The 144,179-nt window shown below is 38.7% G+C and overlaps 3 protein-coding genes across 5 annotated transcripts; 2 read left to right on the forward strand and 1 right to left on the reverse strand.

The window, feature by feature from the left end:
* Window positions 1-19,602: 19,602 nt before the first annotated feature.
* Window positions 19,603-45,296, forward strand: LOC103827252 (glutamate carboxypeptidase 2). 3 transcript variants are annotated; one of them, XR_007778796.1, is made up of 20 exons: window positions 19,603-19,765; window positions 21,100-21,208; window positions 24,134-24,320; window positions 25,125-25,226; window positions 26,789-26,914; window positions 28,801-28,987; window positions 30,136-30,229; window positions 31,534-31,632; window positions 33,316-33,401; window positions 34,397-34,516; window positions 35,904-35,986; window positions 36,261-36,324; window positions 36,847-36,914; window positions 38,955-39,046; window positions 39,854-39,944; window positions 40,747-41,011; window positions 41,827-41,908; window positions 43,177-43,269; window positions 43,569-43,727; window positions 43,953-44,048. XR_007778796.1 is itself a non-coding variant. In XM_009102741.4 (19 exons), the coding sequence occupies exons 1-19, from the start codon at window positions 19,648-19,650 to the stop codon at window positions 44,140-44,142; spliced, it is 2,256 nt and encodes a 751-aa protein (XP_009100989.3). In that variant the 5' UTR covers window positions 19,603-19,647; the 3' UTR covers window positions 44,143-45,296. The 3 variants fall into 3 exon arrangements, 2 of the variants coding, with proteins under 2 accessions (XP_009100989.3, XP_018763953.3); XM_009102741.4 differs by lacking the exon at window positions 43,569-43,727 and having other exon boundaries at window positions 43,953-45,296; XM_018908408.3 differs by lacking the exons at window positions 21,100-21,208; window positions 43,569-43,727 and having other exon boundaries at window positions 19,636-19,765; window positions 43,953-45,296.
* Window positions 45,297-51,088: 5,792 nt separating this feature from the next.
* Window positions 51,089-90,577, forward strand: LOC103827253 (N-acetylated-alpha-linked acidic dipeptidase 2-like). Its single transcript, XM_009102744.4, has 19 exons — window positions 51,089-51,213; window positions 52,684-52,795; window positions 55,734-55,920; window positions 57,509-57,610; window positions 58,424-58,549; window positions 59,221-59,407; window positions 60,454-60,547; window positions 60,877-60,975; window positions 62,660-62,745; window positions 63,406-63,525; window positions 63,919-64,001; window positions 66,753-66,816; window positions 68,747-68,814; window positions 71,756-71,847; window positions 73,271-73,361; window positions 74,019-74,283; window positions 77,372-77,453; window positions 78,430-78,522; window positions 80,089-90,577. Exons 1-19 carry the CDS (start codon window positions 51,126-51,128, stop codon window positions 80,276-80,278), a joined length of 2,229 nt encoding a protein of 742 aa, XP_009100992.2. The 5' UTR covers window positions 51,089-51,125; the 3' UTR covers window positions 80,279-90,577.
* On the reverse strand, window positions 88,017-104,401 carry CHORDC1 (cysteine and histidine rich domain containing 1). The gene is made up of 11 exons (XM_009102745.4): window positions 104,180-104,401; window positions 100,803-100,852; window positions 98,741-98,797; window positions 98,072-98,232; window positions 97,390-97,490; window positions 96,404-96,462; window positions 95,331-95,401; window positions 94,950-95,055; window positions 93,779-93,898; window positions 93,096-93,158; window positions 88,017-92,565 (listed from the first exon to the last, which is right to left on the reverse strand). Exons 1-11 carry the CDS (start codon window positions 104,241-104,243, stop codon window positions 92,422-92,424), a joined length of 996 nt encoding a protein of 331 aa, XP_009100993.1. The 5' UTR covers window positions 104,244-104,401; the 3' UTR covers window positions 88,017-92,421.
* Window positions 104,402-144,179: the final 39,778 nt, after the last annotated feature.

Genomic DNA, 144,179 nt, shown 5'->3' on the forward strand with positions numbered 1-144,179 from the left:
TCTTTGCCTCGTGTAAAAATTAACTACATTAGATGGCTACATTCTTCCATGAATAAGAAGCTAGGAATATATCCAATGGATTAGATGATGCAGCAGATTAATACTTTTTGTATCTTCAATATAAAAATTTTGGAGCATACTCTGCACCATACTCTGAAGATATTAAAATGATATCAGAAAGTATTGCTTGTTCGCTAGTGGATAGACAGCTGAAGCAACTGAGGAGACATTAACACAGAATAATCTGTTTAGTACAATTGGCCTATTGTTAATGTATTTGACGTATTTCCTTGATGTGAAGAATTTTAGATGCAGTGGAGATTATATAGATATTCATTCATTTTCATATATGCATTTACGATGCCTGAAGACCTCTGAATAGAGACATAGTTCAGAGAGGCCACTGCATAAATTACCAGTTTATTTAGACTGCAAAAAAAAAAATTAAAAAAAAAAAGCACTGAAGTTGCCCACTTTGTAAAATATCCAAGTGAATGAAGCACCTGAGCAAACTTTGAAGTGCTCTGGGCTAAGAGCTGGTAACCAAGCCAAGTTATGAGGTGGTTTCAGTAGTTATTCTGTGTCTTCTGTTTCCTCCTCTCCTAGCATGGCTCCCCTTGGATGGCTTCAGTTAACAAGCTGGGATTTTAGACTTTAAGGAAAAAAAGATATAATATCAAAGAATAAGGATATTTTCATTTTACTTGCTTAAAAAGTACGGAAATTGTTGGTAAAGGGTAAAGACATGAATACTATGTTTAACTAGAACTATAAGGAGCAGCTTCAGAATACAAACCTTCTTAGTTCTCCAGTCCTGGAATACCCAAGAACTTATTTAACTTTAAGGTGGTATGTCAAGAGGAAAAAAAAAAATGTACATTTTTAGGGCTCCAGAGAGGAAATAAAAGTCACATGTCTTTGCAAAGCTTCAGCTGTTTTGATTAGAGGAAGGTTTCTTTCTAAGGAAGCTATTAAGTACGGGAGTTTAAAATTCTATTTTAAGATACAGAAATAAAGCAGTTGCACCTCAGTGAGCTTTGGCACATGATTTCTGGCTGCCTTTAAAGGGGTGCAGAGGGGTTAATTGGCTTTCTGCAAAAATGCAGAAGGATATGCTGACAGATCCAAGTAATATTTTGAAAACCAGATAAGGAAATACACAGTTTGCACACACAGAGTTTGTGGAAGCACTGTCAGCTAAACCAACAAGCATTTAAGTTGTGCATTCAGAAGATTCCTAAAACCCTGTAAAAACACCATACAAACCTTAGAGGAGAAAAAGACAGTCTGATGACAGTGCTCATTTTATGGGTACACTGAAGGGAAATCTGGGATCCTCCTCCAAGGAAAGCTTGGAAGACTATGAAAGGTTTCTAAGAGATTCCAAGAGAAATGTAAAGAGAAAGACATCTACTTCATGTGTTTTTTACAAGTTTGCCATTTTGCAGCAGATACCTGGGATGAGAATGTGCAAGCCTCAGTGACTGTGGAGCTGTTTGAGTCAGCCTGAAGGCTTTGGGGTACAAGAGTTAGGAAATTTGTCAGTGCTGTTTTCAGTTACGCATCATGTCAGTCCTAGACCAATCATGTGGATGGGGTCCAGTACGAAATAGCCCTAACAGCAGTTGTGAAAATACTTCTGAGGGGAATGTGAATGTGCAGCAAGTCTGGTGACTTTCTTTGCATGCAAGATTTCTGCACCAGGCTCCAAAAGCACCACAATCCTCCCTGACACTGTTGGCCCCACCACCAGTTTGTCATTGCAGAGTAGATTCATCCAGGTACATATGCACTAAGGATATGGTATCTGCTACTTTTGCCACATTGAGAGGGAAAAAAGGGCAATGACAATGGTGGCTAATCTCTCCCATAAGAACAGAGACCGAGACAGAATCCTTGGCATTCCAGCAACAGAAAGAGCACACGGTGCATCACTCTGACACTCCAGTCCAATAAGCATATCTTTCTTGGGTTTATCTAAGTTCATCACCAGTTCTGCTCTCTGCACTTCTATAAGCTCGTCACTTCGTACTGGCACTGTTTTTCTATCCACCCTGTCTGATGCCATCCATCAAACAGACAACAGAGACAAGTCTTTCCTTTACACTCATTTTAAACCCAGCAAGGGACAGCCAGGCCTCAGGATTCCTGCTTCAAATTATACAGTTTACTTCAAATAAGCTGGCAGTAAAGTTCTGAACATGCCCTTCAGCGACAGACATTGCTGCAGAAAGGACTGCGCCCATTTCAAACTGTGAGTGAAAACAGATTTCAGATGCTTGGTCTCTCATGAACAAAATCATCATCATTTATAGTCCCCTGGCACAGCTGAGTCAATGTGCATAGCTGAGTGCTAGAGATGCACGAGAACAGATAATGGCACTTGATCAGGGTTAGAGAAATGTAATCCAACCATCTAATACCAAGGCAGGCTTTAAAAAGTTGTAACCAGAAAATAATACATTTTATTAGACCACTCAGAATGAAAACCTACAGAGTGAAGACACTGGAAGAAATTACCTAAGATTAAAACACTGAGTCACACTTCATTTCTATTTAATTTTTATGGAAATTTTGCTGAATGGGGAAATTACTTCAAGAGAGGCATAAAAAGAAAGGAAAATAACAGAAGAAAGCAGAAATATAGGCAACAGGTAAATCCAAAGTCTGACCCTCTTAGGGAATCTCATGGATATTTTTCACCCTTCTTTTGGCAAGAAAACATTTTTCTCATTATGCAGGTCAACACTGGCACTTCACTGTCCCTAATTTCTTACCAGTTAGTGTGCCTGACTGCCCAGAGAAGAAAACATGTTAATTAAAAAACTAAGTCAGGGCAGTAACAATTTATTTCTGCTTCTTCTACCCTTTGTAAAGAGAGGGATATACCACATTTTGCAAAGTTCACAAAGAACTGGTATCACTACTGCTATTAATTTCAGACAGATACTATAATGACAAGTACAAATGTCCTGTGAGAAAAGGATGGCAGCCTGAAATATTATATTTGAAAATCTTTTTGAGATTGACCTGGCTTTCAGTTAGTGACAGCTTTAATCATAATGGAAGCTTTGTGACAGAGTCTTCAAACTTTAGCTGCTCATGAGACACGCACATTAATCCTGGAGAATAAAGGTTATTAGTCCTGCTTTTCAAAAAAGCTTTCAAATCTGACCAAACTCTTATCTTGCTTAGAAAAAACCATCCTAGTGAACCCTAACAATGAGAAGGATAACTCAGACCATGATTTACAGGAAAATGTGAATTTCCTAACATAGAGTTCTAATCCCACAAAAAATTTCAGTTTCTCTGTCAAGAGCAGTGATCTCACTCCTATTATGCAATTCTACATTTGAAGCAGTATTGCTGTTACACATGAATCGCTTATTTCTTCCTTAGTGTTTTCGCCTTTTGGCCCTCATCCTAACACAGAATTGCAACTTGCAAGTTACATAAAATGCTGTGGGAAGTTTAATTCTAAATTAAATAAGCTGCTATTATTTAAAAATCGCCCAAGAAAACGTATGCATGTCATATATATAACAAAATTTAAAAAACCTGAATAAATAATGTGACATCAAACTACACCATCTTAAAATTTCTTCATATCATCTAAGGGATTTTACAGCTACCTTAAAATAAGTCCTAAATAAAGAGAAGTAGCTTTACTTTCAATACAGTTTGAGATTCGTCAATGACTTTAATAAAAGCAGGACTCAAATCTTTAAACAGCATTCAAACACAATGAGAGAAAGCAGATATCTAACCATGCAGCTGATCCATCTCAAATAAATGGTATATGCTTTAGAAAGTAATAATCATCTGTCTTCACACCCTTTCTTGAAAATAATGCAGTTTGAAGGAGTTTTATCCAAATATCACTACTATAGAAATCATAATGAAAAATATTCTGAAAGTCAGAATATGACATCAGATTACATGTCTGAAAGTCCACGGAATTTTTCTCTGGAAGATTTACTGAGCAGCTAGTTTAAGGACAGGCTTAACATTTAATAGCTGTCTATTAAATGTAAAGGAATACATGGAATACAGACCAGAATGCAAGCAAAAATTCCAAAATTAAAAAAAAAAAAAAATTAATGCAACTAAACTACAATACTACTACACATTAACAAGGCAGTATGCAAAGAAGGATTAAATTCAGCAAGAGTATTGCAGCCTTAATGGTTCAGTGGGTAGGATAAAAAACTGGAAATTACTGCATGGAAAGAAAACAGAGTTTTGTTGACTTGCAAAGGAGTTCACACTATCAGGACAAGGAAGACACATGAATATACAGAGAATTAAATCCCAAATGTAGTCAAGATTTTTACTGAATAATGTTAAAAATGAGTAAGACTTTTCAAAGCTTTCATAAATTTTATGACACAAATTTTGGCCAGGAAGGAAGTAATTTCTCATCTCCTGATATAGTTTTATGGCATTGACTTTCACAGGAGCACAGAGCAATCAAAAGCAATTGTCACAACCTAGGCAGATCTGCTGACCTAAAATAGAAAAGGGATGTCATTTATAAAATAAAGTGCTGTCTGAGTAGCTGTCAGCAATCTGCAGAGACAACTAAGTCACACTGATGTGTGTTGCTGAATGATGGCTAGGAGAATAAATGGGTATAGGTAGGGGGAGGCCTTTGTTGCCTGAGGCAGGGATGGAGATGGGAGATGATGGCCCATGGTGCACTAGAAGGAAAAGATGCAATGCCACAGCACAGTAGATGATATTCTGGTTTGAGGACTCTTTGCCTTCCACTTAATTCTCTTTTATTTCATACACAGAGGAATCTCTGGGTCATAGTACCCTAGGATATGTTCAAAAACCCTATCATGTGTAAGTGAGAAGACAGATATACACAGCACGACATCCCTAAAGCGCTGATCTTTAACTTCATAGCCCCATTCACACCCTTCAGACCACTGGTCTGTTTAGGGTTTCTGAGCATCATGAGTGTTTAGGTCCATGCCAAGTACTCAACAGGGACAAACAGAATGGCCCAGAGACCATTGGTCTGAAACACTGCAATGCTCTCTTTGAGATATCACACAGAGAAAATACTGCAGTCTTTTAACAAAAATACCTTCCAAATTATTTTGGGGAGAAATTCAAGGTAGTGAATCTGACTACCTAACCTCATGTTGATCTAGGCTGTTCAACAGCTTTCAATTCTTTCAGCTATGCCCATCTCATTTTCTGCCTCCTCCCTTTGTTCCAAGCAGTCTGTTTTTTTCTAGTTTGAACACTTTCTCTCTTTGCTTTACTGTCTTCTACATAATAGTAGGAGTACAAACGAAGGAAAAACAAAAGCTGTTTCAGTGTAATATTTTCTTTTTAAGGACTGCTTTATATGTTTATGTGAATGAAATTGAAATCTGAATAAAATTGAGTGAATTGTGTGTAATTTTATAGAAAAATCCTAAAAGTAAGAGAAGGGATCATTTTCCAGTTGACATAGCAAGTCAGAGCTAGAGATCTCAGGGGCTCAGATGTGAACCTTCACACACCTCAGAAAGAATGATTTTCCAAAAGTAGACTCCAATGCCTGTCTGCAAAATCAAATGAACAACAGCAAGGTAAGGTGATTTGATCTCCCTCAAATTAAAATATTGCAATAAGTGGGCATTTTTTAAAGTCTTAACATAGATTTCTATTGCAGTTGTTAAATAACACTCTTCCCCAACATGCATTCCAGTGTGGCATATAAGAAAGGCAAAGACATAACAGCATTGTAACAGATATTGTAACATATTGTAACAGGTACAGTGGCTGGGGCTGTAGAGACACAGGTATTTTCATCCCATCTCAGGAGCAGTACCAACATTGCTCACTGCAATATAAACAGATAACTTCTGTAATAATAATAAAATTTCAAGATGTTTCTATTCTAAAAAAACCCAAATGTGCAAGATGGAATTTCCTCATGTGTAACATCTGTTGGAAATAACCACCCAGCTCTTCTGTTGCCATGCAGCACGAACTTGTCAAAAAGGTCCAAGAGCTGAGTCTCCTGCACAACCAGTTCCTGAAGCAGTAGGATCAAGACAAGGGCCTACAGTCAAACTGAGCTTCACAAACATTTTTCTTGTTGCAAGTGAATGGCTGGCAAAGCACCATAGCATCATTCTTTACTGATGACTCCATTTACAAATGGAGGAAGTATCCCAAAATCCCAGTAAAATACAGATAAAGAAGTTTGCAAGGGTACTTTATCTAACAAAAAAAAAAAAAAAACCAACAAAAAAAAAACCCAAAAAAAAAAAAAAAAACCAAAAAAAAAACCAACCAAAACCCAAAAAAAAAGAAGAAAAAAAAAACCAACAACAACAACAAAAAAAACAACAAAAAAACAAACAAACAAAAAAAAAAACCAAAGAAAAAATATCTTCCATCCCCAGCCAAAGAAAGCAGCTGGCAACTTCAAGGGCTTTTAGAATATAAGTATTCCACAGTATTCCATAAGTTCAAATTACTCTGGTTTTGCAGCAAGAGAACTTACTAGCAAGTAATTTAAAGTTTCTGCAGTGCTCTACAGTCTGTGTTGCTCTTAAGTAATAGGAATATAATGTGTTTGGTTTTTTTCTGTGTATCTGTGTACTGAAAGGGAGGAAATCTGTAATACAGCAGCTGTTAGAGACCTAAAAATTGTACAATATATATTCTAGGATGGGAGATTTTGCCATTACTCTAGTCCAATACTAAGTTATATAAAACCAATTTTTTTTTAAGAATCATTAGATTGTTTGACAGCAACAAGTATCAATTTCTTTTAGCTGAATGAAATTTATTTATGTTTGTTTGTTGGTTTCTTTTTTTTTTTTTTTAAAGAAAGTCTCAAAAGCTCTAAGAGAAATGTACAGTAGCTTAGCTATGCAAGACCCATTACCTGACCTCCAAGACTGGAAACAAAAAGGCATTACCGGTTGGGGTGTCCCTGCTGGTCTCAAATATCCTGAAGATGGATGTGTCATCTTTTGTTTTAGTGAGGAACTGGCAGTTAATATCCAAAGGAAAAGTTCTAAAAGGCATATTCTTTCACATTATTTAAACTGAAGGCAAATGATGACTTTGCCTTAGGGCATAAGTAACATTCCTTTTTCCTAAGATGAAAATAAAAATAGTATTGCCAGCTTTACTTTCCAGAAGAGGATGATCAGTAGCTGCTGAAAACCTTCCTGGTCTACACATGTAAAATAAAGTAGGTTGGGAAGCAGTCAATGGCAAAGCCTTTTAGAAAAGCTACCAGCAAATGAAATGTGTGGGAAGGAAAGCAGGGGGCCTGTGATTTCTCATCCATTCAGCCTTTCAAATATGTAGGCTGCTGTTTAAGGTAGAACTGAAGACAAACAGCTAGTTAGAGATCAACTTCATAACTATGTTCCTTTGGAAGACCAGCTCTTCAAAGGATAAGAAAACTGGAATAGCTCCTCCCAGAACCAAGACACACCCCTGCCTCAGCCTTTTGTCTTCTCTTTCAGTCACCATGAAAGAGAGTGTGCACAAGAAACTCAGTGGCCCTCACTTTGTGCTCCCTCTCAGGTACATCAAGGTGTGCATCACAGCTTCCTTCCTGCTCACTGACTGAATGTGTTGACTGCACCTGGGTGGCCTGAGCTGCATCCTACCACTGTGCTTCTCCTCTCTATCAGGTCAACAGAGCAAGAGAAGAGCCTGTGGCATCGTACTTCAGCTACAGATTTACAGTCCAACAGGATCCTGTTAAAAAGCACACTGGCCTACTATGACACATTTTGATCTCAATACTCTAATACACTTTTCTGTTTGAGCTTGTACGTGCCTTGATTTCCATCAGCCTGGAGTTGCACTAGAGCCTGCTGAGCCAGGAACTTGCTGGGGACCTGGATGTGATGCTGAAGAGTGATTACAGTTTTCTGTGAAAAAGTAGTTCTACAGAACTAGGAAACCTTCCCTTCATTCATCCACAAAACTTGGAGACTGAAGAAACAAAAATTATTTTACTTGGCTTCTTCCTCAGCCTACACAAGTGCAAGATTCCCCTGTTATTATCACATCCCAACTATGAAAAAAGTTTCATTTTTTCTTTTCCACAGACAAAGGCATACACCACCTACCCTGCACCATTCTAGATTAAGAGGAAGTTTCAGGGAAGTTCAAACATTATTTCTTGTTGTCCACTCAGCTATGCAATTTTTCCTTTTGGATTTAAGCTTCATTGGAGGGCTGGCTTCCTTTTTTTCTTTTAAGGATAAAAGGTGTTCAAAGATAAATAAAAATACAAAAATCTTCTTAGAAAAAAACTGTCAAGCTGGCCAAAGTCCAATTAGATAGAGAGCCATTTGCTGCCCTTCCTTGAATCCAGAGAAACTATACTAAAATGGAGAGATTTTCTCTGGAAAGACACAAATGTCATTTAGTCATCAGACTTCATTTTGTTTAGTGCTCATCTCTGTTCTGTATGATCCCTCCCTGGCTGCTCACTCAAATTATCCAGTGGAGCAGCTTATCCAGTGGAGCAGGAAGAGTATTAAAATTCTGGGGTTTTCTATGTCCCCCAATCCCTGCCAGCTCAGAAAACCTCTCTGCACACAGGCAAAATAAAAGCCAAATACAAAGCACACATCTGTCAACTCTCAGGAAAAATCAGTTTTCCCTGTTGCTATTCTTGTGTCCTCCTTGGACACTAATTTCTAAATTAAGTAGCCACTACATAAAATTAAAACGAGCTCTAAGAGCTCCAGAAAACAATCGGCTTAAGTGATATTGCTTATAGAGTGAATGGTATAGTGCTAGGAACCCAGAATATCTGGGATCTCTCTTGGCTCTGTCTAGATCAACTCTGTGAGCTTGCACATGTCCCTATTCATTCTGGTGATAGCACTCCCACACTATTTAGTCAGCAAACCTTCTAACAAAGTCCTATCCCATGACAAATTTGCACAGGGTCCAGTCCAGCAGAGTTACATCTCTTCAATATGTTGGCAATCACCTCTGAAAAAATTAGACATCTGCTTTCAAAGCACCTGAGTCAGACTTCGACTTTTTTTGCTCCTGATGATGAGGGAGTGGGAGAACTAAGGCACTTTTTTAACAGTGGCATAAAGGAGTGGAAGACTGGGCTGAAACAAGGAGATGAGATCCTAGCAGGTTCCTCACAGGAGGAATACTCCAAGCAAGCTCCAGTGCACTGTCATATCTCCCACACAGTAGGCATGACATGGAATGAAAGAAGGCATAAAAAGCAGGGAAGAATGCATGAATACCAAAAAGTCTGACCAGAGCCTCTCACATTGAATGCATGAGATTTCTCAAGTGTCAGTGCAGTCAGTGGGCTGCACATCACCAGATGCTGTCAAACTGGGGCTATTGTTTTCATGAGCTTAGGCCAGTGTAAATAGATTGAATGTGTGCCATTGTCTCTCTCCACAAGCTGAGGCCCTGACCTGACCAGACCAGACCAGAAAAAGAGCTGTAAGGAGAATGTAACCCTCAAAGAATTAATTTATTCCATTGATTTAAATGCATTACATAGGCACATCTTTGCACACATATGAGGCCAGATTCCTCACTTTCCCAAATGGTAAATGCAGTAGCTGCAATTATATAAAGCAAGAATAACTGGAAATCAGAAGAACTCAACTGCTCAATTTAGAGTTGTATTTATTTTTGCTGACTTCCTGGAAAGCAAAGCAACTCTTGACAGACTACGGTCTCTGGGCATTGATGTTATATGAATAGGAGGGGAGTGTGGGCCAATCAGTGGGCAGTCTGTGGCTGCCATCTGGTGGGTAAATGAAAAAATTACATAAGGAAAATACATCTCTCGATCATGTTTTTTAAAACTGCATTTTTAAAAAATATATGTGTATTATCAGTTTCTTTTATTTAGGGGTTAGTAACATTGGGGGTTAGTTACATTTAGGGGTTAGTACGAGATATTCCAAGTGTCATTATTTACATATGCAAGTTGTCAGGAGTTAAATTCTCCTATTTTACCTTTTGCTTCCAGAAATCATCAATTATTGAGTTCTCCCTCCCAATCCCTCATGTAACTTATGCTCTGAAGTTAGCTCTAAAAAGACTTGCTATAAAAAGCTCTAAAAAGTAGTTGCATATAGAAGAGCAAAGGATTCTCATATGGTCCTCATCCTTTATCTAGCAGAACACCAGCTCTGCAGGCACATCCCTAGATACTATAGAATCTAAACAGTATTGTCAGACAATAGCAGATGGTGTTGATTGGTTGTGGTGTCCAGGAGGCCAAGAGCACCAGAAGAGGAGAAGATAGACACATTGTGAGGAAATCTAATGACTGAGGTTTAATATAGGATGCAGTTCTATAAAACTCAGGATGAAATTCTATAAAACTTATGTAGGATAGATTGCTCGCTTTCACTTTCCCATCAAAACCCTTTCATTTTAGGGCTATTCTATTTACGTTTTCAATATAGCATTCATTCTCCCCAGTTTCCCTATTTCTATACTTTCTTTTCAATAACTTTTTCTTGTTCCAACAGAAGAATAATTTGCCATTGGAAACATTTCTTTTTAACCTCCTTCTGTAGGACTGTCTGAAGGATTCACCCTGGGGTTCAAAATGTAGAACACAATTTCTCCAAGGAATCAGTGAAATGTTGTAAGTCTGATTGTCTTTTTTTAAACTCTTCAGGTGAGGGAGAAATGCTTACACATTTTGATAAAATACTCTTGAAAAGCCTTCAGTCAAATATGTAGGCTACAGTGCCATATTTCACAGGCATCCCTACATATGCATAGCACTGATCCCACCTGAGGATGCAGGTGTGCCCCTATAACACAAATAATACAGCACATGAAATCTCACATATGTTCCACATAGGAAAACTAATGTAATCTTATTCCAATGATCACATTTATAGAATGGGATGCTAAATGTACCAAACCTTCACAGATCCTTCTCAGCACCCAGAAATATCCAGGAAGTTCTCATCAACTTGCACATTTTTAGTAGTCTTTCAGCAACAAAACCCAAAGTCTCAATCAATTTCATTAACCATCATCAGCTTCTGACATGACATACTGAACTGATCACCATGTGTACCTACGGCCATACATCTTTTCACTTCAGTCTTCCATGGAGGTGCAGGAAATGTGCTTGGTTTGCATTTCTCATATCTGTGAAGAGATCTTTTTTCATGATAATGATATTCAGCAACTAAAACAGACTAAGACATGAATGGGACCTGATCTCTAGTGCCTGCCATTCACAAAGAAAGAAACAAAAAGATCGACATGGCAGGTCTCCTCAGAGTCACTGTTTTCATTTACTTCATACTTGCAGGTTCAGAGGTAGATTTAATTTTAACTGAACCAGAAAGGTATAGGAATTATTATGTTATCTCTTAACAAGACAAGAAAAAGTATTTACAACTGAAGTAAGTAATCTTGTAGTGAGTGAGGGATGGAGTGGACCCCATAGAAACAATTACATTCACCCTGAAAGCTGCCAGAATCTCATTTCAGTCAATTTAGTTTAATGCTTGTTTCAAGCTCTACTGGATGCATTTTCAACATTAAAAGGCTCAGCAGAAGAGGGTTTTCCTTACACTGCTGTGTAGGACAGCCAACGTGACTGAATTCTTAAAGTGAATTTCTTTCTTCAAACAATATCAAATTCACTGAACATGGAAAAACAGATGTTAGCACTTCCTTTTCACATGGAGTTTCAGAGAACTGATGACTTCTCTTTAGAGGTCAGGGCAGGAGAATGAATTTTTCCCCTTACACTGCAGGACTTTCACAAGAGTTTTTTTAAAGAGTTGTTTATTTCTTGACTTGCCTTTCTTCAGCTTCTGTCTTTAATGTGAACTCTGTCCTTTGCTCACATTTTTTTTCTACAGCTGCATACCGTTTTATTGCTCTCCCAATTGCTTTTTTTATCAGGAGGTTGAGTGCACTTCAATTTGTCCTTCGCATGGTGATCAAAAAAAGTTCAGGAGTCTGACTTGTGTATCATTCCAATTTCATGCCAGTGCAGTTTCTTTTTAAAAATACTAGTGAGTAAAACTGCTGTGGTTCAGGCCAACACTACAGATTTGTATGCAGTACTGAAAATCATTGAAGTATTTAGGTGTTTGTTTGGGGGACAGTTCCCAGGCCACTGGCATATCCCTCACGGAAAGACATTGCTTGAAATATGCAGACAAATGGAGGTGAGAAAAATTCTCCCCAGTTTTTACTGACAGTGGAAATTATGATATAGTAAGTAGAATTTTGTCTAGTAGCCTTTCATTTTTCTACATGCACACAGTGAATGACTATCTTTGTCAAAACAATTTGCCTTTGCAATAGCAGCAGTTGCCCATACAAAGAATTAGTTAACTCATCATCTAAAAGAACAATGTAGACATTAGGGATACTACAGTCTAGATTCAGGATATTGTAGTCCTGTGGCCAGGACACAGGGCTGAGAAATCAGAGAACTTTGTGTCTACTACAATGACCTCAGATAAGTTAGAAAGACTTTGCACTTCAGACTCTGTAAGGATTAAAAGAAGTATAGTGCATAAAGTTTTTCAAACAATCCAGGAAAAATGGTTCTAAGGCCAAGAGTTCTAATTTCTCTGTAGAATAAAAGGAATAAAAATAAATAAAGGAGCATGAAACCTTAAACCACTGAATTATCCCAAGTAGGACAAAAATTGAAATAGACCCTATAAACTTCTTGAGCACGTACTTATTTCTTACATCTGGCCACAAAAATTCCACTGAGAATTATTAGCCTCTCATTTCTGAGAAAGTAAAATTCACAACAGGAAACTGTTAAAAAAATAAGCTTCATATTTTGCATTACGATGTAATCACACAACAAACACAAATGTCCATAACAGCAGTGCCTATTTTTAACTTGTTTTTAAAAGTTGAAGTCACTATGTCTTGCTCACCAACAGAATTGAAATGGTTTCCTTTTTCTGTCCACATATAATAAATCTCTTCCAGCTGCAATAGAAAATCTTAAAGAATAATCAGCTAGAAGCAGACAAATAGCCAAAATGCATATAACAGTGATAATCACAGCAACAAAACTATTCTGTAAAATTCCAAGAATACATGCTGGCTAACTGTGGCTCACCGTCAGCAAGGAGGGTTATTTAACAAGCACTACAATTTAAGTCTGTGCAAATAAGCAGAAGCAGAAAAACCAGGAAAAAAACCTATTTTCTTTTGCTCCTGTAGCATGAAAAAGCTAGAGTATTTGTAGGCTTCAGAGCATTCCAGTGCAGCTTTGAGGAAAGCAAAAATGGTCAGGATGCTCATCTTAAGGCAGCTGCAATATGACTAAACTGCAGTTTATTGATTTCTCAGAGAGGCACATATTTTGATATTAGCTATGCTCTAACATCTGAGAGAATTTCCATACATACATTATTCTGCTTCATCCTCCTTTTTTCCACATTGGCACCTCAGTCTTCAGCACAAGAACAACAAGAAAATGTACTTGCTGTACTTCTAGTATGGGAAAGATCAGTGTCCTGGGAAGGCAAAAGCTGAGCACAGACACAGTAGAATTTATGTATATTTCTGTAAAAACTTGTTCTGGAGCTGTAAAATGATTCAAGGCAATTCAGCCATGATGGAGTTAACTCTGCAGTAGCAACAGGCCATTTCTGTTCTCATGGTGCCATTAACACAGGGCACCTTGAGCTGATTTAACATTCTGAGGCTAGAAATGGGGCAGATAATACCTGAATCATGTTTTGTCACATATGAAGCTTGTCTGACTTGTCCGTATATCAAATCAACACCAAAATTCAGCAGTAAAGGGAAGTTGATAGCAACAAATACTCTTCTGTGCCATAGTGATGAAACCTAAAGAATTCATTCAAAAGCAGTCCAGTAAGTACAACAACTTGAAGAGAACTGAGTTGTGAAGCCAAGAGCAGTAGTAACAGTAAAAGGTCTTCATTCAATATGAAAAGCTCTAAATCAGCATGGCACCTTCCCTTGGCTTTATGTCCCTGCACCTTGCATCACTGGGACTCCTGTTACAACTGATTACAAATGTGAATTTCTTCCCCTCTTTCTGTGTGTGGCACAGATCCTTATGGGCCTTTACCCTAGCTCACAGTACCTTCATCTTCCTCCTTTCACAGTCCACTACCCCAAAATGTTGCACTATTTGAAACACCAAACTCCCTTCTGCAAATAGATGGATATTTACTTCTATGACCTCTGTAGAAGTTAGGGTTCCAGCATTTCATTAGGAAGCCCCAGAAGACTGGGAGCACAAATATTTCAGATATAGTAACAAGTATCACCATTCAAGACAGAAGGGATTCAACAAAAGAGGGCAAATTCATTACCCTTTCCTTTAGGTTGTAAAAACTGATTCCCTTGGAGACCTTTAAGAGCTGGGAGAGGAGGAAAGAGGATACAAAAGGAACCCAGAGGAAGAAAGGAGGACAAAATTAGTGAGACATTACAGTAGAAAAGCAGCCCTGCTCTGCTGCTTTTTTTGATAGTCACAGCAGAAGGAATCTTACCACAATAAATACTCCACAGATCTCCAGGCTCGTACCATAGGGTCAAGGTACAAACCCAACACAGCAGGTAATAAAGGTGACTACTACTACTTGAATTCAAGTCAAGGAGGTAAGAGAAATAAGGACAGAATTTTTAGTAGGGTCTGTTTTGATAGGACAAAAGGAAATGATTTTAAACTGAACAAGGGTAGATTTAGATTAGATATAAGGAAGAATTTCTTTATAATGAGGATGGTAAAACACTGGAACAGGTTGCTTAAGAAAGGTTGTGGATCTTCCATGCCTGAATAGATTAAAGACAGGTTGGAAAGTGCTCTGAGCAACCTGGTCTAGTTGAAGATGTCACTGCCCATATCAGAGGGGGTTGGATGAGGTGGATTTCAAAGTTCTCCTCCAATCCAGACTATTCTGTGAACCTATGATTCTAGGATTACTTAGTGTTTTAAGTAGCCACAGAAGCAGCATTCTGATTTTATACAGAGACCTATAGGGAGAAAAATATTAAACAAGCTTACATTTTCTTTCAAGTACACAGCCACATGTTGCACCTTGCAGAATGAGATGTTTCAGAAGCACTGTAGTGACTTGTGAAAATCAAAAGCAGCATGGTTTCTAGCACCTTCAAAGCTTTATCTATGTACTTTCTAATGCAAATAGAATGAGAAGAGTATATAGTATGGGAAAGGAAAACATGAGTTATAAATCTACTTATTATTTGCATGCCCTATGTGAATAAAAAGTGTGAAACTAATATTTTGAATTGTTTGAAAATATGAAGCTAGAATAAAGTGTAAGAAAAGGTTCACTTCATGCTCTTCTATTGACATTTTACAACAATATATGCAATTTATTTAACTCATGAAGTATATAACAATAGCTTCTATCCAAACCACTTGAATTTTAATTAGTAATTGTTCCTACAGCCTAATAGAGACTTGAAACTCATTAATTTGGGGTTTTGGGGGTTTGTTTGTTTTGGGGGGTTTTTAATTTTTTTGGGGGGGTATTTTTGGGAGGGGGGGTTAGTTTTTGGCTTTTTTGTTGTTTTGGAGGGGTTTAGTTGTTTGGTTTTTTTTAAGGAAATGATTGCAGAACTCCTGGGAAAGAGGCAATTGTTTTTATTTCACTATTTGTTCCTCAAATTTTTAACAGAGAAACAAACAGAGAAACACAGACTTCAACATTTACAAAGTAGTCTCCATATTAATTTACAAGCAACTCTCTCTTAAAAATACAGAGTCACACGAAAATATTAGAAGGGACCCCAGAAGGTCAGTTCAGACCAACTCCTGCTCAAAACAGAGCTATGATCCAAGTTAGATCAGGTGGCACAGGGCTTTGTTCAGGTGTTTGGAGAAGTTCCAAAATTTTTTATGCTACATCTTTGGGCAGCCTGTTTGAGTGCTCCCATGCTGAAGGCCCTGTAATCGTGAAACTTCTAGCTGTGTAAAGAAGTCTTGACCCATTTCTCAGCTTTATAGAGCAATCAGTAGCAGGTGACCCCCATGATATCTCCTTGCTGGCCTCCTCTTGAGCCCTGACATAATTCCACAGCAGAACTCCACGCATTTAAGCATCTTTGTTTCATCCGCTCTCTCTCACAGTTAAAACTGTTACAAAGACTGGCAGCTACAAGCAAATACACCTTTATTTGGCAAGCTATAAAGGCTGGCCTCAGACACCCCGGTAGTGTTACCTCCACTTTAAACTGGCTCTTCCTCCAGCAGGTTGTAAATGACACAGCCACTTCCACCTTCTTTGTTTTCTGCCCTAAACAAAAGAATTTGGAATCTCCTAACTCAATCATCTGTCAAAATAGCTGCGTGACTCAGAGTAATGAAAGGCTGCTGAAAAAACCATCACTGAGATGACTTGTCCCAACCCTTTCCTAAATCCCAAATCTGAGTAAACTCAGAGCATACATTTAGTAGGTATATGAAGAACCCTCCCCACAAATATTTCCAAGTGTTATGTGCAGTAAATTACTGTGACAACATTTTCACATGCTGAAGGGCTAGCAAGGAATAGTTATTTGGTAAGAATATAAAAGGAAAGTAACACAGAAGTTGTACTTACTGTATCTGTGTGATGAGGTGAACAACACCTCACATTCAAGTAGGCTCCTTAACACCTTCAAGTAAAGATTCTACCATTGGTTGCAACTGGTCCTAAAGAAAACTGTGTCAATATAAAAAAAAGTGTATAATCCCAGCCAAAACATTGCCTAAAATTTGCATCACAAATCCCAGTTTGTTTCTTCAGACAGATGTATTGAAGCACAAAAAATTTCATCCATTCCTTGAATCTCAAAGATAAGAAAAAATATTTCTAGTGCTTTCATTTGTAGAAGATTTTTCACAGAAACAGGACAAACATTAACTTTTCCTAATTTTGGTTTAGTGAAATGTCTTTGCCTACAAAGTGACCTATATGATCCTGTACAGAACAAGCATAACATTTATCACAATTGCCATTTACTCTTGAATATATTTTTTTCTATGACCTTTGGCTGCTGCTATTGTATATTCAAAGTCCATAATGTGCTGCCCAAGCTGCAGGCACACTTAAAAAACCATATATAAAACATGTCAAAGCAATAATTCAGAACTTCTAAGTGGTGTGGGCAGGTCAGTTAATTTAAGAGTACTAAACAACACCAAACTTTCAACAATATTCTCATGTCAAATTTCCTCACTGCTTCTTTCCATCTTGTTTCACTTGAAAAAGTGTGGCCATAAACCACTGGGATTGATTAAATCCCTCTGGAATATTAATCAAGAGTTAAGGTATGTTTTTGTTCAGTGCCTAGTCCCATGGTGCTTCATTAACCTAATTTCCAAGTACTTCAAAAACCAATTCACTGATCCAGGGGCTCTCCCAAAGATGCCTTATGCCCAAAGGTGCCTTGGCCAAATTAATCTTTCTAAGAATACCAGAAGACATGTTCATTTTTCATCTTACTTAACACTGCCTTGGTTTCATCATCCATAGGTGAATAGTGAAGGAGTAACAAATACAGGCACAATGCACAGGTACAAGATGGGGAAGGGACGTAAACTGCAGGGCAGAAGTAAAACCTTCCACCCTGTGCATTTCCAAATTTATGTTCTCTATATAGTACAGGGGAAATCTGGGGATTCCAGAATGGTTTATAGAACTGTCAATAAGCTGATGGCAACTTGTCATGCATCTGAGTTTGACCTGACAATGTGACAGAGTACCCTGCTCAGAGTATCATAAGCAGAGCCTCTGAACAGCAGGGTCAGACTGTGTACAATAATATAAAGTAGGAGACAGGACCAATATCACAAATATAGCTTTTTTTTTTTTTCTGGCTGGTGATTTGCAGAGTTTTTTTGTCTCTTAGAAAATTTCAAAGTTGTATTGTTGGTGTATTGCTTTTTGAAGGCAACACTCCTGCTTTCCACAGTACCCCTCTAGTGTTCTTGTATCAAGATTTCCTGGCAGGATAGGTTCTGCAGATGAGGCAAGACAAAGTCCAAGGTCTGGAATTCATCCTAGGTTCAGGTTTTTTTCTGCATCAGCAAGTAGCATGGCTCAATAGGAGCAGTCCTGTAGAGTGCACAGTCCTTGTAGTCCCCCTTGTGCTGCTGCTGAGTACATACTGCCTGTACTGTATGTGGACATAGGTGCAACACAACTTCAGACTTCTTAAACAGCTGTGTTTAACAACTTAACACTTCTTAACAGCTGTGTTAAACATTAGCTGTCTCCCTAGCAGGCATCCAAGAAAGGGTTCTGAGGATGAAAATCCATGCAGAGCTGGTGAGGTCACCTCTGCAGGCAAAGTTCCAGTCTGTTCACAGGCCCAAAGGTATACTCTCATCCCAAATGGGATGACTGAACTGAATGAAGAGGTTTTTCCAAAATCATATAGTGGTAATTTTAAGAGGTGAAAAAAAGCCACCAGCAAAATCAAAAGTAGACAAAGTTTCAGCCTTGTCCTCAAACTGGCAGCAGGGTTCACCCACTGTCTTTGGGGCTGTGCCTCCCTAAAATGGAAGGAAACACAGGGCATGGAGATACATGGTAATCAACCCACCTTCACAGGAGCACATATCTCTCTGAAGAGTCTTTATAGCCTGTCAGAGTGTGTTAGGTATTAGAGTAAAATGTTTCTTAAAATGTATCTTTTAAAAGCTTATACATTTCTTCCCCCTCAGCTTGGCCCTGCTGGTGTTGCCAGCTCTGGTGTGTGGGTTGTGGAAAATGACACAGCACAGCACAGTGTGAGAAATCCATGGCAAACCGAGTGTGGAAGCCATCGCTCTGCGTTCTCACTGTCCTTTATAGTAAACCAAAAGAACTGTGTGCCCAAGTGGCTAAAAAGGCCAATGGCATCCTGGCCTGTATCAGTAATAGCATGGCTAGCAGGAAAGGGAAGTGATCATCTCCCTGTACTCAAACCTTGAATCCTGTGTCCACTTCTGGGCCACTCAATTCAAGGACATTCCAGTATTCACAGCAGGGCAATGAAGTTGATGAAGGCTCTGGAGTGCATGTCCTGTGAGGAGCAGCTGAGGGAGCTGGGGGTTCAGCCTGGAGAAAAGGAGGTTCAGGGGTGACCTTATCACTTTCTACAACTGCCTGAAAGGAGCCAGGTGGGATCAGCCTGTGATCTTGGTGGCCTGGGCTACCAAGAACAGAACAAGAGGACAAAACCTCAAGCTGTGCCAGGGGAGGTTCAGTCAGGACATTAAAAAAAAGTTTCTTTACCGAAAGGTTGATTAGACACTGGAATGGGCCCAAGAAGGTGGTGCAGTCACCATCCTTGGAGGTGTGAAAGGAAGGACTGGATGTGGCACAGGGTGCCATGGTCTTGTTGATGTGCTGGTGTTTGATCATAAGTTGGACTCGATGACCTTTGAGGTCTTTTCCAGCCTATTTGATTCTGTGGTTCTGAGGAACACGGGGCAGCAGGACACCTCAGGGGTCTGGCCGAGGAGAGGCGGGCCGCCCGGAGCGGCTGCCGGAGCCCAGGCACAGCTCACCCAGGGCCGGGCGCGCCGGCGGGAGGGCCTTACCGCGGTGGGGCGGGGCGGCGAGAGCGGGGCCCTCACGGCCCGGCTCCGGCGGGGGCACTGCGGGCGGCGAGGCGGCCGGGCTGACAGCCATGTGGACATCGCTCGGTGCCCGCCCGGAGTCGGCCGGCCCTAGGGCAGCCAGCGGCCGCCTCTGGGCTCTCGTCCTGGGAGCAGCGGCCGGCTTCTTCCTCCTCGGGTTCCTCATCGGTACAGTGCAGACTAACCCTCCTTCGCATCGGGGGCTCGTCCAGCTGGGGGACGTGGCTCGGAGCCGGGCCGAGGAAGGGCCGGGGTGAGGGGAGAAGCGGGCGGGTTTGCAGCGCTCGGAGTTTGTGCCAAGGCTGGCCGAGGTGAGTCCGTGCTCGGCCGGCCGATGCCGCCCTCCGCGCCCCCCGCCCTGCACAGCGGGCAGGGGCAGTCACCGAGCCTCTCTGGGATATCCGGCTCCTCCGCAGGAGAAGGGCTTCTGTGTCTTTGGCTTGTTTTTCTATTTACTTTTTGTTCAAGTAAATACTAGTAAAATAGTGCTGTGGGCAAGAAAAAGAGGCGCTGGGTTTGGGAGGAGGGGACAAAAGACATCCCCCTCGATCCTGTTGCCTTGAAACGGCACCAGCCGCAGCCAGAGAAGCAGGAAGATAAACATGGGGCTGAGTGGGCACGGACAGAGGAGGAGAAATAGTCTCTCAGTGTCTCACCTGCTCCTCATCCCAAGCAAACAGGACTGAGGGTTGCTGCCGAAAGACATTCCCCCTCCTTACCTTCCTTTTGGTTTCTCATATGAATCATGATGAGCTTACAGAAGGAAAGAAAACAAAGGAGCCACTTGTATTTTGGAATGCCATTTGGTATGTACTTGGCATTGTTGCCATTGGGAAGCCCCGACTGAATTCCTCTCTCATGTGGAGCCTTTCACTGTGCCAGTAACCAGCGCCTCACTGGTGCCACTCGCTACCCTCTTGAACCCACTGGTTCTGTCATTCACATGTAGCTGCTGCACATGCACTGAATGTGTCCAGTCTGATTTAAAAACAGATGTCAGAAACACTTCTCTTTCTAGCCAGCTGTTCCTCTCATCACTTACTCTGGTAGTGCTTGCTCAGAAAGGAGCCAGACAGACCAGAGAGTGAGAAAGGAGTTACAAGACATCTGTTCCTTACAAAGTGTGCCTGTGCTTCTGTGCATTTTTTGTAAAGCTGCTGCCTTATTATTGAGGTAACTATATGACCGACGTTCTGGTGCTCAAGGATGATAGATAAGTCTCCTTAGCATCTACAGGAAAATAACTGATGAATAAATGTAAGATAGTATTTTATATCACTCAACATCTACCTAGACAAATAAGTTCTCTTACCGTTTGTGGGACTAACACTGCCATCACTTTGCAGCCTCCATTAGGTTGTAGCTTCTTGTATGCGCTGAAATGAAAACAGTTCTGAAATGTAAAACAGTGAAAATCTTGTGGTGGCACCAAAGAGAAGTGGTGTGTGTCATGGGAATATTGCTCTGGTGTTTTTACTTTGGTATTTTCATGTGTTGTACAGGCTGGTTTGCAAAACCTACAGATAAGAAGACATCTCTGAGTACTCATGAGGACATGAGGACAGCATTTATGGCTGAAATGAAAGCGGAAAACATCAAGCAGTTTCTTTAGTAAGCAGTGTGTAGACTAATCAGTTTAGACAAGAAAAAAAATCAAGTGGGAGGCAGCCCAGTGATCACAGAATCATAGAATTGTTTGGAAGGGACATTAAAGCTCCTCTGATTCTAAACACCTTCTACTAGACCAGGTTGCTCAGAGCTCTCTGTCCAGCCTGGCCTTGAGCACTTCCAGGGATGGTGCATCCACAGCTTCTCTGGGCAACCTGTGTCAGTGCCTCATCACCTTCACAGTAAAGAATTACTTCCTAATATCCAATCTAAAGCTGACTTCTTTCAGTTTAAAGCCATTATCACTTCTTACGTCACTACATGCCCTTGAAAACAGTCCCTCTCCAGCCTTCTTGTAAGCCCCCTTCAGATAATGGAAGATAGTCCTGCTATAAGGTCTCAGAGCCTTCTCCAGGCTGAATGGCCCCAGGTCTCTCAGCCTTTCTTCTCAGGAGAGATGCTCCAGCCCTCTGATCATTTTCATGGCCTCCTCTGGGACTTGTTCCATAAGTCCTTGTCCTTCTTGTGTTGAGTCTCAGAGCCGAGCACAGCACTGCAGCTGGGGTCTCGGGAAGCAGAGGAGAGGGGCAGAATCACCTCTCCGACTTGTTGGTCATGCTTCAGACAATTCAAAATAATGGAACATTACAATACTGATATTTTAAAGTTATTAAAATTTGATCTATGTAATAAATATTCCTATTTTAGTAACTTAGAAGGTTTAACTGCAAGTACTTGTACCTGATTTGTTTGTAAATGGATTATTTTTCTCTTTAGAGAGTGTAGTATTTGGTAAAATCTTATATTTATTCCAGTCAGTAATAGGCCACAAGTCATAGTTTATTGATAGGAATTTACTTTCAGTGTAAAGAAAGAGCATCAGCTATTGTAGGAATAATCAACAAATTTGGATTTGCCTCATACTCCCAGTCTGATTACATAGCATGGAGTTAGGCAAAACTAAATTACTAAAAGACTATTTTCAGTTTATAGGATCGTAGCAATCCCACTGCTGCCATTTTAGGTGTATTTGCCATGAACTGTTGCAGATAAATTAGCTCAAAAGTATGGTCTCTACTACGTAGCAGTCACATACTGGACTATAACATACACATTCAAAACCAAAGATTTAGGAGTTTTTAGAGTCTTAACCTGTGTTTTGCCTTTTGCAAAGTCAACTTTGTTAAACAGTTCTGTGAAAGGACATTCCTGCCCTTTAAACTCCCTGTCTCTATGTAAGGAGAAAGCATTGTATCTCATTTACTGTCGTGTGGCCAGTCCTGCAGTGAAATAGAGCAGATGCTTAGTCACTGCTCAGAACTAACAGTACAGGCAATCAGATGAGAAGAGAAAATTAAGAAAACCACAATGTTCAGATAAATGGGAGTGTATAATACAGGAAAATGTTATTGCATAAATCAACTTCTAATGAAAATGTGATACTTGAACACTTGTAACTTCTTTTAATTCTCACTCACAATAGCATGTAAGTGTGCTCTTGGTTCAGTATATGTCATCCAGCAGATGATACTGTCACTATAACAGTGACTTTTAGTACAGTATTAAGATTTTGGCATGATCAGAGGAACATAGTTTTATCCAGCATCATTTGGCTGCTAAGGATTTTGTCTAATTTGGAGAAAAAGAGGTTAAGTGGCAGCCTTATTGCTCCCTACAGCTTCCTAAGGAGAGGACATGGCAAAAGAGGTGCTCATTTTTTCTCCCTAGTATCCAGTGATAGGATGCATAGGAATAGTTCAAAGCTGCACCAGAGAAAGTTCAGACTGGACACGAGGAAGCATTTCTTTACCAAGAGGATGTTCAGACTTGAAACAGACATTCTGGAGAGGTAGTCAGTGATCCAAGCTTGTCAGTGTTCAAGAGACATTTGGACAGTGCCCTTAATAACATGCTTTAACTTGGTCAGCCCTGAATTGGTCAGGCAGTGGGGCTAGATGATTGTTGTAGATCCCTTACAAGCCAATCTATTTCTATTTCTATTCTATATGTATAGTTCTTTCAAAGTGGATTTCTTTGATGGTTTTGGTCTTATTTTAACTCCAGAATTTAAGTTTTTTCCTAATCTCATACCCTTCATAATCAAAGAAACAATTTCCTTCATTAACACCAGCTGGTGCCACACATGTTTCTTTGGCATGTTAATAGCATGGTCATATGATAGAATGAGGACATCACAATCACAGCCTCATTCAACTGAGGGTTTTTCAGCTGGCTTCACAACTGGGCTTTTACAATGGTCTGGACAATTTTTATTTTATTTATTTTTCCACACAATGGGCTGTTCATTATTTATGCTCTCTCACTATTTGTTATTCGTGCTGGCATGACTTCTAAGTCACAAACTGTTGAGTTTTTCTGTTCCTTGTTTATACAGTAGTCAAAACTCACTCCCTTGTACTTGCCAACAAGACACACTAGGAGTGAACTTTTAAATAAACCAGTATTAATGCCAAAAATTATTTGAAATTATGGGATTCAAGGAGGACATCTAGAGTAAGGACCAGAGTAATTATGCACGTTTCTAAACGGAATACACAAAAGTAATTGTACTCAGTTCTGTTATTACTTCACAATGATAAGGTCTTACTGTGCATAGGGGTGCATGGGCCTGCTAGAAGACAAGGAGTAAAGAAAGGATAAGACCCCATAGCTGGTGTCATCACACCATTCTTGCTAAATCATGCTGCAAGCAAGATCTAAACACCTGTGCTAAATCAGGACAGCCTGAAACCCTTCATCTCAGTTTATGTGTACAACATGACAATACATAGATGCAGAGAAATCTTGGTCCTTATTTAGCCTGAGTATATCTGATCATCTCTATGAGGTTGATTTCCAGCTAGGCTAAGAGGAGTTCTGATTATGACCTACAGTGCCTGACCCTGCTTATTTCTCCTTTTTCTCTAGCAATTTTACTCAGCTTCCTCACCTAGCAGGAACAAAGGAAAATATGCATCTGGCACAGCAAGTCCAAGCTGAGTGGGAGAAATTTGGTTTGGATTCGGTTCAGTTGGTTCATTATGATGTCTTGCTCTCTTACCCTGATGACACTAAGCCCAACTACATCTCAGTAATTGATGAGCATGGCAATGAGGTATGTAAACAACCAGTTTTTCCAACCGGGGAACAAAGTCACTTTCATACACCTGGGAAGGCTGTGAGGAAAAACTGTCCTGTGTTCACTTAATGGTATTGGGCCTGGTACAAAGCTCTTGGAAATGAGGGATTCCAGTTTGCTTTTATATTTTGCATCTTTGTTTCAGCATTCAAAGTGAATTTCATAAGTGTTAGGAATACTAGTATTTGCCCTGATTCATATAGCATCCTGACATATGGGTTAAAAAACAATTAGTTAAGAGAATGACTTGATGTAATTCAATTGTTTGAAAATTGCTGTGTTATTTAAAAAGAGGAAAGAAACTCTGGTCAGCACCATTCTTTACACTGATTCATTAAACAGTACCGATGATTCAGCTAAATTCAGTTTCTAGAAGATTAGAATTTAGGTGTCAAGATGTGCAATCACAGAGGGAATGTGTTCATTACATACTGGCTGAAGTGCACATGGAAGCTTCAGGGATGAACAGAATGGAAGCATTTTTACCACTGTGATCTCACCTGTTCTTATCTGCTGTACCCAGACCACTTCAGGGAACCCTGTATTCATTTCTGTAGGATTGTCTGTGAAGAGAGGAGATGGGATTTGTAAATTCACACCTTGAGCATGCCTACTGAAGAGGATGCCCAGTGCCTGCTAAAATTTTGGCCACTTTTTAGGTAGAATTCTAAAACCAGAATCCTTTAGATTGCAAATGCTTGTGAAATGTTCTTCTGAATAGAAAGTATTTCTTTTCCATATTGCCTTGTTTACCTTATTCCTTTTCTCTTTTCCTGTTAGGTTTTCAACACATCATTGTCTGAGCCTCCTCCTCCAGGATATGAGGCTGTTAAAGATGTGGTGCCACCCTACAGTGCCTTTTCAGCCCAAGGAGTGCCTGAGGTAAGATAATACAATGCTACATAGTAAAAGAAATAGAGGTAGAAACAGAAGTAGGAAAAGAAACAGAGTCAGAAATAGAAATAATAGAAATGGAAAAGATGGAATACCACAGTGTACTGTAGCATAGCAGAGAATATCAGAGAGCAATACAGAATAATTTGAAATTCCTTAGGCTTTAGTTCAAAACCCACCTTATCACTAGTTGTAAAGGTGACCTGGCTCCGATGTTCTTGGGATTATTGTGATGAAGCAGCGTTCAAATTTAGCAGTCATATATATTTTTTAATATTTTTCTCTAGTTTGAGTTGGAGCTGGATTTTATTTTTTCTTTTCCTTAAAAACTATGGTAATAAATCTTTAATATCAGCTGCCGTAAACCTCCCCAGACATTTCTGTAACTATGTGCTGTTGTTTCCCATCTTGGTGAACAAATAGACTGTTACTTTTACCTAAAAAAATGAACAATCTCATTTTTGAAAATACTGCCTGCCCAAGGCTCACACTGACAGATGTAGCTGCACAGTGTTGAGTATGCTTGAAAAGCTTTTGCTGACATTTCTAGCTGGTGATAAAGGCGTTGCTGTGATCTGAATTTAACACTAATCCTTCTTGTCTTGTTGTACAGATGGTATCAACTGATGGGCTTTCTTTGATAAAGCTGGCCTGTGTAACAGGAGTTTTCTGTTCTATAATCATTAATCATAATTAATATTTTGTAAGATTAGAATTTTTTGGTGTTGTTCTCAATATCTTTCCTTTCTATATGTAGAATAATTTAGGTTGACAGAACACTGGTCCAGGCTCTGCTTTAAAGTTCCATCTAGAAAGATGCTAATGCTTCTGCTCACACATCTCAGTATTATATCAGTCATGTTCTTTGTGATACTTGTTAGTAAGCTTTTCAAATCCAGAAGACAAAAGCAATACTGTATTCATTTACTTCAGACACTCAAAGAAAGCTGGAGAACCAGGCAGATAATCTGTACCCTAGGACATAAGAGCTTTGAGTGTTCCAAGAATTGCAGTGGGAATTTTGGAACATAGTGTAAGACAAAATTAATGGGTTTTGACCTTTTATCATAACATATGACCCAAGAAAGATAGAATAACATCACTGCTTTGTTTGGTTTGATGAGATGTGAGAAATGATGAAAGTTTAAAAAGCTTCATCTTCCTTCATTGGGAAATTGTTTTATTTTAATTAAATATAAAATCTTTGTTTCCAATGAAAACAATACCTGAAGACTAGATTGTCATTTCAAAATCTGATGCTTATTTTCACCTTATTGCATAACAGTTTGACAAGACCTCCAGGTACTTATCTAGTGCTTTTAGCAGTAGCATTCTCCAGCAAGCTGTTGTCTGCATCTGTACTGCAAACAGCACAGGAAGGGAGCATGAATAAAGCTCCTCAGTGGGAGTACTCAGTGAGGCCAGAGCTCTTCTGAGTTCTTGCTGGCCAGGAATTTTATGTGAAAAGCCATTATTATCTTACTAGATAACACACTCTTTTCAACCTGCTCTTTGACATAATTGTTTCAAATCCTGCCTCTTTCTCTCAGGGTGAGTTGGTGTATGTGAATTATGGCCGCACCGAGGACTTCTTTACGTTAGAACGTGACATGGGAATTAACTGTACAGGAAAGATTGTTATTGCCAGATATGGGAAGATCTTCAGAGGAAATAAGGTAATCCCTGTGTTTAAAAGCATTGCTGCCCTTCTCAGTGTTACTCCCACTTCAACTGTTCTGCCCTTCAGTGTTTTCAAGAGACTGAAACACTTCACTAAGGTGTTCTGGAGATTATAGAGCAATGGAGTTTCCATAGACCCGTGTTCAAAGATGATTCTTTAGTATTTCTAGGAGAAAAGTAAATCAGTTGGAAAACGTTCCATATTTTAATACTCATTTGCATTCTATAAATTGTTCCAAAATATCATTAATAGAGTGTCATACACTCTAATTTTGAACTATATTGTTCTTCCCTGTTGGTTCAGTTGTTCTTTACCATGTGTATATTGTGTTTCTTTATAATGGCTTCTGTACACCAGAGAGAGTCTATAGCTATATAAAAGTTATTTTAAATTCTGTATTTGGTTATTCAATGTCTCCGTCATATAAATTTATTTTTAAACTATAGTTTTCACAGATTTCCAGGACTTAACAGGAAAGGACATAATCCTGTACATGCTTCAGGCATACTCTTAAGTTATTTTCTTAAAAGAGATGTAAGAAGATAGTCTATTTTAAGAGTGTTCGGCTCTTGTTCAACAGCTATTTTGACCCTAATTTGAGCAGGACTATAATTTGTATTTGTCAGTTACCTAAGGGTGTCAAGCACTGAATTCACTGGATGGCAGTTTTTATTATATGCTGTTGATTAATCTTGTGTGAAGCTTTTAAATAGATAACTCACTGATTTACACACATATAATTTTCACCAGTGAGAAATGGTATATAACTCATATTCTGGGATAGATAATTTTTTCACTAAATTGTTTATCACTCCTCAAGATTCTGTCTGAATGGAAAAGACTTAAAAATTGAAGGAGGTATTACTGTCTGTGAATCTTTTCTTAAAATGAAACACAAATATCTTAGAGTTACTAATATCTATAGAGGCAGTTTTCCTGTGGTTTGGAAATTATATGCCCTCCCCTCATTTACACAAAGGGATATCCTCAGTTTTACAGTATTATTTCTAATGACTGCTTATATACTGAAGAATTTGGTATCCTATATAAAATCTGTAGAACTGTACTGAAACTTCTTAGACTTCCTAATGGTGTGCAAAAATAGAGTAGAGGATGAAGGGAAGTACTGTATTTCCTTAAAAACAAAAATTGAAAAAAAATCTATGATATTCCTGAGTTAAAATGCCCAAATTTGAAACTGTTGAGGATTAGTTGTCACTCTGTCACTATCCATCACTGTCATATCTAGTAGCAAACCAGATTGGGATGTCAGAATGATATATATTATGCAATAATAAAGTCACACTAGAACACTTTTAAAACAGCATGCAGGTCAGTCCCTCTGCTGTAATGAGCCTAAAATGTGGGCTCCCTGGAGTTAGTGTTGTTCACAGCCAAAGGCAGTTTCAAGCTCTCCAATTATAATCTTCCGGTATAGATCAGACCCTGAGATACATTCAGAGATCCTTTAGGTAAATAAGGTAAATTTAGGACTACCTGAAAGATACTGTTGCATTAATGTAATACAGTTTTTTCTGTTCACGCTGTGTGCATTTCAAAAGGCAGCTGATTGTATTGATCTGGATGACAGAATGCAAATTCAGGTTATGTAGCAATACTGTGGAGGATGTTTCCCATGTCTCTGGTGTTATCTGCTAACTAAAAGTCAAAGCGAGAGCAAACCTTTTACCTTCATATGAAACCTGATATCTGTATTTATATGTTTCAGAAAATTATGAGACAGTTATGGGCCCTTGACTTATCCCAAGCACTGTAAAAGGAAAGGAAGAAAAATCACTGTAATTTATACTTTGTTTTGCCCCTTGAACTCTTGAGTCAAGCTATAAAGGATTGGATAGGGACTGGAGATGTGCTTTACAGGTGAAGAATGCTGAACTGGCAGGTGCCAAGGGAATTATTCTGTACTCTGACCCTGCTGACTACTGTGCGCCTGGAGTAGATCCTTATCCAAACGGCTGGAACCTGCCAGGTGGAGGAGCCCAGCGAGGGAATGTATTAAACCTGAATGGAGCAGGGGATCCTCTGACTCCAGGTTATCCTGCAAAAGGTGAGTGACTCTAGAAAAGGCATTCTCTGAGGGTCTGGTACCAAGAAAGGGCAGAGGATGTTTTCTCCCTTGTAACAACAGACTTCCTTTCTTAGTCTTTGTTGCTAAAAGGCAGCTTTGGATTTCAATGCAGTAGGCCACTTCTGTAAATGGCACATGAGAAAAAGGGAGAAGATATTAGGGGAGCCCTAGAGTACTGATCTGTATTCATCACCTTCACCTTAGGCTTCTTCATCTGCTTGAGTTGTACCTAAGCTGTTTCATTTAGCAACTAAACCAGATCATTTTGATGGAAACTCATTAAGAGCTATTTATGCCAGCACTTGGGCCAGCATATCTGAGAGAGGCAATCACCTCAAGAAAAGTAGTCTCTAAGTGATGGGCAGTGTTGCCTCTAGGCAGCAGAAATTGAGCTGGAAGGGGATACATGTTCAAAACAGCAGCATGGCAGAGCAGACCATGAAGAAAATTTCTGGTTCCTCATGCTAGAGTCTGTGATCACACAGATGAATCCCTGTCTCCCTCAATCACAAAGGGTTCCCGTGAATATTGCACTAAGGAGGAAACTAATCTGTATATGCTTTTGTCCATGAAGATTAAGATTTGCAAAAAAAAAAAAAAAAAAATTTGTATTTGAGCTTTGTCAGAACAAAACCTAAATTTTGTTTTGTACACAAAAACAGCAATCCAGAATATCCAGTAGTCCAGTGTATAAGATTTTATCTGCATCTCTTTATCAACTGGCAAATTTTTTTAGTTCCCAGCTGAATGTTCCAAGCATCACACTGTGGGCTCCTTCTTTGCTGTTGTTATTTATGTGTAGCTTACTCTGAACTTCTTTTCCATGAAGAGAAATATTTCTATGTAAAATATTTCAACCCAAAAGAAAAGTTAAAAAAAATGAACAAATAATTCCAAAATTTCCAGCCATCTTTATTTGCATGACTGCAGACTATGGGAGAACTTTGATTAGTGTCTCTGAAAGTATTTTGGGAAAGCACAAAGAATTAAATTACTGGGAATATGTCAGCTCAGCTTCTAGGAAAGTGAAATGATTATTCCTGACTCCAGTGTTAAGACTGTGCTAAGAATTATACAGCTTCTTTCTGAGACTTGTAAATATGAAAGTACCTGTCTTTTGCTTTCAGAATACACATACCGATTGGACAAAACCAGTGGTGTAGGTCTCCCAAAAATTCCAGTTCATCCTATTGGCTATCATGATGCAGAGACATTACTGCGGTAAGTGCATGGGAGAATTTTTAGCAGATTGTTTTTTGGAAGTTATGAGAGTATTTGAAAAGAGAGTAAAATGACTTTTGCACTCTGCTTCTCCTCTAGCTGTTGAAATAATATGTTTGTTTCTTATTAGGACCTCTGTAGGAGGTAAGAGTGGTATCTATCGTTACATATGAGGTATTTGCAGAGTTACCTGGAAATGGTCGTTTGTAATATGGACTAATATGTCTCAAAGTCTTCTTTTCTTTTAAACTTTATAGTTATCACTGTTATCAGGATAACTGCTCATAAAGATAAAGGTATAGATTAAAAAACCTTTTTTATCCACTGCCAACTAATAGTGATAGAACAGACTACTATGTAAAAATTTGATGTAGCCAGACATTTTTTGTTCAATAAGTATTAAATAATACTAGAAATAGGTTTTAATAATTATGAATGAAACCTAAATCCTTTAAAAATACTGGGTCCTTGTTTTCATTTTTGTCTTGAGAAGTCATAGCATATTGTTATTCCTGCTATTATATTTCTATATAAACAATTTACTCAGGGCCTAAACACATGTTGAAGTTGTTCTGTGGACTGAAGTATGTATTTACAGTAAAAGACATGCTTTCATTTACAATAAATATATTCAGCTTCTCAAGAACCAGAACATCCAGAATACTTTCTTTGTATCTCAAAAATTCATGTCAAAAATGAAACTCCTTCAAGGGAATAAATCTGGGTGACTGCAGTCCACTGAACTACTGCATTTCCAGTTGTGTTAACAGGAAAAGCATGGCACTTCCGACAATGGAACAAGAAAGGGTGACTTGATAATGTTTCTCTACTTTAGCCATCTTTGACACACATCAGCTGCCTATGCTACAAGATTAAACAGTGTGCAGGGACAGGCACCATAAAACTACTGCCTGTGCTGTTAAGGAATGGCCCAATTTGCTAACTGCAAATTCAAATGCAAATGCAGTTCGAGGCAGTAGAATGTTCCAGGGACCATTTACAAGAGGCTGTTTATATGCAAAGCCTTTTGGCCAACACTTTCTTCCAGAGTAGCTGTAGGCCATTCCAAGCTGATCTCTATGCCCAGGATTATTGTTCTCTGTTAATTTACTAGTATTAGTGTAGCTAAAACTCCAGATGATTCTCCTGCCAAAGCTTGTAGTATAAGTTGTCTGAAACAAAGACCAACACTGGTTTACATGCATACACACTAGGACCTAGTGTAGTGTGGTTTCTGGGTCCTCATTTGTTTGGTGCTGTTTTAAGAGCTCTCTAACTGATAATGATTTTTTTTTCCATAACAGTAATATGGGAGGACATGCACCACCTAATAGTAACTGGAAAGGAAATTTGAATGTATCTTACAACGTTGGTCCTGGTTTTACAGGAGATTATTCGTCAAGGTCAGTTTTGTTTCCTAAGGAGAGTGTTCTTGGGATCAGGGAAAAAAACAGGTAGAGCAATAGAGTTTGACCAAAGATAGAGTAGCTGGGTTTGTTTACATCATTCCTTTGATTCTGGCTATTTCCTTGGCTGAAATGTGCTCAGTGCAAAGCATTAGTACATTATGTCTTGATTGGATGGATATGACCACCTTGCTTTAGTTTGCAGCTAGTCTTGAACCAGTTTAATTTGAAAAGCATCTAGCCTTTGATAAACTATTTTTTGAGAGTTTTTTGTTTTGGTTTGGTTTGGGGTTTTTTTGAGTACTTTTGTTTCCTTTTAAGTTCATGTGAGTCCAGCTTTTGGTCTTACCTTTTTACTTACATAAAGCAGTATTAAACTGCTTCTTATAAGCAGTTTTTCCACACAGCTTTTCCAGAAAAAGAGGAGCTTAAACTCTGATGTCAATTTTATTGCTTCAGATTGTTTTTAACTGAATTAATAATTACAGTTTAGGACTAAAGTCTATGTGTTTTAATGTTGTCTGAGTACAATGTACTGACTTCGTATTAACTGTTTAACTTCATATAAAGTTCGTACTGAACTTTATATGAACCCTTGGGGCTGAGTTGTTACACCTTCAGCTGTGGTAGAGATTAGCAACTCTTCATGTTGTAGAAAAAATCTCTTGATGCAACTCGGGTTGTCTTATTTTCTGCTGCCTGAGATGCTGCAGTAGTATGGACTGTGCTGGAATGTTCTTGTTTTGGCTAGGGTAGAGTTCATTTTCTTCACAGTGGCTGGTATGAGGCTGTTTTTCATTTCTCATGGACACAGGGTTGATAATACAGAAATGTTTTTGCTATTGCTGAGCAGTGCTTACACAGAGCCAAGGCCTTTTCTGCTCTTTGTGCCACCACACTGGTGAGAGAGTGGGGGGTACATGGGAGGCTGGGAGGGGACACTCCCGGGACAGGTGATCCCAGCTGACCAAAGAAATATTCCAGATCATCTGACAGCATTCTCAGTACATAAAGGGGGGGTGAAGGAGGAAAGGGGAGGCATCTGGAGTGATGGTGTTTGTTTCCCAAGTCACCGTTACTTGTGATGGGGCTCTGCTCTTTTGAAGATAGTTTTGAACAGTTTTGCTCTGCTTGTTTCCATGGCTTTTGCTTCATGTAAAAAAATTTCTTTATCTCAACCCATGAGTTTTCTACCTTTTACCCTCTAGATTCTCTCACTGCTGGTGGGGGAGTGAGTAAGTGGCTGTGTGGAGCATGGTTGCTGGCTGGGATGAAACTGTGACATGGAGTCAGTTCTGATTTGTACCAAACTGCAGAAAATTAGAACTATTTACCTTTTTAACATTAGATGCTTTCAATTTTTCTTTCAGTATTTCAAATTAAAAAACTCTCTGCTAGCAATAGGTCTTTGGAGTTCTGATCCCATTATCTGTATCAATCTTATTGACATCAGAAATATTACATAGCTGTCAAGGGCTAAATGCTGTTCTCATTTGTGCACATATGAATCCAGAAAGAAATACACTGTAATATTTTCAGATTTACTTTGGTTTAATAGGAGATAAATTTGATCAAAATGCTTTTTTTGTCATTTATATTGTAGACTGTTGAAAGGTGTCAAGATGTTTGATTATCTAATCTGGTGGATTTTCTCTTTGTGTTTTCTTCCTAATACACTAGAAAGGTGAAAATGCATATTCATAGCAACAATGAAGTAAGAAGGATTTACAATGTGATTGGTACCCTCAGAGGCACAGTAGAACCAGGTAAAATCATGTGCCTTCAGCATAATCTGAGAGAGCAGTGACCTCTACATGTATTTCATGGTTACAAGGGGGAGATGAGGAATAGAGTTTTCTCTGAAATATTGTATTGCATGATCTTTGAAATGGTGTTTGCATTGGGTTTCATATGGTTCAGGGTATGTCAGCACTTTCACTGTAAAGGCTGATTTTCAAGGGGGAGTCATAACCAAGATGGAAATATTTGTCTTCAAGCGAGTAACTTTGCAATTGAAAGAATATTTTGAAGTGGATATTCTCCCCTAAGGAAGATGGGAATGGATTTTGCGTTCCATTGGAAGACACCATATCCACAATTACTGACTTTTTGCCTATCTTACAGTCTCTTGTAACTAGTGTGGTTTTATGATCTAAAAAAACCAGATATAGACATTCCTAGAATGATGATAGCATCATTTATCTTTTGACTGCAGCACTTTCCTTTTGCCTAAAACACAACTGTTAACCATATTATAGTAGCACAGAGACCTAGTCTGAATTTTATCTCAGTAATCATCTATCTGCCATGATTTGGACAACCCTTTTTGTGATTGATTATATATATCCAGGGAAATACTGCATGAATTCACAATATTGTGAATTTCTGTGCTATACAGATAAAACTAGTGGATCAGCTTCACCATGAAACACACTATTGTGAAGTATGGAAAAATGCTTCTATCTTTAGAGGAAACCTGTAGTATATTCAATAATAAAACTAACAACATGGAGTTTGAAGTTTTAAGTCTTTGGAGATTTTTTGTCAAACTGGGTTTGACAAATTCTTCAACACTGACTGAAAATACAGAAAAATGTCTTCAGAAATTTAAAACACTTTTTTCCTTTCTATCATGTATATTATAAACTATTAATCTCTGTTGCTTAATACATACATGGAAAATTAGAAATTACTTCAAGTTAACGTCTCTATGTCAGGAAAAAAATATTCCTAAGTAAACCTCCAAAATTAATTTCTCTAGACAGATATGTCATCCTGGGAGGCCACCGTGACTCATGGGTATTTGGTGGCATTGATCCTAAGAGTGGGGCAGCTGTGGTTCATGAGATTGTGAGGAGCTTTGGAAAACTGAAAAACGAAGGTAATGTAATAAAAGAATAAAGCACATTAAGAGTAACTACTCTTAGCAGTTCCCATTATTTTCTTTGATATTTAAACATGTGCTTGAAATTAAAAATGTGTATCTCTGATGCAAGAGATGTTGAGTCAAGATGTTTATTCAAGACTGATGTCTTAAATAAACAGGCTGCTGTGCACCTTGTTGTATGTGAAGTACTTCAGCTCAAAAGAAGGTACACCTAGAGAGGAACAAAACAAAATGGGGATGGTGAAATAAACACAACATTTAGGTACAATTGACTACTCTGTATTTGAGGTTGGTTAGACTGGATATGTCAGTGGTGTTATAATACTGACACAGTGGTGAACTCATAAAAGCTTCTTCGGGGCCACACTGAGAGCCTTCTCAGCACTTGACTGTGGCCTGGAGGCATATTCAAGAATAAGTGAAGGATGTCAATGTAATGCTGAGAATGAGCTGTGCAAACATAGTAGGAGGTAATGGTTAAAAATACCTCATGCCTACTTGCATTAGAATAGGAACAAATGTCAACTGCACCAAGTTTCTGTTGCTGTCAGAGCAAATGCTGTCTCCCTATCTGACATCCCATGGAGAGAAGCTGTGACATAAATACTGTGCTAGAGAAGTGCCTGCCTATATTACACATTAAACCTATTGACATTTAGTTTTATTTCCATTTCTTCCCAGTAACTGAATATCAGGGGAATCTGTGTCTGGAATGCAAACGGGAAAAAAAATTAAATTTAAATAAAAAAGGGAGTAAAAGGTGAAAAGGTTCCAGTCGCTTCAAAGGAAACTTTGGGCTGAGGTACAGCGTCAGGACAATACAGCCTGTTCTATTTGGCCTGTGTTTAAATTGAATTGAGGACTTCAAGTGAAAGATTCTTATTTTGAAAGTGATCAGTCAAAGTTACAAGGAGTTGCTTAGGTTTTGAAATCTGGCATTTGAAAGACAGGTGAAAGAAGTTCTGTAATAGATATGAAAATATGTCACTTTTCTGTCAGAGTAAGCATTGATATACAATGTATACTAGACTGAACAGACAAGAGGATTAGAAAAGCTTTTTTTCAAGAATTTGTGCACAGTACATTATTTTTTCTTAATCCGAGTTTTAGATTCTAGAAAATTTCTTGCATTTAAAGGTGAGAGATGAAATAAGATATTTGGCTCAATATTGAAGTAGAGGAGAGATTGCTACAATAGCAAATCATTATGAGATAAGGTTACTGAAGCTGGTGTTAAAGTTTCTTATGTTCCTTAAAGTTCTCTTTCCCAACAGATCATGGTAAATGATTTGCCCCCCCAAAAATGCCATATATTTTCACATTAGTCATGTAATAAGCAGCCTTTATTTTTGTAATAAGTTTTCATTGTCTTCCATTTCAGGATGGAGACCAAGGAGAACAGTGATATTTGCAAGCTGGGATGCAGAGGAATTTGGCTTGTTAGGATCAACAGAGTGGGTTGAGGTAAGCAAAGAGTGTTCAAAAAGAGATTTGCATGGTGGCTGCTCTTTGAGAAATCTGCACAAGAAAGAAGCACATCTTCCCTCCCCCCCTCTTTTCCTTACACACACAATCTCTCTCTCCCTTGAGTTTCTTTCTGAACTACCAAAAATCTCTAGCTCCTTTCACTTTATGATAACCTTCTATGAAATAGTTGTTTCTTTTGTGAATGGGAAGATAGTTCTGAGGGACAAAAAGTTTATCAGCATTTTCTTCCTTTTTTTTTTCTTTCTCTTAGGAAAATGCCAAAGTATTGCAAGCACGGGGAGTGGCTTATATCAATGCAGATTCTTCTGTTGAAGGTACATGGATATAACTTGTGTTTTACAGGAATAGTGATGGTATGACTGGGAGGGATTTTGTCTTGGAGGTCCATGAGACCTTCAGCGTGATAATTTTTGTTACATTAATTGAGAAATTAATATGCGGAGAAAATGTGGCTTAGAATCATAAAGTATCCTTCAGATATTGATGTTATTTCAGGGAAGAAGTCCTTTACAGTAGTGACCCACTGTTTGGGAGGTCATAAGAGAGACAAGAAGTGTTCTGCCCTGCGTTCTATGGCAACTCTTTGGAGTCAGCTTCTTCTTTTATAATGTGCATAATAATCAGGGGGACATAAGAGAAGCTTTTAAGACTTGCTTCAAGAGCTGGGCTCTAATTCAACCTAACCAATAAAATGCACCAGGAAGATCACAGAAAGACTCTTCTCAGCTTGCTCCTTAAAAAGAGTGTAGCTTCCTACTCTCTTTCCTAATAAATAACAGCATGAAATTTCAGCTTAGGGAACTTCCTTCTTCAAATAGTTTTTCATGTTTTTTCAGGAAACTACACACTGCGAGTGGATTGCACACCACTGATGTACAGCCTGGTTTACAGTCTGACTAAAAAGGTAATATTATTTGAAATTTTTAGCTGGTATGTTCAGTCACTTACTTGATGGGGCTCTGGCTGTAAATATATGGTGTCAGATCTTTCTTTTCTAATTGCAGTACCCTTTCTAGGTAAATAGCTAAAGAACTGGAGTTTTTTTTTTTTTCCCAGGATAGATAAGGGGATTCTAAGCTTATACCATTAAATTAGTAATTATTTGGGATTAGGGGATTTTTCTGCTCCTCCTGTGAAAGCATTCCTTCTAAGAACAAAAGCATAAAAGCATGCTGTGAACCAGAGGACAGAAACAAGCATATACCTGGCTACACAGATCAACTGCTAGAATGCCCATGGGTAATAGGAGATTCTGGCTCCCTTTAGGCAGAGGAAGAAAGTGGGGTGGCTGCCATGTTGTTTTTTCTGTGATGTGACAAGTTTGGTCAATGTGCTCAGCTTCCATGTACACTGTTAGTTATTCTTTGTCTCTGACCATGATGCTATCACACATTTGTGTGGCCCACAAAATTGAGAGATAGGGGCCTTTCTCAGGAAATAAATAGCCACACCATCTTAAATATAAGGTGTTCCTTGCTTTGGCGGTGGGTCTTAGAGGTTGGCATTTTGTTTCTGGTTTTTTTTTTTCTGTTTAACTGTGTTATTCAGTGAACATTTAATTAGTTTTTGTATATATTTTAGATGCTGATGTGATGTACATTCAACTACTGTGTATATTCTGTGAATTTACTTTATCTGCCTTTATCTGCTTCATCTATTCAGTCATTTGATAATTTATTATCTCTTGGAAACTGGCATTAGACTGGTGCAAAAGTAAAAGAAAAGTACTAAATCAGTATAATAATCTTTTGGCAATTAAAAGGGAGCAAATAAAATGTAGCTCTATTAAATGTGGGTACCCAGATAAAGAGACTTCTGTCCTGAAGTCAAGAAGAGTTGGTCACCTGCGGTTCCCATGGTAACCTGTGCTAAGTGAAGGTGTTCAGAACTGTCAGGAAATCAGGTCAGCAGAGTCTCAGTCTGGACACCAAGAGCCATCATTAAAATCTTGACCTAAATACCAGTAAAATTGCTTGTGTAACACTTCCTCGAGTTGGGAAGCAAAGGCTGATGATTGCATGTAACCACAGCTTGTAACTACAGCTTGTTGGTAGCTGATGTCTGAAGAGAATGCTGATGAGGAAGCATGTCCCATGTGATCCCATCCATAGTTAATCTGCGGTAAAAAGTTTTCATGCTGATGGTTCTGTTCTGTGGGCAATTTCCTTCACAGACAAAACCCTCAATAAATTAGTTTTAATTTGATTCCTGTTGTGGAGTAATTCTTACATAAAAAATAGATAGATTAATATTAGAATATATATAAATAATCTTTAATAGATTCAAATCATAAAACCTCAGCAGTCCATCAATATAAAGGAAAGATGAAGAAACCTCCACAGTGTTTAAGCTGCTCGGTTACCTGCAAATTAGTCAGTAGTAGGAATGAACTTTAGAATGATTGTGATTTGTAAACCTCTCTAGCAGCTATGATGACATAAACACCAGGTACTGTGCACTTTGCCCTTCTAAGGTTTCTTCTGCATCCATAAATGTATTTTTTGTGAACTGAAACAAGGTAGAAATAGTTTTAAATTAAACTAAGAAGAAATTGAATTTTTCTGCCAAAGTAAAGCAAAATATTTTGGTTTTGTGAGGGATTTCTCTTATGAATATTTAAATTAAATGGCTGAAAATCTCATGAAGAAATATCATCAATAAAACATTGACTTGAAATGTTTTTCTTTCTTTGTGGTAAATTTAGATGGTTTTCTTCCATCTAAATTTACCTATTTTTTAGCAAATAAACTATTATTCTGGAAAATACTATGCAATTGAAGTGTTTGAATGGAAATGCAGAAAGGTTGAGGGACTTAAGATGACTCACTCATAACCCTAAGCCATAGGCTTGGTGTGATGACAGGTTGTTGACTTGTTGTTTGGTAATATTTAAACATTTAACATTTAAAATTGTACCCTCTGTTTTTTTGGTTTTTTTTTCTAGATACCAAGTCCTGATGAGGGGTTTGAAGGAAAATCTCTTTATGAGAGCTGGTATAAAAAAAATCCATCAAGTGAATATAAAGAGGTCCCCAGGTCAGTGGCAAAGAAAATTAATTACATACCAAACATTACATTACAAACCCAAACTTGTAGAGTGTGGGTTTTAAAGAAATACTCATGAAAAGCTGAGGCCTGAAGAGAAATGGTGTGATTCTCAGCTGATATAAATTCCAGAGTTGTAATGATTGCAGCTAATATGCTACTGTACAGCAGGTTGTGAACCTGTCTTTGTAGATGAGCAATATATTAAAAGTGTTCTTTTAGTTTATAGAGGTTTAGACGAATAAGGGTAGTATGCACAAGCCAGTGGCAATTACACAAAATGTTAACTCAACAGCTTTCCTTTGGATTTTTTCCCAGTCTTCTGGAAGCCTCTGAGTTTGGGTGGCTAGGAAGCACACCAGGCAGGATTTGACAACATTGTCCTACCAGGGGGTTTCTACAGGATCTCAAAAACTGATTTTATTCCATGAAGCCATGCTTCATGTACTACTGTGATTACTCTGAGTTGAGAGCTTGGGATAGTGGAAGTTCATTGGAAGGAGGAAGGTCACTGGTTCTTGTCAGTGATAAAAAGACAGTGAGGTACATTCTCCTCTTGAGAACTGGATGTCTTTTACCCTAAAAAGGGTGACTTCAATCCTCAAAAAATGCAATTGATGAGGTGCAGGTAATTCAGGGGACTTCATGGTGTGCTGACAAAGAGCACACTGGGCAAAGACTTTGTGGTGAGTAGTGACTGACTGCTGAATAAAAAACCGCCATGGTATACTTGGAAGCAAACTAAAATTATACCTTAAGTATTGTCACTCAAGACATTTCCCTCTTTCTTGTTTAAAGAATAAATAAACTGGGTTCTGGCAATGACTTTGAAGCATTTTTTCAACGTCTTGGCATCGCTTCAGGCAGAGCACGTTACAGTAAGAATTGGGTGAGTCTGTGTCTTTGTCGTTTAGTCTCCCTTGTTTCTGCCTGAATAACTTCACGTGAAAGGAGCCATTTAGACTTCCAGCTTTTTAGGATAGGACAGTTCAGTCTGTCAGAGGGGTGTCTAATTACTGCAACTCTATGTGCTACCTCAACACAAATATGTAATAAATAAGAATGATCAACTTGTCACTTAGACAAAAGGACTTTTGCTCAGGGTAATTGGATGTGCTCAAAATTACCTGTGGCTGATGAGGGCTTCTGAGTAGCTTATGGTGAGTTTCAAATTATTTTTAACACTTTATGAGGCTTTGAATTCAAAATGGTTTGTGTTTTAATGAAAATATGGGTTGGACTCTGGAGTATAGTGTGAGAGAAGATTAAGTGAGAAATGTTCAAGGAGCAAGCTATTCAATGTGGTCATTTCCTCTGAAAAGGAAGGAATATCCAATGATGCAAACAAATGATTATTGAATCCAAGCAAGAGAAGAAGTCCAATCTCACCTGGATTTATCCAACTGAAAGTTATGTGTCTGAGCTTAGGTACCTTCTTTGGGCTGTGTACATGGTCAGTGGAGAGAGATTTCTCCAAATGACCATTCATCTCTGTATAGGTTAATGTCTAAGAGAGCCACTGCTGACCAGTTCTTCTCCTTAGACTATCTACAGTGGCTACATAGGATTAGTATGACCTGAATACTTAAACTTGACCGTGCCTTGAATCCCACATCAAAGGTTTTCAAGCCACACTGAAATAGACATAGCTGAATAATGCTTTTGTTTTGGCTTGGTTTTCTTTGTTTCAGAAAGTGGAAAAATACAGCAGCTATCCAGTTTATCACAGTGTCTATGAAACCTATGAAATTGTGGAACAGTTTTACGATCCCACCTTCAAGAATCATCTGACAGTAGCTCAGGTACGGGGAGGGCTGGTGTTCGAATTGGCCAACTCTGTTGTGCTTCCCTTTGACTGTAGAGATTATGCATCAGCTGTGAGCAACTATGCTCACATCATCTATAATTTGTCAAGGAATCATGAAGAGGAGCTGGCAACATACAATGTATCCTTTGGTAGGTACAGTCTTTCTTTACATTCCTCCTTTGTTAATGCTAACAGTGCCTTATATTAATGGATGTCTCAGTCATGACCTGGTATTTACCTTGTGCTGTATGAACAGTAAATAAAACAAGAGCAGTGCCCTCCATTAATTTGAAATGGGAATATTTTGTCACTAGCATGGCTGTGTGGGGACTATGCCACTGCCAAACAGAGCTAACACGTGCAGTTGCATGTGCTTTGACCTGGGTATGATTCGCCAGTATTGACAACAATGTATCATTGTCATGTTTCCTTAAAAAAAAAATCACACTGTTTTGCAGCTTATTGTGTTGGATAATTCTGTACCTGAGAAACTTTTTTTAAATTAGCAACATTATAGAATATTCAGTTTAGTATTTGGCTTCTAATGGCCAATATCAGGTACACGTGCAAGTGTGTACATACACACAAACATTTTTAGTCTTTCTCAAAACTCTGTGTGGAGGGACATAACAGTAAAACACAGGTTGCTGGGATTTATAAAATCTCAGACCTGCTTGAACAGTCTGATTCTGGTTCCATGATCCAGTTTTTGATATTTCTTTACATTCTTCAGGCAGGAAATGCTAAACAATATTCACAACAATACTTACTGCTATTGTTTCTAGGAGAGGTTTTTACACAGAATTACATACTTTTAATGTAGGAATATGGGGTCATCTTCCTTCAGTGAGACTTTTAATAATTCATGATCACAGTGGAAGATAAAGCTTTAATTGAAGAATTTGATTTGTTAAATTATATCTTCAGAATCTGAAGTTAAATACTTTGCTCCTGCTCCCTCCAGATGCTCTGTTTTCAGCTGTGAAGAATTTTACAGAAGTTGCTGCTAGCTTTCATGAGAGACTGCAACAAATAAATCTCAATAAGTAAGTTCAACTCTTTTTTTCTTCCTGTCAAATGCTCCATGTAGTCCTCTGAGCTCAAGAGGACTTAGTCTTCATTTGCTGCCACTTAATGGAAAAAAAGAAATAAACAAGGCGTATTTGTGGTGTGCTTTATGGTGAACTTTCAAGAAATTCTATGCACCACCTATTCCAAAAGGCCTAGTTTGCACTTGACTTAATTCTTAATTTATTCTTTTTAGGCCATGCCCAGTATGACAAGCCAAACTTCCTTTTGTATATACATATATGTATGTTCCATTTCTTGGGAAGAATCTAATTTAGCCATATGCTTACCCTTATGGAACACTGAGAATAAAAGCCATCTTTTTAATGGCAGCAACTTTCAGATAAAGAAGTTAACAGTAATCCCTTATGCAAAAGATGACATTTATGACATATGACATGTATGTGACATTTTCAAAATGGCTTTATTGATGGATGGCCTAAATCTATTCTTTATCTCAACCAACCAGTTTCAGTTTCTGTTTACACTACTGTAAACTTGAAAAAAATTCCTTAATGATAGTAGAGTTGCTCCAGTTTTACTGTGATATAAATTTTAACATTTTTTATTGGTGAATGCCCTTGAAGGTCTGCAAGTTACTTTGGATGTAAACCACCAAGCCCACATATATTCTGTAAAACCTCGTCACAGTTCTTTTATTTATTAAGCATCAATAGTATGTGCAGGGCTATTAAAATCAGAGACACAGATGGTCTCTGCTCTAGGGAATTTAAAATCTACCATCAGAAATACACAATTCTCAGAAGGCTTAAAAGAGGATTTTAACATCACAGAGTTCCTTTTTTTCTTGATATGTTGTGATTTTACATAAAAACAAATGGAATTTTATTGAAGTAATTTGTGGCTAGCTGGCTTTCTGGAAAAGAGGGTCCTTAGAAAACTGTTGTACAAAAGAAGAAAATGGTCTAAGCATCCTCATTAAAAGGAAATAAGGGAATGAGAGAAATATGAGAGAAAACACCCGAAACACTGTGTGTTGATGCTATCACTTGGACTTTAAAAACAGCTTTAAGAGACCTTCCAGTTATGAACCAGACTCACAGAGTCTGCATAATTTGGTTATGCAGGTTAGCTGATAGTATGGGCTATCTTTTGTGGCCTACACCTAAACTTCAACATTCCAGATCTACTGTCCTTTATAAATCCAGATGTGTATGCTGGGATAAGAGTAGGTCGAATATATTGCTAACATATTCAACATATTCCCTTTTTTTTTTTTCTTTAGTCTGCTTGCTGTCAGATCACTAAATGATCAGTTAATGTTTCTAGAAAGGGCTTTCATCGACCCTCTTGGATTACCTGGCAGGCCATTCTATAGGTGAGAAAGGTTTACTTTTCACTTTCCTCATGGATTATGCTATGAAAATTCCTTTAAGATTTACAAGTCTCTAAATGGAGTTATAATGATTTTATTCAACACAGCAAAAGTACATGAGACAGGAAGAATAAGATAAAAAAGGGGAAACTACATCGGGAAAAACTTCAGTGTGATACACTGTACTGAATGAGAAAGATTCTTGTTGGAAACCTATTCAGATAATTTCTCTTGGTTTGAATTACTTCTAAACAGATGTTAAAGTTTAGCCCTGGAGTAATTTTAAATAATTTTAATTGTAGGAAATTCAGGATGTTGTTCTTAATATTTGAAAGTGAAATAGTGTATAATTGAAGAACCTACAATTTGATCAATGTTAAGAGCACAGCCATGCAAGCAAGTGTAGTGTGGAGGGCAGTACTGAAGCAGCAGGGAAGGAAATCAGTGGTCCTCTTATCCAGGTAAAGAAGTAAATCTTATTTAAGAGGCAGTAAATCAAGTCTAGTTTTATAATGTAGCTTGTGTTATTTTCTTGCTTCATGGACTTTAGCTACTATTGCTGCAATAATCCTGTTTATTTACATCTTCAGTGGCAAGTGTTTACAGCTGTTTTATAAAATATAAAATAGTATGTTTTATTTTCCTAACACATAATATTGTTATTTTTTTCCTCAACATCCCTACAGACATATTATCTTTGCTCCGAGCAGCCACAACAAATATGCAGGAGAATCCTTCCCAGGAATCTATGATGCCATGTTTGATATTGAAAGCAAAACTGATCAACATGAAGCCTGGGAAGAAGTGAAGAGGCAGATTTCCATTGCAGCCTTCACTGTGCAGGCAGCAGCAGACACACTGAAAGAAGTAGCATAAATATGAACAATATAGTCATCAGTGAAGACTAAATGTGGCAGTTTGTAGAAGCCTTAAAAATGGAGCATTTGAAAACACTAGGACAATTATGACAAAGAACAAAAAATCAAAAAAATCTTGGTCTTTGCAAATAATGTACCCAAGTTGAATGCATTTAGTAATGTTAACAAGGTAATGTACTCCATTCTGAGAGGTCAGGATTTAGATGTCTTCTGAATTATGACTCATAATTTCAGGTTTTCTCCCAGCTTTGTATTTTAGGAATATATAACCACTGGATTTATTTTCTGAGTTTTGAATTTTTCTAGCTTGATTAATATAGTGGTCTCCATAGTTCTTCCAGAAAACAGAATTAATTTCATGTTTCTATCAGTACTAATTTTGTTGTTGCCTTTTTGTTATTTACCCTGGGATTGCGTAATTATACCTTAAAGACCTCTCAACCCTCCTTTTCCACAAAGATTGAGATGGACATGGAGATGGGAAAACTGTCACATACCATGTGCAGGATCTATAATAATCATAACAAGTTTTGGGCAGCCAGCCCAGAATACTCATCCGTGACATTTTTTTTCCTCACATGCTGAACCTTGCAGCTGTTTGCAAATAAATTTAAGCAAGAAGATTTTAGTCACTTGAATAAAAACAAGGCAATACATCTTGTCAGACATATAGTCATCTCACAAAATGTCTTTCAAGATGAAGACCCCATTGTTATCCTTTTAACTAAAATCTACCCTTGCTATGCCTTGTCTCTGTAGAGGTGTTTTTAATATGAAGACAGAATCAAAGAAAACTCATGTCCTTAGTTTGAAAGGATACTAAATTATTAGCATTTTGTAGAATCTGTATATCTGATTATCATGTGCTGCTTACTCTTATGACAGACCATGGGGCAACCAAGATCAGACAGAGAAGCCTCAGAAAATCAGATCCCTTCATCTCAAATTTTGCCACTGGACTTTTACTGACCTCTTATACAGCTAATATTTTCTGTGATTTCATGTGTCATGTTAGCTGAGACCTCTACCATGTCTTAAGCTACTGTGCTGTGATCCAATGGTGTTCAGTACTATGGCATATTGTTTTCTTTTCCATGAGGCTTCATTTAATCATAAATATTTCTGCAATTCACATTAAAACCTGTTAGACAAGTTACTGTAATTAAGTCATTATTTTGCTTAACTGTTGGTCTTTCTGGTAAAATAATCTAATTTATCAGATAATAGGAAATGCTCTTATACCCATAGTTATTACCCAGTTATTTTCACATTTTTTATGAAACTGATTGGAATAAAATGATGGAGATGTCTTCCCGCAAATCAGTGCTGATGGGAGACAATGTTGACTCAGTTTTGCCCCTTCTGGCTGCTCCACTGCGCCTCTTTTACCAGTGGAAAATTCATTATGACTGTCTATAATCCACCTCTGAAGAAAATTAGCCAGGTTAGTTTAGTTATCTTACCCTAGATGATTTTGTCTGCAGCAATCAGGACAATGGTAAGCCAAATCCACCATGCAGAGAGGGACAGCAATGAACAGCTCCAGTTGACCAGATGGATGCAGTAACAGTATTTTTCTATTGCTGAGGAGGATGAATTGAAGTGCCAAACTCCAAAATTGTGGAGATCTTTCCCTATGTGCAATATTTGCTGCTTCAGCAACTTTTTCTTTCAGTCCAGGAGACATAATTTTTTAATCTCTGGCCATAGCATTGTTTCATTTAAGTTTAATTAGGGCCCTTTTTAGAAATAGTTAGCAGATAATATACAATGGCCTGGCCCAGGACCACACAAAATACAGAAGTAGTTACACTCTTAAACTACAGCAACATCCATAAAAAAAGAATCTGTTGCCTGTTTCCTAATCACTGCAAGGGAGCACGATACAGGAAAAGAAATTTTCTCCTTCCTAATGACTACAAGCTGGAGACGTAGGCTTGTGTAAACCTCACTAAGTTCAACGGGGCCAAGTGCCAGGTGCTGCCCCTGGGTCAGGGAAATTCCAAGCACAAATCCAGGCTGGGCAGAGAATGGATGGAGACTAGCCCTAAGGAGAAAGACTTGGAGGTGTTTGTGGATGAGAAGCTTATTGTGACCTGGCAAAATGCACTTGTGGTCCAGCTGTATCCTGGGCCTTCACCAAGAGAAGTGTGGCCATCAGATTGAGGGAGTAGATTCTGGGCTGCTTTTCTGCAGCCACCTGCAGTGCTGTGTCCAGCTCTGGGGCCCCAGTGTAAGGAAAGCCTGTGTAAGGAATCTAGAGAAGAACCATTAAATCACAGGCCTGGAGCACCTTGGCTGTGGAGACAGGCTGAGAGAGCTGGGGCTGTTCAGCATGGAGAAAAGAAAGCTCCTCACAGCACTTTCCAGTACCTAAAGGACCTAAAGAAGGCTGGAGGGGGACTTTTTATAAGGACATGTGCTACAGGGCAAGGAGGAATGGCCTTAAGGTGAAGTGCACAGTCCCTGTGTTCAGTACACAGTCCTTTATTCTCTTGGCCTCACTGGGACCATTCTCTGTGGAAGAAAGGGTCAAAGTTTGCAAGCTGCACTTGTCAGCTGCCAGCAATGTAAACTTTAATTTGGAATCTGATAGTGGTCTCCTGAATCTCAAGATAAGACTCAGACTCAAAGAATCAACATCTACTACCGTTGTAATCTCATAGAAAGACTGCAGAGGCTGTGAGAGAGTTCAGGGGACTGTGCAACTGGCAGAGTCAGAAGGAAACTACTGATTTGAAGTTGCAGTTGAGCATTCCCCTGTTGCCATTCTTCCTGCCAGAGCTGTCTTTCCCACAGATCAGTGTCTCTTGATCTCTTGAGCTACAAGTTCAACCTTTAGCCTGGCAGTAGGACAAACAGCACAACAGTAGTGTATCTTTGTTGCTGCAGATATTATGTTTTAGGGCCCAGTTACTGAGCACCACAACCTACAGTTTACAAGCCCTGGCATTCATTCTGTGTTTCATGTGCCGTGACTGGCTTTACTAATTGGCTGAATAGCAGAATTATGCATTCAACACACATTCAACAAATGCTAGTTCTGCATTTGGCATGTGTATCCTTGCCAAATATTTTTGAGCTTTTTTAGTTTACCAGGGATTTATGTGTTTTAAGTGAGTAGAGTGTATGTAGCTACCTGCAAGTGCTCTTAGCTTCAGCTGAACCTCACTCTTGTTGTCACTGTCAAAATGAGCAATTCTCACTACTCCTGAACTCAGCATGAGGCATATGCAGTAACTAATAATTTTCGTGATAATTCTAAAAGTGATACTAATTTAAAGAAGTACTGTGTGTTCAGGAGCTTATGGTTTGGGCCCTTTTTCTCACCTAGGATAAGAAAAGGAGTCCTTTTACCCCGTAATCTTTTCACAGTTTGTTTTTCATAATTTCTCTGACATCTTTCAGTTGGCCTTATCTCCTTTTTGCCTCAAACTTTTGATTAAACTTAGACTGAAGTGGGTGTTTTCAAAATTGAGTAAAATGCCCAGCTATTATCAGCAATGCACTTGTAGAGGTATCTCACACTGGTAATAGCTTAGTTCAAGCTGGAAAAGCCCCATGTAAAATAATAGGGTGATGAATGTGGCCTTGATATTGCAGGGAAAGGACTCAAAGCAAGTTGAATCTTTTGGGCTGCTGATCATCTCAGGAGCTCTAAGGTCTCTCCTTGGGTACGAAATGATCAGTAACAGGTAAGAGAGCGATGAGGTTTTGGTTGTAGCAGCTTCTTCCACCTTCTCACATAAGTGACTTTGCATTCCTGACATGCTTCATTTTGGATCTCACATGTCAGGATCATTTTTCTCTGACTCAGGTTATTCTGAGCAGCATTTGTAAGACTACGTACTACACCTTTGGCAAAAAAAAACCCTCCTCTCTCTTATGTTTCACCTGGGTGAATGATAGTTACTCAGCCTTCACATGCTGATTTTCTTCCAAGGAGTTTGTAAGTAAGATAACTCAGGGACACTTTTGCAACCTGTCAGCAAGCCAATACAAATTTATGTAAAACAGGTATGATCCCAGAGGGACAACAAAAATTCTTTATAGTAATGTCACTATTTTCAGTAGCCTGCACAGCACACCAAGCTGATGCATGGAATACAATACAAGAGTTTGGATTGGAAGGGTCATCCAAATACCATCTAGTCCTCTCCCCACTGCAGTGAGCAGGAACATTTTCAACTGGACCAGGTGGCTCAGAGCCCTGTCCAACGTGACCGTGAATGTTTCCAGGGATGGGACATCCACCAACTCCCTGAGAAACTTGTGCTAGTTACTCACCACCCTCACTGTAAAAAAAAAATTATTCTTTATATCTAGTCCTAATCTACCCTCCTTAGTTTAAAACCATGACTTGACCTATTGCAAGGCCATACTAAAAAGTCTGTCCCCATTTGTATTGGGTTTGTGTGGCAATGTTTTCATAGTGAGGGGCTGCAGTGGCCACTTCTGTGAGGAGCCCTGGAAGCTTCTCCTGTGTTTGACAGAGCCAATGCCAACCAGCTCTGAGATGGCTGTGGGCAAGGCTGAGCCCATCAGTGGTGGTGGAAGCACCTCTTGGATAACAGATTTTAGAAGGGGAGGAAAGTTACTGTGCAGAAGCAATTAGATCCAGACTAGAGAGGAGTGAAAAATGTGTGAGAGGAACAGCCCCAGAGACCCCAAGGTTAGCGCAGAAGGAGGGGAAGGAGGTGCTACAAGTGTCAGAGCAGAGATTCCCCTGGAGCCCAGGGTGCACAGAGCAGTATTCAGAAGTCTCACCTGGCCTGTAGCTGTTACCCCAGGGCAGGACACAAATGCTGCCCTGAATAGGTTTGCTTTGTCTAGAAGTTTAGGACACCCTTGTGAGCTCCCAGATGACACTGGCTGTTTTTCTGTTAGGAAGTGAACAGTCTCAGTGCAGAATAATTGAAGTGCCTAAAGTTAGGTGCTCATCACACTTCAGATAGATACCCTAGGATGTCTGGCCTGATCCCAGGATGCCCCTTGTGTTACATGGGGAAACCCTATGGCACAAAGGAGCTGGGAGTAAAGAAGGTTAAGCTGAAAAAAGTGGTTGCAATGTGGGAGAAGATGTCTTAATTTTTGGCTGTGTTTCTCACTATCCAAGTCTGTTTTAATTTGTAAGGAATTACTTTTCTCTGAGTGGAATCTGTTTTACTAATGATGGTAATCAGCAAGTGATACCCCTGTGTTCATTTCAGCCATGAGTTTTTCAGCTTATTTCCCGCCCCCCCCCCCCCCCCCCCGGTCTTGTTGAGGAGGACATGTGATTGCAAACTGATTTACACTGTATGTTATACTCCCATTTAATTGTAGCATATACTCCACCTGTGACTAATCCATGGCTTGTAAGAACATGTCACAACTAATAACTAATGGCAATAGAGTTGTATTTTAAGTGGTAGAAGCCATTTGGCTGCTGCTTGTTGTTCAACCTCAGCATTGCTAATGCCCTTGTCACTTTAAAAAGACATTCACATAGAAATAAATACATTTCATACATTCTCACTGTTGCTATTCTTACGTTCTTCCTCCACTGATGTTATTATCATGTGAGGTCTAATTTTGATAGCAATCTCCAACAGCCCTTGTCACTTTACTGTCTATTATGTGCCAGTCCTACACCTGTGGTGCTATATAAATGCTAATAATACATCAATATGCTCATTCTTTGTGAGTTCTGTAGGTGGAATTCCATCTGGTTTGTATATGTCAATTCAGATGCTGGTGTGAAATGTCATTGCTGTTCAGAATTTGTGATGATTTATGAGCAGTTGGGAAATGACAGGGAAAAAAAATCACAGGACTGGACCTGCTTATCATTTGAACAAAGACATCCAGCCCTGTGCTAAAGACAGTGGCTGTGACTGGTGTGGAATACCCAAGTGGTATAATTTTCCTCTGAAAAGCCCTAGTTTAAGTAATTAGGACATTAACCACTCTTTCCTGCTTTTTCTGAATATTTTCAGCTCATCATAATGTATTTAAGAAAGTTTTGGTACTCAGAGTACTGACATTTCTTTCACAAACAATATTTACTTTGGGCTTTGGGAGTGAGTAGTAGGAATTTGGAACACGCCCAGGCTCCCAGAAAAGCTTTCCTGCCTTCAGCCATATAACTGGTCTCAAATGGGCAGGTCCTCAGCTCCAGAAAGATCAGTCTTGGCTTCCATGCAGCCACAAAGGAACTCGGCAGTAGGGAGTGATGTGCAAGGTCAGAGTAAGTTTATTCAAAATGTGATGATTCTGTGAATGTCTTTTGACTATTCCCTGGGCTGCAGTTATTTCCTTGCCCATGAGATACTGGTGGATTTGACTAAATTAGACTAGGAAAGAGCCTTAAGAACCTTGTAATCTTAAGTGCAAGTAGCTAGAGAATACAGGAAATAAAGTTGTGACTTTTCCTAGTTGCAAACTGGATGATGTCTTGCCAATCTAAATTATATTCTCAGCTGCTCTAAGTATATATTCCTTGCTAAGGATTCATGTTACCATGGATTAAAAAGAGAAGCAATTCAGTGTTTCTTTGGTAAAGAGGAAATAAGTTTTCCCTTAATTTCATCTCTTGGCCACTTCTACTGGAACAGGTTGTGAACAAGGCTAAATCAGGAACTTTCAAAACCAGAAAGTCCTGATAATTAGTAGAAATTAGCATCTTAAATACTACATGTACATTGCTTGGTGCACGGCCTGGATACATATTTGTTGCAGAGATAGACACCCAGCTACACAGGGGCTGTCTGGTGGGGTGAGACTGAGGAATGGAAGAGTTTAATTGCATTTGGAAAACCACTTCATCACCATCACCCAGGGATTAAGGCTGCTTAGGCAGCATGAGAACAGAGAAGCAAAGAAGGCAGGGACAGCCCTGGGGCTGCGGGTGGAAGGAGGAGGAGGAGAAGGGGGAGGAGGAGGAAGGCAGCTGCTTGCCAGCCCCCAGAGCCTGCCAAGCTGCCGGCCAGTGCTGACCGTATGGCCGGGAGCAGGAGCAAGGCCACCCTCGGTGTGTGGCTCGTGTGCCCTGGGCTGCTCGGCTGCTTCTTGCTGGGCTTTCTTACAGGTGAGTCCGGAGACCCAGGGGCTCAGCCCCCAGCTTCCTTCCCCGCACACACTGGTGTGCAGCCCCTGCCGTGATTAACTCACCAGCAGGGAGGTTGTGCTACTCTTCAGAGGCATGAAAAAGTATTTGTCCCACTGCTTTTCTCAGCTTTTCAGTCCAGCAGTTTCAGTCGTCAGGGAGTGAGGAAAGAACGGCTCTGTGCTTCAGCTCAGGACAAGCCCTGGTGAACGGACAGCTTCCCAAAAGAGGCAGCCAGGCATTCGAAGAGAAAAGATTAATACAAGAGTTTGAGACTTCAGTGATTTCAAGATCTCCCAGATTTTTCTTTTTAAAAAATTTTTATTTCCTGTTTTTTACTGAAGATATTTTTAAATGCTCCCATTCTGTTGCTATTTTAGAAATTAAGGGTAGAATGTAGAGGAGGAGTTTGACTGACAGCCAAGTTACTGAAGTTTTCATTATGCACAATGAATTTTACTAGAGATTCTTTTCTGAAGTCACTTGCAGCATTTGATTTCAAATTAAAATTGCATTTCCTTTTTAAACTTGTGTTGTAACAAAAACCTAACACTAAAGCATGAAGGAAAAATCCATGAGAGCTATTAAATATGTAAAGTATTGTTTAATTTTGGGGATCCCTGAGCTGCTAATTTCTGGTGCCTGTGCTGTGCTTATACATTTCCCTGAACATCAGCTTTTGGCCCATCTCAAAAACAGAATACTGGGCAAGATGGACTTTTAGTCTGATGCAGCATCACTGTTCAGTTCAGAGTGTTACTACAATTGTATTTAAGTGTAACAGATTGTATACACTGTGCACATGACAGCAAATGTATTTATTTTCCTATGAAAATTTTCCCACTTTGGGGTTGTCTAGCTATTATAATAAAAGGATTTAGTTGTTGTTGTTTTTCTTAAGACAAACTCATACAGTTTATATAGCTCTCCTACTACTATTTATGGCTACTGAATAAACATTTTAAAACTGGCTTGGGTGACAGTTAACTTTATTCTTTAATTATTAAATAGACTAACCCAAGTCTGTAACTATTACAATGCTGGCAGGGTGGCTGTTGAGTCCTGGACCTTCACTTTAAATCTGCTTGCACATCTATTTTAAAATATATGCATAAACTAAGTAATTTCATCATGAGTATCAAGAGTTCAAACTTCACACTACAAACAGTTAATTGAGAATTTAAACTATATTTTAAAATTAATGAGAGATTAGTCTACCTTAAAAAGGAGATTTACCAGGGATTTAGGATTTGCTCTTTTCATTATGTCACTTTTAGGCATTTCAGTCAATGAAATATATTTTACTTTTCTGCTTGAGCCCTCAGACACTGGCAGAGGGTGCTCTAAGCCCTGCTCATCCTTGTTTTAAGTGATTAGTACCGCAGGTTGCACCTGGGCTCAAATGCGTGAGGACATTCTTGCTAAGTAGGAAACTTTTCAAATGTGTTTCAGGATGGTTTGCAAAACCGACTGAGAACAACCCCAACTCTTCAGATGTCCATCAAAATGTGAGACAGAAACTTGTGGCTGAAATGAAAGCAGAGAACATCAGGAAATTTCTTCGGTAAGCCTTGTGCTTCGTTTTTTGAACAATTTTATCAGTCAAAAAAGCCAGAAAGTGATAACATCAGCTCCAAGAAATGGCCTCTGAAAGCAGAGCTTTTAAGATGCTTTAGAATTGTTTAGTTTGTACAAAATGTCTGAGGGAAGAAGGGAAAGGCTTAAAACTCTTCTGTTCCCCCTTCCCCAGTTTTGAAGTTGCGTTTTTGAAGTGGTTGTACTGTCAAGTGTGCTTCCCTCAGCTGCATTACTGCCAATGTTTACCAGTCTTCATGATTTCCCATCTTCATGATTTAATGAAGTGTGCCTTTTTTTTTTTCTTCACAAGTATCTGGAGCTCTAATCTCAGATATCTGTTTTCTTTCAGACTGAGATGATTTTACTCTGCTTGGAATACAAAGATTGACATGAATTACATCTGACTGATCATCTGTTTAATGTCTCTTTAAACTTTCAGTTTGAGCAGCTAGTCCAAGCAGAAAACTAATTTATTAAAAACTGATGCTACAAATTTGCACAGCACTGAGTTGCATGTATACTTACAATTTATAATTCCTTTAGTGTGGCCAGAGTGGATAATGTGCTGCTAATTGGGAGCTCTGACATCCAATTATACCCTGTCTCCTGTTTCTGAGATAAAGAAAGGGCTCTGTCCGTGGTCAGTGTGTGTGTATAGTAGGTTAAGGCTTGCATTATGTTAGTAAATATAGTTTTTGGCATTGTAACACATCCATGCAGTTCTTTAAAAACATCTAAAATACTAGGGATATGAAAATACACTTTTTTTTTTCCATTCCATGGAAATGAAAAAAAAAAACACATTATTTGGTATATCTATACTTTCTGTAGAGGAACAAATATATTCACATGAAAAGTAAATAAATTCTAACTCTGGTTAGTAAAATGTTTGTATTTGGCATGTTAGTCAGCAGCTGCATCAAGAATGTCAAAGAACTACGGGCAAATTTGATTTCTATACATTTATTCTAAACCCAAAAGGTTTCTTTGGGGTTATAATAATAAGTTTTTCAAGTCTACAGGCCTAATCCTATTTTGTATCCATTGCTTTCAGTAGATTGGAGAGTTCCTGAAAATTATGTTTGAGTGAGAATCTAGGCAACATAGCATGGCATAGTTGTGTAATTAGGCCAAAGTCTCTTGGCCATGGGATATTAATGGTTTCTCATTTTTCTGCTTGGGCCAAATGCTTCATGCTCATTGGGTTTTTTTTTTTGGCCTAAATTCAAATAAAAATCAGGAAATGCAGAGAGATTTTATTAACACACTACCCAAAACTTTGTCAAAAGCATTAAAAAAAAGTGAACATGAGAATTTGGATCCATATTCTTTATTTTTCAGACTACTACATTTGCTTTTATCACATGGGGGAAAAAATAGGGGTCTCAGTAAATACAGACAATTTGGTCTTAGCATTGTATCAGAGCTCTAGAAAGGGTTAAACTCTTTGGAAGGGAAAATTTTGAAAAAAAAAAAAAAGTCATGTTTGTTTTTCCTGATGACATATGTAGTATTTAGTCTACTTAAAGAATTAAAAGGTATTAAAATACTAGTGGGAATTAAAGTGCAAGAGGCAAACAGGCAACAGTGTTTGGCAAAGGTTGCTTCCCAAATTTGGTGCATACCCTCACAGTTTAAAGAAAGGGAGCAATGACAGCAGAGAGCAAAAGGTTGTGATCTACTTAGAGACTCTGGATAACCTGGATGCATTCAAATTCTGGGTCCAGGTGGAACTCATGTGAAAAACCTTTATGTCATGATTGCAATGTTGCTGTAGATGAGACGTTCTGATGGTTGCAAGAGGCCCCAGGTGGCTGAAAAAGGCTGATAGTGTGCCTGTCTTAATAAGGACAGCCTGGAGGGACTCTCAGCTGGTCAGCTTCAGGTCTGGAAGGGTGACAAAACATCCTTCTGGAATCTGTTATCAAACACAGAAAGGACAGAAATATATTTTGGAAGAGTCAGCATTTATTTGCTATTTGTTTGGATGGTCAGCATATTGCCTTCTGGAAGGAAATGACTGGCTGTGTGCATGAGGAGAGAGGTTGTAGTGGCTGTAACAACTTTGGCTTTAACCAGGCTTTGGACATCATTCTCCTTTGGTGGCTGAGGGAATGCACACTGCAGAACAAGAGCGGCAAACAGTCTGAACTGACATTAATGATGGTATTTGGTACCACTAATTAATGATAATTGCTGGTATCTGACATCTGTGGGGCAGCCATTGACAAGTAGCCTGTTGGGAATTGGAAGCTGATGCAGAGCACCTGGCTGACTGATGAGCTTTCACCATTCCTTGCTTGTTCACTGGGCCAAACAAATTGCACACAGATTTCTGTAGGGCAGCCCAGGGGGACTGGATTGTTTGTGACTATTTATCAACTTTGTGTTATATCTGATATGGAAGTAAATGTTGTTAAGAAGGTTTTGTTACTCAGGCTTTTGATTAAGAAAAAAGAGCAAACCTGTGCAGATAATTTAATGATTTTCGAGTTAAACTTATTAGGGCATTAGGACAGGCTGTGACAATGGTACGAATCTATGATCAGATACCAGAATTATCTGGAAGGCTCCTTTCTGAATACATAACTTTCCTTTATTTATTCCTGCTTTTTCATACTGCTAGTATTCTTTTGCTGAATTTTTGGCATTGATTTCCATTGCTTGTGTGTAGATATGGCTATGCAAAGATCCTGTTATGCAAAGAAGTTCATTTGACTTATCTTAAGGCCTCAGGAAAGATCCTCTGCTCTGAGTATTTTTTTGTAAATGTCCTGATGCAGACTCTGATAAGCAATCGTATTTTACAGCTCACACTTTAAGACCTTACTGTCTTGAAGATTAGCTTTATAAACACTGATCCTATTTCACTATTGTGTATCTCTGCATTTGCTGCTTACCAGTGGTTTTCTGTTTTGTTCTAGTTCATTTACCAAGCTGCCTCACCTCGCAGGAACAGAACAGAATCTTCTTCTTGCCAAAAAAATTCAAGGCCAGTGGAAGGAATTTGGATTGGATTCAGCAGAACTTGTTAATTATGATGTGCTTCTTTCATACCCAAATGAAGAGCTGCCAAACTACATTTCATTAATTGATGATCAAGGGAATGAGGTGATCTTTTCCATGAGAAAACTTTGTTAATGTAAAACCTAAAAATCCTCCAGTGATTTCCTGTTAAAAAAGTGTCATCCTCTGTATTCTCACCTACTCAGCTCAGCATGTGCTTTATATTTTTAAAAAATAATCCAGTGCAAAGGGAATTCATATTCAGAAATGGTTTTCCAGGCTATGCAGAAAACACAGCAAAGTGGCTGAGGTCTCAGTGCCTCATATGGAAGAGGGAGGATGTGTGGAGAGGCTGCAGTTAACACCAGTAGACCATAGGGTGTTAAAGGCTTCAGCTTAAGGATAGATCTAGGCTAATATCCTGTTTCCATAAACAGCTTTAAGTGGATGCACAGGGATGTTTATGAACAAAGAAATGTATTTCAGGCATGCAGTTTTTCAGTGTCTAGCTGTTTTCAGCTCAGGGCTTCTCCAAATGTGCTGAAATTGGTCTCTCTGAAAAATCCTCATTAGACCTTTTCCAAGAATTTATCCAGTCAGTGACCCTCATTATATCTCCCTTCCAAGTACCTATCCAAACCCTGCTTGAACATCTGTACAATATTTGCTTCCACTACATGCTGAGGTAAGGAATTCTGGAGATACTATCAGTTCTATGTAGTATTGCCTTTATTCCCTTGCTCTGAACCTGATCCCACTGGCTTCCTATGGTGTCTCCTAAGTTAGTGTTGGAAGTACTGATCAACTAGTCAGTCTAGAGACTTCTTCTCCCTTTTGAAAACCTGGGGAAATAAAGAAGTAGATGTAAATTCTGACAAGGATCCTGAGCAAGGAGAGGAGGTGGGACTGCTAGGGAAGCATCATAGCACATAAATAAGGGTGAAGAGCCAGGGTAGAAAGTAAGGAATGTGTGCTCAGGGATGACACAAGCTTAGAGGTGAAAGAATGAAGAAGTTCTTCCAGAAACCCTCTAACAGTGTCTCAGCTACAGTCTCACAAGGTGACAAAGGTGGAAGTGCTCCTTAAAGCAACATGAGGGTTACAATGCATAGGGATGAAAGGAGTACTCAACTGGAGTATTACTAGATAAGAGATAAAGAGAATAATAATGCAGGTGGGAGAAACCACAAAAGACACCTGGGATGGCATGGATGAACCAGATGTCTTTTTCTGTCACCACCTCTTGGCAATTTTAAGCTACTTCTTTCCTTAGGTTCAGGCAGTGACTGATGAGCATCTTCTGACACGTGATCTTTCTCTTTGTATTCATATCTGCATTCTGTTACAAAACTTCAGCTCTGGATGCCTACCTGTGGTGGTTTTTTTGAACTTATATGTACTAGTTAGAACAGTATTTTTTGCTCTCAGTTTATGGAAACTATAGGTCAAACTGCTGACAGAGCTAATTAACTCGGTACTAATTAACTTTGATATTTTCATCCATAGGACTGCAGTATTTTGAAATAGTAATTATTTGACAAGGAGTCTGATGCACAGAAACTGAATAACATAATAATAATATTAATAATAATAAAGTCTCCTGACTTAGTTTAAACTATAATTAACATTTTCTTAGTGTGTGAATTTGTGCCTAGAATGTTTAACCAAAAACTTCTGTTTTTTTTATTGATAGGTTTTCAATACATCATTGTTTGAACCACCTCCACAGGGGTATGAAAATGTTACTGATATACTACCACCTTACAATGCTTTTTCAGCACAAGGAATGCCAGAGGTAAGAAAAGAAATTATGTAATTTTGGTACTATTACCTATTTTTTAAAACACTTTCTGGGACAGAGTGCTTCAACTTCTCAAAATATTTGTTGCAGTAATTACCATTTGTCCTGTTTGAAGAACACTTAGGTGCAGATAGGCCACATATTATGCAAAGGTTAGAAGTCTTTTATGACCAAAACAAGAGCTTTCTCAAATTGCTAGAACTCTGAATCACATAATAAGTGAAAAGTTTTTATCTTGATGGAAAATTTTGGATACATCTCAGTTTGCTTCATATTCTTCAGTCATATGTAGAGGACTTGCTTAAGGCACAGGTAGAAATAGCATTTAGTAGAATAACACTAGAATATTTATGTCAAGTTGGAAGACATTTTAGATTAAATGAATGCCTTCAAAGGCCACAAAAGGTCCTCACTTAGTCTGCTAATTCATTATGGAACAGGTCAGGTAGAACATTGCATTGCATAAATGAGTAAAATTTATCTAATGAGTGTTTGTGTATTTATCTAGTGAGTGCTTTGTCACAGCCAGAGAACTTTGTCAGTTTACCAAAGTACTCTGGTTTATTTTCCAGCCTGTTTTTAGGACTGTTAAGTGCAGGATAATAGACAATCAGAATTTTGAGCCAAAGCTTCCTATAAATATTGTGGGTATCTTTTGCTATTATTTTTATGGGCACTGGATCTAATTTGTAGAAAGGAAAAAAGGGTTAAAACTCCTCTGTCACACATAGTGAACGAAAATTTATTTCTGATATTTTGTTTGTTGACTGACCAGTTGCCACAACTCTGCTTTTCTTTTCTGCCCAGGCAGATCTGGTGTATGTGAATTATGGCCGTACAGAAGATTTTTTTAGGCTGGAGCGTGAATTGGGAATCAACTGTACAGGAAAGATTGTCATTGCCAGATATGGGAAGATCTTCAGAGGAAACAAAGTAAGGGCTGTGTTTTAATTTTTCTTCCATGGGTCAAACACTGTTGATGGTAGAGCTTAAGGGAATTAATAAGGGCTGTTCATTGGAACACATGAGCAGAAGGAGGCCTGCATTGTATCCATTGTGACTGCAGTCTAAGAATAACTTCCAAAGAAATAAAACCAGGTGAATGTGTTAGACTCCTGAGACAGAGATGACTGCAAACTCCCTAGGCAGTTCTTGCAAGAGAATAGTTTAGGGAACTGGATAGTTTGGAGAGCCAAGTCTTTTGATAGGTGCCATCCACAGAACTGCAGTACTTTGAAATAGCAGCACTTTGACAAGGAGTCTGATGCACAGAAATTGAATAGCTATCTCTTCTGAATTTAGACAACAAAGCTGGCAAAATTGGTGGTAGAGGGGCAGTGGGGATGCTGGCCAGGTTTTGTGCCTCATTTTTATGTTCTGTTCTTGATTTCATAGCCTTGAGCTATGACTAAAGGTTTGACACAAATAATGAACATACTGTGTTTCTCTATGCTTGGTTCTACTGCTGAATCTGGGGTAATTTTCAACTCTTTCACATACCTGTCTTCTAAAAACATGCTTGCATAGAAGCAAATCTCAACATTCAGATTTATTGCTACATTAAAAAAAAAAAAGCCCCATCTTAAAGCCAAATAATTTCACAGGTTAAAAATGCCATATTAGCAGGAGCCCAGGGGATCATACTTTACTCAGACCCTTCTGACTACTGTGCCCCAGCAGTAGATGCTTATCCAGGTGGCTGGAACCTGCCAGGTGGAGGAGCCCAGCGTGGGAATGTTTTAAATCTGAATGGAGCTGGGGACCCTCTAACACCAGGTTATCCTGCAAAAGGTGAGTGCAAGTTCTGTAGCCTGGGCCATCAAGTACTTCATAAACTGCTGCTGAAAGTGTGACACTAGAAGTTAATTCATTTTCAGCACATATCACAGAAAAAAGCTGCTTGAAATTCTTATTGACAATTGTTAATTTTCTATTAAGTTCTGTCTGTGTCATTCTATCTGCTTTCAGCTGGGCAGTGTAATAAAGTTTCTAGGAAACTCTGTATGGTCCCACCCTTGTGACACTTAAAAAAGCAGGATGTGTAGGTTTACAGAGTGTGAAGCAGCAGAAAATGACTGAGAATTTATAGCCATTTAAAAATATCTGTTTCTCAAGAGGACCACTTTAAACAAGGTTATACTTTGCCATCAGAGAGGACTAATAGCTTTACCTGGAGGTATGTTTCCTTGCTGATCATAAGTTCCAGGCAGAAAAACCAGTTTAAAATTCTTTTTAAGGGGAATAAAATTCCTGTAGCAAAAATAAGAGCAGCCTGGAGTTTTTCAAAAGTTGGCACCACGTGCTTCTCTTGTCCTTGTTGGCATCCTAAACTCAGTCTGAACTAAGATGCCTGCCAGTGCTGGGTGCTGATGGGATGGCTGTACAGGGATGCTTCTGGAAAGCTCATGGGCTTGTGTGGCCACTGCTGGGGACACAGGACAACCGAAACCCAGGAGAGGTTGTGTGTGCCAAGCCCAGCAGACTCAGAGAGACACTGGCTGTCTTCAACCCAGGTAAATGCATCTGTGGATGTCCTCTGCAGCTTGCCAGCCAGCTGCATGGGTACCATCTCCACCTCACATACCAGCTTGGTTTCCCCAGAGCCAGCTTGGAAGAAATGGTATAACATTTGGACAGCAAATCTAGCCTGGCATCAAGTGTGGGGGCATCTTTTGCACTGCTGTGTCATTACAGTTTGGTTTTCTAATGTGTGAGAAATGATGTAAGAATTAAAAAGAATTACACATGCAGGTGGCTGCTCTGCTCAAAAGTGTTTCATGTTTGGTTTAAGTCACTAAGAATGCCATTAACTTGACATTTTTATTCTGGTTTCTCAGAGTACACTTTCAGGTACAAACTTAATGAAGGTGTAGGGATTCCCAAAATCCCAGTTCATCCCATTGGATATCATGATGCAGAAGTATTACTGCGGTGAGTATACACCAGTCCTCCTCTCCAGAAGTCAGGGTTGACAAATGTGCAGACAAATTTTTCCTATTAAGATGGCAAAATCTATGTTGTTACTTGCATTTGCTACTCTTTTCTAGTAATGAAAGTAATTCAGAACTAATACTGTAGTAATTAATGTAGTAGTAATGTAGTTATTCCAGAAAATGTGGAAAATCCAAATAATTCTGTTTTTTCAATACTGCTTTCAAGAGTTTTGTAAAACCACCTAGGTTTTGCTGCAATAATTATTTAGAGAGTTTAAGGTTTCAGCCTAATGATCAATTGCATTTGTCTTGGTTTTCACTTCACAGTGCAATGGGAGGACCTGCAGCTCCAGACAGCAGCTGGAAGGGAAGTCTCAATGTGTCTTATAATATAGGGCCAGGATTCACAGGCAACTCTTCTACAAGGTCTCTTTTAATACTAGTCTGTTTATACAATATTGCAAAAAAAAAAAAAAATCCATCTGAGGTAAAGACTCTGAAGTAATACATCTAGACATACTCTGGACATTTCTTCTGGGAATTTCTAGGAATACATTTGGAGACAATTATTAGAATCTGAAAACAGATTGCATTAGAAAAAGATCATAAATTAGCAGATCAAGCCACATGACAATGACATTTGGAAATAAATTGTAATAAAGCTAAAGATCACTTTTCTGTGACATTTCCACATAAATATAGTTTCAGTTTACATGAGGTATTATTCAATGAGGACTGCTAGTGGACCTCAATGAAGAGTGTGTAAAAATGGTGTATCATTATCACTACTGCATCTCCTGGATAACAAGAGTATGTCTGAATGTACATATAATTTTATAATGACTTCAATTATCATTTTTCTTTTCTGCTCTGCTTTAACACTAGCTGAAAATGAATAAAGTAACAATAACTCAATAAGAAAGCATATTTGACATAATTACAGGGCTGTTTTGAGTATCTTGAAGAGCAACAGTGAGAAAACAGTATGATTCATCCACAAAACTTATATTTTTGAGTAGACTTTTTAACAGCTTCCTACTTGATAGAGTAACTTTTTTTTTTTTTAAATATGAATTAATTCTACACCTACTTCTTTCTCAGAGCAGTTCCATATCAAAAATGAACATTTTGATTCTAGGTAGAAAGTCACTTGCACATGGGAAGTGTGCACATATATCCACGTTCAAGGCACTGGTGTCTGTTACTTTCTGGGCAAAGATCCAGTGGCTGTCCTGAAGTAGGTTTTGATTTTGACAGCTATGCAGATTTGCTGCTGAAAAGATAACTTCAAATGTGGATCTCTTGAGGTTTTGCCAGACACACAACCCCCCCATTGTTTGGTGCTTTGTTTTTTCCACAGCTTAAGGGGGCTGAACACTGTGTTTGTTTTACCTCTCCAAATACCTGGATTCCCTTTGTTTCTATAAAATTTCACAAGTGGATTTTACTGGTGGGGGACAGGGAAAAAAAAACTGTGCTTCTAGTAGAAGGTTTTCTGCCTCTAATGGAGGATTCCCTACCCATGACAAGGAGGTTGGAAATGGATGACTTTTAAGGTCCCTGCCAACCCAAACCATTCTGTGATTCTGTGACTGACAAATCTTAATCACTTAGATCTACTGTCCTAAACACAGATTTCAGTTTATTCCTGGATAAATATTCCTTATCACCTTTTCTTCAAGTTCTGTATTATTGCATGGGCCTGTGCTGGGAAACCAAAGTGTATTCTTTATAAACATCTGCATATCCACAATTATAATTTTGGTCAAAATGTAGATTTTTTTTTTATTACTGTGCATGTTTTTCACTTTATTTCTCTAGCACACAATTATCTGAATGGTTCCCATTAAAAAAAGTTCTATAAATTCTGTAAATCTTTGCAAATGTATAGACTAGCCCAGCTCATAGATTTTTTCTGAGGCATCAGCAGCAGGCTTAGCTGAAATTAAAAATGGGTCTCTGAGACTGCATGACAGTGCTGAACACACATTGGATCAGCACTGAAAACTCAAAGCAGGACAGAAGAACAAACTCTCTGCTTTATGTGTTATTAGCATTGGCTTTTTACTGGCTTATTAATCAGAAATGGTTACTCCACCTTTCATTTCAGAAAAGTCAGAATGCATGTTCATACAAGCAATAAAATCACACGAATTTACAATGTCATTGGCATCCTCAGAGGAGCTCTGGAACCAGGTGAGCATCAGGTGCTTGATGATTTTAATTCCTTCTTTCTTCCGTATTTGTTGAAATTGTACTTGTGTTGTAAGAAATTTAAAATGTTTTAGATAACCATACAATACAGAGTCTTGATAACCATACAATACAGAGTCTTGAGACATTCTTAGGAGTTGTTCTGCCCTTCCCATCACACTATTTGTCATTGGCATTCCCAAGAATAGCATTCCCTTTAAAATACAGTGATAGACGTTGGAGAATGTTTTTTTACAGTGCTTGTCACTTTACAGTAGGCTTTACCTTACATCAGTCATACATTTTGCCTTTACAAAAATTAACATAATTCAAATTACAGAAAGCTTGTGATGATTTGGAACATTAACATTATACTATTGATACTATTTATTTATTATATTATTGAAACATTATATTATTGTAGCAGGTCATACAGAACAAATAATTTTAGATGGAAAAATATTTATTAAATATTTATTGTCTTTAGTTGCAGGCCTTAGTAGAGTAAGGTGAATGATTGTAGGTTCCCTTAAAAAATAAACTTGTAGCACTGGTATTGAACTTCGTATTTGATTTCATACAAGTAAAGATGCAGTCAAAGGAAATCACAGGTAATCCAAGTGCATTTTAAATTATTAATTGATACTGTATGTTTGTTTCCAGAGAGATATATTATTTTAGGTGGCCATAGAGACTCTTGGGTGTTCGGTGGTATTGATCCAACCACCGGTGCTGCTGTTCTGCAAGAAATCGTACGGAGTTTCGGTAAAATGAAGATGGAAGGTAACTTACTTCCTACAGATGTAAAATGATGGATATGGAAAACAGCAGCTTGGAGGATCAGTGCTTCCATAAGCTGTTGTATTGATTTAACTTTTCACCTCTACAGAAAGTTCTATTTCCTGTTATGAAAGTTGTAGATTCATTGAAGGGATGCATATGTGGCATTGTGTCCTACTTGGCTTGTGAGTGCAATGGTACCCTCTTAGCTGTGCAGAATGAAAATATTGCATTAAGAAGAAATACCTCTGCAATAATATGTTCCTCTAAAGAATTTAGAGAGGATTTTTTTACTATTATATCAGTTAAGTGCTGTTTTTAAAGCAATTGCCATTAACTGGTCAGTAGACTTTGAAAGTATAAGTTGAGTTTTCAAGTTTAACTATGTAATTGCAGGTTGGAGACCAAGGCGAACGATTATTTTTGCTAGCTGGGATGCAGAAGAATTTGGATTGTTGGGTTCCACAGAGTGGGCTGAGGTAAATAAAAGAAAAAACCATGTAAAACAAAGCAAAATATGAAATTGTGCTGCAGGTGACTGCAGCACCCAGGATCTATTCCTAAAGTGCAATCAAAAACTCTGTGGTAAAATGGGAGTACAACAGACTCCTTCAGGTGTTGTGAGGCACTCATGTATTTATATAATTACCTGACTAGCTAGCTTCTTACAACATAAGTGCTCTAACTCTTCTAAGATTTAAAACTCTACTTTGATTCAAAGCTAATATCCCACAGTGGTCTCTATATGGAAATCTATCTCATCATTTAACAGAATGATAGCATTTTATTTAACCCAGATTGGTCTAAATTTCTGCTTGAGAAATTCCTTAGCTTCTACAAATTCAAGCCCAGATCCTGAACCTCTGCTCTGTAAGCATGCCAAGCCTTTGTATAAAAATCAATCCTATTGGACATAGATTATCTATGAGTGAATAGATCAAAATTCCTGTGAATTCCATCACTGTAGAGTCTCAGGGGCAGGACAGTCAATTAATTCTGTAGGAGGATCCCTGACTGTATACCTGCCTGAAAGAAGAATGTTGGCAAGTTCAGAAGTGAGGTTCTGGGTACTTCTATCTTCCTTTTCCTGTTGGGCATATTCAGTTCTTAGTGGATTTGTTCAACCCCAATAAGAATATAGGTCTTACAAGAGTTTTCATTGCTTTGTCTGTAAAATCCAAATTAGAAATAGAGCAGGAAGAAAATTGCCTGATAAAACACATTTCTGCTGAACTATGTCAATTTATTAGTACTGAATAGTTTAACAAAAATGTGTTGTCTTATTCTTCTACTAGAATTTTATTTGCAGGTTAGTATTTAGCTGCGTGGATAGAGCTTTCAGAATCTATAAAACAAAAAAAAAAAATGAGTATTTTGATTTTAGTTTATTGGCATGCATTTCAGCAAATCACAAAATTACATAGCAAAATTGCACATGGTCAGAGGAGAAAACAAACCCAGAAAAATGCTTCCAAACACCAAGGGGATTCCATCGCTCTTCTGTTAACAAAGCTGAGATTTCTATTCCTTCAGATTTGCACTATTTTTTTCACCCATAAACTGTTTGGCTTCCAGCTTTAACAATATCCTCATCTTACTGCTGGTTTTTGAAACATGAAGAAAAAGTAATTTAAATTATTTTAAATCATTTACTGAGAATTTTCAAATAGTTGGCATTAAATTTTCATCCCACCTGAACTCCACTGGTGGCAAAAAATGCTGTATGTAAAAATTGATTTTTGTGATTTCTTTGTCTGTGTATCCCTGCATACATATAGGTGCTGTCAAGAAAAAAAAACCACACAATTGTTTTCATTTTGAGGAATATGAAACAATGATACAAAATTGATTAAGAAATCTATTTCTCATGAACAAGTCATTAATAAATTAGGGAGTTTTCTTATGTTCTATTTGTTAAATATTGCTACTGCTGTTCTGTAATGTGTTTTGTGTAATAATTTGGTATCTAGTAATCTATCATTCATTACTTCATGAAATGGCAGCTGTATAAGGTTAGAAAACTGTAAGCACAGTTCATATTTGAACATGTCTTTTAATATTATTTTTTCCTTGCTTCATCTTGGTGGTGTACATTACTACTCTTTTGGACCTAAATTAGATTCAGTTTCTCTAGAGACATTCCTCACAGCTTACATTCCCCTTCTCTGCAGCTGCCAGATCTGTCATGAATTAAATCTCGAGGAAAATTAACCCATAACATTCACCATCTTCTGTGTAACAGAAAGAATTCAGCTGTGGCAACATTCTTTTGCAACACAGACCATTTCCATTGCTCAGAAACAAAGGAATTTATTTATGCTGCAAATATGATTTTGTATATATGCAAGGCTCCATATAGGCAAGTAAAAGTCTTGCTCCCTCCCTTCATACTCTTTTGCAGGATTTCCTCTCCTGATTGTTTTTTTTTTTAATATATAAATTTCATTATGTAGCTATTAATTATCAATTAATTTTTTAGTTCATGTGACTTACAAATTATTAGTTGGGTTATAAACTGAATGACTCAAGTAACAATTGCTAACCTAATTAAAATATCTGTCACAAAGCCAAATCTCATGAAATACCACTTACTAATTAGAATATCAATTTCAAACAAAATTACCAGTTTGGAAAAAAATAAACAAGATGTCTGCATATATTTAGCATGAAAGTAATGCTTAGTGGACTCAAAATAGTCAGCTGCATTTAAGAAGAAAATTTCAGTGCCTTGACTTATCCCTTTTGAAAAAGAAGATTGTAGATATGTGAGGAGTGCTTGGTTTATCAGTTTTAAAATTGAGTTCAATGCTGGGAGCACATATGGAAAACTAGGGATTAAAAGCATGGAGGAATTCTGTCTGACCTCAGTCACATGTTGCATGTTCAGAAAATCCAGAAGTGCAGGGCTAAAATGCATGTAATAACCTAATTTTACTGTGCTACAATTCTATTCAGTAATTTTCCTGCTCCATTTTGCTCTTGTGTGATGCAGAAGGCAGCACCTACACTTTGTGGATGTTTTCCACCACAAATTAAGTCCCAGAAAGGAGTAATGAATTTCATATGCCAAGAGCATTTACCTATCCTCAAATAATAGAATTAGTAAGCTACACAGTAGTAATTATCCTGACTGAGATCTTAACAGTAATGCTCTAAAAAACAGTGCACTTGACATGCTCTTGACTAAATGCCACTTATTGGAAGTAAGAATTATATATTTGCAACCCTAGGAAAATGCCAAAGTCCTTCAGGAACGGGCAGTTGCTTACATCAACACAGATTCTTCTATAGAAGGTGGGTCTGTTATTTTAAACTTTACCTTACTTTACAGGTGTAATTTTTATTACACCTGTGCATCATTTCCTGCATGAGATAGGTATTGTGGTGTACAGAGTAAGTGTAGCAAATAGGGAGTTAAGAGGAGAGAGAGAACAGTTTAAGTTTTCATGTGGCTTTCTTTTGCAAGTAGTGCCATTCATGAGCTGCAGTCCACCTGTCTGAGTCCAGAATATCTCCTCTGGAGGAGTTTATGATTCTGTGCTAATAAACTCAGCATTCTGTATGTTAAACTGTCTCTTAGCTGCATCCAACTTTAATTTACAATTGTAGTTTTAATATATGACAGACTGCTCCTTGTTCTGGTCACAGCTCCTGCTCCTTTCCCTGTGGAATTATAATATTTTGAGGTTATAAATTATTATGATGGTAAGACCTCAGGCTTACACTTTGTGGGGGTAGGAAATGCTTTGGTGCTTTGAGCCAGTGTGCTCACCTTTGCTGATTGCCAGGAGCAGGGTTATATATTTATTACAGCAGGACTTCTTAAAAAAATAGACACTGAAAAGTGTTTCACAAAAACCCTTATCCACCATTATCCAATTTACTGTGTCCTTCAGATTATGAGAAGAATAAGCCATTCAGGGATGCTGCTTAGAAACTGGCCTTTTTTTTTTTGAGAGAGGTCCCAACACTATATCACAAAATCCTTCTGAAATTATGCTGCACTTTATTACAGAAAGATCTTTTTTACTGTTTTCTGTGCTAAATAATAGTCAGGAGAGTCCTGTGAAGCTGCTCTGCATTGTAACCTCAGTTACTCAGGGCATTACTCTTCTCATGTCAAATCCAACTTATTTGGGCTTCCTGTGTGTGAATAAAATTGATATCTGCAGGCATATTTAGGAACTCTTTTTATTCCTGTCAGCTAAAAATTTTGTCTGTCACAAAAGGATTGGAAAGAAAGAAAAGCTAAATCCAGGTTCTAAATGCTCAGTTGGAGCTGGGGAACATGGAGGGTTAGAGCTGTTCCTTCATTTATGCTGCCTACATGCTGTGTAAAAAGTAGAGCAGAATTTCACACCTAGGAAATCTCACAAATGAAATAATAGTTTACAACTGCTTCATATTCTCACCATGGATTGTAATGCATATTTTTTAGTTGGTTTGCAGCCAACATGCTGCTGCCTTAACAATTTTCTTCTAAATCTTGATTATTCAAACATGTCTCTTGCTTTATGCATTAAAGAAAATGTGAAAGCAAAACAACTGGAAAAGAAGTGTGTAATAAGGAAAAGGACACCATGTTCAGGGCACTGGCTTAAGTATCTTGGACATCTCTCACCTGAGCAGTAAAATCCCCTCTGGACTCATAGCATTCTGGTAGTCTGAAAATGATTTTGTTCATCATCATATGTTCTCCACAACACTTCTTGTACCACTTTTTGGACAGCAAATTATATCTATTTACTGTCCTATAGCAATGAAAAGAAGCACAGTAAGTCTTTTTTTTTTTTTTTTTTTGAATGCTTTTGTGGCTTGAATTTCCAGTTTTCACTTACAGACTCTGCTTGGAAACATCATTAACGTTATCTGGTATTTTTTCCATCATCTTACTTTCTGCCTTCTGTTCAACAAAAGCTTTGGAAAGCGTATGAGTGATGAGGGCTTGTAGCTAATGAGGCATAATTAGGCATACTTCAGAGCTATGGGAAGGCTTAATTACATGACTGTGGATGTACTATAACCAATACTTTATTGCCTGGTAGTGGCAGTAGCTTACAAAGTGAGACCATGCAGTCTAATGCTGTATATATTCTGAGGCAAGATCTGAATTCTTGCCTCAGTCAAAAAGTTTTTCTAAGAAACGACTGCAGGGTTTAATCCATTAAGATAATGCCACTAGTACATGAAGGGAAAAATATCCATGTTTTTGTTTTATTTTCAGGTAACTACACATTAAGAGTTGACTGTACCCCTCTTCTCTACAAACTGGTGTATAATCTGACAAAAGAGGTATGGAATCCATCTATTTTTCTGCCTTTCTAAGAATAAGTAAGACTCCAAGTTTATTTGATAAAATTGGACTATTGAATAATACCTGACTTTCTTTATTGCTGTGCTAGAAGATCCCACCAAAATCAATAGCAGAACATCCCATCAGCAGTACACAGTCCATGCCCACAGTTCCTCAGTATTCTTAAAAGGATTGAAATGTGTCACTGACATAAGTGGAATCTTATTTGCAATATACAGTAAAATAATAATATAAAAGCAAAATGCTTGAGCAAGATGAATTCTCTAAAGTTATAACCATTGAAGGGAAATATTTTTGACATTGGCTGGCTACCAGTTTCTCTCTGTCTGTTCCCCTGAATCTCCTCCATATCTTACTGAGCCCCTGAAATATGTGATAAATATTGAAGGATTAAGAAGGTTTTTTAACGGGTCTGATGTGTGGATTTGCTTTATTTCAAGCAGTCTAACCATTACTCCTTTACTTTCACCTCTCAGGATACATTATCATAAGGCTGAAGTGTTGTGATCCATTAAAGCATGGAACTTTATTTTCCATCTGAGTTCACCAGATTAGGCTCCTGTCGTGAGCCATTGCCACCATCCTCAAATGAGGATTCATCTCAGCTAACAAAAGACAGAACAACAGCAACACAGGCTCCCTGTAAAGGCATTGGGTAGAAATTGCTGCCTTTAGGGTGAGATTTGTTTGACCAAATGTGGCTTTCTACCTTTGTATGTACTGAACTCAAACTATTTCCACTCCCTAATCTTAAGGGAACTCTGGTCACTTGGTCCAGTGTAAAGATCTGCCCTGACTCCAGGTAGCAATTTCCCATCCTGCTAGATGCATTCATCCCAAATTATTTTCAAACGCAGTACACTTTTACCACCTGAAATGCCATGGTTTGGATCTGGGGTGGTTTATCTGTGCTATTCCCATGATTTTCTTTTCTACATTTTATTTTCCTATCAATTCTATCTTAATCTTTCATCCTTGCAGAGGGAAGAAGCTGTGCTGCTCAGATATTAGCTCTGGCTCTTGGCACACTGAAGAGCATTCTCTTTTGTCTATAAAAATTTTCGTGTCCTTAGTGCTGCAGGGCCCATGATAAAATAATTTACTTTCTGTCAGCAGCAAGCCACTAACTCAGGAAGACATTTCATTGTAAAAGATAAACAAAGTTACAAAAAAGTGCTCTGGGCTAAAAATAGTACCTAGCTCTGATCTTAAGTCAACCATTCAGCTATTGTGTGTTTGAGTAGAAGATTTCCATTAAAATAACAGGCAAAGCACTTGAGACTGACTTGTAAAAATAAATGTCATATTCACTGTTATTTTAGCTTTTAACAGTAGAAGCATGATGTAAATGGAAAACCTGGCAGCCTGATTATGCATGTCCAAAGGAAAGTTATTTCTGTTCATAGTAAGGTGTCCAACATCCAAAGATCTCTTTGCTCTTCTTGTTTTTCCAGTTCTCACCAGAAAGAAGTGGTGTACACGTGAAGTGTTTTCTTCCAGGGAGTTCTGCATTTAAGTGTGGTCCAGCTAGAGATGAGACATTGACCTGTTGATTGTCTTTTTGGCCCTGCTTTGCTGCCAGGGTTTAGACATTTGGACACCACCAAATGGTGTCTGCAACAGTTCAGCTCCAATCCTCCTGTGGTTATCACTGCTTCTTTTGCATTTATACTTAGAGAATTCTTCATCTTCTCTTGAGTTAGCAGGAAGCTTATGCTGGTCCTAAATTTGGATCTAAGTCAGGGCAAATATGTTTTACCGTGCTCTCAGTGTTGTATGAAAAAGCTGACCCATGATTTTACATGACCAGAACTGTGAGAATAACATCTTTGCCAGAGCAGAGAGTGCTTTTCCTCCCATATGTCAGAGTTCAGCTTGCTCTTATTAATGTGCAGTTTTCATTTTAGCCCTAGGACTTGACCAGAGTACCCTGAAAATGACAGCAGCCAAGCAGTTATTTCACAAAGTTGTTATTTTCCTGCTAGCTGCTGAGAGAATCTCAGAGGTCAGAACTCTTTGCAAGTTCAGTTTGGAGTCTGTATGTTTTTCAAGGTCGAATTTAAGTCCCAACAATATGGTGGGACCATGTAAGTGTCCATGAACATTTATTCTTTGTATTTTGGAAAAAAAAAACCCAATCCTCTGCACACAATAACCAATCTTATACTTAAAGGACTGTGTCTATTAAAGGTTGTTTAAGTGTAAGTGAGAGACCAGGGTTGGAGTCTTGATTTATTTCTACTCTGCCACAGATTCTCTAAGAGCTTTCGTCAACTTATTTTATACTCTTTCATAGTTTTGCCTTTTCCATCCTGGTAACAGAGCTTTTGGGGGTTTTTGAGGTGAGGGTGAGACCTACATTTGTACATACAGTGTCTTGCACAATATTTCTCCAGGCTTGCTTGAGTCCTCTTGGAACTGCTCTAATATGACTGGTTTGGACCTTTCCTTCTAGCACAATTCTTTTGTACATTTCCTAGAGAACAAGCAGTCAAATTTTAAGTTTAGCCTTGTGGAGAGAATATTGCTGCAGTGCAGGGCAAACCTCAGGACAAACAGGCTTGTGGTTGTCATCTCCCCATGCCTGCTGAAAGGAAAGCAGGCTCCAGTTTCTGGAGGAGTCCCACAGTATTATCTATGCTGTTGTGTGTGTACATGAACATTCCCCCTGTGGCATATGAGCTCCAGGTAGCATCCCTTTAACCTGTTCTTTCCTACTGTCTGTGGTTGGTTCCAAGTGCCTGTGAGATGCTTTCGTTGTTTGAGAATGCATAAATGTGTGTAACAAAATGTCAATATTCACTTCTGCATGCAGCAACACTGCTAGTTAAGAACGAAGCAGGGAGCTGCAAAGATCTCCTTTGATAATGAATTGAGTTAGAGGTATTTCCAGTGAGATTATCATATTTCCCTCTCCAGATTTTAAGCCCTGATGAGGGTTATGAAAATAAATCTCTTTATGAGAGCTGGCTTGAGAAAGATCCCTCATCTGAAAATAATAACTATCCCAGGTAAGTTCTTAATATGTTTTGGGGTTTTTAACCTCAATATTTTAACCATATCACGGCATGGCTACTCACTAGAACTTTTTGAGATGTGATATTTTTGGCAGCAATACAAAACCTTTTAGCACAAGGTGACCCTCTAGCAGTATTTTTAATAGTAAAACAAAATAAAATAGTATTTTTTTAATTTAAAGATGGTGACATTATTCCTGTGGTGAAATGAAACCTCACACTTTCTAAATACTTGCTTATTAGTAGAAAAGCAATTGAAAAGCATTAAAAAAAAAAAAAGTATGGGGAAAGTGTTCAAAACATGGTTTAGTCACCTACAAGATAAGATAAAATCAAAATTATTAGGATAAACAAACAGTTGAAAGAAGCTGCCCAGAGCAGTAATTAAAAAACTTGAGATAATTACTTCTAGTTTACACAATGAATGTAAATGTATTACATTACAAATCTATATATGAGTGTATTAGCACTCCATATTTGAAGGTATTACAACTCCAAAATGCTCTTTCCACCTGTGACTCAGAAAGGCTAAATCTTATTCACAGTGTGTTGCTACTGACATAAGGTAAACAGAGCTGCCCCCTTTTGTGATTTGACAAAAATCTTCTGCATGTTTCTGGCTATGCTAAGATGAGTTTCTGGACTCATTAGACCCACTGAGATTTCTTCCTTTTGGAAAAGCAGCCAGATTTGATCTTTTTTAGTTGATGCACATCATTCCTTGCAGAAATGTACACTAACTTCAGCGCTTCGGCTGGAAATAGTGGAAACATTTTTTTTTTTTTTTTTTTTAGCTGAGAAACACTTCTTGTTCACCCGGCCAGACATATAAACCTAAAACTTAACTTCAAATGTAAATATTTGAAAATACTTCGTAGGCTGTGTCTGTCTCCTGCCGGGTCCTTACCCCTGCCACGCCGCAGCTCCCCATCAGATGGCAGCGGCGGCCCGCGGGTGCCGCCCGCGCCTTTCGCAGTGGGAATTATTTATCGCTCTTGGATTCGGCTGCGGAATGTGCCAAGTACACAAACACATCTGTCTTTACACATGCTGCTGCCCAATTCGTATTAGTTTGGAAATAGATGATTGATGTTTTAAGACGGCAGAGACATGGCTGATACAATTTTATGGCTCCTGTGCATAAATTGTTTGTGTTTTTAATGTCAGCACTGCCATAATTAGGATTGCTACAATTAAAAGATCGTCCTAGCAATATTGGATACTGAATCAGAGTGTTGGAATAAAATCAGTTAAGTAATTAAGCTTGCCATTCATCTAGCCTTTGATCTTGCTAGTGTCCCTGATGTGCCCTTCAGAAGAACTGACCTCAATTTCTGAAAAATCTGCATTTTGCATAAATTACTACCACACTGTTCAGTAAGTGCCCTTGCTAAGATGTTGTCTTTTCTGCATGCAGAATAAATAAACTGGGGTCAGGCAGTGATTTTGAAGCTTACTTCCAGCGACTGGGAATTGCATCAGGCAGAGCTCGTTACACCAAGAACAGGGTAAGTCTGACAGACTGCTTGAAGAAGTTTGATGGTGCTGAGCAGTCATCCTGTTAAAAGCATTTATTCATAATTAATTAAAAAGCTTCAAAGCATCTTTGACTGGTTTGTATACAGTGACGTTTATTAATTTAGCAAGAAACCTAAATGTTTGCAGGATAAAACATGTTACAGTGATGTGTAAATCTATAGGATGTCAAGTTCACAGAGAGGTATTTATAGAGTCTGATTGAAGGTGGACAGTTTGTTCCACCATGCTATTAATAGTCCCCTTAGTATACAAATCTTCCATAGCTGAGTTCAGAAACAGATACACAAGGTAAAAAGGGGCTGTGATTGAGGACTTTTGCTATCCAAACTCCAAACTGTTTTCACTTCGGAGAGGGTAACCTCTGTGCAATAGAACTGAAGGCAGGTCTGTGTGGGTAGAGAGAAAGAAGCCTGCTCACTTAATCCTGTGCAACAGTCCATGGATTCAGACTGGTTTAATTTTTTAATACAAACACAAACAAATGAAGGATATTAAACTGTGTTTTGTGGCAGATAGCTTTTTTGATTTGGAAACCAAACAAAGCATCAGAGTTGTAAAGGGATCAATACATCTTTTAACTGCAGTCAGAATACAGGGCATTGACAAATTTGCTTGCTCTTTTCCAGAAAGTAGACAAATTCAGCAATTATCCTGTTTATCACACTGTGTATGAGACATTTGAGCTAGTGGAAAAATTTTATGACCCCACCTTCAAGAAACAGCTAACAATTGCCCAGTTACGAGGAAAACTGGTTTATGAGCTGGCAGATTCCCAGGTCATTCCCTTCGACTCTAGAGACTATGGAGAAGCCTTAAAAGGATACAGCAACAAAATTTATAAATTAGCCAAGAAGCATGAGGAGCAGCTGAAACTTTACAAAGTATCATTTGGTGAGTAACAGACACAGGACTGTGCATTATGTGCATTAATTAGAATCGTGCAGGGACGTGTTACATCTGTCATAGCTCTGCAAATTAATTCCTTTCTTTCCTCTTTGAATTTTGCCATCACAGTAAAGAGCTTCTAATTTTTTTTTCCTAAACACAACACAGGTTTAACACATTATTGTCTTGATAAAACAGTGTGGTGGGTTCAGTGCTGGCCAATTACTAAGGGTTATAATAATTTTCATTAAATTATTAATTACAGGCCTTATTACAGTGCTGACAGGCAGTCAAGGACCTCAGATATAGGACAAAGAGGTATCTCAGCCTGGTCCTCACTTCCTTGCTTAAAAAAGAAGACAAGTCAAGTGTTTATGGCAACTGTTTGAAATTAAGGCACGTAGGTGTCCATTCCTCTTCATCCAAAACTTCATCTGACCCTGGGGAGCTCTGCCATCTCCCTCAGTGCCTGGCTGCCATTTTTAAGCCACAGGAGCCCTTTTCCAGCTCTCCTGCAGGAATACATCCATTTGCTGAGCACCTGAGCACGTTGTTCTGGGGCCCATAAAACAGGTCTAAAGCGGCACAGTGCTCAGGATCCCAGGCTGGGATAGATCCACAGTAATTTTCAGTCTCCTCTTTTTTTCTTCATTTTTTCCTTCTTGCCTTGATCACTCCTTGTGTTTCTGCACCAAGGAGATTTTTCAGTCACTTGCTACCTGATGAACCCATGATTTAGAGATCCAATCACCTTTTGGAGATGCAGTCCTCGTTTGGGGTATGTGAAACATTGTAAGAAACTCAAATTGAACCAACATTTGGGGGAAATTAAAAATTACATTTGAAATGTCATGTGATGGTTTAGGTGAAAAATTATTGACTATTTTGAAAAGACACCCTTTTTTGTAAAAAGGCCTCTAGGGACAGAGGAAGCATCTTGTGTGATGGATCATCAGGTCTGAGATTCTGTAAAACACCAAGAGTTACTTCAATATGTTCTAGTGTTCACTGCAGCATGTCTCATAAGATCAAATCTAATTTTTTTTTTCAGTAGAACATCTATCAAAATATCTGCAAATAATTTATTTTCATTGAGTTTCTATTTTCAGATTAAAAGTTGCACAAACTACCTCCTGACCAACGCATCTATTCTCGTTCCTAGAATCCTTGAAGCAATTTTCTATTTTTAGCCTTTTTTTTTCACCCAAATAACACCAAGACCTCTCCTTAATAACTTCATGCGTAATTTTGACTATTTTTTTACCAAGGCATGTTTTTCAGCCTCATCATTATTTTCATGGCTCTTCTCTGATGCCTGATGAATTTTAAATTATTTCTTGAATGAAGCTAAAATTTCAAATTTTTTATTTATTGTATTGCACCAGAGTACGTTAAATAAGATAGGTAGGTTTTACAATACTGTGAAAATTAAAGTTTATTTCAGTCAGCATTTTTATAGAATTGCTTATTGTCAACACTGAATGTCAGAAAATTGTGTATTAAGTCTAAGTAAATCATATAATTGTCCTTTAAAATAATAGATTAAGGTTCTTATTTGCATTTGGATTCAGATTTTAGCTGTTCATCTGCAACAATGAAGGCTGGAACGTTTTTTTTCATAAAATTTGTGCTTGTAGTCATATGCTATCAGGAAATACTGTTTTCAAATGGGGAAAAAAGCAATGTGATGTTTTCTAAAATCACCAACACAACACTGAAGAGCTAGTGAACATGAACACAAAGTTTCTTACATTATTTTTTTCTCTTAAATCCCCTCCTACTGCTTCTGAAATATAATCTGTTGCTGTGATATGGCCATGATGTCAGCAGAGCAGGACTCTGCCCTGGCAAACTTAGAGCTCTTGCCACAGGGTTGTGGACAAGTGTGAATTCTCACCCTCACAAGGTGATGTGTCCCTCTGAGCTGCAGTCTGTAAACAGCTTGCATACATAAAGTCTGGGCCTCCAATTGCACCAACTAAGCAACAGCAATAGGACAAAAATGAAGCAAGTGTAGGCTTGTGATGAATAAATAAGCTTGCTAGAAATAGGAGAGCAAATGAGTCTGAGGAACAGCTTTCAAAAGGAGTCCTGGGAACAGAGAGCCTGTCACGTGAAATTGGATGATAAATCTATAAAGAGTGAAGGGATAATAGTTGCCAACAGAGGACTGGATTTAAGGGATGATCTCATTGTATGTCCAGTCTTCCTGCACAGTTGAAGAGAGGATACTCTGGTTTAGCCAAAGTTTTTTGAAACTTGTGGGCAAAATCTACAAGTTTTAAACTGTCTTTCTTTCTAAGTTGAGTGTTGATGGGATCAGAATTTGGCGTCGTAACATCCACCTGTGATTTATTTGACAAAAATTACTTGCATAAATCAATACTTTTCCCAGGTCTGTATTAAATAGAGCCTCCCACATCACAGCTGCTACTGCCATTAAAAGGAAGGCCTGCTAAGTTATTCCACATGTCTTGGATGTACAGGGCTGGGAAAAGCAGCAGCCATTCCTGCACAGGGAAGCAGGGCACAGGCACCTCCTGTGCTGCAACTCCAGCGTGCAGCAAGTACAGGACTTGGCTGCTGTAACCTGCTGTGTCTGTCCCTGTGTGCCACAACAGCTGTCCCTTTTGTGCCTCACCTGTCACACTCTCCTGTTGTGCTGGGAATGGGACATCTTTCTCCTCGAGCAACATCCTGCTGTTCTTCCACAGCCTTCTGGAGCAGCTGGTATTTCTGATGGAAGTCAGGCTTTTCATACCTGAACACTGCAGTGCATTTGTTTAGCAGCAAACTGCAGAGCTCTCAATGTGCAATGACAGCCAGTTTTTTGCTTGCAAGGCAGAGGGAAGATGTATGGTTGTGAAAGCTTTTCCAAGCACTCTGCTTTACTGCTGGTCTCATTGCAAAAGGTATTTGCTAGTAATGCAGATCTTTAAAGTCTGCACTAGGGAAACCAATCAATTGTGTAAAAATGACAAAATAAAGGCTATTATAGAAGCAATATAAATGTAGTTCCTCTCCCACTGGGCAACTGAAAGGTATATTTGGCTTAGTGAATACTTCAAAGTTGTTCATGTTCTTCCATTCCTAGATCCTCTTTTTTCTGCTGTGGTGAACTTCTCAAAGGCTGCTGCTGAATTTCACAGGAGACTTGAACAAGTTGACAAGAAAGAGTAAGTCAGAAAAACAGATTTATATATTTATATATATATATATATGTGTGTGTGTGTGTGTGTGTCTGTGTGTGTGTATGTATATAGTTATGTTCTGGTTTGCCTTAGGTACCCAGAGTGGCAGTTCTTTATTTCTTCTACTACACAAGGATCACAGGGATTCTCTCTGAAGAATGTAGAACAGAGCCCTGAACCCTGAGACAGGCAGTATTTTTTTAAGATGAATAAGCAGATACAGGAATGTTTCCTGTGATTGATAGTATGAGCTGTAGAGCTTATTACTAGTATCAGGTTGTCATTAAAATTACTGTAACACATGGAAAGGCAGGTAGCAATGAAAGTTAGAGTTGGACTGAGATCTCTATTTAGACACCTACACTTGAGTGTTAGAGGTGATGCCAGAATTTTTACTTTCAGCACACTTCAAAGACAGAGAATGATGCTTCAGAATATCTGAGATATCCATATGATGCTTGACAGCCCAAGGCCTCTTGCAGGACTCCTGTGCCCTCTGAGTGCAGTGACTGCAGGCCACATATGGTACCAGATGTGTTTAAGCAGCTGAATCCAATCCTTCCTATGTTACTGTATGGATTGGAACAGGACTATGGACATTTGGCTTATGGGTGGACACCAAAATTTAGTGATCCTCACCTGTGTAAATCTCAGTCTTCTTCTCCATTCTCTTAACTGCCATCTTCCCTGTGACATTTAATACTAAGCAGGGGTCTGACACTCAGAAAGTTTCCCATTTTATTTTGCATGGTGTGAAATGTTGTTTTCTAGCACAGAAATATCAATTCATTAATATAACATGGATTCATAATCTCCACTTGCAAAACTTTTTTTGTAAACTGTAGACCACACTTGTCTTTTTTCTTTTTCTGTCAAAAAAATAGAAGAAAAGTGTTTTAAATGAAACTGGGAAGTCACCTTTCCCCACTGTGTGACATTTCTCCGTCTCCCTCTCCTGCAGTTCAGTTGCAGTGCGCATCATGAACGACCAGCTGATGTTGATAGAAAGAGCTTTCACTGATCCTCTGGGCTTGCCAGGAAGGAAGTTTTACAGGTGAGGCTAAAAGTTTCTTGATCTGCTGTGTAAGGCACCCTGTTTTTGCAGCTGACTGGTCAGTTGAATTGCTGTATGGGTCTCACAGGAATTACCATACAACACATTGCTTTAAGAACAATTCAGTGAGTAGTGGACTTTGTTTATAACCCTTAAGGAGAACTCCTTGTCTACACAAGTCTTGTGGAGCCAAATTACTCTCTTTAGGCTCTTTTTATCAACTGTGGTTAAACAATAACAGCATTACACTCTTTTACTTGTAGATGTGCAGTACTGCTGCTGTTACAACTTGCTCTTGTGATCATCTGCAAAGTGAGGATTGAGTGAAGAATGAATGAACTGTATTGAAAAAAAAAAGTGAAAAGTGGGTAGAGTAAATGAGAACAGATGTGTAATGAGGGTCAGTTGAAGAGAGAAGCCAAGAAAGGAGAGCTTGGAGAGGGAGGGACCTTCCAGCACAGGATAAAGGTCTGTGAGCTGTGCTGCAGAGCCCAAACTGTCCCAGTTTTGGCTTCTATAGGTGCTCCAAAAAGCTTAAACCAATAACTACTATATCCTTTCTAGAAACCCAGTGCTTTTGTTAGGAATACCTGACAAGATGCCAGCTTTCAGTGTCAGGGGTGTAAGTACCTCACTTTACTTTCAGTATCCCCCTTTTCCTAACAACTGGATATGTCTGAGTCACTGATAGATGGCTTTCATGCCATGCCAGAAGTCTTTCAGGCAGGCAGAACTGGAATCACACTTCCATCCTCCTGGGATAAACTGTCATTCACACTTTGAGAAGAATGAAGCCATTCTTTCTGGAAATTTTCTTGTTGGATGTTGGGTATCATTTGGAGCTGAATGGGTTTTTTATTTTATTATTAGTTCTTACTTGCTTGCATTTATTAATGTAATTTTAATGTTTCTTTTCATTTGGGAGGACTCTTTCACATGGTGTAAATGTGCTTTGATACTTCATAGTTAAAATAAATTTAATTGCAGATCTACAGCTATTCATTATTTAGGAAAAAAAATCTATACCAAAAAATAAGATTGATATTTTGTGCAATCCTGATACAATATGATCACTTTTCTTCTCTATAATTCATGCTTTTCTCAAGAATTCACCCACAGATTTTTTTTTCCCCCTTTCCTTTTAAATTCCTTTCCCAGGTAAGTAATCTGCTGACCATCATGCAACTACTTGGCTGGTTTTGAGGTTTCTACTCCATTTCTCACAACACACCTATAACTAGTTTTATTCCCTGTTCTCAACTGGCAAATTACTTAGACACGTTTGTTGAGCTCCCATTTTCAAAAGGTGTAACATGGTTTTGTTCCTAATTAGACAAATGTGTCATCTTTGCCCAAGCAGAAGGCCATCTGACCTAAATCTGTGCCCTTTCCAATAGATTTTGATCTTGGGATTGTTCCTTTTAAAGACCAATTTCCTGTGTACTTAGTGAGTTCTGATATTCCTGGGATTCATAGCTGTTTTACATAATACACATACAATGAACACACACCCCACTAATAGTTTCTTTTATTTAGGATCATTGCCTTTTTCTTCTTTTCCCACAGACATATCATCTTTGCTCCAAGCAGCCACAACAAATATGCAGGAGAATCCTTCCCAGGAATCTATGATGCCATGTTTGATATTGAAAATAAAGCTGATCAACATGAAGCCTGGGAAGAAGTGAAGAGGCAGATTTCCATTGCAGCCTTCACTGTGCAGGCAGCAGCAGACACACTGAAGGAAGTAGCATAAGATGAAGGCTTTGAAAACTCCCACAGCAGAGTGTGGCACACAGAGCTGTCAGGCTGCTGCAGTGTCCCAGAGTCCCCAACAGCCTGCCCTGCCTGAGCCTCCCAAACAACACGGTAGGTGAGCAGAGCTCTGTGTGTCAGAGAACTCCTGAGCTAGGAATTGCTGCGTCTCTGGTACTGACAGAACTGTAGCTTTATGGAACAGCCCTAGATGGAAGCAAATTTGGGGGTGGGGAGAAGCAGGAACAATCAGTTTCTGATAAGAATTTTCTGAAAGATCTACCAGCTTTGAGGACCCAATGTTTTGGATGTATAGTTATGAAAACAATTAGTTGCCAAGCCACCTGCAAATTTTGTCCAAGGCAGTGATCAACAGCACACATTTTGATGGAAATGGTGTGATACTCAGCCTGTACATTTTTCTTCTTCTGATAATTACTTTTATAAAAGAAGACACCAAAGGCATCTCTGAATTTCAGAACCTATTCTGCAGGACTGGTGAATCTTTATACTGATTTACTTTCTTTTCCTTGAAAAAAATAAATAAGTGACTCTCCTACTGATTGCCAAAGCAGTACTGGCTATTCCTGATGATCAGGGAAAACAGCTGCTTATATGCAGAAATCCAAAACCATGTTCTCAGTGGAGTGCACATACATCCCTCTGAAAGTCTATGCATCTCCCTCCTTTATTTGCACTTTGGAAAAGTGCAAATCTCTCTCCCTGCTCTTTTTGGCACTTTCTCTAGTTCTGAACCCATGGCAACTTTTGTTGCTATTTTTTCCTAGGCAATCTCATTCATATTTTTTCCATCTGAAGGAGCTGGAGGACACTTGTTACTATTAGCATGGAGCTTAAGATAATTTTGTCTTCAAGTAAGACCTGAAGAACATTTCCCATCAGGAGCTGATTTTACATTCAAGGAGGAACTGAAATGCTTGAGAAGGCCAGTTGTACAAAACTGTTGTTTGTATAAAAAGAAAAAATAATTAAAAATTTTCATTTTCCCTTTTTTGCCCTTAATTTGCCCTTCAGGTGTAATTCTCATCTATATGCTTTAAAACTAAAAAATTGCTAGAATTTTACTGAATCATACTCCAGCTTGAGGAAACTGACATTAACCAATTTCATCTCTTATGTAAAATATACTAGTTTTTCTCACTACCATAAATTGCATCATGTTGTGGGAATAAAATCTTTGTTTTATGGAATAGAACAGATGTGGCCCTAAAAAGGAGAGAATTACAAAAGCAGGACAGTTGCTGTTCTCATCTCAGATGCCTTGAATTCAAACAAGGGAACCAGAAATAACTTGTGGGAAGTTGATTTGGGGGATATATGCCACCAAGAAGAGAGGCTTTCACTGGCATCACCTCCAATACACCTCCATGAAAGATGGATTGTGTGCTTGTGGATGTTGTTCTAATAATTTACTGTTCAATTGCTCTTCACAGATCAAGCCTTAGGCATGTGAGGAGGAAATTACACTTCCACAGTCCATGCTTTACCTCTTCTGTTGGGAAATGGAATGAAAAACTGACCTTGCCAGCACACACATAAGAGACAGGAGCAGTTGCTGCAGGGGCACAGGAGATTCTCACCCTTTGTTCTGGCAAGGCTCCACCTGGAATGGTGCTTCCAGCCCTGAGGCCCCAACATAATAGTCATGTGGGCCTGCTGGAGCAAGTCCAGAGGAGGCTATGAAGATGATCAAAGGGCTGGAGTATCTCTGTCAGGAGCACAAGACTGAGATGGCTAGGGTTGTTCAGCCTAGGAAAGGGAAGGCTCTGGAAAGACCTTATTTACAGCCTTCCAGTGGCTGAAGAGGGACTGTTTCCAGGGGTGTGCAGTGATAGGACAAGGGAGAATGGCTTCAAACTGGAACAGGGTGGGTTTAGAGTAGAAGAAATTCTTTACTGTGAGGGTGGTGAGGTACTGGCACAGGCTGCCCAAAGAAGGTGTGGACGCCCCATCCCTGGAGGTGGTCAAGGCCAGGCTGGATGAAGCTCCAAGCAACCTGGTCTAGTGGAAGGCATCCCTGCCCATGGCAGAGGTGATGGAACTAGAGGATCTTTAGGGTCCCTTCCAACCTAAATCATTCTATGATCCTATGAACAACGAATACATTTTTGTTGTTCTCTTTACTTTCACCTAACTGGGGACACTCAGTTTTCATCTCCACATCTGTAGCTGAACTTACTGCTTAAGAATATCTTGCAATGATGTGACTGGTACATAACTGCACTGGTTTTTTCCCCTTTCTCCCAACTGAGTTCCCTTCCTGCACCATCATAACTATACATTAACTGAAATGGGCAGTACTGAATGTGCCTCCAAGGGAGGGCTAGGATATCTAAATGGTGGAAAAAAGCCTTTAGTGCCTCTTCCTTATGAGCAGCAGCCAACTTTGGATCTGCCAGTGGTTGCTGCTGTAGGATCATCAGAGTGCATGGCAAACACGGAGTTTCCACATTGTAAGGAAATATTTGATGAAACTTTATTCTTCCTTCATTTACAGAAATGTATAAACCAGTGAACAAATGTTTCACCAGTAAACATAACTCTTTCAGTGGCAGCTAGCCTTTGAGGTTCTGTACTATTACCTTACTGCTGCAGAAGAACACACAATCTCTCCTTGCTTCCCTGTGCAGCTTGAAGCTGTGAGAATAAATTACAGCTCACAGCAGGCTGAATGCACAGCTGGCATTGATTGCTTTGTTCCTCTTGTCAACTTAATTGATAACTGTGTGAATGTGAGATTCATCATGACCAGCTACATCCTGAGAAGTACACAAAATATATTAGATCTATTTCCATTCTTGTCTATAAAGTTCTACTGAGGGAGAGTGATATCCAAACCCTCATAAATAAGGAAACCAAACCACTTATAAATGGCTTATACTAATCAAATTTCACAAAATTCCTTATTCTTGGTATTGAAAGGATCAGTTACTCAGATCTCAAATTGCCTTTCCTTCCTCAGTGAGTAGAATCTTAAGTTCTACTTAGATAAGCAAACAGATAGATAAGCAAACAAGACTGTGTTGCTGTCCCCCAGGCAAAGTGTAGCTCTGCCTTCCCATAATTTTAAAGTGTGAGAAGGGAATTTTTGATAGTCTCTTTAGAAGTGGGTAACATTGTCCTTCCCCAATTCCAGTAGCCCAGATCCTTCAGCCTGGCTGAAACTATCAGTGAATCCTACAAATGGGAGAAACTGACCCTTTAGCCTAGTAGACTGGAGCTGCAAAACAATCTGGCAAAATGAAACTTGGATGAATCAAGTATCACTTGGATATTTGGGTTGTCAATTCCCTGTTTAGAAAATCAGTTCCAAAGGGACAGTGCCCGGAACTTATTTCAGCTTGGAGACAAACTTTTTAGCAGGACCGGTTTCATTAGTACAAGAGGTAATAGTTTTAAACTGGAGAAGGTCCAATTTAGATTAGATACAAGTAGGATTTTCACAATGCAGGTGAGGAAACACTAGAACAAGTTGCCCAGATTGATGGCAGACACCACATCCCTGGTAACATTCAGACTCACAGTTCTGAATAACCTGATCTAGCTGAAGATGGCAATGGGATTGGACTGGATAGCCTTTAAAGGTCCCTTTCAACCCAAACCTTTGTTTGATCCTGTGATTCAGATTTTCTTACGGTTTGCCTTTGGAAAGAAATCTGTAACCTTAGGTGCTGGGATCTCCAGATGACACTCTGTCAGACTCATCTGGGGACTACTCTCTGCAGCTGGCAGAAATTGGACGTGCATGACCTGTTTTTTTCCTCTCTAAATTCCCCTAGTTTTATCTATAGGATTTCAGAGTACAGTTAAGAGTGCTATTGAAAAAGCTGAATGATGGTGAACATCATGAACTTCCCTAGAGCAGGTCAGAGAAGATAACACTAATTAAATGAAATACAGAAATCCGGCTTCTGCTGTTCGGAGCAGAACCAAAGTGCTCTGCTCCTCAAAGAACAGTACCTGCTCATAGAAAGTGCCCTTAGAGAAACCAGCAGGAGCTGAATTTAGCAAGCAGTCTTTGTTAATGGAAAAGATTGTTCCCATTACACCACTGAGACTTGTGCCAGTTACAATCTATAAGGTCAAGGATGCTTCTGTCAGCATCAACAGTGCTTCTCCTGATGGATGCTGCACCCTTAAACATCTTCTTTAGCTTGGGGAGCTAAAGGAATCTAGGAGGAGGAGTAAGAGCGCTTTGTACCTCATGCAGGAAGGGCTGGACCTGGTTCAATTGAACTCCAAACATGTTCCAACCTTTCATTAAGGGAAAGAATGGGAGAGGCAATAATAGAAAAGCATTTCACAGCAGGGTATTGGATAAGAATAGACTTGCTAAGTTTACATGGCACCTTCCCCAGATGTGCTTTGCTAGCCTGCTGACAGTGCAGCTGACGTGCTCCTCATGCTGCCATCCACACTACTTCCAAACTTGGCTGTACTCTTAGAAGGAAACCCAAGTCACAGTTGCTGGACACAGCGACTGTTGTAACAACACACACTTATGTAACCTGTAAGAAGCAGGAGTCCAGGCAGAGGAAACATGGCCAGCTGTGAACACTGAGCACTGAAAGATTTAGATGTGAGGTCGCTCATCCCTTCAGATATCTCTGCAACCACCATCACCCTATGCAAGCATTGCTTTTGTTTTCTCAGCTGTCTCCTAAGCCATATTTCCATACTCTCCACCAGAGCCTGCATGCCTGGACACCACCCGCCTGAACTAAAGCTCTCTTCAGTCTGCAGCACACATCATATTATCCAGGCACTACCCTTTCAGGAGTGTGGGTACTGACAGCAGTGAGTGTTGCCCACTGCCACAGCAGAGGAGTCACACACAAGCATCCTGCCAGTCTTATTACAGGCAGAAAGAAACATAGTTTTTAATTAAACAGGTTCATTGTTGCTATGCTCAAAATCTTAACTGTTTGATTGTAGAATGATTAGTCTCTATTATTAAAGAAAAAAGAGAAGAAATTATAGTGCAAACCTTTCAATGGAAAAGCAGTTATAATATTTGTGAGCTGTTTCTCTTCCTGGGATCTCCATTATCCAGCAGTGCCCCTTCTCCAATCATCCCATATCAATAGTCCTCTACACCACATCCCATGCCTCAGTTTTCAAGGGCCCTGTGTGTATCCCTCTGCAACATGGCACTAGAGTCAGCAGCATGTTGCTCTACATAGTAAACCTGCTTTACTTCTAGCAGTTATATTAAAAAATATGTCTAGAACAAACAACTATAGAATGAGAAACAAGGTAAACCAAGTAAGACAAGAGCCATCTGGACATGAGAAAAGTTTTAACAGTCAAACAAGCCAGAACAAAGCTGCAGGCAGATTAAAAGAAGTTCAGACAAAGCAAGCCTGGCAGGTTCTGGGACCCTGCAGAGCTGGAATGAAGCTTCTGCCATGCTACCAGCCACAGGAATCCTGTGTTCATTTGGGAATGTCAGCAGAGATCGGCATTTGGGGACTACGTGGGGGAGGTCCCAAGTTTTTTAAAGAAAAAGCATTAAGGACAGCTATTTATCCACAGTCATATGCACACCTCAGTGTCCAGTCCTGGTAAACCTGAGAAATGATGAAATTAACCCAGCTTTTCTTTCTGTATTTTCAAACCACCCCTACTCACCCAATTTAGCCCGATGGGATTTTGGTTTTGCAAATACCACTCTTGTCATCTGCAGTCTGATAGAAAACAACCTGCCTGAGGACCAGATATTTGTATAGGATTCAGAGTACGACTGCAGGACTTGGCACTTGCCTCTCAGGCATTACACCCTGTTTTGTACTAAAACACAATTACCAGAATATGGAGAACCTCTGGCAAAATCTATCAGCTCTCCAACAGCTACAGCTCAGTCTGCACAAACCTATACTTCAGACTTCAGTGAAGAACACCTGCAATGCATGGAGGAAAAGGGAGAACGTACAACGCCGCAGGTTGCAATACACTCCTGAATAGTTATGCTTATTGAAGTACCCTTATGGGGCAGTTTAAGGTAAAACATATGTGCATTATATAATACAATTGTGAAATACAAAAACTCATTAAAATGACACATGGTTTAGCTTAAGAATTACGCGCTCAGTATTTGGGTATTACCACCAAACCACACCGAATTTCTGGTCACTTTTCACTGTACAAGTCTCAACCATACCCAGGTCTTCAGGCAATGTGCACCAATACAACTGTTTAATTATAAATGCAACAAATTTAAATTGGCTGTTTTGGAAAGTAAAATGTTGAGGAAAAATAACAGCAAAACAAGCACTGACCAATGCCACTGTGCTCACACAGCAAGGTGAACCCTTAGAAAGGTATGTGAGAAAAGTATAAAACACTGTTAAGTTCAGCTGTTGGGAGTTGTTCATTTGCATCATCCTTAGCATGTCTTCTCTGAATTATTTTTCAACAACAAACATGTAACAATCTTTTTCTTAAAAGCTTATTTTCAACTACATTTCACTATCCTCTATTCATTTTAACAGCCTTCTCTTCTTTACAGCTGTTAAATATTCTTGGAAAGCATAAGCATCCCACTTAAGTTATCCAGTAAAATAAAACTCTGGTAACAGAAGAGCCAAAAAGCTTCCAGTTCACAAAGCTGCAGTTAAAGAACTTAAACAACCTTTTTATTGTAGGTTTTGAACATGAGTTGACACTCCAAATGTTAACTGCCTTCACTATGGGCAGAACATATAAAATTTGGGTTGTTTATGTACATAATGATATAACCTGATTACAAGGCACTCCCTTAAAAAAAAACCCTAAATTAAGTCCCTTGGGGTATAGAAGCACTGCCTTGTTATGCACAAGTTTGATTTCCAATTAAGGAGGAACAAATTAGGTTAAGCACATTAGGCTAGAAGTATATTAGGTTAGTTTTCTCCCAAGCATGGAATTCTGCAGTAATATTGCAGTATCAATATTTAGTATAGGTTTAAATCACATTACAGAGAACAAAGTTTCTGAACTAAAAATATTTCATAGATCATTGTAAGGTAAAAGATCTGTTTCTAGGTAGCTTTAAATGAATTTTGTTGCAATGCAGCTTTAAAATTTAACAAGGAACTAATTCTTCAAATACTTGTTTCTAGTAGGTAACAAAAGTATTTTATTCTAAAGGATGCTTTAATTTTTTGTTTTAACGTTCATTTGACTGTGGATTAGTTTGTAATGTCTGTGACAATACCTTGGTTACCCTCTGGTCAAAACATCTACACAAACTTTGGGAAAAGCCCAAGTATTTATTAACATAGAAGATACAATGCTTCAAGAAGTGAACCCTCTTCTACACTGAGTGAATGCCAGAGGTTTTGGAAAGTTATCTTCTTTTTCTAAAAAAACAGAAAAAAAAAATCAAAGCAGCAGTACCTTCAGCAACTTTAGAAACAGCCACTGTATCTGGAATTATTCTACTTCCATTAAGTTTGCAGCTCAAAAGTCTTGGACTGAATTATTTCTGTTAATGAGACAGACCCTCATCTCAGTAACCACACTCAGATTTCTGCAAAACTCATATCCTGACTGGGCTGTAGCTTTAGAAAGCAACAAGCAAAGAAAGGAACTATGGGTGGGAAAATCCCTTGACAATGCAGTTTCCCTCCTATATGACTTACATGTGGAAAATGTCCACTTACATTTTACTTCAACAACCATGCTGCAAACAGGGAAGTTTGCACCCATAAAAAAAGGAGCCAAACACAAACCCCAAATGCAACCAGCATGTAATAAGAATTTTATTGGATACATTTAGAAAAAAACTAGAGCATGAAGACACGAGATTAATTTCTGCGTGTAAGTTTTGTGAATGTGCAGAATCAAACAGCCATGCGAAAAGTCATCTCCTCTTCAGCTGTAATTCAAGACTCTTATAATGGCAAAATTATTACCACCCTTAAACAGTGTTCCAGACACAAAACTCATTACTTTAAAAAGGATCTCCTTCCTGAACAGAAGTAAAAAAAATTTAGTAGCAAGTTGGGAAAGATGTATCATTAACAGATACAGTATTGAATCAATACTCATGCCATGTTTAAAAAATGCAAGCCAAAATCATTATGTAGAATAGATATATTTTTTTCCAAGGCAAAATTCCTAGTAAAACTAATTCCTAAACTACTGAAATGGTGACTTGATATTGTACACAATCCAGAATACCATCCAATGGAAGATTTTTCTGTCAAGTTGTATCAGCGCCCAAGAGTCAAAGTAGCTGATCAGCCCTGTGCTTAGCAGTGTATTAACATTTCACATAAATTCCAACTCCTCCAAGAAATGTTGTTACAGATACAAGATCATAGAATTGTTAAGACTGGAAAAACCTCTAAGATCACCAACCACCAAGGCAGCACCACCATGTTCACCATTAACCTATGTCCTTAAGTGCCATACCCATGTTTTTTTTAAACACCTCCAGGCATGGTGACTGCACTGCTTCCCTGGGCAGCTTGTTCTAATGCCTGATAACCCCTTCCATGAAACCTGTTTTTCCCAAAATCCAATCTAAACCTCCCCTGGAACAACTTGAGGCCATTTCCTCTCATTCAGTATCACTTTTTACCTGGGATGCAATGTTAGCTATGAAATATGTTGAATAGGAAAATGAGCTTATACATGAAGGAAAAGATTAAGATTTCTGTCATAAACTTGTATACCCATGCAATTTTTTGTATTATAAAGGGATTGTGAAGGTGAAGTTATATATGCACCTGGACAGTCAGCTTTGACTCATGTAACATGCTTATCTACATGTGTAACACATAAACCTATACTGAAACACACTACAGCTCTTAAACACTTGTTTATAAAAATATAGTTAGACTGCATCAACTTAATTTGATAAATACAGCACAAGTCCTGAGAGGATGAAAAAATGATGAATTTGACACTGAGTATTCTTGCTTATACTGGTTTGAACATAGTGTCATATAATTAGACAGGTGAATGCCTGTGATCAAATATCACTTTTCTTACTTAACAAATCCTGATTTTGGGAAAGTATCCATCATGATTGGTTTAGTACACTTCAGTTGGCCTACCTTCTCTCCACACTTAATAATAAAAGTTACAATCAAGCCAATATTCCATCCAAGAGTATGCTATCACTATGCATGTCAAGATGTCATTGCATGAAACACCAGGAACAAAACTTGGTGTGCTGAAGCCTGTTGTTACCAACCGCTCAAAACACACAAATTCAGTGCGTGATACAGCTCTTGCAGCTTCAGGATAAATGCAGACAGATTATAGGTTTTAAAAAACTGCTAAGAATTGCTGCAGCTAAACAGACAGCTTATGGCAGTCAAGCCATCTGAAGGTTTATACTTTTATTTTGAAAAGCATCCCAGGCCACAGAAACTATGCTGTAATTGTACAATCTACACCTTCTTGCCTGACCAAAGCTGGTGGGGTTTCATGGATTCTTTAATTTGTTTGCTTGCTTTTTTAAACAGGTAAACAGGTAAGCTTTAAAAGTGATTGCATTGCCACTGATGGGGGGAGTCATTATAGAACACCGGAAGTATCTTTAGCTTTGTTCTGAAAGTATGAACAACAGGAGAAGAGCAGGAGAAATGAAAAAAGCAAAAGCAAAACTGGGGACGGTGTTTACAGGAGCTTTCTCCCACTTATCGCCAAGGTGTCTAAGCTACCAGCAGAACATAGTTTGAAAGAGTGGAACAAGTAGTTACAGGATCCCAAAGCCTGCAGCATTCACATGAGATGGCCCATTCATCTACATTTCTCTACATTTAGGGTTTAGTGCACTAAGGCAGAATGTAACTTATTTAAAAACAGAAATTGTTTTCCCAAGGAATTTCATTTTCCATGTAGTTCTTTAAAATAGGTTTTACATTATGTAAACCTAATGCACATGAGGATGCAAATTAAGAGAAAATATGTTTTCCATATTCTTTAACATATTTAGGATATTTATATAGCCATATGGATAGACACATTTGAACTTGCTTGTTAAACAAGAACTTTATCCTGGCGTTTAAGCACTACTAATTTTGCTGTCCAAGTTCAGAGTTCTGCACCCACAAACACAGATGGCATGCTAGTAGCTACAGCTAGCTAGAATTTTTCACCCACTGATGCTCTCAGTGTCACACTAACAAGCACTCCACTTGTTGGTTCAGAACACATCAAGGAACAACTGTTCAATTTTCAGAGGACCACCTGGCAGGCACGTATTTTGTAAGCTTGTACCCTATCACTTTGCAGTACCTGACATTTTCAGATTAAAAAAAAAAAAAAAAGAGAGGAAAAAAAAGCATTATCAGAGGTTAACAGAATCTATACAGCAGAATTTAGAGCTGAAATTTTTTAGAAAGGGCCCAAGGGAGCATACAACCATGCTCAAACTAAGTAATTGAGGACAAAGGATCTTGAAATTAAGGTAGAGAAGCACCAAAACAATTTTATATATGTGTACATATATATATATATATATACTTGTGTCACCAGTGTTACCTTCTTGGTGTTCAGGGATGGTTTCTTTGGTAACGTACTTCCTACTACTTTAAGCATGAAGTAGGACTTCAAGTACTGTTAGAGACGGAAATCTGAGTCAAATCATACCTATTGGAAAACAGCAAGATTCTCAGAAATCTGTACTTCACTTCAGAATGCCTTTACTACACCCTGTGTTTCTCCTGACACTATTCCAGGTCTGCCAAGGCTGGCAGATGAGCATCCACACATTTTAACAGTCCACAAGACCTCTTGTTTTTTACATATACGGGATTAGGCACAATAAATAATGGTGTGCATTTTTTATTACTTTAATAGGAAAACATTTTTATTTCAGCTGCAAGCCAAAATTAAGAAACTATTCCAACCAGAAACAGCAAGTAATGTTACTCTGTGTTGCTGCCTGGATTTAAAAAAAAAAAATCTCATTTTTACAGCTATCCTGTTTTCAGCCACACACCTTTACCGATGAACTGAAAACAAAACTAAGGCCTTGATTTCTAATTACAGTCTGCTCAAAAGATACGGTATTCTTTTGAAGTATTTTGATTCAAAGGTACAATTACAATATGAGACAGAGATTTTAAAGCATGTTGTTTCTCCTAAGATTTGCCCTGTATATAACTGCAGTTCTTAAGACGACCATTCTCAGAGTCAAGAGACACACACATCTATGTGGAAATTGTTTTACCAAGACACCTATAGTGTGTGTCTTGGCTTCTCCTACTACACATATCCATCTACTTTGAGAAGAGTTTTGAGATTTTCAATGTTGTAAAATAGGACAGACTATACATTCTAAAGGCTGCCAAATATATACAGCACTTTGGTAATTTTACAATAGTTTGCTGTTTGAAGAGTTTGCATACTCTTCCCAGCTGAAATGCTAAGTTATACAGACATTTCACTGTCCATTTGCTTTTATATTGAACTATTCAAATAGCAAATGTAAAAGAATAAAAGACAAAAAATCCCTTCTTGCCACCTGTTTTAAAATTTTAACCTGATCTGCTTTGATACTTGAAAGACAGCAGGAGTCAGCAAGTACTGAAATCCTTGGAATAACACCGTTCATTTAATTCCTCTAAAAGCCAACAGGTATTGAAAGAACATGAAAGTCCTTGTTTCAGAACATTAGAGTCTACAAGTGTACAACTTCCTATTTCTATTTATGTAACCTTTTACTCTAGATGTAGAATTACATGCTAAATCAATTCAATCTCAGATTTTTGTATCTGCATGACTGTATCCTTCATAACAGTGTTGAATTTAACACTGGCTACCGAATGCATCCAGTCTAAACAGAATAGCTGAAAAACAAAGACACCCACTGCGAACAGAGAGCACTTCTACTGGGATAGTCAGTGCATGGTAAGGAAGGTTGCAAGTGAAGGGCAATAGCTATTTTACTCTAAATTCCCATGGGAACATTGCATCTAGCATAAACATACTTATGGGAGCAAGAGGAGAAATAACTGTTACCCTTTCAAGTTTACACCCCCATTTACTGTGCGTCGAATTTCTTTCTAGAAGGGAACAGATGAACTAGCATTAAAAAAAAAAGGAATCTATATAAAGTTAAATATTTGATTACAGTAGCAAGTCACCACTTCATCAAGGGAAATAACTTGTCTCTTGGAATCGTTATTGATCTGAACTCTCCTGTTTTGGTTGTGTGTTGGATACTGGTAACTCCAGACTTGCCCATAGCAGGGGCTCTGCTTTCCTCATAGTGAGCTCAATCTTTGTAGCAGTCATGTTCACGTAACTCCTCTTTACATCGATCACCTAGAACAGTAAAGGTATTTCATGCTTTAATTTAACAGACTGATAGACACTGGGGATGTAAGTTAGGGAGTACCTCATCACTAAATTTCAGTAGATGTTAACGTAGATGAAGATCCCTCTAGTATCTTGAAAAATCAAGACTGTTTCCCGTTCCCAAGCTATGGAATGTTCATGGCATAAACACATGCCTATGCATATCTAACATAAGTTGGCTAACATATATAACCAAGGGTTTTCTGCAATACCACTGCCATGGTGTTGGGATCAGAAAGGACCTTGGAAGGCCGCCTTCTGTACAAAGCAGTGCCCATTATGATGTCACACTGGATCTCCTGGGTCATTTTACTCAGACTTAAATGTATTTACTCATTGTCATGCAAAAGAAATTCTTTCAAAAACAGAGTAATGAGGCAAATCAAACCATTCTGAAAGAGAAGAAGATAATGGCTTTTGCTTCAGTTCCCTTCTGGGGTTTTTTGTTTGATTTTTTGTTTGTTTCTTTTTAATAGAAAAAATATTTTTATACTTACTCCCCATAACTTCACACTACGATGAAACTCCTTTTCTCCTTCAAATACAATATGGATATTTACCTTAACAGAAAAAAAAACCAAAAAAAAGAGAAAAGTTTATCATATTAATAAAACATATGACATCCCAAGCATGTTTAAACACAATATACCATTTTAGGATTTTGGTCATTGTAGGATCCAAGTGATAAAATTGTCCCTCTGAAATAGAGATGAGTATCTATTTTAATAGATTATGATACAGTGGCAATCAACAGTGACCACTGGTATCTTATCATTTTAGATAAAGAAATCAGACAGGCATTTTAACACCTGTGTAATATTAGTAGCTGTGAAACAGCACACAATGAAGAATGGTATCAAATTACATTAAGTCAAATACAAGTAAATGATGACTCTATAATTATTTATACATATGGTGATACAAACTCATTATGTTTTAATTATGGAAGTCAAATCAAAGATTTTTTTTTGCATACTTTATTGCAGCTTAAAAAAACCCCCACACATTAAAGTGCAGATGTCCAAACAGAAGGGAGAAAAAAGCTATACATACTTGAAGAAACACAAATGCCAAGAAAAAGCAGTTACTCAAAAAAGAGTCTTATGCTATCTCTGCCTTGTAAATAAAGCTGAGCAGATTTTCCTAGGTTCAAGTTGCTGATCTAAAGGTAGAGGCTCACCATTGTGCTATTAGCTTCTACGTAGCTCAGATCAGGGATAGAGTTTTTAGCATATACAGAAACAGTCACTTCTCCTCCAGTCTGGTGCCAATCATGCCTGCATGGAACTACTTTTGTACCCTATATAAGGAAAAAAGGTACAGGAAGAAAAAGACTTAGAATTACATTTGAATATTTTTTTACAAGATTAACAGCATAAATGCCCAGGACTTTTTTTAATAGCCAATTAACATAGCTAGTAAAGAACTCTATTTCATCTTTACAGGAGGCTCAAGACTCCACTTGCAATTCTTTTTACTAAGAATTTCAGTATCTCTGTCTCAAACAAACTATAACAAAAAAATGTTACTTGGTGGATAAACTTCCTTTCCAAGACTACAGCTAGCCAGCAGGTTATAAAAAGGAAATGAACAAAGAGAAAGAATGCCATGCTTCAGAGTCCTGGAAAAAAAGTATTACTCTCTATTCTCTGACGCAGAAAAAGTAAGTAAACTGAAGAAACCCTCAAAATAAAAACAAAAAGCTAAGGTAAAAAACTTCCTTGGAAGTTGGATAGAAGCCCATTATCTCAATACACATACAATTAATACATTCATGGTTTCTTTAAATGTGGATAAATTCTTAACTCTTTCTTCTACACTCTCCTGCTTTAGACTCATCAGTTCAACTTCTTTTTAATCCCTACCTTCTGCACTTGCAAATAATTCTTGAACAAAAATATAAATATTCAAAGCAAGAAGCAATTATAAGTTTAAAGGAAGTAAAGGATTTGAGGAGTAATTGCTCTGGAATGAGGTAATGAAACTACACTTCTAATAATATATCTTTTATTTTCTTCTGTTAAAACATTGCTCATATTTGCAGTGTCAAACCCTTTTTGCCTCAGCAACAGACAACACATTCATAACAAAAACTGTTTGTTCACCTGCATCCATTGTGTGAACAAATATAATATTTTTAAAGAATGGAGTAGTCCTGTACCACAGACTACTTCACACACCATTTCTCAGTTTTCCTGCTCTGCATATTATGTATCCTCTACATTATATCAGAGGTAGTGATCTGTAATAGCTCAGCTACAGGAATAAATCAAGCTTCAAGGTTCAAACTACATTTCAGTATTCAAAATTCAGAATGGCCAATTATAGAATGCAATCTTAATGCTACTTACTGCATCCTTTTTAGTCCATACGTGTGTTCCTCTTGTGCAGCCTTCTTGAGCTAAAAATGTATTGAAGTCAGAAGTTTTTCTTTTACAACAGCTCCAATACTTCATCCTTGAAAGTTTGCAAAGTAATTAACAAACAATATTTAGGACACTATTCACTGTGAACATTTAAGATCTTTCCTTTATGCAGTATTACAGTTACTTCTGTATAGCCTCTTTAAGCACTGCCATTTTTGACAGATGAGGGAATAGAGAATAAATCAAGGCAACATCTATAAAGAAATCAGGAACACACAACAGACTAGTTAAAAAACCCTGAAGTTAACTGAGTACTAACCCTTCACAGAACACAGGTACAAAAATGGAAGTTAGCTGAATACTAACCCTTCATGGAAAATAGGTACACCAGAATGGTATATACATACTTCTTCTGTGCTGTGCGGTCCTTCGTATGTCTGGTGGGACAAAGCATTAAGAGTGTATTACTGTTACGGGATTTGGAGCAAGAAAAAAATAACACACACCAAAAACCAGAAATAATGACCAATGTATAAAAAAGCTTTTGGGTCAATATTCTAGACCTAATGGCTTGTTCTAGCTTTTCAAAGTAACCGTTCAACCTTCCTTCACAGAAGGTTCTCTAGGACTGCTAAGAAGCTGTACTTTGTATTAGTTCAATGGCACACATCAGTGGTGACACCACCTATGCTCATAAAGCTTACTGCAGATCCTCACAGAGATTTTCATCTTTAAAACACTCTGAGCATTCAGAGAAAACAAGAACTTGAAAATAAATTAAATCTGTCATTCATAAAAAACATGGATTCTCTAGAGAAAGTAAAATAAACAACATACAACTTAGCCACTGATTATCAGACCAGCTTTTCTCAACACAAAGACTGCCAAAGTTTTCCTCCCACCAGAGCTTCGGTAGATAATGCAAAATCTGCCAGGTAAAATAGCCATTTAAATTTTACTGTCCCATTTTGCACAAAACAAGCCTTTCAGTGTAACTTTCACTTCAAATGACTACGTAATATAATGACTAATTTTGGTCCTAGAAGTGTTAAAACACTGACTTTTTAATTCTTCTTGCAGGAAGCATTAACTGTTAAGATCTGTGGATGCTTCTGATCTATACACATTATCAAGAGCAACTCAAGTGTTATCAGTAAGCCACCTCTCACCAACATTATATTTGATATGTTAAGCTGAAACACCTCAGTACCATGGATTTGACAAGCTTACTAATTAGAAGTTCATGACAGGTTTAGGAAAAAAATCTTTGACTTTCTGCAAACAACTCACATTTGTTCATAATAATGCATGTTATCAAATATGCATTTGTTAAACCCAATGAACTTTGCCTTTCCAAATGAACTTGTAGCACACAAAAAACCAAAACTACTCACTTAATAGCTGAGCAGCTGCATTTAGAGTACAACTGAACCACTTACTTTTGAACAGCCTGCATTTTTACATGCCGTCCCAATCTTGATTTCATCACTATCTTCCTCTGTAAACAGATTATTGTAGAAAATAGCAAATGAATTGTATAATCCACTGAACACTTTGCTTTCATTAAGGACTAAAATGAGCCGAGGAGGAGATTAGAAAAGCCTTGCTCTTCAAGCTTCTATTTCCTGTCTGACTGTGAAATCTGCCACAGAGGTAGAGAGAAACATTCCAAAAGCTGTATTACCTATGCATCAAATTCTAAGCTCTGTATCTTTACACATCTTAAGTGGGGTAAATAAAAAAAAGATGAAGGCGATCATTACAATCACAGGGGAAGCAAAGAATCATTCATCTTGTTCAGTTTTGTAAAACTAAGAATGTAAAAGGCTTCAACTGCTGTCTATAAATACACACAAGGAAATAATTTGGATACCATGGAGAAAGAAGAGCTAAATTAGCTTGGCAGAAGAACAAAAGAGCATAAAATGGCCACAAGCGTAGGTTGAAATTATAAAGTTACTTAAGGAGCAGTGTAGTTCTGAAACCAAATTCCAAATAAAATGTGGGAAAAAAGAGGCAAAACAGACAAGGGAGAACCAACTAGTCTTCCAAGGAATTTCACCAGTTTATGAAGGCTTTATATAATACTGTCTCTGCAATAATAGGGAGTAAAGTTCATTTCTTGGTAACTCTGTCAGTCACATATTCAGAAATGGATGTTCCCATTACATCCATTCTAACAACAAAATCTTAGAAAAGACACAGTTCAAATAATGCTAATGACAATGAACTGCTCCTGACAACCAAGTCTCCATGTTACCCACATCTGAACTTCAATCATCATTTCCTGGACTGGAAGGTATCTCCCAGATTATTAAGAAAAAGAACATAATTACAGGAAACTTCAGAAATGACAAGATCAGCATTTCATTTATTTTTGTGACACTTAGCATCACATACCTACTTAATCTCCCTGTCTCCTTACCTTTTCTCCCTTCGTTTTCTGATGACAGTTTCAGTTTATCGAGAGCTTGTTTCAAGGAAGCTGACACTTTCAGCTGCAAATTTGTCATTGGCTCATCTGGGCTAAAAAAATCCATGTATTAGTGTCAACTTACTTCATGAGAAAAAATTTATAGAAGACAAAGTAGTAACTTCCAATCTTCCTATCAGGCTCTTCCTTTCAAACCTCCTTTCAACAAACAAACTACATTTGTAAACTGTTTATGAAAAAACAGACTAGAAACTTAGAAGGCAGTCTTAGCTTTCAACTGAAAAACCTAAATATTCTACAAAAATAAAAATAAATCAGAGATACTAAGGAATCTAAATACAAGCATCCCAAAATTTTTTTATTACTGTTTAAAATGCTTAACACAGTTTCTAGTGGCATTTTAAGCCATGAGGTTATAGACTTCAGTTTTTGCTTCTTGTGTTGAAAGATCAAGTACTTCTTTGTCATAACCAGAATTCTTTTCTCGTATTTTGAAGCTCAAGATAACAACATCACTTCTACCAAAATCAAGGTCTTCTAAGGTTAATATCAGAATTTCTAGACTTTATGTAGAAGAAGTGTTGTAGAAATGTACAACACTGAATAACCAAGCAAGCTTTAACTTGGCCAACTGATGACAAATTTGGAAAACCTTAAGTTCCACATACTGTACCTTGGTCTCTTAATTGTTTCCAATGGTTTTGGTGCCTGAATTATGTGTTCTTGAAATTTGGGTTTCAGTTCAGCCAGCTCCTTTCGTTCAGAGGTAGTTTTGACTTCTGGTTTAACAGGCTCAGGAGGTTTCTCGCTGTTATGGAAACCCTTTGTACAGCCCTATTGTGGAAAGCATATGTTTTTATTTATATATAAATGCAACGTAGTTCATATGCACTATAAATTAACAAAAACTGCAACAAGTCTTCTTGACTCATTTCTTCAGCTCCATCTTTTTCTTTAGCCCACTCTTAACACTGGCTGCAAAGGCAACCCTACCACTAAAGTGGAAAATATTTTCATTTTGGATATAAGTTAAAAGAAAAATGCATACTTTCTGTAGTCAAGCAGAGGCAATAAATGTGGACCATCCTTCTTTATTAGCAAGTAGCTCTAGCCAAACCTATTTTGATAATTTTAACAAAGCTTGAAAATGAGCTTTGACTTCAGCATTATACGAAAAAAAATAGAGCATATAAGATTTAAGACATTTTTAACAGAAGTAGGCTAATTTAAAACATATAAGCACATGCACCATTTAATATTAATCACTGTCACTTGACAAGTATTGTCAATTTGTAAATAGTAAATTGTAGAATAGAAATTGTAAATAATCAAGAGTACATACCACAATGCTTAAGAAGTCAGAAAAGTCTGTTGTTCTCCTCTTACAACATGACCAACCCTATAAACATTTTGAAAGAGAAACAGCATAGGCATGACTACCAAACTTGACAACAGCTTAAAAAAAGAAAAATATTTATTATATTTCTTTAAAAGATGTGGCTTATCAAAATTAGCAATTGTTTTCTTCCCTACTGTGGACAATAGTATCATCTGCATTTTTAAAAGTCAGAGAAGTCTTCTAGTTTGCTGGTGCTGCCTTAATCAGAAAGTTCAGTAAATGTGAGGCAATAGTTTCAGGACAAGTTAGGTGCCAACTCTGTGCAATAGAAAACAGAAACGTTACTTCATCTCATTAAGTAACACGTAAGTCAAACGAACAAAGACTACACCAATGAGCCAGGCCCATCTGGTCAATGCACAGGCCCTCTTCCAAAAATGATAGGGATTTTTTTTTTCCTTTTCTTGAGCACCACCCAGATCTTTCAATTTCTTATTTCCCACCAACAGACCTGGATATGTGCATTGCACAGCTATCCAACTGCATCAATCAAGAGCACTTTTTATTATATAAACCAGAAATTCAATTTTAGAGCAAATTGCCTTGCCACTGTGAATAATATTTCTTAGAACTCAAAGAACCTTATTAGAGGCAACAGTTTGACTAATGCACCACTGCTTTGAAAGCTTAAGTGGTGTAACACAATGGGTTTTAGGTAGGTGGTTCTAAAATACCCTCAAAATATAAACTATTTCCACAGTTGAGGAGACAAAAGGTTCATCCTGCCTACCTAGATTATCTAGAACTCATAGCACAAAGAAAACTGCTCATTTGCAATTATGATGAATTTTTAATAAGGTCAAGAGGCAGGATAAGGAGAAGGAGGAAAGTGGTACTTGTTTATAAACAGTGAAAAAGTAAGAGAAAGAGGCAGTAAACATAGGTTTTTGAGCTAACTCAAAATAATTTCTTTGTAATTATGTAGAAGATTTTTGTACTGTGCTCTGAGTACAGCTATAATTTTGCACAAAAAAATTTACCATTGTTTAAGCAACTGTACAGTATTTGATCTAAGAGTATTTGCCCCAATTTGCCAGTGGCACATGATGGCTGATTCCAGAGTCAGGTACTGCAATATAAGCAACGGCTCACAGCAAACACACTGCCCAGCAGCGTGAATGCAGAAGCTTTCACAGGGCCAAAATACACCACATTGTTGGGATGAGATGCACTTCCAGTAGAAGAAGTTCCTAAGTACCAAAAAAACCCCAAAAACCACTCACTCCCCTCAAATCTCAGCTAACAGCAGTTTAGTGTTGTAAGAAAAGCCACTTAGGCTACATCACTGTTAATAAAGTGCCAGGCTCCATTTTTGGACACCAGATTTTTGACTACACACAAATTATTAGAATGATTTCCAGCACTGTTTCAGCAATTATGTCTGAAATGATCCCCTGTAAGCACTTTGTATGCATCCTTGAAGAGGGAAAACAGTTTAGCACAAAGCCAAGAATGGGCTGTGCAGTTGGCCTAATCACTGGAGACCCATCACAGGTATATTTAATTCTTCACTGAAGATGGAGCCCAAGAATCCTGGACAGCTGCATAAGAGGCATGGCTGACCAGACCCAATTTTACTAACATCCTCATTTGGCTGATTAAATGAACGTGACTGTATTTTACAGCAGACAAATGTCACATACACATTAGTGCCCTGGCCACATTAGACCACAAGCAGCTGCTCTGAATTCCAAGCAGGTTAATTAATTTAAAGAGTATGAAACCTCCCAATGGCTCCACAGTCCTATTTGGAGGACCTAATTAAACTGCTGAGAGACCTAAAGTCAGTTAATCAACAGGAAACAAGTCATCTAGACTTGCATGGCATTTAGACCATAGGAGTGGAGTTTTAAATTTCTTTCTCGGGAATTAGTAACTATGCTTTTCTAATTTTATGGGGTTGTTCATGATAGGCTGAACATCAGTTTCTCAGCACTGAAAGATCTGGAATTAAAAAGATGAAAAACCACATAGATAATACTTAAAAGGACAGTTGCATACTTACTTTGAGAGCATCATGAAAAACGGGCACACCTGGATGGTATGTGCATGAACCTAGAAGACAATGATTAATATTAATATTGAGGCACACCAAGAATCTTTATTCATATGATTACAAACCCAGCAAAAATGCCACATTTACAATTCAAGTATGCTATGAGCTGCCCCACTTCCCCAAGTGCACATCATTACTCAGAAAAATCCAGATTCCACCAAAAAAGTTATCTGAGTGCATATATTAAACATAAATAATCAGGTCTTCTTTCTTCTTAAGTATTATACAACACAAACTAGAAAGCAGGTATCTAAGACAAACTACTAGTTCCATGTGCAGCAAGGAAACTCTCTATGGATCATGCCTGGCCTCACCAATAATTTTGCAGAAGTAAGAAGGTGAACCTATGGCTACCTGACAAACAGAAAATACTGATTTATCTCTTCAAATACATCTATTTGAACCTGATCAGAGCTTTCTGCTGAGAAGCATTCTGTTAAAAAAATCCCTTGATGTAAATCATGAGTTCATGATTTGAACTGTAATTACCTGTATGTCTGTAGTATCCTAAGCCACCTAAGGATTTAAACCCAAAGGTTAGTCTTCCACACACATGCAATTTTGATGTATCAATACTATTTATTACTAATAGATTCTGTACAAACACTTCACTGGAACACAATCTCCATTAATGAACGTGTTTGAATTCACAAATGTTTATCAACATTACACAGCTGTTCTCTTTTACTTGTATGCCTTTAACATGTAATAAAACTGTTCTGATTATATAACTTCTCACTGACATTTACTGCATGGACAGTATTTTACTGACTTGACTCTAAGCACCATCTTTTAGCCTTTAAAGCAAAATTAGAAACACTTTAAATTAAAAGTGACACAAACAGTAACAATGCACATAATAGGAAGCAAAACAAAAAAGTGATAAATAACTTCATTAGCAATCTGCCTAAAGATATTTAATAGGCAAAAAACCCAACCCAGACAGTTTTATCTTTTTTATAACTATGTAGATTTTTAAAGAAACCTCATTTTGCATAATGTCCTTTGATTTTATATTCAGTGTCTATGTTTAAAGCACTAATACAGTCTAAGGGACATCAGTGCCCACCTTAACTCAAAATGCACATATTTTGGGACATGAGTCCTCCAGCAAGACTTACAAATATATCCATAAACCTCTATCAATTCCTTCAGTTTCAGGATGAAAAGCTAATGCTGGTAAACCTCACAGGAAAATTAAAAAGGAAAAAAGATGGTTATTTTGAATAGAGATCAGGACTTCACTGTTAAAGCAAATAAAAGTAGAGGCTGCTCTTTTCCAAAAGTATGAAAGTACGTCATTAGAAGTATCATGAGAGTAAAAATAAACTCTGTTTTGTAGCAAAGATTACTTCTGAGTCAGAAGACTTAAATGAATATTTCTAATTACTCACTAGAGAGATGCTGTTAATAACAGCTACCGTTTTAGAGACCAGAACCATCACAAAATCAACTAACTCAGGGGTGGCTACGCTCCAGCTCAAGGCAGACACAGACAAGTGCCTGGTCATCCACCTGGCCAAGTGCAATCCTTTTTCCTCACTCCCTGGAGCCTGGTCTGCAGAAGGTACCAAGTGGAGCAAATGACAGCCCACTTGGCTGCTGCTTCCTGAGGGCCCTGCATGCTCCAGGAGAGAAGATGCCAGGACAAGGAGCTCTGCAGTGCCTCAGCAGAGCCAGCGGGATCTGACCACTGAGGCGTCTGACCATTGTGCTTGCTAGAGGACAGTAAAACACCAGCCTGTATGTGCTCACACCGAGTCCAACAGAAAATTAGGATACAAACAGATAAAAGCATAGTCTAGTTCTGATTCACATGAAATCAGATTACTGCAGCTTTTGGTTGCTGTTTTACATTTTCACTGAAAAACAACCCCAAAACCTAAACAAAACAAGTTACCTCTCCACTGCTGTTAATACCTTTCCTTTACCAGGAAGACTGATGTATTTCAAAGCCATTTTCTCCAACCCTCAGATAATTTTTGGAGACACAAGTACCATAACTTTTCACGTTTCTGTTTGTTTGGAGCTTTTCTGATGTCAATTTCATAGTCAAACTGATCCTACCGTGCACTATCACCTTACTGCTGCATCCTTAAAACACTTTATTAGTTCTTTCACTAAATATCAAAGTAGAAATCTGTAGGGGTCACCCATATGAAAAGATGTTTCTCTGTAGCAATCTGTGAATAATCACATTTACCTTCAGAACTGCTTAGTCTAGCACACAGTGATTCCACTACCTGTTCCAGCCACTTACTGGAACAATTTTCATGTCATGAAGTTGTTCTCCCCAAGCCAAGCACCGCAGAGTTAGCATATAGCCATGCCAACCTGACCTAGTTTACTACAGCTTGATCACAAACTGTAAAGAACTGTTACTTTCATAAGGAGCACAGGTCACAAAGTCCTAATAGGATTTCTTTTTTTTTAAGCAATAAATACCCTTATCTGCTTTGCCTTTTGGGGCAAAGGGGTTTAGGGAATAGTGGTGGAAGAGATCACTAAATGTAAGCATTCCACAACCATGTCTGCTTCTGCTATTACTAACATTAGCAAGTCCTGCTCAATAGGTTGCCCCTCTCTATGCAAAGACACGTAGCTGAGAAAAATAAACACTCTTTATTGCCACGGTTCTAAACCACGAAAAATGTGCAAGCTAGAACATGTTAGCCTACTTCTAGCCCCGGGGATCACTAAAAATTAAATGAACACAAAGAGAGCATTCTAGAAATTCAACCAACACAGTTACTTTATAAACCAGGGGAGGGCGATTCTTCTGAAAACTCAACTCACTCTTCTGCACCTCTGCAGATTTATGAAACGCCAAATGACAGAGGTTAAAATACGCTTCACCAGCATTCCCAGCAAACACAGAAGCACTGCAAGCGCTTAAGGCACTTGGAAAAGCAGGCACACGTGTGCAATTCAGATACATATAATTACCTGCTGCAAGTCCGCACACTTGAACTAAAAAAAAAAATGTAACAAAACCCAAACAGACCAACCAAACGAAAAAAAAAAAAAACCCGCTGGTAACTGCAATGAATGCAACACCCACAGAGGCCCTCAGCAGAGAAGCCTACATTGGCCTTGAGAGCCTTTGGCACAGATGACAGCGCTGTGCAGCGCCGGGCCTGCCCCGGCCCACACGCGTGTCCCCGGGGCAGCCGCACCCCGGGGCCGGGTGACAGCCCCGCAGCACCGCGGGGCCCGGCCCCGGGCAGGACGGGCTCACTCCGCCCTGCAGGGCCCCAGAGGCCGCCCCTACTCCCCGCGCTGGCAGCCAGGGAGGCACCGCGCCCCGGCCAGTCCGCCGCTCTCACCCTCCGTGTTGTTCTCGGGGTCGAAGCGCTGCCCGCAGCCCCGGTTGTAGCAGAGCAGCGACATGGCCGCAGCACCTCCTGCCCCGCCGCCCGGGAGATCCGAGCCCGCAGGAACACGGCGGAAGGAAGGAAGGAAGCCGGGCAGCAGCACCGGGGGCGGGGCAGCTCCGGCGGCGGAAAGAGCCGGCCGGAGCCTTCCGGAATCTTCACGAACCTTCGGGGGCCGGTGAGAGCGGGCGGGCGGTCGCGCAGGCGCTGCTGCGGGCCCGCGGGAGCGCCCGGCGGCCGGGCCCGGTAGTGAGTGGTGCCGCGGCTGTGCGGGAATGCCGGGCCTCCGGAGAGTTTCTGCCGCTTATCTTTATTTATTTTTTTCTTCCCCCCCCCCCCCTTTCCTTGCATGTGAGTTTGATTTGAAATAAATGCTTGTGTGTGCGTATTAAAAGGCTGTCTCATCTGCACTGAAGCACAGATGCCAGCATCAGAAGCCTACTGTGAAAACCATTAATTTATGTTCTCTTAGTTCCCTGAAAGTTTGCCCGGCTGCTCCTGACAGGTGGCCAATTTATATATGCTTTATAGCGTGCATTATAGAGATTGTATTTAAAATCATAGAATAATTTGCAGTTGAAGGGACCTTCCAGATCATCTAGTTCCAACCCCACCACGAAAGGGAAGGACACTTCACTAGACCACGGTGCTCCAATCCCCTTCCAACCTGGAACACCAGGGATCAGGCGTCCACTGTCCCACTGCCTCAACACCCTCAAAATAAATGTTTTCCTAATACTGAGTCTAAAATTTCCAATTTGAAGCCACTCCTTCACTTGTCGCTGCATGCTGTTCTAAATACATAACTACAGGCATCGACATTACAGCACGCAATTACAAACTGATTCCTCCCGGTGAAACACCTACAGCCCAGCTTTTAAAATAGAACTGCCCAGGTGTTTGTACAGCCTAAGTGAAATCCTGAAGCACGTGTGCACAGAATGAACAAAAGTGCTTCATAAAGGGAATTTCAGGATGCAAAAGGATCATCAGGAGACTGCTTCTGATGTAGCCCTGTTCTGCAAACTTGTGAGTGAATGCCTGATGTCTGCTGGCACCTTTTTATGTGTGTGTCGGGTAAAGATACACATTTGTTTGAACCATTGAATACCGAGTGCTTCCCTCTGATGTGCAGTTCCTATTGAGGTCTCTTGTAGTTTAAAGAAGGAAAAAAAAGCATTCTCTTCTATTTACCAGAAGCATTTCAATGTATAAATGCAAGTGGTAATAAGAGTTTGGAAAGAAAGGGGATACTTAAGAATGCTTCTCCTTCTATATAAAAGCATTTAATTATCTCTTTTTTTGTTCAATGCTTTATAAAATAAGTAGAAGATTAACAGAAATGTTGCATATAGATGTATGAGCATCATTACATCATTACATTAGAAATTCTTCATGAGGTGAATAATTGTTCTTAAAACATAAAATTCATGTTTCCCTGTCAGTGAAAGTGCCACATGAAAATAGAATGTGATTTATATACGTAAAATAAGTTTTGTGGTATTTCTGTGACCATGGTTGCCTTTCAGCCAGAGTGTGCAAGCATACATCCATTTAAGAAGGAGCCAACATTTTGCAGAAATACAAAAAAAGTTATGCTTCTTCAGAGGCAGCATCAATTTCTGTTCAAAGAATATTTTTAAAAGGTTCAGGAGGAGTTATTTTAGCAGCGTGGTATTTACTGGATTAAACAGTAGCATTCCTATGATATTAGTAATGTAGTTTGGTTCTAACACTCTGAGGAGACTTGTGAAAAGAAAAATACAATCCATGTGTTTCCAAAAAGTATCATGTGTGTCTTCCCCACCTAATTGCTAGCTCACTGATATGGACACCTGCCTTTATATCTTCCAGACAGAAATAAAAAAGGAATACATTTCCTTCATAATTCAAAATTCTAATGCATATGGCATTAAAGAAAATTGTTAATTTTAACACACAAAGTCAGATCTCTGAAAATCACCGAGCTGTATGTGTCATCTTTGTATGTGACACTAAATAGAATGAGGTGTTTTGTTTCTCAGAACATTATAGAAGCAAATAATGGTTTGTAATCAGCTCTTGAAATTGTGTGTATTCGGCACAAAACACCACTAATTGACAGTACATAATCTTCATCTCAAAAGGTAGAAAGGTAGAAAGTAACTTGTTCAAATAAGATTTAGATAATCATCTTGTGGGCATGACAGACTTAAATTTAATTTCTTCCTATATATTTTGTGTTGAAACTTTTCATTGGAAATTCAGAGTGATAAGGAATAATGGTCTAATGGATGATCACTGGATTTTGGTTCCCTAGAACTTAAAATATGAAAAGTACATAGATAATTTTTATGTGTTTTGTCCTTTATTTTCAGTTTCAAAGTCTTCCAAAGTGTTGGATTCCAGAGTGTTAGACAAGCTTTTATGGTGCCTTTAGCGACTGGATCTTGTATTAGGTGTTATAAGACATCTTATCTGAGAAATAGTGAAAGATTTGTGAGTGCATGCTTTTTATTTTAAATACATCTGCTGTATTTTTCTCATGTCAGAAATGTTACAGTTAAAAATTTTGGAAGCAGTGTTCTGCCTTGAACAGACATAACACAGGAGAATATACACTCTGGATTTTATGTATGTATGATAGCTGACGGATTTATATTCCCCCCACCCCTTTTCTTCTTCTTCTTTTTTTTTTTTCCCTCTCATGGAGCTAGATTCTGTGCAAAGATTTCCCTGAAAAAGCCACCTTGAATTTCTGCCAGTTAAAAGTCATTCCATCTCATCCACAGTTAATGGGACTTAGGTTTATTTCAAAGCCATTGGAAATGGCATAGCTTCCCTGTAGAACTGGAATCTGTAAAGAAACAGGATGTTTCAGCTCAGTTCTCAAAATGCAGAATCTTTGCAAATCTGATTTCCTTCCTAGTTTGTTGAGTGAGGAGTCTTTCATCCTGGAGTCTTCAAATCAGGAAATGTCCTGATTTTGTGCAGAACTGCTAAATATGGGATTGCAGAAAAGCCCCAAACTAAACCAGTTTTCAGTAAATCTGAAGGAGGGAGAGGAGAAGCTTTTCAATACTCAAGCTTCAGGTGAGAGCTCTGTTGCATCATGCCAGAATATTTTTGCTTCTAATCAGAGGCAGAGGGCTCCTTCAACTTCCTTGGAACAGAGGGTGAGTCCTTGAAATGTAAATGGATTCTGAGGACTCATTTAAAATCAAGGCAGGTAGCTCTGTTTCAGATCTGAAAATATCAAAATGTGAAATAATTAAACAAATCCTTTCTTTAGGAAGCTTAGAAGACATTTAAAATACAAATGTAAATCCTTCTGAAGTTAAAAGCCAAAAGCCTGCAGAGCTTGCAAGAAACTGTCCTGTTCATCCGAATATGTTCAGATTTGATGGGCAGAACATCTTAAAATGTCATGTTTCATGGAGAGGCAGAACAACTGACTTTTTGGGAGAGAACACTTTTCTCCCCCTTCTGTAGTTTTTTAAATGCCAGGTTTTCCCAGGAGGTAAGAGAGATTAAACAGCATCCGCTTCTAATAATCCACCAGAGTGCTTGCTGCTAAAGCACGACCTGAATTTAAGTAGATGCTTCATTAAGGCTCACCACCTCCTTTGATATCTTGACTTTGGCACAGGCTTGCTGTGCGATTGTTGGAATTAATTTAAGGAAGAATTTTCAAAGGTAATTTTCTTCTAAGTAAGCTAGGTGCCTGCAACATCTAGAAAACACTATAATGTTTTAGGCAGTTTTCAGAAGTCTGCTTTCAGGTGCTGCTAAGGAGACTGAAAATTTCATTACTGAGTTCAGTAGGATGTGGGATAATATGTTGACTCTTCCACATTTAAATTTTTCTATGTCTCTGACCTCGCTGCAGAAAGTAAAACCCCTTTGATGCAATATGCACAGCTATTCTCCAGAGTGCTGCTTTGTCATAACTTGTAGCGATGCATGTATTATAATGACCTCTTTCATTTTTCCTGCAGCTGAAACAAGATTGAAATAATCTGTGAATGATTAAACATAAATTCTGTGTTGAAATTTAAAGAATTCCACTCCCTAGAAGACAGAAAATGGTAAGATAATTCGTGTAGCTACATACAGCACACGAATGCTGTGACCCAAAGCAGTTCAAACACAAAGTTGATGGATTACAGAAATACTGGTGGGAGAAGAACTGAAACTAAATATGCCATCCAGGGGGACTTTGGCAGTCTTGAGAGGTGGGCATGCATAAATCTTATGAAGTTCAACAAGGCCAAGTGCAAGGTCCTGCACATGGATCAGCACAATCCCAAGAACAGGTCCAGGCTGGGCGGAGAATGGAATAAGAGAAGCCCTGAGGACTGGGGTATGGTAGTGGCTAAGAAGCTCAACACAACTTGGCAATGTGCACTCACAGCCCAGAAAGCCAGCCATGTCCTGGGCTGCATCAAAAGAAGCGTGGCCAGCAGGGTGAGAGAGGGAATTCTGTCCCTCTTCTGTTCTGATGAGATCTTGCCTGCTGTGTTCAGCTCTGGAGCCCCCAGCACAAGAAAGATGTTGGCCTGTTGGAGCAAGTCCAGAGGAGAGCCATGAAGATGCCAGAGGGCTGGAACACCTCTCGTTTGAAGAAAGGCTGAAAGAGCTGGGGTTTTTAAGCCTGGAGAAGAGAAGGGTGCAGGGAAACCTTAGAGCATCCTTCCAGTAACAATCAGGGCTGCAAGAGAGCTGGAGAGGGACTTCCTACAGAGACATGTAGGGATGGGACAAGGGATAATGGCTCTAAAGGGAAAGAGGTCAGGTTTAGATTAGGTATTAGGGAGTTATTTTCTGTGAGGGTGGTGAGGCACTGGAACAGGTTGCTTGGAGAATGGAAGTGTTAGAGGCCAGGTTGGATGGGGCTTTGAGCAACTTTATCCAGTGGGTTGCATCACTTCCCATGGGAGGGGACTTGGAACTGGTTGATGTTTGGTGTCCCTCTATAGCAATGCTGTGATGGCCCCAACGAGGGGAGAGAATGAAGCATCTGACTTCACTGATATCAGAAGGCTAGTTAATTACTTCATTATACTATAATATTTTATACATCTAAAACTGAATCTGCCAAGCACTCAACTCTGCACACCACTGCACAGAACTGCACTCATTTCATGACTCTCTTGTGACCATCAGCTGACATTCCAACACACACACACTCTTGGCCCTAATAGGCCAAGGAAACAAAACATCCTCACTTTGGATAAATAATCTCCATATTGCATTCTACTTCGGCACAACACAGGCACAGCAAATGACAAGATTTGTGTTTTCCCTTTCTCTGAGGTTCAGAGAATGTGAATCTCAGAAATCCTTGGCAAGAATTGTGCCTTGCCTTTCTCTGTGAAGAGAAATGTGGCAACTCATCCAGTGTAATGGTTCTGTGAGTCTCTAGATCAGATATTTAAAAGTTACAGTATAGTAACATGTTCACTTTATTTTCATGGAGTGTTTGAGCCTCCATCTCCAGCTTTTTGTCTTTGTTTCTTCTTTTGCCTTGGAGGTGGTTGAAATCTGGTTGAAGTTTTGAGCACTAGTTACTGCAACAGAAGGGGCTTACCTTAGAAGTGACCTGGCCTTAGTTCTGGGAAATAATGATGATCTTTACTTTGCTCCTCACACTTTCCTCAAGATTGGTCTCATTTGGTCAGTATTACCAAACTCATTCAAGGTGCTCTCTTGGACAGTTCTCCACATCTGATGTTGTTTTCAAAATAAGGGTATTTTAAATGCCTAAATACACAGTGTAAATTTGTTTGTCATAGGGATTCTGAAACTTAAATCTAACAGCTTTGCGCTTTTCTGGAGCTAATGTCTGGCTACTTACTGAAGAGCAAAAGAAAAAAAAAGTGCTGATTTTGTTTGGGAGCTACAGAAGTTCTAAGAATAAATTGTTGCAATGGTAGAAAAGGTCATAACAGCTAAGGAGGCTATGATCTGGTTATGCTTTTTTTTTTCCATTCAGTTTACTGCAAACAAGTATATTCAAGTAAAAACAGCTATCAGGCATACTGATTACATCTGTTTCTGGTGCTGTTAAGTTAGTGGGACTAATTTAACATGCAGTGAAAGAAGTGTGCAAAAGAATTTACTAGACCACTTTATGTAAAGTATTTTTCATAGTGGTGTTAACAAAGAATTTCTCTGTTCATTGATAATAAATTGGATTGAATCGCAACTTTTTTTTTGAGAGGGCTAAGACATGAAAAAAGCCCACTTAGTTTTATGCCAAGAAGTTTAATTTTGGTTATGAAAAATACAAAACAGAACGGTTTGCAAAATGACAGTTTGAGTTTTTGTGTGTAACTCCTATTTATGTATTAAAGAAGATGGGGCAGTAACATGTGAAGAGTGCAGACTGAAAAACGGCAAACACATTATGAACTCAGTGTGTGCTGGTTAAATAAGTGCTAAGAATTTCTGTCAGCCAGAAGGTGGTAGCAGAATTCTCCTGTAACAGCTCTGGATTGTGTTCCAGAAGGCATTCTCAATACAAAGTGATTTTGAAATGCAGTTCAGAAAACATATTTTTTTTAGTAGCAGGAACAAATAGCACTGACATTTTTTTTTTCATTTGGCAGCATCTTTGAGTAGAAAAGTGTCTGCACTTATGCCTGAGATGTCATGCATTGGGAATGCATGTAGGATCTGTTACTTGGGTTTTGTTTCTGTTTTTTTTTTTGCAATTGTAATTATGGTTTTTACAGACTTTTTAATGCCAAAGGGAACCATTTATGGGCTGAAATGACAAGAGATTTATTTTCCTCATAGTATCACAAGACTGGAAGATGTCAGTACCATAAGAAGCCCAGATAACACATTATTTCCATCCAGAGGAACTCTGTAATTCTTTCATAGATGTAAACACAAATGCAAAGAGTGATATCCATTGGCTGGGACTGATGCAACACCCCAGTCATACTCTTATCAAGTGTAACAACTTGAAGGTGCAAAGGTTTTTATTACTCTCTTTTATTGTTTTGTGATGGACTTTTGTCTGTCACAACATCTCTGTGCACATAGCCATTCCTATTTCAACAGAGACACTCTTCATCACTGCAAGAAACTTGTGAGAAATTCAGGCTCTGGAGCACAGTCTGTCCCTCATTTTTTCTAAACCATTGTGTCACAGCTCTGATGATACACAGTACTCCTCGGCAGACTTCTTTAAGAAATTGTTCTGTACCTAAGAGATAGTTTCTATGGTAACTACAATTTTTGTGGTTTCTTGGGGTTTTTGTTTTTTTTTTCATTTTTTTTAACTTACTGGATAGTTTGGAAGTAGAGGGAGCAAGGCTTTAGTGTGACATTGGGAAGAGTCAGCACAATAAAATAAGACAGAAAATAAAACATTCTTTGCTTGATCTACCTACCAGTAAACTGAAAGAGCAGTTCAAAAGAGCATCAGTCTCTTACTTATAAGCTGCCTGGCTTATGAGCAAGCAGGCTGGAGCTGTGCAGGAAAAAAAGAAAAAAAGGAGGAAGCCCAGAGCAAGCTCTGCCACTCTTACAATTTTGCACCTGCTGGTTTTTTTAAAATTGGCTTTTTAGAGTGACTGCAGCAGTCTCCTCTTACTGAAGTTCTGACTTAGAAAAACATTCACCCAGAAGATTACAACAACATAATATTTTATCATATGTGCTTCTCTCCCCTTTCACAGTATAAATATGAAGTTGTTTGGGGCACTGTGTGCAGAATTTCTAGTGGAGCCACAACAATGACAGTGATGAAGATGTGAAATGAGCTGGTTTAGAACACAACAAAAGATAGCAGGAAATACAAATGATAAGTAGATATGTATATCAATAGATATATAAATATTAGAGTACAGATATAGAAAACATGGTAAAAAACAGGGGGTATATACTCTGTGAAAAACATGGCAAGATATTGAGATAATCACGAAATTCAAGCATCCATTTTTCACATATGCTAGGAAAGCGTATTTATAGGAAAGGTCTCTTTTAGGCAAATGTGTAGGTGTTGTAAAGATGCCAGAGGTAAGATTATAAAATACATTGCAACAGCTGGGCATTAGAAAAACCTGTTTTGCCAAAAGCCCTGTTTTCTCTTTAGGCAGAAGCTAGGAGAGGGTTAACCCAAAATTAACAAATCCAATGAAAATTCAAATATTTATGTAATAAATCACCTAAAATTGTATTTAGAGATCATTGTTGTAATGCTTACCAGTTCTTTTTCTGGATTTAACTGTTTCATCTCAAAAAAAAAGAGACAAAATGTTTATTTTGTGGAACCAAAACAATGACATGAAATCAAAGGGAGCTGATTAAGAAGAACATGCTTTTAGTGGAGAGCTTTGATATTTTGTCAGTACTGTTTAAGAAATACATTATCCTTCTGTTTTGTTGCAAAATGGGGGAAAAAGGACCACATTATTCAGAAATTATTTGCAGATATGGAGTTCAGTTCAGCATAGTTCTGTAGTGTACAGTGACTGCAATTTCAAATGTGCAGGGTAAAAAAGTGTAATTTCTAGATAGGCACAAGTGAATCTTTTAGAAATAACATATGATTTTTTAATCTCAAAGTCTGAGAGGCCTTAATGAAACCCGAAGATGTTCCCATTTAATTTAATTGGTATTTGGCATCTCCTTTGAGATTACTGAATGTTATTTTATCTTCATATAATGCTGAATGACTATCTGCTGAAAAATTGAGGTTCTTTTAAGGTGCCTTAGGTTGGACACTAAATTAATTGGGTTATCTGAACTCTATTAGTCATCTGAAACAACTTGGTCTCCATTTCCTGCTCTTAGTGACTTATTAATGTGGCTGTGACAGGAGAGGAAAAGAGCAAAGGAGAAAATGTCAGTGCAGTTATTTGCGAGTAATGCTTCCATCTGGAGAGCGATTGCCTCCACAGTTCTTGCAAAGAGCTTGAATTCTACAAAACTTCTGGAGAGTCACTTTCCTAGAACTGAAATGAAACCCTTATAGCAGTAAAAAGTGGAAAAGATCACATTCTCTAGGGTGTCCTATGTTGACCCCTTGGAAATTTTCCATTGAGACCAAGTGAGGAATGAGGACCAAACTGCCACTTGTCCTTCACACAGCTCGTATTTCCCTTTATCCTATTGCAATGATGTAAGTGAAGTCTGCAGCCTGTCTGTTAAGCTGTAAATACATGGATCTGTCAGTCAGTGAGAAATTTTAAAAACTGGAAAACTGTGCATTTGATCATATATAACCACAAGGAGAAACTTAAATGCTGAAACTGCTGACACTGATCATGTTCTCAGGAATGAGGGAGTAGGACCAGCAAAACCAGGGTATGTATTTGTCATTTCAGCTGCTAGCTCATCTCGTGAGCTCTCCAAAGTAGCCTGTAAATAGTCATGTGACCAGCTATTTTAGCCTAAATCCATGATAAAACTAATGAATTATTTCAAAATATATGTGAGCAGGCACTTAGTTACTAGAGGTCTTAACAAAAAAAAAAAATAAAATCCATATTTGTTGTGCATATTTGTCCATATTTGGTCCTTGTATCCAGACTTCTGTGGTTGTAGACTAGATCCAAGTGGATGAAAGTGCCCACTGAACTTGTGCTGGCAGTAGAAAAACACAGAGGCTTTGGAACAGCTCTTCTGAGAGTATGCTCAGCTGCAGAAAGAGTGATGTGATGGCCTGATCTGCCTTAGATCAAAGCCTCCCCAGGAACTGTGCCTTGCAATAATAGCTAGTGGCAGATAACCGTGTGGGCAAATGGTGATCTGTAAACCACACGGTGTGGTTTGAGCACAACACCACCTGCCAGAGGAGGGGTTCTTGGTCTAGAAAGGTTGACATACTCAATGTAAAAAGTGTGACATTATGTGATACTAGACTGACCATAGATTTCTCTTTTTTTGATCTTATTTGGTGAAATTGTCTGCTTTTGTTTTTTTGTTGGATTTTTTCCCCCCCCAGATTGTTGCTTGGATCTCTACAGTTGATGGCATTTTCCTTTCTGTGTCATTTTGCCTTTGTTACAGGGTACCATAATCCTTGCTTAACATCTCCATAGAAAACTGTATTAGCAAGCAAAATATTTATCTGCCCACTACAGCCTGTTTCAGAGCTTAAGGTGATGAGATGGGTATTTTCCTAATGATCTTCTAGGCATTTGCATTGCTATTCCACATTGGAAAAAACAATCTCATCAGTAAAAACTGTGAGATTTCCCTGTTTTCACAGTTATGTGAGTGCCACCCTTCCTCAAGTAATAATCACTCACTAACCTTGCATTTGTTGCTCTTTCAGATTTCACAGCCAGAGCTGACACTGTTGACAGCTTGATAAACTCTTTGCCACTTACGATGGCTTTGCCTCTTCCAGGAACATTATTTCCTGTCTATACTCACTTTGAAGAACCACCCTGATTTTCATCTGAAGCCTCTGCACAAATTAGGCAGCCTTTGCTCCTGCAAAATTATCAAGGGTAGAAAATGTGAAGTTGTGGCTCAAGGAAACAGTGTCTATAATTAAAGAACAAGTTAATGTGGAAGAAGGGTTCTGTGGCACTAATAATGTTTGTACCCCTCGGTCCTAAAGTTTGCAGGTTATATATTGCAATTCATTTCATGATTTGCTTAGGTAATTTTCTGTTTGCTTTTTAGGTATTTTGGTGACAAATTTATCAATAGGTGGTGCTGCTGCTCTAAATCCTCTCTGTTCAGTCTTGTCTTGAGAAAGGAATGCTGGCACTTGTGTTTCAACATTCCAGTGATTTCTCAGGCTCTGAAGAAAAACACTATGAAATATTACTCAGCTATAAGCTTTCCTATGTATTCCTGGGAAGATAATTACAATAATGAATCAGGCTCTTTTATTGTAACCATGCTATTGTGCTTGTATATAACATCTCTCAAAACAATTAGACTCATCCCACATGTGAAAGATCTTGGACTGTCTGACTCTGCTTGCCATAGTGTCAAGTAATATGCAATGAATATTTTCTTAATACACACTGAAGTAATTATTTTCATACATAATGCTTGGGAACTGAGAGAGAGATATTAAGAATGACTTGTCTGAGTCATGTGGGAAGTCTATCATGACAAGGAATAAAATCCAGGTAACTTGTGTCATACCTAATTTACTTGCTGTTGGTCAGCCGCTCCTTCCTTAAGAAATAATTTGAGAAGGATGTCTGTCTTTTCTGGCACAGACAGAAAAGTCACTGTAACATCAGAACAAGCAGGAATGTGGTTATGCTACTTCTCTCCTCTTTTCTAGAAGCAATGAGGCGTAGCTATTTCATTACGTTTGTTGTAATTGTCAGGGCTACTGCTTGTTTGTCTGAGGCTACCAATAAACACAGTGTGATTCATATAGAACTGCCTGAGGGATGGCTTGACTCCAAAAGCAGAGTTTAGCCTGTATTTGGCAGTTGTTTGCTTAATGCATAAAAATGTGTATGAAAGCTATGAAAAATGAATCTGTGCTTTAACACCCAGCTTGTAAAATCCACTTGATTTATCCTGCAGAAGATATTGCAATATAAAGGAATAATGAATACAATGTCTGCCTTCATTTTCTCTTATTTTTTGGTTATGCTGTCATCTTCAATATTGTTGCGATGGATTCAGGCCTATATGGAGTCATCATGACTAATAAAATGTCTTTAAAATCAAAGATGATCTGTGACACTGAGCTTTGAAAGGGCATTTTTTAAATCTAATTGTAACATATGTGAAATTTTCTTTCCCTTGTATGATTACTCTGATTTAATCATGAACTGTAAGGGAGAGATGCAGTGGAACAGAGCAGTAGAGCATTTGAAGAGGCATTGTTGCCTCTCCAAAAGTAGGTCATCCTCCATAAGTTCTGTGTTACTGTTGTAGGCTGATTATTGCCTTTGTCCTTTCTTCTGTAAAGCAGTGGTTTCCCTCTTGTGGCCTTTGAATCTCTGGAAATCTTTGGGCCACTTCCTTTTGGTCCTTGGTCTCAGAGAAGGTGTGAGAAAAACACAAACATATTTCTTAAATGTGATCTACAGGGACTGCCATTTCCAACGAGAAAAATAAATATATCAGGGACAAAGAAGGAAAAAGACTAAGTAGAAAACTTTGAAGTAATCGATATAAATGACGGTCCCTGCAGAAGCTGGGCATATGAGGGTGAGGAATGCAAAAGTAAAAATGCAGAAACAAAAGAGATTTGTGCTGGGAATAAAGCCCAGATTTTTCTACACCCAGGTGATGAGGACTAAGAAGGTAATTGCTTGGAAACTCAGAGTAATTGGATTAATCTCCATTAGCATTTAATTTTGGATCAAGAGTGGACTTTTGAATTGAACTTCCACCATCCACATTTTCTATGCTTTGGTTCAGAGTGGTCTCAGAGCACCTAAACTAGAAACATCCCAGGTGAAATCAGGATGGAAGAGGGACTTCAGGAGCACACCTTGTCCATTTTAGTTGTTGGCAATGAGCATGCAGGAGACAGGAGTAGACTAGATGTAATCTAGTGCAGTAATCTGAAAGAAACCTCCTGAAATTGTGTAGTGCAGGCATCATTTGATAAGGATTGTATGAAAGCCCTTGATGGATGACAGGGCTTTTGTTCTGCTGATGTTGGTCACTGCTGAGTGCTGAGGACAGTGCAGCTTGGTGGGTGGTGTGAGTGGGGCTCCACCAGTGACCACGATGAGGCTGTGGGCCAGTCTTCACATGGAGATGCTTCACAGTCTTTATGCTTTCAAAGCTGCCTTCTCAGAAACAGGCTGGCTATTGTGTGGGTCTGGCACTGGTTAGAGCTGGCTGGGCACCAGTTGGCCCTGTCCTGGGGTGAAGGTGAGCACAGAGCTCCAGCTGGCCAAGGTGATTATTGTGGGTGGAGGGTGGGCTCTCCACTGAGAGGGGACAGCTGGCTGGGCCAGGGGGCCTACCCGGCTGATCAGCAAGGGAGCAAAGGTTTTAAGAAAGATGAAGAATGTGGCAGACTCCCTCCCAGTTATACAGTACTCTTCCTCTAAAATGTTCACATTGTCTTGATAAAGTTGTTAATTTTCATTTTTTTTTTAATTTTTAGGTCCTGTTAAACACAAATTGGTTTAGCTCTACTACACAGTGTGAATAACTTTCTACATTCCTTGATATTGCTTCCTTCAGGGTATTTAAACTGTGTTATCAAGTCCCTTAAGGCTCCTTTTATCTGACAGTATATGTTAGACTCCTGTTTTCTCTAATTTTTACGTCACAGTCTCAGATCTTGTCTTCATTTATTTGCTAATGTTTCTGTCCTTAAATATGTGGGATAAGCTAGCATACTGAATAGAAAATTTTTTATAATTCTAGTTAGACCATTACTGCATAATATAAAGCTTCTCAGGATTTGACTTAGACTTTTAAATATATCTTCTGTTCCAGATTCTTTTATGTACCAGCTTTGATAAATTAGGGATCTTAAACTATATCTAACAGAAGGGGCTTTAGGGGGTTGTTTGCACTTTGTTGTTGTTGTTGTTGGGTTTTTATTGTGGTTTTTTTGTTTGTTTGTTTTATTGTTTTTGTTTTTGATTTTGGTGTTTGTGTTTAGTTTTGCTTAGCAAATGAGATCTACAGTAAATGTGTTTGTTTAAAAGGCAACTTGAAATTCTATGAAATATTTTTTTAACATGATATTTGTTCTCCTTTGCTTGCATAGAAGGTCTCCAAAGTCTGCAGTGCTGCCACAGGAGTGGATGCCTTTGCACTTGGCCATTATCTTTTTAGTATCACCAGGACTTGCTACAGGCAGTAAGGTACACCAATATAAATCCAGTGTATGGATTAAAACATAGCTATGACAACACAGAAACCAAGAGAAAAGCCTTAGCTACGGAATTGATGCATAGTTGGAGGAGGAGAGACAGTGGGAATACATGAATACAGCAGATTTCACAACCTGGACAGAGGCATTGTGCAGCTTCTGTGTCTGGAGGTTTCCAAGAGCAGACTGGATAAAGCTGGACACTGTGGGTGGGGTGAGCTCAGATGTGGCCCTGCTTTGGGCAGAAGATTGAACTAGAGACCTCTCAAAGTTCCTTCCAAACTGAATTTCCCTATGATCTTGTGAAAAAGAATGACGATGTATGAGAAAATATTAACAACCCACAGGAGTAAATCAGTGTTTACTGATCTTCCTTCCATAGTTCTTCCTGTATTAGATTTGAGCAACCTCAAGAAAGAACACATTTTCATTTCTTTAACAGTCGGGATCGGCCAATTGCTCCCAAAATACATGCTATAGAATATTTTGTGGTCATGTCCTTAAGATGGCAGAATCAAATTTACAAACATCTGTAGATGTTTATGGTTGACAATAGAGCCTGATTTTGGAACCACAGTTTATTTTATAAGCAGTGTGCTGAAGCAAATACCTTTTATGTGACCATTTTAATCAATCATGATTTGTCACTGTGAAAGGGTCAGGACCTTAAAATATAACAGTATATAGACTCCCTATTAAAGAATCTTCCAATCTGCTTTGAAGTCTTACAATCTTTTATAATCTTATAGCAAATTATATAGCATCTTTTTGTAAAGGTTCAGAATGCCTACTCACAGAACCTTGTGTTCTGAACTACCAAAACTGGTTTTTTATTATTATTTTTGTAGATATATTCTTCAGAAGGTCTCCTATCTAAGTATAAATTTAGCCCAAGGTTGCTTGGCATATGAAGTCAGAGGAGATCATGGCACTAGAGAGCCCAGGACAGGTTTGTGACATAATTTTAAAGTGCTTTAAATAAGGAAGAGGTCAGGTATTTACCCACATTGGGTATTACACCGTGGCTGAATGAGATGAAGGATATTGGTGTAATTAGTATGAAGCCACTGAAAAAAACCCATGTGAAATAAACACAAAAAAGTCAGATTTATCAGAGAAAGAAAAATTGGATATAAACATGCTTGCTTTGCACAAGTGCTTCCACAGAGGTCTGACTAAAGAAAACACCTCATGACTTGTGCTTTGACCTCAAGAATTCACTCAGCATTTCCCAATGTGATCAGATGTGTTGATTCCTGTAGCCATGGGGTAGCTGCCCATTTTCCTCCCTTCCTCCCTCCCTTGCCTGCTTTTGCCTCTCAATTTTCTTTTACTTCACTCCTGCTTTTTTCTCTCCATTCCTCTTCCTTTCCCCATGTCTCATACATCTGGAGGCTAACAGCCTATAGACATTTTCCTAAACATCCAGTATGTTACTACTATAATAATACAGAAGGAAAGGGAATGAACCATAAAATCATTGGCAGATCAGGGAAAAACCTGGTCTGTATCACATGGGAGCACAGGACTCAGAATAATGCAGGGGTTTTTATGTCTAAGGAAGAATTGTAATGATATGTAAATTAAAGGCAGAAGAATGGAGGCCCAGACTGCTGCATGAATAATACTTCTGTAGTTCTGAACAATGAGGATAAGAGTTTTTCAGATGGCTCATACAGGCACCTTTACACTGGGTACCTAGAAAACCACATCCAGACATTAAAAGTGTCCATTTGGGGATTTCTGTTCAGGAGGTGTTCCTGATGACCTAACTCACTGGTGGAAAGAAAAACAGAAAACTGAACGCAGACAACATTGTTGAATCCACCTGAATGAGTGTAGGAGATGTAGCCACTAACTTTTCAAGACAAGTCAACTGTGAACATCAAGTCTAACATTCTTCAAATTATGAAAAGAATTATTAATTGTCTTAAGGCTAAAGAATATTTACTGGTATATTCAGTGTCAGGGCTTTTTGTTTTCTTTTTATGTATAGTGTGAAAATAATTGAGGAGTGAAAAATTCTTTTTAAGACTGTAATAATTAATCAAAATTGAGCACATTATAAAATATGGCTTAGATGTTCATCTGATGCAAATAAGCTCTTGTTTGAAATCAATAGAGCTGTGGCAGTTAATGTTAGCAAAGGGCTTGGCTCTTTTTCTGTTGAATGAATAATATACCCAAGCAATAATTTTTCTTTCTTACAGTTAAGTGCCAGATATCAACCTGTTCATTCACAAAGCTGTAGAACGTAATCAGTTGTAAACTACCCTGTCTCCCATAATTCAGTGCTTTCTAGGATAGGTTTTGTCACTGCCCATTTTTCTCTTCAGTGTCAGCCGGGTGAAATAATGTAATTGTGAGTTTAGTCATGCAGCTAGTCTGAAATTAAAAGTTGAACAGGACTGGAATTTCTTCTTAACTGTGCCTCCAAAAATCTAGTATAATACTCAAGAAGTCTTCAGTGTTACAGCAGTGTCAAATATTTCCTGCCCTTGGATATTTACTGACATGAAAGAAAACAGTGGGTTTAGGCTGATGAGGAGCTGGTTTTTGACAGAGATGGAGAGGTACTTTGTCAGAAACAATGCTGCAGCATTGTAGCAACAGCATACGAGATCCCAGCAGGAGATTTTAGAGAGGCAAGAGAGATTAAATTTGGAAACAGAGCTGATTTCATTCATTAATTCACACATTCCCATATGCACACACAGCACCAAATCATGTATGTTCAAATATTTTGTCTTCCCTTGCAGAGCCATGTGCAAGCAGGCGGACTGAGATTCCCAGTGGTGCCACAGGGACAGAATTGTATGTCACTCCCTCAGATAACAGACAAAAAGACAAACAGAAATGGGCTCAAGGTATGCTCGGGTAGGTTTAGATTCAACATTAGGAAAAATTCCTTCACTGAAAGGGTGGTCAAGCATTGCAACAGGCTGCCCAGGGAAGTGCTGGAGTCACAGTCTCTAAAAGTGTTCAAAAGGGATGTAGATGTGATGCTTATAGACATGGTCTATTGGTGGACTCGGCAGTGCTGGGTTAATGGTTAGACTCATTGATCCTAGAGGTCTTTTCCAACCTTAATGATTCTATAATTCTATGACACAGAGGATGAGAGAAATAGGCCAGGTTCTCTTCAAGTCTTTTGGATTTGGCTTAGGTTGATGATTTTGCCTATGGCTTTTTTGTTCCACACATAAACTGGGGATTAGTCTCTGCATCCTGTTCCACCTGTGGCCCCTCACGATTTACACATTGTCTTTTCTTTCCCAGTTTGGGTATCCTGAGAAGAAGCATAGAGATGTGCTGGGATCTTGATGACCTCCCGATCTAAGTGCCATCATTCTTCTAGCCCTCCTCCTGCCACGTGATTTTTCATGATGCTTCCACACCTGTACATTTTTGTCTATTCCAGTTTAAACACCTCTGCTCCAATTCTCTACACAAGACAGATGCTGTTCTCCTAATATTTAATGTAGAAATTCATGATGAACTGTGATGCTGAAAAATATGTTAATGGGGCATTACAGAACTGATAGTGAACTCTTGTCGTATTAAATAGCAGTATATCATCACTGGTGTATTACTTCCCACTAGAAGGAATGTTGCAGTAGCAGGAGTATTATGGGCTTGAAAGCAAAGGAACATTAAGCTTGTTTTTCATTTAATCCACAGCTGAGTATACCTCATAATACAGGTAATTGCTGTTAAGAGTTGTTAACATAATCTGCATATTTTTCCTTGGAACTGAATTAATCTCATCTAACTATCTGCAGTGCTGACATTTACTTCTGAGATACCCTAAGTTCTGGGTTACTGGTGAGGAGAAATGTACACTTCTAACTAAGATACAGTTTTTTTGGCCTATTTTAGATACCTACTTTAGCATAACAAAAATAACAGCTACATATGTTTATTTTCCCCTCTCTTCTCAATTTTGAAGGAAGCCTATAGAGAGTAGTTGAAATATAGAAATCTACATTTAGTTAGTAAATATCACGCCAGATGTCTACTTTCTGTAATAATGGCCCCTTGACTATTATTGTGACCACATGTGGACAAAACAGAATTTGCCTGCTGGCCCCCAAAGAATCAAGTCAGTGGTGGAAATACTTCTGGAATATAAAAAATTTGAATTAAAATATCTTTTCCATCTGTATAGAATGGAGGGATTGACTTCTTTTGTGACATAATTGAATGTATTTTCATTTAGTGAGTGGGGACAAAATCCATTTTTATATAAGGGAGAATCTAATCCAGAATCACAGGTTTTCACCTGGCACATGATAAAAGTCAATCAAATGTCCCCTGCACATGACAGCATTTTTTATTCCATTTTCTTCTTACTGATAATTGAGATGATAACCTATTTATCTCCTCTGGTAGGTAAAGATCAGCACCCAACACAACCAAACAAGGCAACTGCCTTCAAGCTGCTGTGTATTTAATATTTTGGTTTTTAGCGGTTTTGACCTACTGCTGCTCTTACTAGTTTAAAGGCTCAGATTTCAACTTTTTCACATGACCAATGACTCTGTTATCACTTCTGGTATGTTGCAATGTCTGTGCAACTCCCGTTCTACCATTATAGTCAAAGGTTACAAATGTAGCTACTAATTTTCAGCGCTCCCTCAGGAATACTTGAATCTAGCCAGAGTGGCATGGGTCTTTCTGATGACATGGCTGACAGCTGCATACTGATGTTTGAATATCCCAGTGGATCCAAAATAGTGCTATATGCTGAGGTTTAGGCATTTGAACCCTGCTCCATCTGGTTTTGAAATTCTTGGACTAAAATGCTGGACAGGGGAGTTTTTGAGCTGCATTTCAGTAAGGTAAAGGAAAAAGTAAATAATTTGTCCTGAATGGGATTCCCTTTGAATGACTCAAGGCTCGTTCGTCTACTGAAAGGCACCTTTCCTGCCCTCTCAAAGCTCCAAACTCCAAGATCTTTTCAACATGTGTAATTGCTATTAAATCTGATCCAGATGTTAAGAAATAACAAACTGCTATTAAAAGCTAGTGGAAACATTTCCATAATGGAAGATGGTCACAAATGTGACGTGTCCAACACTGCATTGCAAGTGCTGAAGGATTTTTCAGTATCTGACTGCAGCCCACATTAGCAAACCAAGCCTGATTCTTTCTTTTTTTGATTTCTTTTATTTTTAATTTTTTGTACAAAAGACCATAGCAGGTCATGCACTTGTCATATTCAAAGAGCTTTCCTACAGGAAGGACTTGAGTTCTTTGAAAAAGTGTGTAGGATCAGGAACATTGGTTAATCTGTACTGTCTTACTACTGTAGATAATAATAAAATAATAACAATCTAAGCTAAATAATAATCAGTTGCACAGCAGCATGAAAATCAGAGTATTTCACAGAATCACAATAAGTCCTTGAGCCTTTCCTCTGTTCTAACAGGTCCTGTCAAAGCAGATAAACAAGAGAGAGGTTCAGAAACCAGTGCCCCTTCAAAATAAGAGTTGACAGCAAAAGGAGTGATTGTACTGTGGAAATGGATTTTGCCATTTGAAATGGAGAGAAAACATGTAAGAAGAGTTAAGCTCATCCCTAAGACAAAGCTGCTGGAAGCAGGCTCAGTCACAGAACTCTGCTGCAGCATCCACCCCTATGAAGTGACAATGGACAACAGTACAGATGTTCAAGTGCAATGCCCTAAGTTGGTGGCAGTGTGAACAGTGTATTTGAAAGGGAAGCCCAGCAAGGACTACTCAGTTACTGGGGAGAGCTGTTTGTAGGAAGAGGTGCTACTGCCACTGCATCACAGAGGTTTGATGATGGCTTTCAGCCTTTCTGTAAAAGGGTGAGAATATGCTATGGCTCTGCTCCTCTTATGACACAGCATTCCAAATGAGTAACACATCTCTGTGTGTAGATGAAAAAACATGGTTTAACTTTCTTGTCAGGAAGGCCTAATGGCACTTTTCACTCATCTCTCTTTGCAAAAAAAAATCGCTGTATCTGCTGAGTGAAAGCCTTGACAAAAAAAGAGAAATAAAAAGGGGGAAGAAGGAGGTCCTTGAACTAACATTCTGAATAATGCTTCCCATCATGTTGACTCTCTTCTTCTAATTTACACTAAAATTGATGTTGGGTTTTTTTTGTTTGTTTGTTTGTTTGTTTTTTTGGTTTTTTTTTGGTTGGTTTTTTTTTTTTTGTTGCTGATTTAGGCCCCAGTTCAGCATGATTACAAAGTTGAAAACTATGGCTTTATCCGCACTGCAGAATGCTGATTGCAGGCTCTGTTATATTATGTCAATACTCTCATGTCATTAGTGTTGTGCTTTCATATTGCTTATTGTAATGATCCCCCTCCTGTAGAGTGTGCTGAAACTTTGCACACATATGATCAGGCCTTGCTCTCCTTATGTACACAGTGCATTAGAGCAAATGGGTCAACAGCAGCTGGCTGAAAGATCAAGCACTGAATTTTGAAATAACCTTTGCCAAATCTGTAGTCTATGAAATCAACATTATTATTCTTAAAATACCTTCCATCTATAACCAAACCTCTGAAGTGCACATTTGGGATTGTGCAATATTTAATGAAATATTAATTTTATATGTGATGGATACTGTCCCAGAATGAATAAGGAAGAACTTCACCAGTATTCTCAAGCAGAACATGTCATTGATACCAAAGACAAACCTTCCTCGACTTCAAGACATATCTTGTAGGAGTTGTATGACAATCTCCCTTCAAAAAACCTATCATTCTTGATTAGATTACAGTGAATATTGATAGAGAATGGAATAAATATCCACATGGTAGTTTTTTTATTAGGACCTTTCTGGATCTGTGTCTTCATTATGTTCTTAGTTTTGCATGGTGAAATATGTAGAAAGAAAATTCTTAGCTGCTGTTGTGCTGCAGATTTCATGTCAGAAATGCTGGGGAAATAATGCAGGAGTGGAGGAGGGGAAATTCTTCTTTCTGCAAATAGCCAATGTAAACTACCACCATGACTTAAATGACTGAAGGTCATCCCCTTCCTGTATTCATAAAGTAACAAATTTTATCAGCATTGTTAAAGTGAGCATTTTAAAGTTTGAATAGGCACTTAAAAGATGGCAGTGGAGTTCTTACTCTGCAGTGTTTCACAAAACTCTGAATCTGTGGAAGTTATTGAATGGTAGGGGTAGAAACAGGGTTATTCCCTTGTCCTACCTCAAGCAGCTATGAAGAGCAAATCTGAATGAATCATCGCAGGCTCTTTCTATAGTTGGGGTGTTACTCATCTCATGCTAGCACAGACACTTATAAACTTAGCTCCAAGGACTCCAACGTTTCAGAATTCACCTGTTTACAACATTCAGCTCTGCACATTTATAGTAGCCTATTATTACATCCATTAAGAGCTTTTTAACAAATTCTTTTGAGTGCTTGAAGATAGCTATTCCATAATGTTAATGAGCAGACTTTCCCTGCTGACAGATGTGGTATGATTCAAAGTTATTGTCAAGGCTTCTGAAAGCTGAAGAAAGTAGACACTTGAAGGAAAGGTATTTATATATATGAATTAACAGAAATGAGTAACTTACAGAAAGGCATTAGATGATACAAAGAAGGTAGCAGTTTAAGTCCAATGCATTCTCTTTCATTCGAATCAGTGATTTTGCACCTCTTACAACTTAGTGTCAATAGCAAGAGCCAGGGCCTTTGTTTACCACACACTTCACCTTTCACAGAGATTTTCACAGTGGTGATTACAACAATTTTTTATTGCTAAATATCATCAAGGTGTCTTAGGGCTGTTCTTTGCCTCTCCCGCTTTCCTAAGCAATCTGTTGCAAGATAAGTCTTGCATTGGGTGCTTTGCCTCAAAGGCACTTTTCTGTCATCACTGTGTATGGAGCCAGGATCTGCATGTTGTGGAAAATAGCATAGGTTAACTGTCTGTTAGGGTACTGCCTGATTTTTTTGAGCTTTGGCACCTCAGTAGTTATGATCACAAAATTCAGCACCTCTGTTAGGTGGGTTGAAAGCAGTCTGCAGTTTTTTTGCTTGAAAATCTGTTGACAAAAGTAGAACCCAAGGTGGACTTTTCTTCCTCTTAATATGAAACTCTCTTGCTTTAGAAAACTGTTTTAAGGGTTTAGTTATTAATTATTACTCTTTTTCCTTGTAATGTGGCTTAGCTCGGCATTTCATTTCACAGTACCCAAGTGAGCGAAAGCTGTTGTGCAACAAAGTCTTCCCATACAATAACAGTACCACCAACTGTTTTTTTTGGGGAACAAGTAACTGAGAAAGGTTTACACAGTAAATAAACAAACCTCAGAGCTATATAATATTTCCTGGTTATGCAGAGACATAGAATCTCACAACACTATAAGTTAGTTTCTTAATAGTAAATAAGCCAATTTCTCCCTTTGTGAATTAGCACTGCAGGCTGGTATTCTCTGCAGTACAACTGTGATAATTTTTTTCATTATATATCTCAAAGGCTGTTTCCATGCTGATCTTACAGGCATTAATATCAACCAATCTACTTGGTAAATATCTCTGAGATGCTTTATTGCTTAGCATCCTGGTAGTCTAATTTACTTGCGTGCTACCACTTTTAACTTTCTCCTGACAGAGTAAGTCATGGAAAGTCTCTTTCTCAAACAGGGGCATGCTGTTTTCATTCAGTTTCTTTTGGAGAGGAAGTTGATGCCCAGAAGTGGTGGTGTTGGAAGCAAAGGGGATTCCCTGGCTTGTACCAGCTAGTGTGATAACCCAGAGCTCAGGGAACAGGGATGTGCTGCTGGGCTGTAGCACTCCAGCCTTCCTCTCTGTTCAACTCAGAGCTGGTGGCAGCAATACCATCAGGAAGAGAAAACAGCTACCTCCCATCTTCTCATTTCATGCTCTCCTTGCTAAGATCATGCATAGGAGAAAAAAAAAAAAAAAGGTTTTCCAGTCTGCAGTTTGAATAATAGAATAGTAAATCCTTGTTCCAGAGTGCATTTCCCAAGGCATTAGGGAAATGCCCTCCACCTCCCACACACTAGCTGTGCTGAGTGGAAAAATGCTCTGTGTTACCAGAAGTAGGGAAAGCTGCCAAGGTGTCATGGCAGGTTAGGAGGAAGACAGAAACCTAATCTAAAGGCTGATGGAGGCTTATGGATAGAAGAAGGATAGAAAATGTCTGAATAAGGCTGGATGACTAAACCAATGCTGACACATTGCTTTTATGAGGGAAGAAAGGAAACCAAAACATGCCTCTTTGAACTATCACAAAGTGAATTTTTATAGCAATAGAAAACAGAAACCTGTGCCTCAGTGAGGCCTGAACTAAAACTCCAATCTGTGCTAAGAACATTTCTGTAGGGACACAGATGGAAAGAGCCTTAATATCAGAGCACATGTCTTTGCTCATGACCCTGAGATCAGCATCATTCCTTTTGCTGCTGGCTGTCATTTCTTTAGTTCTGCTTTTGTGAAATAATTGCCTTTAAGGAAAAGTATATGGATTATAATAAATAAAGTTATGTCCAAATATAATAATCCAAATATTGCTACTGTGAATGAAATTTTAAAATGCCATGTAAACTTCTCAAGTGGTGGATGGAGAGAACAACATCCAACTGGTGTGTGGTGACAGGTACCTGAGGTAGCATCGTCCATAAGGCAGTTTGTCAGCTCTTGGCTTTGAGAGTCAATTAAATTTAGAGTATAGCCAAAAAAATACTTACTCCGTGGTGGAAAGGGTGGTAGAGGGGACAGCTGGCTAAAACCATGAAAGATTTGTGTTGTTTGGTCTCTGTCTCTTCTTCCATGTTATTTTTGTGCTTCCCTCCTGGTCCTTTTCTCTCATATAACCTCTCCTCTTCCAGCCTATCAGGAAATGTCTATATGCCTTGAAACCCTTAAATTAATTTTCTTTTTCCATTTCCTTTATCTGAGTTTTTCTGTAAAAATGGTATTCTCTTGTGTCTTCCCAAGATACCTAAAATCCCTCTGCTAAAACGAGCAATTATAAACAAGACCTTTGCTTTTTTATTTTTTTCAATTTGATTTTCAGATGTAGGATATGGCTTGTAAGGCCTCTGTGAACAATAGCAGAATACAAAGACAATCCCTGATACCTATTGACTGTGTTCAAAACTGGCCTGATTGGAGAATCCAGGTATATCATTTTGGGGGAGAGAAAGAGGGAAATATGGTTTTGTCAAAATAGGTAACAATTTGCTGTAGGTATGTGGTAGGCAGCATCTAATATGTTTAAGCAAGTGCTACATATAGAAACTGAGTACCTCTAGATTTTTAGAAATCTGGTTGAAATCTGGTTTAGAAACTTGAGTTGTATTTGACCAGGGAATTTTCACTCACGGAATTTCTTGGTCACACCAATAGATGGCAATCTGTCTTCATGTCCCTTCATTTCTTCAAAAGTCAGCTAAAAGGTGAGGAGGAAAGAGAGAAAACAGTTTTCCTCAAATGCTTTTTTCCCCCTTTTATGTGTCAGAGTTTCAAAGCTAAATGTTCAAATGCCCTGGAAATGAGAAATTATCTGAAAACTAGTACACTGCATGCTACCACAGCACAAATTACCCCATGCTGTCCTGTCAGATTTAATCTGCCTGAATCATTTTTGGAAGTGATGATATGGGATTTAGTTTCCATGTGAGCTAGTAAACTGAGATTAACACTGTTCTTGATACTATTGCATATTTTAATCTAAGATTCAATTTATTGCCCAAGTTCTACGTTGTGAAATCTTCAATAGATATCAAAAAGATAGGAAAAATAAAAAAATAAGATAAAGAAATCTCAAGTCATATGGAAAATACTTGATCTTCCAATCTGATTGTGTTTTGTGCTACAGCACTGCAATTCAGAAATACCTGCAAATGAAATATCTCAGTGTCAGATTAGCAAATGTGATGGTAAAATTAAAACTGAGTCTCATTTGCTCTGCTGCCATTGTGGGAGCACTTGTGGACTTCAGAGATAGCTTTTCCAGAAAAACTGTTTTGATTAGAGAATCTGAGTGTTGAATTAATTTAACCTTTTTACTCCCTTTTTTTACTTGTACTACGACTACTGCCACACAGCCCATGGGCATACGAGATAGTTTTTAGGAGATATTGCCTACAAAAACTAATTTAATTGTTGCCAGTTTGTTTATAAACTGATAAACACAGGGAAATGAATGCCTTTGCCCTGGCTGTGCAGTTCTCTGCACCCAGGAGTGGTCTGGGACCATCAAGTTCAGTTCATTTGGCAAATAATAGTTATTTCAGCTGCATTGTCTTGTTGATCCAGGGTGTACCTGGATAAGGCTTTATGTGGAAAGTGGCTGAGCAGTTGCTCCCTGCAGCCTGATAGGTGGGACAGAGCTCCCTGGATCCCAGGAGGCACTGGTATAAATAATATCCCACTGGATAAACAGAGCAGCATCACGGGGAGCCATGCAGCCCTGCCAGAGCCACAGAGGCCTGGGGCTGCAGCAGAAGAGCTCAATGCTCCCTCCCATGCCCTGCAAGAAGGGCTGCCCCAAGCTCTGCACCCACTGCCCTCTGCTTCACCCCAGCCCTTCCCCTGCATGACCTGCCTCCCTCCTGCAGGGTTTGCACCGGGATTTGGGAAGATGTCTGTGCGGGTCTCTCATTCTGCCTGGCACCATCTGAAAGCCCCACACTGTTTGGGAAAGAAGCAGTGTGCTTCTGCAGCACATACTTCTCCTTGAATTCTTGGCATGCTGTAATTTATTCTGCCCTTTCTTGCTCTAGCAAAGAAAACACTGCAAGTCAGTAAACAGGCCTTAATCTAGAGTTATTGTTAACTAAAGAATGCAGGTAGTGCTGAAAATAAATTGCATCTACTAGCAGTGCACATTATGAAACCAGGCATTTCTTACAGGATCCTCCCCTTTACCAAAATGAGTGCCTTGTGTATAAAGAATAGCTCTCCTATTTTTGTTGGGTGTGCTCATAGCTGATGAATAGAGCTGAGGCTCAAGAGGTTGTTGTGGATTCTGAGGACAGTAATAGGGTGTCTAGAGCAACAAGCTAAAAGAAAATGAAGTTTTCTTTTAGCTTGTTGGTAATGTTGCTCATTAATTACCCATTCTTCTGGTTCCCAAGTGTAAACATGCTGTGCTTCCACAAGTCTGCAAGAACAGAAAAGGGCATAAAGTGCCTTGCACCGTTCTTACCTTTCATAACATTTCTGCCCTGATCATATGCTCACATTTTATGTAGGGATTTTATGTATTTTATGTGCTTCAGAGGTTCAGTTTTTTTTGTAATAGGACATCCATTTGCTTCCAGAGGGAGGATTATTCTGCCTCTTTGTATTTTATGAAGCCTTTTCCTTTAAAAAAAAGAAAAAAAAGATGCCCCAGCCACGGTCTAGGATTATGTGAAATGGGGAGAGAATATACAAAACCCAACCTTCAGCCTCGGGGGTGAATGTCCATAATCTGAAGCCAACACCAGATGAACTGCTGAAGGGTTGCTGTTTAAGCCTTGATACCATTACCTCTCCTCTTTGACCTGAAGAGATTGATTGTCTGTTCCTGGAGTATTAATGAGTTTGCTGAGCTTCTCTGCAGCAAACCTGTGGGCATGAACTTTCTCTTGCCTGAAGGAATGGAGGATAAATCTCTGAGCTTGTTTTGATGGCTTCAGGTTAATTGCTGATACAGGGGATTTTGTCATTTCTTCAATGAACAGCATCAGAATCTATGAATTTTATATTTCCTCAAAAAAAAAAAAATGCAGGGGAGTCAGGTAAATGTAAGGAAGGAATGGGAAAGAGAGGAAAACACACTAGCATTATTTTTCTGGTCTCAGAAATGTATTTACCAATCCACTGAATAAATTTTAACAAGACACGAGTCTCTGTGCAGCCCCTGCCAGTTCCCCAGTAGATCCAGAGCACTCTGATCCTAGTGAAAGGGTATCAACTTCATTAATGGCTGCATTCTCCAGATACACACAAATTAATCAAGCATGTATGAGAAGTTAATGAGTATAAAATTAATGGGGTATTTTTGCTGCCTTTTGTAGATATTTCTAAGTAAACAAGGATGCTTATTTCTGGGGCTAGAGAGCAAAGTTAGAAAACTACTAAGTCAATAGTTTTTTTATTCATTTTCAGTGAGCTTCTGAGGAGGATCTGGCAGTATAAGCACTGCAGAAAGAGGGGGCCCTGGATACAGCTCCAGGCTAAAAGTTTCAACACTCAACTATAAAGTAAGAGTGTTAATCTCCTGCAACTTTATAGGTCACTTTACTCTCTATGCCTCAGTTTCCCTCCAAAACCTGCTGTTTTTCTTCAGGGTGAAATTTATTCTTCTTTGTGGGGACTTGATGAACCCTAGTTGTGGGAAGGACATGGACTTTTTGGGAGAGCACTGTGGTACTGTAATGTAGAATATCTGACCTGTAATCACAGGATAGGAAATTCCTGGGCACCAACAGAAGGCCAGGGTGCACTGCTTACATTAATGTGCTCTGTTCTGTGTCACTGCAGGCCTTTGGCATTTCCTCTGTTTGGGTTCTGGATCCTTTCTGAGCATGGATTGTCAATTTCACCAAACAAGGGCAAAAGGACTAAATACAAGCAATTTTCAAAATAAATGCTGAACATATCAGTTCACGCAACATTAAGTTCACTATTATGTGGATGTTCTTTCAGCCACTCTGTGTGTCCTGTTTATTTCACAGCATGCTTGCACATTTAATGTATGAGTTTGAAAGGGAGAAGGAATGTAATTTCACCTGTCACCTGGGGAAAGTTACCTTGTTAATTTTCTGTTGTTTGGCATTCTGAGCTCTTGAGGTTTATCCCTGCCAAAGGATATGACCTTTAGTGAACTGAGAAACACAGCATGCAGTCTCTGTCTTAAACCAACTGTTGCATGGCTTTTCATATTTATGTGAATGTCCTCCAGCATAATGCGAGAAACCAGGAAGGATCACATGAAAACCCACCAGGATTATGTTGGCTCATTCCTTAAAGAAGTACATACTTTCACACAAGCACAGCTTTTCTCATAATGGAAAAAATAAGAGGAACCCTTGTATGCCATTGGAAAGACTGTTTAATGGAAGCTACATCTTCCACTGACAGGAGCAATGGGGCCATGTTTGGCCCCACAAGTAGAAACTGGATTTATTCTGAGCCATCACTTCTTTTGAAACATTTCTGTTTAGCCAAGGACCTGTATACCAGAAGAGGAATGATAGATAGTCATATTAATTCTATCTTTAGTCTTAGCTGAGACCACCAACATTAAAATGCCACAGCATTTTTTTTTGTAGCATTTCCCTAGGCTAAGTTTCTGTGCAAGTCCTAAATGTAGATTTCCATAATATAGTGTATTGTGATGTCTTTAGCATGCTGCCTTGGCACTGATCACTGAATTTTCTGGGTTTATTGTGTTGCTGGGCTTAGAGAAAAAGTCCCCTTAAGGAAGAAAACTCTGTAAAGAAAAAGTAAAATAATGATTCCTTATGAACCAAAAGGGCAACGCAGGCTCCATTACAATCCCTAGAAAGAAATTATGCTAATCAAGGGAAGGAGAAAGGGAGCATTGCAATAGAGATGGCAAAATAACTTATGAGAAAGGAAAATTAATTCTGTCATGCCAAGACCAATCACCTTTTCTTCATACTATCCCCTCAATGCTTTTTCCAGCTTCCTTCCTGATATCTCTTGTGTCAGCAATAGGTCAAAATTTATGGAGGATTTGGATACAGAGAGTGTCCCTTCATCTTCCCTAGTGTTTTTTCATGATTCAGTATAGTACATTCTTCCCCTTCAGCCTTTAATTCTGTTCCCCTTCAGGAAAATCTCTGTTGCTTTCAGGGAATCTCTGGAGGGTTTTCCCAGTCTTCATTGGCTGTTTTTCTCAAAAAGACTGTCTCTTGCATAAATATCTCTGTCCCCAAGCTCCAGTGAGCAAACTTAAGGTGGCAGTTTATGTCCAAATAATTTTACTAATAGGTCTTATTTATTTGAACTTCTTCTGCCTAAGCATCAGGACTTTAAAACATCCAGCAAGGGTGGAAATATTCCAGTAATGAGGATGTGACCCACAATTTGTTGCATGTTTTTATTTTGCCAAGAATATCTTGTACTTTCATTAATAAGACTTTTCCTGGCTGTTTGGGAATAGGGTGCACAGAGTACCAAGCATGAAAATAGTGAGTCCCTCCTGAGCTCTTTCTAATGGCCTTGTACCCTAGCAGCCTACAGCTTCCAGCAGACCTGGATTGTGATATGGAGAGTGAACAGAGAGGGAGCAGAATGACTGAACCTGGGCAAAGGAACTACAGAGAATGAGTTAAAACAAGACCTGAAAGATAAGGATTGGAATTAGGGCAAGGGGCAGGTCATTGGTGCACTGAAGGTGAGATGGGCATGCCTTAGGCAAGGATCCAAGTTGGGAAGGATCTGGTACTGACTGGGCAAGGAGCCTGGTGCAGGAGAAAGAGCAGGGAGTTGAGGACTGAATGTGCTTAATGTCTGATGGCTGGGATTGGGTTGAGAAGCTTGTCTGGAAACTGGTGTGGCAAGGATTAGGAGAAGCAGTGCTGATGAACCATGTAGAGTGGGAGGGAGAGCAAGAGGAGAGCAGGGTAATGTTGGAGTGAATCCAGCTGGGGCTGGTGAAGAGAAGGGCAGACACTTCATTCACTCACTGCTGGGGTTCCCGTACCATGTTTTCCTTGCTCTCTGCTCATGTCAAAGCTTCCATCTCCCCTATGAGAGAAACATATTCCCCACCCTCCATGCTGATTCACGTCAAAGATGACAATCAGCACTTGCTTTCAATTACTTCATTAGTTTGAACTAGTTGAAAGCTATTTTTGCATCCTTCAGGGATCCAGCCTGGCCTGAGCTCTGTGACTGACACCCCATAATAAAATAGCTTCTGCCTTTTTCCATTTTGCAGTTTGTCTGCATATTGCAGCAAGAAATACTTTCCCCAAATTCCACTCTTTCTTTTGCACATTTCAAATTAATCTCTGGGCCATTCCTTCAAGCTGAATCTGGTCTGTTTATTTAGCTGGATAAATGTCTGATATAAAATCTCATTAGCCCAACAATTACCTTTGACACCATAGATGAATAAAGTCTCTTTGCCATGTAAATTAGGAAATCATACTAAGTGCCTTCCTGCTCTGAGAAGGCACACTTTTGAAAAACATTCAAAATGCAGAAAATCAGTTAGAGTTATTAGAGTTATTAATATTTCTGTGGTGGGTACAGTTCATGTCAGATATCCCAGATATCACCAGACACAGGATTTTATTATTACTCCTCATGATGAAGCTGTCCCTCTGCATCATATGTAGACCAAAAGCCTAGCTGCTGCATTCATCATTCCACTGGATGATTCTGTCAGTCCTTCCTGTATGGCATTTCTTTGGAAAATTGCAAAAAGAATGAGACAAGAACTGGTCTACAAAGGAAGAAAAAATCAGAAGGTGAGTCCATTCTTTGCAGTGCTTCTATTATCAATAATAACTTTAATAACTAGTATTAAGCACTATTAATGCAAACAATTATTTACAGTATTAATGCAAAAATATTTAAAGCGCAGGAAATTTGGAGTTCAGTTTGATTTCCTCCTCCATTCCTCAGGTATTCTCTCTGATGTGGTGAAAAGACTCTCAGTGAATGTGGAAGATGCTCAGGATTTGGGTAGTGAGGGAGCTGGCAGAAGTGCTCACTGAGCCACTTCCGTCATTAGATTCAGTATTAGAAAAAGTTTCTTCATGGAAAGGATTGTCAAGCATTGGAAAAAGCTACCCAGGGAAGTGGTTGGGTCACCTTCCCTGGAAGGATCCAAAAGAAGTGTAGATGTGGCACAAGAGAGCATGGTTTGGTGGTAACTTGGCAATACTGGGTTAACTGGTGGACTCGATATTAAAAATCTTTTCCAACCTAAATTTGATTGTAGGATTCTGTGATTTCAAAGAAGCCCAAATCCCATTCAAAGCCAATGCCTTTCAAGTGGCTGTGAGACTTTCAAAAATTTAGTTGAAATGCTTCTGAAGTGACAGGCACTGGAATCTTCATTGTTTGGTTTCCCAGTCCCTCAGGTCCTTTTACAAATATTATCCACGCAGAGTGCTGCTTGGAAATGGGAGCTTATAATGGGCTATATTTGTTCAGAGAACCTGTAAAAATGAACATGAAAGTGTGCATGCACAGAACAAAAAAGATCTTTGTATGAAGTTTTCCATTCATGTAGCTGAGTTGTGTCATTCTTTCATAATAAATGGAGCTGTGTAGGTTTTCCTACATGGTAGAAAAATAATTGGATTTCAAGTAGACATGCTAGAGCCTTGTTTACTCAGATGTCATTCCTTTATGGTACAGCACCTCTAATTCTGTAGGGCTGTTGTGGCCATCCAGGTCACCAGCAGCCTCATTATTGTGTACAGGTGTGGTGTGCCCAGAGTGAAAACTGACTGGCAAAAAGAACACATTGTAATTAACCCTAGCATGGTTCTCAACCTAGGATGATGGTTTTTAATATTGAAATTACATTTAACCACTCCAGTAGAGATGAGCAGAAAAGCAGGAGATGTAGAAATAAGCAAAATAATGAAGTGATTAATATTCACAGTATAAAGAATTCACTCTTCCCATCTGTTAGAGATCACTATGCATTCCACTTATCTGTCTGTAAATCAGAAGCAGAGTGATGATTTATAAAAAAAAAAAAATAGTAGGGAACTGCACCTCTCTTGATGTTTTAGCTGATTGCCCGTTATCTGGATTTTACAAATATGGTTAATTGTCCATAAATATACTGAATTTTATGCAAATATATTTTCATGTTTGGTCAGAAAGTGTTGTGCAAGATTATCTTAATAGTTATAGTAGAGCTCAACTGTTAAGTGCACCTCTAATTTCTGCTGAAGGCAGGAGGATTTACAGCAATGAGCTTTAAAGATGGTTCTCCTGCCAGGCCTGGATCACTTGCTTAAGCTCTACAAGCTATATGGCGTTTACTAGAGTAATTTCTTTGATCACTAAGCCCTGGCCTAAGCCATTAGTATTTGGGGACTGGCCAGGTTTCCATTAAGAGGAGAAATTGATGACAGAAATCAGATAGGTTTTTTTGGTACTGTCCTGCTTATTTACAATGAATATTCACAAAATTATGCTTCCCTGAACCTGGCAGAAACCCCTAGAGGCACCTCTTGAGCACAGTTTGAAAATCCAACATCTCAAATGCCTTTAACTCTGTCCCCTTTTCAGGGCTGCCAGTGCAAAAGTGTTTTTCTTTGATTCACCACTTTCTTTTGTTTTTCTCCTCTGTGTTTCATGTTCCACCTGAACATGAGGTACTGTGCAGGTGACTGAACACTGGAACAGGCTGCCCAAAGAGGCTGTGGAGTCTCCTTTCCAGAAGATATTCCAGGAAAAAGCCATTTGGACACAAATCTGAGTAACCTGCTCAGGCGACCCTGCTTGAGGAGGACTAGATAACCTCCAGTGGTCCCTTCCAACCTTACCCATTCTGTGATTCTGTGATTCTGCCCTTACAAACTTTGCCTTGCTGCCTTTGGGGCCAGACACACAGCCTACATATGCCAGTTGAGCCAAGGTCCACTCTGGCTCATCTTGACCATCAACTACCATGGCCACCAGCTACCATCTTCCATAAAACAATGTAATTTCTTCCTCTGTGGGTGAAAGATCAGTATTTAACCAATGCTGTAGTAAATGGCAGCTCCTGAGACCTTTTTTCCACATAATACAAATGTTCTATCACTCACCCAAAGTTACTATATGTATAAAAACTGGTGGGAAAAACAAAGCTGTGAATCAAGACAGATGTTCTTTTAGAATTTTCAGGTAAAGGGGATGGCAATTATTTTTAGATGAAAAATGCTGTTTATATAATGTCAAAATGCTATGCCTTTTCTTTTTAAAATCTGTTTATACTCTCTTTCCTTAGCAACAGTCTAGTAGGATTGCTTTAGTTTGGGTTGGTTCAGCACAGGTAGAAGTGTTTTCTTCTGTTGAGTGGCCTCAGAAGTTTTGGCTTTCTCTATTTAGTAAATTTTTATGCTGCATTTCCAGTTCATGCATGAGATGGAAGTTTGAGATGTTATCACTCCTGATGGTCTGGAGGCCTCCAAAGAATGGTTTCCTTATCTCACAAGCCAAAATGGATTTCTTTCCAAGTGTGCTCTATGTTTCAAGGTAGAAATCTTCTGACTCCAGTGCATGATAATAGCTGCCAAAATAATCCAACTTGTTAGAGGAATTATGGTCATCACTCTCCAGAGGCAGAAGGCCTGTGCAGTGAGGTGGTATAATGAAAAAGCCCTTTGGGGGTATTAAGCTAGTTCCAACCAGATCATGTGAGACCATATCAGTAAGTCAACTGTGAACTGTTCAACTGAACTTTGTCAAAGTATTTCATTCCAGATAACAATGTCAAAAGACCCACCTGATTTTTATTAAAATATCCTCAATTTTTTTGGTCAGGCTGCAGCACAGAAAACCACTGGCATGCCTGTTTTTTTCCTTAAAGATGAATTTCAAACTTTATTAATATCTGAGTGTAATCCCCTGTTTGCAGATATAATCCCAGTGACTGTCTATATTGTAGCTTATTTTTATAATAAATGTTGACATGAGGTGCCAGTATAATATGGGTTTCAGATGAATCTCTGAGCTGTTACCTTTTTTCCTTAGCCTTTGAGCTTGCTGTTCCTTGTGGGTCCCTTCCAGCTTAAGATATTCTGTGATTCTGTGATTCTCAGATTGGAAGGTATCTTTCAGAAAATGTGTATTTACACTTGGTTTTCTCTAAGGATTTTGGATATTAACAATTTTATAATTTATATTATCAGTCATTCTGTCTCTCTTTCAAATGTCTTTCCATTCCCCTGGCTTTAAATTTTTTTAAATTTCAAACTCTTACAAGTATTCTGTGGAAGTAGACCTCTGTATACCGTATTCAAGCCTACTGACAAAAGCTTTTTATTTCTTAGTTACCCTTTGCAGTTTCCTTAGAAATTTTCTGCAGGCTGCCAGACTGAAAAACCACAGATCTGTCAACCCACATCAGCTGGACTGTCCTTTTCCTTTTCCCTATTGCATATACATGCTTTTACTTGAAGTAGATATTTTCTTGGCAAATGCACAGTTTGTCTCTGGCTAAGGGATTCCAAAAGAAAAGCCTTTACCACGATTACCCTTTTCAGCTTGTATTGATTTTGAGTCTTGAGAGATTTCCTGCTGAAGACTACTGAGGTCCTGTGCTAGCTTGAAAAAGAAAGAAAGGAAAAAAGCTTTAAAAAAAAAAGGAAATCAAAAGAAAAACCAAACTTGAAACAGTCAAACATCAGTATTTTCAAGGCAGTCTTGGCACCAGGAGACTTGACATTGCTCAGAACCAGTAGGTTCAGTTTTCAATTCTTCTCTACACTGTAGTCTTCAGCCCAAATACTGCTCTGCTACCACAGTTGTTTTCTACATCATTGCAAGGTCTTGTATGCTTTCATAAATATTAACATGGATTCTCAGATTCTGAAAACCTGTGTCTTACTGTGAGCACCCTGCCTAGACACCTGTCTGAGCCAAGGCTGCATTGAAAAAATATTGACATTTCTTTTGTGTCCAGTTCAGGTGTGTCATCAGTACAACTTCAAAGCTCTTGTGAGACCTCTAATGGTGCACATGGCGCTTTATATATTATAGAAATAACCAGAAATAAGACAAGAGAGATTGAAAGTATATTGCTAGGAATGGCACGTTTGTGTATTTGTTGTAAAAAGTTATGAGCTATGACTATGCCCTTGTGTCTCCTTTGCCTTGTTTTTTTACTGTGCAAACAGCAAAAGAACACAAATAACCAGCCTTTTGTGCACCTGTTTTATGGAGAATCCTTAAAAATGATGCAGTATATGGTGTGTGGGATGGTTTTGTGGGGTTGTAGGGACTTCTGTTCTCTCCTTTGGGTCTCTCCTTACAAAAGGGTACTACCATATTGGCTAAGAAGGAAAGTGCTTGAAACAAACTGCATATACCCACTCCTCCTATTTTAGTGTAACAGAGGGGTACTCCTAGATGCATTTCCAGGCTCTGCCTGAGCCCTCTTTATCCAGCATTAAGTATTTTGGAGTCCTCCACAGCATGAGCTTATTGGTGATTTCAATGCTTTTTATTTCTGAATATAAGAAAGTCACTAACTACAAACTGGCTTCCCAAACAATATCAGGAAGCTTCAAAGCAAAGTGTGCAGTTCGCTATAGCTATTGGGAGTGGCCAGACTGGTCCAAAGAGAAATTTGGAAAAGTGTCCTCTCCCCAGTAGAGAGGTTAGTTTGAGACAAGATGGTGTTTGGAGCTTTTTAACGAGCTGGAGGAATTGTGGTTCAGACATACATGATTATGGTGACTGTGAATCCTTGGCATAGATCTTTGAACAGGGCAAGCTGCATGGAGCACTCATTGGACCCCATGGACAGTGGCTACAAGGAAAATTCCAGTCAAGAGGAGTACAGACGCAGGGATCTTCAATTTTGCAAAACAGAAATATGAAAAATTGAATGGGAAGAAATCCAGTTTTGAAGCTCTGAGAAGGGAATCGCAAAAGAACAGATCTGCTTTTAAAAACCTTAAATCCCCTGAAGCTTCTGATTAATTTATTGAAAAAGTGTTCATAAAAGATGTAACCAAACCCAAATCTGTTGCTTCGGTAAAGAACACATTCAGGATGAAAAGCCCAGGGCTTTCCCTACCAGCACAGAGAGAGCATTTCAGCTGTCATCCAAGTAGGCACCTGTCACTCCCATCACAGCAGGAACAGCACAATTTCTGGCCTAATTTCTAGAGCATCTCTGGTGTTGAATGGAGATCTCAGACACTATGCTGCAAACCAGGACCCAAACTACAAGCGCTGCTGTTTTTTTTCTTTTTCTCTTCTTCTATTAAAGCCTCAAGGAATATGGAGTCATCCTTAAGTCTGTTTCTGTTCCCCAGGCTTTTCTTTCCACAGTGGTGGGCTGATCCTCATATATTTGCATGATGGTGTGACCCACTTTCAACAAAGTTATCTGTGGATCAGTGAAAAACAGAATATGCTTTCCTGGATTCTGGATTATTATTCAAAAGGAAAGCAGACCCAGAGCAGCATGCCATTCTCACTGTTGCATTACAACACATCTGAGTAGCCAAGATTTAGTAAAACACACCCACGGAGGAGCAGGAGTCTGCCTTAATAGTACAAAAACTTTCTGCATGTATCCAGCTTAGTACCATCAAGAACAGCTCTGTGGCAAGAGCTGTGGGATGTGAGTTCTCTGTAGGAAAATGCTCTTTGGTATAATGCTCTTTGCTCTTTGGTATAACTGTGGGTTAGCTGTGTGTCAGGGCTGTAAAATCACAATGCATACATTAATTCCAGGGGTAGTCCAGCAGCTGATTCTGGTTTGTCACCTTCACAGACAGGACTGTTTTGTCTGCACCATTGTTCTGCACTGAAAATCTCGTTCTAGTGATCTTGTCCATACCTGCTGCTTGTACTGTCGAGTCATGATGTCATGTGGTGGTGTTCATGCATACTTGGAATTTTGCCTTGGAATTGACTAATCTATTTTCTCTATCAAATCTGTAAGAATTAAAGGAGAATAATTGCTAAGAAGCATTTTGCCCTATCCTAAATTTGATTTAACTGCAAAGCAAATAGTTTTTGTGAATGTTTTTGGTTTGTTATTTTTTTCTCCCTGAACAGTGATTAATATAGATTTAAAAGCAATATTCCTAAATTACTCATCTCTTTTATGTTTCATGCCAATGATTTTGTGTTATGTTTACATCACTGCTCTTGTGGCTGTATTAATTGCAGGGATTATACAGCATCAGGCGCTGAACAAATATGCATATCATGGATCTGGAGTTCACCAGATCCAGTGGAAAGGCTGGAAGCCTTCCTTTTGGCTATTCTTATTTTAAAGCAGAAGTAGAGGTGGTGTGTGTCATGTATAAAAAAAGGACACGATCAGCTCCATCTGGAAGGTCCAGCCTGTCAAGAATTTGCCTCCCAAGGACTTTCTGTGTTGAAGAGTCCACATTTCCTAGCATTCCTAACAGAGTTCTTTGCAGAAACACATATAATTGTTGCCTTTATAGGCTTAGTCATAAAAATAATAATAAAAGCATGGGTTTATGACAATTGCAATGTGACAAACATTTTGCAGATCTCTTGGAAAACGGTCTGTATTTGTGCCTCATATAGATCAGCACTCCTAAGTCAAAGCAGAAAACCCCAGCAGAGATGACTGAAAATAAAATTTTGGAGATTTTCCTAAGCTAGTTTGACTTGCTACAGGTATCTGAGTTTACTCCTGTAAACTCCTGAGTTTACATTTACTCCTTAAATGTCTGCATACATTTGAGTCCAAGTATATTTTTACAACTGTTATTGGGTATAGAGTAGAATAATTGAAAAATTACTCACAGATAAAATGCATTTGGCAAATTACAGATGAGTATACATAACCAAGCTACTGGATTTCCATTTTGGATCATGAGGTTCAATATCCCTTAACACATTGTTTTAGTCTGCTGCATACCTGATCCATAATTTAGATAATAAGGAGAGTTAAGAAAGACTTCCTTTTATATTTACATTTATCCTGCACTGTAAAGTTTGCAGTCAGGGCTATTGATGAGCAATGGACTTGTGGCAGTTGTGTTACAATCCTGAGTGAACACAAAATATTGGAGCCAGACAGTGAAGCGAGCAAGAGACACAAGAAACCTCCTTGTGCCTTTCTCTACCTTTGAGTGCAATCTTAGGTTTTACCTGCTCTAACTCTTATCAGGTGTGCATTTTGAACATAATTTGACATGTTTTTAAGATGCCACAAGCTGAATAGTTTGAAATGGCACTTAATCTTCTGGCTGTGCTTTTGAGGACAAGTACGATGGTTGCAATGCTTCATGATGACGTCAGGGCTGCTTGCAAATACTTGTGACCTCAGCACACCTGCCAGATCAGACCTCTCAGGTAACTTTACACAAAAAGGCACCCAGATTTTGAATCCCAAATAGCCTTAAGCAGGAAATTTTCTTGAACCTGAGCTGGGATGCTGGAGTCCGAGGTGTGCAGCATCACAGCTTCAGGCATTTGTTTGTAGAGGTAAAGGCAGGGCTGTGTGCTCAGCTGAAATAACGTGCCAATAGCCAGCCTGACTTGTTCCTGGACTCTTGCTCCACATACCCTCCTGCTCTTGCTCTGCAGAAATGAGGAGTTCTTGATGTTTTTACAAGGTGGCATTTAGCCCTCTGTCTGGCCTCCTCTGGCAATGTTTCCTTGCCAAGCATCAGTGACAACGACTTCTTGTCATTGGTATTCAAGCAATGTCTTGAGTGCTCAGGATGTCACATTTGTGCACATCCTGTATATTTTCTACTTAAACGTATCAAAATTAACCCCTTCTCCAGGAATGATAATTTAAGAGAATCACTGAGTAGAAGTGAAAATAACTAACTAAGCAATGTTTATATTAGTAATTAATTCATATGAATGGCATAAATAAATAAATAAATAAATAATAACATGGCAAAAACAAATAGGGCAGCAATAAATTGATTTTTTTGGTAGTTTGTACAAAGAGTAAGTACTCATTTGAAATCAGCACTGCAGCTATGACACAGGCAACTATTTATAGCCTCATTTATTATGTGCAATATATAGTGCAGAGATGATGAGTTCTTTACCAAGGTCAAGGATTAAGTAGGGAAGGAAGCTGCATGTAGGGCCAGACATCTTGACTCGTGTAGGTGAGCACCTGTGACTTCCCTATGATTTGGTCAGTGTCTCTGTTAAGTGAATTAAGAGTGATATTTTTCAAGCATCCATAAGACATTAGTTGCAATTAAAATTATGCCTTAGAATTCTTTTGTCCACTTAGGAAATCCGAGGCATTTTATTTTTATTGGCTTTGCAGTATCTCCAGCTATAGACTGAGGGCAACTAGTGAAAAAACAAAATGCAAAACAAACTAGCAAAACCAAAGCAAACAGAGAAAAAAAGACATTTCCTGCTTCCAACAGCAGCACAGAGCTAATCCCTGCAGTGGACATTTGTAACAGCCAAAGCAATAAAGGCTTCCACATACTTTAAAACTATTTCACAACCTTTACTGATTTCTAATGAGGCTGAATTAGCAGCTTCTTTATTTTCTGCATCTTAGAATCAAGGTTGTTGGAGAGGTGAGTATGAAATCGTGTAGCTGTGCATAGAGAAAGAGCAGCCTCTGAAACTGCTCATGCTTGGCTGGAGTTCACAGAGCATAAGCCAATTTTTGCACCCACAGAGCAGTTCATTTCTTGGCAGCTGAATCAGAATAAAACTCCAAGGCTACAGCGGCCCACAGCCTGCTGTGACTCGGTGACCACAGAGCCTAATTTGTGCTGGATAAAGCCCTAAAGAGATTAACTGACTCATAACATATGCTACTTTACCTTCTACAAATGAACCTCAAATGCAGTCCCATGTTTCTGATCCCTCTCTAAATTTTGCAAATACCTCACCACTTAGTCACAGATATAGGGGAACCTGAAGAAGAAATAAAAATTATCATTTATACATTTTTTTACAAACACTTCAAAAAGCTATATGCTTTGTCTGCCAGGAGTGTGACATTTCACATTAAGGAATCCATAAAAAATGCATATATTCATTTTAGGAAACCTCTGAGCAGCAGCAGTGCAGGTGTCTTACCTGCAGCACAGTGCATAGGAGAGGCAGCTACATCCAGTGTTGAGTTTAGCAAGGGATGGCCACATATAAGTCTGTAAAAGTCACTGAATCTCTTCAGTCTCCTGAGGCCCATAAAGAGCTCCTTGGAGATGGTCAGCAGCTCAAAAGACAGGCCAGCAGGAGCAGGAGTGCCAGTCAGCAGAGTCAGGGAGATTTTACCCAGACTGGTGAGTGTTTGCACTGTGAAGCAGATACGCTCTGTGGTGCAGCAGTTCCTGACTCCACACGGTGGAGCTGGCTGGGGTGTGTTATTCTCCCCTGGCAGCCCACACACAGCTACATTACACTGGGGACAAGGATGCTGTTATTCCAACATGGACTTTGAATGTGGGTCTGGGGACAAGCAGTTCATATAGCATACAAGACTGTGAGGCTCAAATAATTTCCATGTCATGAAACCCTATCTTCCCAA

The sequence above is a fragment of the Serinus canaria genome, chromosome 1 (assembly GCF_022539315.1).
Source record: "Serinus canaria isolate serCan28SL12 chromosome 1, serCan2020, whole genome shotgun sequence".
NCBI lineage: Eukaryota > Metazoa > Chordata > Aves > Passeriformes > Fringillidae > Serinus > Serinus canaria.

Coding starts and splice junctions, on each gene's coding strand:
- CHORDC1 (XM_009102745.4), bottom strand. CDS start 104,243: ATGTCGCTGCTCTGCTACAACCGGGGCTGCGGGCAGCGCTTCGACCCC. Junction 96,463..97,389: donor AGAAAACGAAGGGAGAAAAG/GTAAGGAGACAG, acceptor ATCTGTTTACAG/AGGAAGATAGTGATGAAATC. Junction 95,056..95,330: donor GTACCTATTTTCCATGAAGG/GTTAGTATTCAG, acceptor CAAACTTTCAAG/GATGAAGTATTGGAGCTGTT.
- LOC103827253 (XM_009102744.4), top strand. CDS start 51,126: ATGGCCGGGAGCAGGAGCAAGGCCACCCTCGGTGTGTGGCTCGTGTGC. Junction 74,284..77,371: donor ACTTTACAAAGTATCATTTG/GTGAGTAACAGA, acceptor TTCCATTCCTAG/ATCCTCTTTTTTCTGCTGTG. Junction 77,454..78,429: donor GAACAAGTTGACAAGAAAGA/GTAAGTCAGAAA, acceptor CCTCTCCTGCAG/TTCAGTTGCAGTGCGCATCA.
- LOC103827252 (XM_009102741.4), top strand. CDS start 19,648: ATGTGGACATCGCTCGGTGCCCGCCCGGAGTCGGCCGGCCCTAGGGCA. Junction 36,325..36,846: donor TGCAGATTCTTCTGTTGAAG/GTACATGGATAT, acceptor ATGTTTTTTCAG/GAAACTACACACTGCGAGTG. Junction 36,915..38,954: donor TTTACAGTCTGACTAAAAAG/GTAATATTATTT, acceptor TTTTTTTTCTAG/ATACCAAGTCCTGATGAGGG.